The sequence below is a fragment of the Mus musculus genome, chromosome 1 (assembly GCF_000001635.26).
Source record: "Mus musculus strain C57BL/6J chromosome 1, GRCm38.p6 C57BL/6J".
In the NCBI taxonomy this organism is placed as follows: Eukaryota; Metazoa; Chordata; class Mammalia; order Rodentia; family Muridae; genus Mus; species Mus musculus.
The window spans coordinates 80,159,817-80,303,995 of record NC_000067.6 but is presented as its reverse complement, the minus strand read 5'-3'; the positions used below and the strand labels follow the sequence as shown (position 1 = coordinate 80,303,995).

At 40.5% G+C, this 144,179-nt stretch overlaps 2 protein-coding genes and 3 long non-coding RNA genes across 12 annotated transcripts in view; 3 read left to right on the top strand and 2 right to left on the bottom strand.

The window, feature by feature from the left end:
- Cul3 (cullin 3) overlaps positions 1-39,073 on the top strand; it is a 75,768-nt gene extending 36,695 nt beyond the window's left edge. For 3 of the 5 annotated variants that reach the window (XM_006496498.4, XM_030254438.1, XM_030254443.1), the window contains 13 exons: positions 13,754-13,914; positions 15,138-15,252; positions 16,869-17,097; positions 20,175-20,320; positions 21,197-21,373; positions 22,443-22,613; positions 23,056-23,163; positions 25,908-26,032; positions 26,525-26,621; positions 27,448-27,582; positions 32,286-32,472; positions 34,641-34,786; positions 36,709-38,386. In XM_006496498.4, coding sequence (XP_006496561.1) covers positions 13,754-13,914; positions 15,138-15,252; positions 16,869-17,097; positions 20,175-20,320; positions 21,197-21,373; positions 22,443-22,613; positions 23,056-23,163; positions 25,908-26,032; positions 26,525-26,621; positions 27,448-27,582; positions 32,286-32,472; positions 34,641-34,786; positions 36,709-36,840 — 1,929 coding nt within the window. In that variant the 3' untranslated portion in view covers positions 36,841-38,386. Of the gene's footprint in view, positions 1-13,753; positions 13,915-15,137; positions 15,253-16,868; positions 17,098-20,174; positions 20,321-21,196; positions 21,374-22,442; positions 22,614-23,055; positions 23,164-25,907; positions 26,033-26,524; positions 26,622-27,447; positions 27,583-32,285; positions 32,473-34,640; positions 34,787-36,708 lie in introns of all 5 variants that reach the window. The other 2 variants (NM_016716.5, NM_001313728.1) reach the window with 1 other exon arrangement.
- Positions 39,074-55,023: 15,950 nt separating this feature from the next.
- On the bottom strand, positions 55,024-67,661 carry Gm34098. Of its 2 annotated transcripts, none has more exons than XR_373579.3 (3): positions 67,436-67,661; positions 56,545-56,610; positions 55,024-56,149 (listed from the first exon to the last, which is right to left on the bottom strand). It is a non-coding gene; the product is annotated as a predicted gene, 34098 (long non-coding RNA). The 2 variants fall into 2 exon arrangements; XR_373580.3 differs by lacking the exon at positions 67,436-67,661 and adding an exon at positions 59,298-59,617 and having other exon boundaries at positions 55,582-56,149.
- Positions 67,662-74,532: 6,871 nt separating this feature from the next.
- Positions 74,533-96,062, bottom strand: 2310015K22Rik. The gene is made up of 3 exons (XR_373578.3): positions 95,942-96,062; positions 78,825-79,042; positions 74,533-76,536 (listed from the first exon to the last, which is right to left on the bottom strand). It is a non-coding gene; the product is annotated as an RIKEN cDNA 2310015K22 gene (long non-coding RNA).
- Positions 85,493-102,785, top strand: LOC108167342. Of its 2 annotated transcripts, none has more exons than XR_865551.2 (3): positions 85,493-86,180; positions 87,607-87,854; positions 102,736-102,785. It is a non-coding gene; the product is annotated as an uncharacterized LOC108167342 (long non-coding RNA). The 2 variants fall into 2 exon arrangements; XR_001779010.1 differs by lacking the exon at positions 102,736-102,785 and adding an exon at positions 89,370-89,501.
- On the top strand, positions 89,791-105,297 carry Fam124b (family with sequence similarity 124, member B). 2 transcript variants are annotated; one of them, XM_017320658.2, is made up of 3 exons: positions 89,791-91,063; positions 96,084-96,148; positions 103,448-104,087. In XM_017320658.2, the coding sequence occupies exons 1-3, from the start codon at positions 90,332-90,334 to the stop codon at positions 103,497-103,499; spliced, it is 849 nt and encodes a 282-aa protein (XP_017176147.1). In that variant the 5' UTR covers positions 89,791-90,331; the 3' UTR covers positions 103,500-104,087. The 2 variants fall into 2 exon arrangements, with proteins under 2 accessions (XP_017176147.1, NP_775601.1); NM_173425.3 differs by lacking the exon at positions 96,084-96,148 and having other exon boundaries at positions 90,052-91,063; positions 103,448-105,297.
- Positions 105,298-144,179: the final 38,882 nt, after the last annotated feature.

Sequence of the window (144,179 nt, the reverse complement as noted above, 5' to 3'; positions counted from 1 at the left end):
CTAGATTTTTGTTGGAGGTAGCTTGGGGTTTTGTTTTGTTTGGGTTTTTTTGTTTGTTTGTTTATAGGACTATTTTATATAGAAGTGTTTTGCCTATATGCTTGTATGTGTGTCGTGTGCTAGAAATGCCTGTAGAAGTCAGAGGACATTGTATCTATTCTCAGGAACTTGAGTTCCAGGTAGTTGTGATTTACCTGAAACTCAGGTCCTCTGCAAGAGCAGCAAGTACTCTTTACCAGGGAGCAACTCTCCAGGTCCTGGTTTTTGCTTTTTTTTTTTTTTAAATATTTTTTATTAAATATTATTTTTATTTTATTCTTCATTTACATTTCAAATGCTATCCCAAAAGTCCCATAACTCTCCCCCCCCACACACAAAATATTTGATTTTTAAGTAAAAATACTTTCTTTGTAAAGGCCACCCTTAACCTGTGTCAATGAAGTCTTATTCATGCATATTTAAAATGCTGAAAATGCATGAGTTAAAAATTTATTTTGTTGAGCTGGAGAGGTGTGATATCTTAGTGGTAAAACACTTGACAAGCAAGCAAGAGGGCTGGGGTTTCGATCCCCAGGATCCATACCAATGCTAAGTGGGTGTGGTGGCACATCTGTATTTCCAGCTTTGAAAGGTGGAGTTAAGAAATCTAACGAGTTAAATATCCGTATTGGCAAATTCTGGGTTTGGTTGAGAGACATTGCCCTCCATAAGAATTCGGAGAAAGAATTGGACCATCGCGGGCATATGCACCTGCATTACCAGGCTTGCGCATGTATATGAAAAGGAGAGGAAAACTATCTTTTCTAATATTTAGCACTGTGTTTCAAAATAAAAAGTATTTAAAAGCCTTTCTTAACAATTCTTTCTGAGGTAAAGGTAGTTTACAATACAATGGCAATATGAGTTGAAAGCCAAATCTTCTAAGTTTATAAAACCTAACTATAAATATTTTCAATGACAAATATGTCATATAGTAGAAAGTTGTCACAGTTTTCATAGCTGCTATCCATCTCTTTTGTAAATACTTGCAGTGTTTTACTGCAGTTCTTGCTTTAGTCTTGTTGTGCTTTATTGGTGTTGCTGTTTTTCACTTTTAATCAGTCAAGAAAGCAATCTTTAGAAAAATGGCTCAGGAAAATCCACCCCTCCTTCCTCTCCCCCTCCCCTCTCTCTCCAGGATTTCACTTTGTAGCCTGGCTGTACTCACTCTATAGACCAGGATGACTCAGACTCAGAGATCCACCTAACTGTGCCTCCCAAGGGTCCAGGTTAAAGCTATGCACCCAGCCTGAGATTTTTATTCTCAATTTAAAAATACTTGTAAGCTTACAGAATAAATATAAATTACTTCAGTTTATTGTGACACTACAAAATTAGTAAGTGATTTGTTGTCCATGTTTTTTGTTTCTCTGCTTATGTGCATGTCTGTCTGTCTTTACTCTGCCTACATATGTCTGTTCACCATGTGCATGCAGTGCCCATGGAAGCCAGAAAAGAGCATTGAATCCTGTGGAACAGAAGTTAGAGTTTAAACAGTGTGGCTGCTATGAATCAAACCTAGATCTTCTGAAAAGCAGCCAGTGTTCTTGACCACAGAGCTCTCTTTCCAGCCCTTGTTGCAGTGCTTATGTTGGAGAATTGGACATAATGATTTTAGTTTAACTCTTTAATTTGCTCTCTTCAGTTTTATTTTCAGTTCTTCAGGTGCAGTATGACAAGAGAAGCTTGTCCTAGTTTACTTCACTTAATAGAATAAAGCAATTTGGAAAGTATTTCCAGTGAGAGCAGAACTACTAATTTGTTTGATTTGTTCTGCTGAATAAATCAGGAAAGCCTTTACCTCTAATTTTATGAGGGCTCTCAGTGGCAAAAAGGGAGAGGCCACCTTATTTTTCGGGGATGAAATGAAAGGTTGACCAAAGTAACCACTTTCTGAACATTGCATGCTGTCAGGTTATGGGTTGTGTTAATAATTTAAAGATAAATGAAATAGCATGTGAAAACAAATGTGTGAAGGAAGCTGGCTACTCTTGTCCTCTTTGCAGTTTTAATAGTAGTGAGTCTTTAAATTTAGTACCACCAGTCTAACACAAATACACAACCACCAGGAATTGGAATTTTATTACCCATTGTCTCTTAATAAGCTTTTAAATTTATGTTTACTCAATTCTAAAAATGGTTTCATTTCTGTTTTCACAAACAATGAAATCTCAAGGCTTGTGTACCGCTCTAGTTCTATTTTGAACAGTAAGTTCAAGCCACATGTTGCTCATTTCTAGAGTGAAAAATTACAATTGGTACTATTGGGGTTTAGACAAACTATTTATTGTAGGGCATGGCCTAGTAATAAACTCAGAACTAATGAACTAATATTGATTCTTGTTATCCTTTAATGCCTTTGATAATCCATACAGTAGCACAATACTGGATAAATGCAGTGACATGCCCTACCATTTCAGATGCTCTACTGAAGGAAACCTTATGCTAGATGGGTCAGTGTCAGAGTTTGTCTACTGTCAGACCTTCTGACAGCCCTCTCTCTACCTTGCCTGGCTTTTTGACTCCTTTTCTCTGGCTAGAGTGCTCTCCTGATTATTGCTTCTCAGTCTTCAGCTCTGTCCCCTGGCTTCCTTCCTGAAAAAGATTTTAACTGTCTCCCTCTCAGAAAGAAGAATCAGGTAGGACCTGTGCGGGGTTCTCCCTTCCCCTCCCCTCCCCTCTTCCCTCTCTCTTTCTCTCTCTCTTTCTTTCCCCCCTCCCTCCCTCCCTCTCCCCCCTCTCTCTTTCTCTCTCTCTCTATCTCTGTCTCTCTCTCTTTCTAGGGTTGGTTTTGTTTTGGGTGTTTTGCTTGTTTGTATGTTTTGCTTCTCTAGATAGGATTTCTCAGTGTGATTACCCAGGCTGTCCTAGACCTTGCTTTGTAGATAGGCTTGCCTCACACAAAGATCCACCTGCTTCTGCCTCCCAAACACTACTACTACCCAGCTCTCCCAGGGTTCTTTTCAGGTAGATGTCTGTTTAACAAATGTTGAAATTTGCTCTCTCTGTTTTTATAATCACTCTAAACAAATCCCAGTTCAGTTTTTGGGATTACCATGGAGAAGTTACACATCTGGATACAGAGTGCACTGCTAATCCTCCTCCCTGTTACTTAATTTTCAGCAGCATTTGGCACAGCTGGGTGCACTTTTCTTTTAATATATTGGTCCCTGGTCACTGACAAAACACTGTGTGCCTCCGACCTGCTTCCTTCTCAGCCGTTGCTCCTCTTTCACGTCCTCCTCTTCCTCCTCTTTAGTAAATCAAGGCGTCTTTGGACTTTGTGATCTTTCTTCTACTTACCCTTACAGCTTTCTGTGCTTCTTTACACAGTCCTCAAGTTGTATATATACCTATTGTCAGAGATTTGGCTGCCACTATCTGTTTGGATGATGGCACCATTTATTGTCTGGTTATTATCTGGAAGGCACCTCAAACTTGGCAAACTCCAAGTGAGCTCGTAATTGTTGTTCAAGTTGCCTACATCTTCCCTTGCTAGAATCTGATTTCAAATGTTCCTATCTTTTGGCCAAGATCAGTCTAATACTTTTTTTTTTTTACATTAATGTAACTAGTCTTAAAATTATGTTAAGACTACACACAAACACAAGTCTTAAAGCACCACTAGACATTTCTCTGTTCTGTTTTACATATTTCTCCCAAAGGAGTTTTTATTGTTGTTGAGCTTTTTGTTTGTTTTGTTGTTGTTGTTTCTTACCAAAAAAGGTCATACCACTTATTTTCTGAGATTATCATATCCTTTGTTTTGAAAGGTTTTAAAAACTGTCCTTGTTCTGATGAAACATTTTGAAATTTCTTGTCAAAAGCTGGGGTGGAATTAGTGGTGACCCACGTATGCTCTCTGCACTTGGAAGGCAGAGTCAAGAGGATCAAGATTCTCAGGTCATCTTCAGCCACAGAGTGAGTTAGCATCCTGTCTCAAGGAAAATGGAACAGTTCTTACTAGTGGTCTGATGGGTTTTGCCCTGTAGGTTAAAAGTGTGCTCTCTTTGTACTCAGAACTGTTCTTTGGCAACATTCACAGTATCTCATCACTTACTGAAATTTGGAGCTAATAATTAGTATGAAAGTTACTTGAATAAAAGAATTTCAGTCGGGCTGGAGAGATGGCTCAGTGGTTAAGAGAACCGACTGCTCTTCCAGAGGTCCTGAGTTCAATTCCCAGCAACCACAAGGTGGCTCACAACCATCTGTAATGAGATCTGATGCCCTCTTCTGGAGTGTCTGAAGACAGCTACAGTGTACAGATATAATAATAAATAAATCTGAAAGAGAGAGAGAGAGAGGGAGAGAGAGAGAGAGAGAGAGAGAGAGAGAAATTTGAGAAAAAAATTTTCGGTCATGTGCTTTATGGGTCTGAAAACCCAGTTCCTAACTAGAGATTGGGGGTAGGCTGCTAGCTAACTCTGGAAATTCTAGTCAGAGCATTGATTCAATCTGGTAGTTCAGAGTGAGATGGTAAGGTTTCATGTTCTTACTTAAAATGCTGTATAATTTTCAACCTTTGGATTCTTTTCAAAATTTTCCATTTAATATTTGGAGTCTGTAGCGGGAAATATTTAAAAAGGCACCACCCCACAATACTGCAGGCTACTCTCTGCCCCTGAGGTCTAGGCGGTGGTCTTCCCAACTCTGGTTGCCTGCCTCAGAGCTGCTTGTAGCATCCCAGCCATCCATTCCCCTATGGCTAGCTGTCACAAATCCCCTTAACCCAGTAAATCAAAACTTATAATTATCAGTCAGTTTTATATCTCAATAAATTATCAATTCACATTGCTCACACAATAATTTCAGAGCCAGTTGCTAATAATACAAGCTACCCACCTAAATTAGACAAGTTATTCCAATTATTCTATTCTGATATTCATAGCTTCCTGTGGCTATATAACAGCACGTGGATAAGGCTCATCCTCTTCTCCATCCATCTTCTCTGTCCTCCTCTCTTCTGTCCTGTCTCTGGAACTCTTAGCTCTGCCTTCCTTTTTTCTGTCTAATCACACGCTTCTTACTGTATTAATATTTAAATTAATTGGGGGAAAATTATGCTATAGGAGCCACTAAAAGCAAACCTTCAAAAATGTGGATTATTGTCCTAACTGTTGTATGGCTTGATCTGCTAGACTGAATTGAGGACAGGGACAGTGCCTATACAACCATTTTGTGTCATATCACTAGCCCAGCTCTTTGTGCATGCTAGACACATGCAAACAGTATAGTATATGATCTTTTTTGATTGACTGCCTTTTCAAAATACTTACTAAATCTTATTTTAAATTCAGAAAGAATTATCTTCACATCCCATAAGCCAATTTTTTTATTTGTATATCTTTCATTTTCCTGTCTCAAACTTTTTTAAATACATGTACTATTCTGTTTTAATTAAAATATTACCAGAAATGAAAATTTAAAGCTAAGAAAAATTTTTTTGAAATATTAGTATGCTTTTATATCAATTCTTTGAGAATTTCATACAGTATATTTTGATCCTATTCATTCTTAACTCCTCCAGAATTCTCTCCGACCTCCCACTGACCCAACTATATTGTTCTCTCTCTGTAGAAAGTACAGTTTGTGCTGACCACTACTCGTGTGAGTAGTTGTAAATACACCAAGTATTGGTGCTGTTAAAGATGGATTTTCCTCTCTTAGCAACAGTCAAATGCTAGTAGCTCCTCAGTTACAGATAGGCCTTCATGCCTACATCCCTCCTCTAGTCTGGGATTTTATGTGGTTTAGCTTATTTGGGTCTTATGCATAATATCACATTTGGTATGCATCTTGTTGTATCTGGAAAAGTTTCCTTGAAGTGATCCACTACTTCTGGCTCTTAAAATTCTTCAGACTTTTGGAGAGATGTGAGATTTGCCTTACCTGTTTGGCTGTTGAAGGCGTTAGAGTTTGTAACTGCTTTATTTAAATTCACTTTTTCATTTTTGCTGGTTTAAAAAAAGATTTCTTTATGCCTATATGTATATACGGATATCTGCTTGCTGACTTTGGAGGTCAGAAAGGGGGGGGCATCAGATCCCTGTAACAGGAGCTAACATTTGGTCGTGATCCATCATCATGTGAACACTGGGACCCAAACTCTGGTCTTCTGTCATGAGCAAATGCATTTAAGTACTGAGCTTTTTCTCCATCATTAGGTTTATTGTGTCCTTATGTGTAGCTTTTAAGATAGTGTGGAGGAATTTTCATTTTCATTGTAGATTATCCAGAAAACTAGTAATTTGGAAAGGATTTTTAATTTTTTGAAACAGAATCTTATATAATCCAGGTTGGCCTCAAACTTACTATGTAATAGAAGATGACCATAACCCTCCTTGCCTTCACCTCCTGGGTTCTGGGATTGCATGTGTGTACCACCATGTCTGTGATAGTGAGAAGGAAACCTAAAGTTTTTATGCATGGAAGGCAGATAATTTACCAACTGAACTACAGTCCAAGCCATATTTGAGTATTTTATAGAATAATGTTGTATTTAATATTAATAGTTTCAGTTATTTCACCTGGTTTATTTTTTTCTGTATACTAGGAAAGTTTTTATAAATGTTCTATAGGCTGCCTTTAGCAGCATGAGTTAACATTAAAGGAATAGAAAGCCATTTGTATCTTGGGAGGGAGAGGTACCATTACCACCAATACTTGGCTAGAGCATTTTTTTAAATCTTACTAACAATATGCCATCCTTACATAACATGTTTAACATGAACTCTTAAAGGTATATCAAAGCATATGTGAGAAAGAAAAAACAAAACACATAAGGGATCAATGGGGGAGTAGATAAAGGAATTAATAGGAAGGTAAAATCTCACTGATGTGCTCAGGAATTGGCCAGTAACCCAACCAGTGCATTATGTGTTGGTCTTTAAAAGCTGGAACCAGAGGAAAGTGTTGACAGAATTTCCCAGATGCCTTTGCCTTATCCTCCAAGGAACAGAAGGGGCCTCACATGCCTCACAGTAACCTTCCTTAACACTTTGCCTGAACCTCACTAGAGTATTCAGAATTGGCTTTTTATACCTTTTAATTAAAAAAAATTCTACATATTTTTATCATAATCTTACTCCCACATCCTTCCCACCTCACTTCATGTTCTTCTGTTGATCTTGTGCTATCTCACTTAAAAAAATAAAGTCTAAACAAATAAAAAATCAATAATACAAAAAAATTAACAAAATAAAACCTGCACACAAAACCCCGGAGTGCATTTTATGTTGGTTATGGGGCCTGTCCTAGAGTGTGGTTTGTACACCTCGTGGCACTCCATTGGAGAAGACTGATGTTCCCTTTCCCAGTAGGTACCAGTTACAAATAGTTGTGTTCACTAACTACCCTTCTCAGTTCAGGGCTGTAATTCTGTCTGGTTTGGACCTGTGTGCAGGGCTTGTGCTTAGACCACAACTTTCCTGATGAAGTACATGGAATAAAGCTTACTGTGGAGTGAAGTGCTGCTAGTGTATGTGGGAAGTTTGAAGCAGTGAGAAAATGCGAAATGATGATTAAGAGAGGCTTAGCTTTAGTTCCTGCTTTATCATTATTTCACTTACTTAATGCTCTCTCTGGGTGATCCTGTTTTTCCATACCTATAAAATAGATTTATTGTATAAGAGCTCTGGTGCTTTCTGGGAGTCAAGAGAACTCAGTGCATGGTTGGAATTTCTGGATCCTGTCTAGAAATGAGCATGCATGTGTTAATCATGTGCCTCACAAGATTTGCTTTCGTTTGCATGGTAGGGAGCATGAAGCTATCTGTAGAATTTGTTCAGAGCATGTTGGTTAGATCATTAAAATTTCTGGCTTTGAACTATTTTAGTACTGAAAGGCAACAGCAAGATACAATATGTGGGGAGTAGTGAGAAGGAAGAAAACAGAGAATTGGTGTTGGTATTCAGTAGATCACAGTTTAGGAACTCTTAAAGTAGATTGATAGCAGCCTGGTACAACAACACATCTCTGTGATAAATAGATCAGTAATCTACTTAACAATAGCTGAGAGCATGTTCATAGTCCATGGTGTGGACCAGGCACTATTTTAAGCACTTTATTATTTAGTCTTTACAATACATGTTTTTTCAATGCTTTTAGGTAGTTATTGTATTAAAAGTAGTTAAGCAATAAAAATAAAATACTTCCCCAAGTATATGACAGTAAATGTCTCTTATTACATAGTTCTTTCCATCCACTACTTTATATACTCAGCTCACAAGCTGAATATTGTCTCCATTTTATGGATAAAGAAATTTAAGGTATAGGAATTAAAAAATTAGAGTTAGAGAGATTGATTTAGCAAGATTATTTAGTACCATGTATATAGCTAGAATAGTGAGATGATTCCAAGTCTTTTTCATTCCATGTCTGTGGTCTTCACCACTTTGTTGTTCCACCTTGGAGTATTAATTATACTCTAGTCAATCAATCATACAAGCCAAGCCATTGGTCTAGTAGAATTAGTGGTAAATCCAGAGTTGAATTAACAATCACTTGCGCTGTGACAAGAGATTCAATAATGAGTAACTGTTTCTAGTTCCTTCTCAATCAGCAATTTTCTAATGTAGAAATCCTTTTAAACCGTTAATTCTGATTTCCCCTACCCAATTTGGCAGTGATGACTAAATCTATGAAAACATTGAAATGTTTTTCTTGCTTTCTATGTTGAAAATAATAGTAAAAGTCTCACTCTGAAGAAGTCAGTTTCCAAGATCAATTATCAGTAGTTCTTAAAACCATCATGAGAATACTTTGAAGCCCTGAAACCTGGCACCCTGGCAGTTATGCCATCCATTGACAATCGTAAGCCTATGGACATTTCAAATTGTTTTGTTTGGTTTTGTTTTTAGGAGTGGCTAGCTTTAGTTATCAATTTGACGCAACCCAGAATCAACTAGGAAGAGTCTCAGTGAGGCGTCTTGAGTCTGCCCGTGAACGTGTGTGTGTGGGGGGGTGTATGTCTTAATTAAATTAATTGATAACGGGCAGATCCAGTCTAGTGTGTGGGGTACCTTTTTTCTTTTTTTCCTAATGAGGGGTCTTGAATGAACTTAAAGAATGAAAAAATTTCAGTCAAGCAAATGACATGCATGTGTTCAGCTCTCAATTGTGGATGTTGTAGGACTAGCTGTTTGAAGTTATTCTGCCTTGACTTCCTCACAGTGAAAGATTTGCAAGCTTAAATAAATTTTAATAACTTTTCTACCTGTGTTGCTTTTTAGAAGAGTATTTTATCAAACCAGCAGAAATAAAATCAGAGCATGTCTGTTTTGGTCCTCTTTTTAAATGTGTGTTATGTGTCTCAGAATTTACTTTGAATAAAATTTGTCATTACATGAAAGTATATTGCCTTTTTTTCTAGGCTTGCTTTTTTTCCCTTTTCTAATGCTGTCTTTAATAAAGTTTTTCGACCTAGAATTGTAGGTGGAGCATTTTGGAGCATTATGGTACTCCTTCTTTCATATCCTTACTCCCAATTTTTGACAGTTTATTTTGCCAGTTGCTGAGAAATGGTCCTTTTCCTTTTAACTTTGTAGTTTGGGGTTTGTTGCAAAGCAAATATAAATTTAAGATTGTTTTGTTTTCTTCCTGGATTGTCTTTAACTTTTATAGAATTACTCCTGATTTCCAGTAATAAATTTTGCTGTGTGCATGTTTTCTTTCCATATTTCTATTTTAAACTGTATCCTTGATATTGTTATGTTTTTGGTTTTTAAAAGTCTGAGTAAGTGGTCTGAGTAATACCTTAGCATGTAACACTGGCTTCCTGAACTGTGTCACTGTCTCCCTCCTTGACCCCCACCTCTCACCTCCCACTCCAGTTATAATAAATATTCAGACATTCGAGTCTGAGTTAATCTTTGCTTTGTGTTGATGGAGGACAATGTTAATAGCTGTGGATTGACCGCTGGTGTTGTGTGAAAAGCTAGAAGCAATGAATGATAACTTCTTTCTTCTAAAGAAGGTTTAATTTTGTTTTAGTAGGTTGACAAATAGGAAAACATGATCTGGTGGAAACTACTTTAAGGTATTATTAAGTGTATAGCCTTCTACACAGTGGCTGTAGCCCCTTTTAACATCCCAGCTAAAAGCCTGAGTATTAGCCATGCTGTTGGACTGCATGACTGCCAGGTAGCATCTTAATGCTGAGTTTTCTTTATTCTGTTGGGTTTTTTTTTTGTTTTTTGTTTTGTTTTTGTTTTTGTTTTTTTTTTTTTTTGGATTTTGTTTTATTGTTGTATTTTCTCCATGGCTTAGTTCTGGAAATCTGATTGGGGTACGAGAAAATACAGAAAGGACACGAACCCAGTTGTAGAAAAATTGAGATGTGATGGGTCTGTGCTCTAAGGGAGACCCACCACCACCAGCCATCCGGAAACTCAGTCTGTATATTTTCTCTGAGTGGAGAAGTTTTCAGCTGATTAAGGAGGCCGGTGGTTTAGCTAATCTCATCCTGGGAGGAGGCTCTTGTAGGGGAGACAAACTTGGATGCTATTTTCTGCTTAGTACTGCAGTACTAAGAGTTCAGCTCCTCTGCATTCTCTCCTGACCACCACTTATTGTTTGTTGTTTACTTGTTGCTATTGTTTTCTTCTGTTGAATGTTTGTTTATTTAGGTTTTTGGGACAGTGATTCTCTGTGTAGTCTTGGCTGTCCTGGAACTTTATAGACCAAACTGACCTTAAACTCAGGTCTGTCTGCCTCTGCCTCCTGAGTGTTGGGATTCAAGGCATGATGTGCCACCACATCTGGATTTGCTTTTTATTTTAGTAATGGGTTTTTATTTTTAAATTTGAAGGCAGCCGTAGCTTTGGCATTTCTTTCTATTGTTGTTAACATTGCAAATGGATGACATTTGAGGTAGATGCTTATAGATATTGGAACAGATATGAAGGTCATAGTAAGTGTCAGAAATAGGGCTGATTGAAAATGTTTTATGCTTTTTGAATATATGTGTGTGTGTGTGTGTGTGTGTGTGTGTGTGTGTGTGTGTGTTTGTGTTTATGCGCGCGTCTGCAAGTATGTCTGGGCTCCACATTCAAGCAGTGCCTGTCAAGGTCAGAAGATTGCCAAGACTGGAGTTAGACCTGTGTGGTTGGGCATTGAACCTGGGTTCTCTGGAAAAGCAGCAAGTTCTCTTACCCACTGAACCATCTCTCCACCTCCCTGATGTATGCCACACGTCTTCTGAGCTCCCAGGAGTCTAATAGAGATTACTTCCTAATGTTATTTTTATCCTGCTTGTTGATTATAGAATTTTACAGTGGAGAACAGTAGAGTTTATCTTATCTTGTGTTTTGATAGGTGATTCCTGAGTGAAAATTACAAGTTTTTTTCTTTCAACAACTAGAATGGTATTTAGTTTAAAATTTCACAGCCTTGATAAAGATTTTGAGCCCACTGTACAGTGGTTGTATGACTTTTCATACCATTTCTTGAGTAATGAAGCCATGTGCTCCACTTACACAGGTATTTCTTGACTCTGTTTAGGTTAAATTTCTTTAAAACTACCATGACTGAGTTTAAGGCATCCAGATGAGGTTTTTCAGTAATCCATCCTGTGCTTTTCTACTCGGTTTATCAGGAGATAGTGCTGTGTATTCACAGTCAGTGGACAGCTTACTGTTTTACACCTTACCTGGTGACCTTTGTAAAAAATACAATCAGAGTTGCATTGAGGAAATACTAAGTTCATTTTGTAAACTATGAGTTAGACTTTTTTTTCCTGGTTCTGTAGAAAAACTGTTTTTGTGCTTTGACTTTTTTCTCTTTTGTTTCTGTTCTCATTGTTTTAAGCCCTTTTTAACCTATCTATTTCATGGCTTGAAAGGAACCTTGTTTTAAAACACTTCTATTACTTTTTGATATATGACCTTGTCTTGTGATTAAGCCTATCAAGGTGAGTTCAAACTCTTGCTCTGAGAGACTAGCTATGAAGAGCTTAGTGTAGTGGGCATTTTGTTGTTGATGTTGAGGTATGGGTGTATGCTACCAGCCTCAGCACCTGTTTAATCTTGGAAGCAAACATTGTTCAAAATAAAGACTAGATAGGAATGGTAGAACTTAAACATTCCTCCTTTTGCACATTGATTATTTCATGAACTCGGAGCCACGGACCATGACTTGTAATATGACTTTTCATACCATTTCTTGAGTAATGAAGCCATATGGTCCACTTACACTGGTATTTCTTGACTCTGTTTAGGTTAAAACTACTTTGGCATCGTGGGTGTTTGCACCTCTAGACATGCTTTTGATCTGAGTTTGATCTTTTATATTCCTAGTAAACGGTTGGGTGTCTTGGTGCTTTTGAGCTGTCAGAAGGGAAAGGATAAACTTTGCTAAAATGGTTGACGTTTTAATATCTGCAGCTTTGTACAGCCAGGTACCTCCTTAACTCTGTCTGTTGGGAGATAATAGGTACCCGTAGACCTTAATTAGATATTAGAGGAAGGAATTTGATATGGAGATCACCTGGTTAAGGTTATATCTAGACTGTATCTCTACCCCAATTCCTACGTTGGTATTTTTAAACAAGTAGTGCTTTTCTTAAAAATTGTTATCTAGTTTATAGTTAGTTGTTCTTAGCAAGGACTGAAAAGTTGTAAGATACTGTATTTACAAGTTAGTTTATGAAATGAACCATTGTAAAGTCAGTAGCAGGATCTGACTCCCTACCCAGTTCTGTGAAAGGACAGGCATGAGATGGTCTCCATTTTTGATCCCCGTTTTGTGCCATGGACTGCCTCCCAAGCTTAGGAAGATTCCTGTTCGCTCTCCGTGCTTGGGCAAGAAATAACTACTGTGAGAGAAATACAAATCAAATTAAAATGTGGTTTATCTCTATGTTGATGAGATGTAGACTTTATTGAGCTTTCAGATATTTTATATTTAAAATGTCTGAATTTGGGGTTTTAAAGGGCAAGTCAAATCAGGCTATTTTATTTGCATTCTTTGCCGTAAGTAGTTGACGTAACTGCATTTGGTATAATCCTGAGAATACAACACTTAAAATTAGTTCTTAATGTATTTATTATCTGTCTTTGGGGGTGATTTTTTTTTATTATCCCTGGTTCCTTTTGAGAGTAGTAAAGGGTCTTTTTAAATTAACAAACATCTGCAATTTAAATGATTAGAGCTACATTATTACTGTATTAATGTAAAATCAACCATGTAGTTAATAAAGGGGAGATTCCAACTGCAGTAAGTTCTGAACGTGTTCTTGTCTACCTCAAGGCCGAATTCCTTCTCAGTGCTAATAAACAGTAAGATCTTGTTTAAAACATGCCTTTCATACATGCAGCCTTTGTCTTACTTGAAGTAACTAGACATACATGTCAGGCATTTGCTGTAAAAGATTCTTACTAATTTTACATAACTATACTTAAGTTTCTTGGGTGTCCTTTATACTTTGATTGGCTCTTTGCTATATTTCTTTATAATATTTGTTTAATGTTCCATAGACTTATCATGTAGCTGACACAGAAGACTTTTTGCAATTACCAGTACTTTTTATTTTTATCTGTATAGTAGACAAAGTTCTTTTAAATTTGTTTTAGTAACCATGGTAAAGATTTAACTTTATATAACTTGAGAGGTACTAGAAATTTCCAAATTGTTTAAAACAATTTTTATTGTAGGTTGTGAAGATTATTTTATATATGCAATAATTTTGCTTTACATTATTTTGTTTTAACTACAGGACCGTGTATATGTACAACAGAATAATGTAGAAAATGTCTACAATTTGGGATTAATAATTTTTCGAGATCAAGTTGTACGGTATGGGTGTATTAGGGATCATCTTCGGCAAACTTTATTGGATATGATTGCCAGAGAGCGGAAAGGAGAAGTTGTAGACAGGTACACCATTTATCCTTACGTTTGGTTTTGGTTTTTCATGTTCATATCATAAGAACTGGCTGTAACAATTTCATTAAAATGATAAAAACAAGAATGTTCAGTACTTATTGAAATGTTCAAAGGTTTTCACTGTTTTTTCTGGTTACCTAGAATTTAAGGGCACCATCTTAAGCTTTTTTTTTTTTTTTTTTTTTTTTTAGCAAATTAGTTTTCCATTTTGGTTTTTCCTACTTTGGTTTGTTTTTGCTATGTCAGTTTAGTCTTTTTTTTTCCCCTCCAAGAGCTCTCTTTGAAATTTTTGCCCCTTCTTCTTATTTTTTTTTTTTTTTTATATTTTGTTGTCTTAGCACTACTGAGAGTTGAACCTAGGATTTGTCTTATGCTACTCAAGTGTGGTGCTGATGCCAACCTGCAGTTTGCCTCATTGTATTGTAGAAGCATGGTCTCAGTATGTTATGCAGACCAGTGCTGAAATTTGGAACACAAGTGTTTCCTCATTCTCCCGTCTAGCCTAAACTATAGGCATATACTATTGTGCCTTAGTAGGCTTTTGTCTAACTTTGACCCTCTTAAAATACTGAATGTGTCCCCAGAACTACTTCTGAGTCCTACACTATCACTTTTCTTGACATGACATTTCTGTGATGCTGCTGTGCAGTGGATTCCTTCTCTGTTTGGTTTCATAGGAACAGTGAACTTCTTACTAATTTAGCGTTTAATCAGGATTGCCCAAAAGCCGTTTATTGAAAAGTCTGGTAATGCTTTGGTATTAGGTGTAGGTTTTCATTTTTTTAAGTAAATAAAAACTTTACTTACATTAAGCATGCTTTCTTTAAAACTTTTTAAGTGATAAAGGAAGGATAGTCAAGATAGAATTTTTGATTAAAATTATTCCATTTCCATATTTTATAAATAAGTTTCTTATGGAAGATTGGTCACTTTGATAAAAGCTAAATGTGTTTTGGTGTTTGTTTGTTTGTTTGTTTGTTTTCGAGACAGGGTTTCTCTGTATAGCCCTGGCTGTCCTGGAACTCACTTTATAGACCAGGCTGGCCTCGAACTAGAAATCCTCCTGCCTCTGCCTCCCAAGTGCTGGGATTAAAGGCGTGTGCCACCACCGCCCGGCGATAAAAGCTAAATGTTATAAAATGTATTTCAACTTTTGCATAATTTAAATGTCTTTAATATATTTGATTATCAAGTAATTAAACTTCTTTTGACAGAGGAGCAATAAGAAATGCTTGCCAGATGTTAATGATTTTAGGTCTTGAAGGAAGATCAGTCTATGAGGAAGATTTTGAGGCTCCGTTTTTGGAAATGTCTGCAGAATTTTTTCAGGTAATCTGTGACTGTATAGATAAATGTTTTTTAATGATCATCATAACATTATTCACTATAGTTACTTAATCTGAACATTTGACTTATTTTGACTAGAACTCATTGGAGAGGGCATACTACAAAAAATACTCTTCAGAACCCCTACTTCATGTTCTGACATACCAGTGAGGGGCTTATTAATAATTGAAAATTTCTCACTTTAAAATTATATGCTAAAAAACATGAGTATCTTAAGACCTTATTGTATTTATCTAATTACTCTAAATCTCACATATCACCAATAAAATCTCTGTAGGCTTTTTAGATATCAGTTACTAATATAATAAATATTAGCAATATATATGATTCCAAACAAGATTTTTTCCTAACTTAAAGGTTACTAATTAGAAAATTAAATCTGAGTTAAGCAAGTAAAATTGTTTTAAAACATCACAGTGTCCCAAACCAATTAAATTCTAAAAGTGGGATCATATTAGATTAATAATGAATTGTAGCAATAACACTTAGTATTGACAAATGTAAGAACTGTAAGAATGGCCAGGCATCCTTCCTTAACCATCAACTGTTTTACAGAGGAAATATAGTGATACCCAACCTAAGTTTTTATTCTGATAATATGATTTTAAGAATAAATCAGTGTCAAGTTATTGTTAACTTGGAAGTTCAGTAATTCATTCATAAGAGCCATTAGATGTGCATTACTATAGAGCTTGATAATTTGCTCCCAAAAAGATGGAGTTGCTGCTTTCTTCCAAACTGGTTCATAGCCAGCTATTAGAAAGATCTTTGTGACTGCACAGGAGAGATAGGGTCATGCTTTATGAGTTTATAATCTTAGAAGCAGTGCTTATATTTAAATAATGCATTAGCTGGTTTTAATGCTAGTTTTTTTTTCATCTCCAAAATATGCTGTAGTTACATGCATATTACAGGTATACTTAATTAATAAAGATGCACAGTATTTATTATGAATGGAGATGGTCTTGCCGAGATTTTTGTTTAGTGTGTTAAAGTCTGTTCTTAGGAACTTGATTTTTTTTGCTAGGTAGAGAGTGCTGCTTTTTTTTTTTTTTTTTTTTGGTATATCATATTTTATTATATAATTCTTAGATATATTGATTAATGCTGCTATCAGGTTAAAATCTATTGAGATGACATTAGTAACTCTAAAACTAGTAAGGACAAAGCAGACAAGATTAATAGTTATTTAAAAGTTATTTTTCTCAAAATGTGTGTGTGTGTACTTTAAGCTGTAGAATGGAATATCAGAAAAATATCAGTAATGATGGTGTGTTCGGCAAAGGCTGTGAAAGTGAATCTTTCCAGTACGTTTAACATAATAATGAAAGAAGCTCCTCTCCTGACTAAGGTCAGATGCTTGAATTTGCAGTATATTAGCAGATCTTTAAAACACTGCTTAAAGATAATGTGTTAATTTTGTTTTACATAAATAAAAGCTTTAAAGACTAATTAGATTAAACAAATCCGTATAAGAAACTGCATGAAATGTGTCTTTAACTGTTAAACTACGTGGTATGATTCATTGTAAATGCTATAGAAACCCTGTTAGAATAGAAACACATTATTTTATTGTTTTTAAAAAATCTTAATTGCAGATGGAAAGCCAGAAATTTTTAGCAGAAAACAGTGCTTCAGTATATATAAAGAAAGTAGAAGCTAGGATTAATGAGGAAATAGAGCGGGTGATGCACTGCCTTGACAAATCCACAGAAGAGCCTATTGTGAAGGTGGTGGAGAGGGAACTCATTTCCAAGCACATGAAGACTATTGTAGAAATGGAAAATTCTGGGCTAGTACATATGCTGAAAAATGGAAAGACAGAAGGTAAGTGTTATCAATTAAAAGTAATTCTACCTGAGGAATGTCAGCTTTCAAAAAGCAATGTTGTAATAACTTATCCTAGTTAGCAGTGGGGTGGGGTTAAAGCTTTTCGTTGTATTATTCAAGAAACTGTTATATATCTAGTGTATTCGGTTACGTTTTCTTCCTGTTTTTCACATTTGTTTGCAGAAGAGTAAGTTCAGTGTTTAACCATAGGCCAGTGGGTTCCTTATGCACTCCTTCTGTACTTTCTTAAACACAAATGAATGTGAGTGCTTTCTAGTCCCACACATTCTTACAAGGCTGGAGCATTGTGTGCTTGTGTGTTTGTACCCTGTGTTCCATGTAAGAGAATTTAGAAAAACTAGCAGACAAGAAGTAGAGCAAAAACGTTAGCAATTTTTGAGATAATACATTTAACTATAGTAGCATTAATTTACCATGTTTATGTTTAGAAGTTATGAAATGATTGAGTGTTCTGTAAGAGATCTTGGTTTTTGGTGTTTTGCTTTGAAGCTTTCATTTTATATGACAGCGATGATGTTCTTTTTAGTAGCCATGATTTTTTTCCCTACTTCCTTGGTGAGATCTTAGCAGTATTCTAGCTGTGTACTAGCAGTAAAAGAAAACATACTGCCTATTTGTATGAGCTAGATGAGGAATGTAAAAAGTTTTTTGTTTTGTGTTTTTATGACAAGACATACAAGATACAGAAAGGCAGGTGTTAGAGAAATATGGGCAGGAAAGAGTTATCTATCCTCTTAGTCTCTAATGGAATCCTTGACTTTTTACTTAGTTATACTTTTAATTAAATATTTGGCAAGTGCTCAAATTTATTGTTTCTATTATTTTGAAAAAAGAAAACACTTTATGTCTTCTAAAATATAGTACTCTTGGATATTTGTGTAAGCTAGATATTAACTGTTTTTCAAAACTAGTTTTACTACATTTACTTATTGTATGTGTGTATATGTGTACACACACATAGGCATGCAAACATATGCTTGGAAGTCAAGAGAACAACCTGTAGAAGTTGGTTCTCCTTTCATCACGCCATCATCTGAATTCAGGCTCAGCAGCAGGTGCTTTAACCCCCTGACCATCTCACAGGCTCCTAGCACGCATCTTGCCAAGGGCTAGATATCAGATATTTTAGGTTGGTGTACTGCTGCAGTGAAAAAGTCACCATTGACAGTGATACCAAAGCTTGGCTGTTAAATAAACCACATTATGGACGTGGAACTCAGGAGCTGAGGAATGTTTGAAATTGCTGGGCAGGCTTGAATGCCAGTATTTCTGTAAGCTGCATGGAGATGTATGTTATGAATATGTTTGGCGTATCCATTATGGCAAGCATTCTAAGTAGCAGAAAAGCTACTTTACCATGCATGAATTTGCTCTATTTAGTTCTTATTGTTCTCCGCAGGTAGCTACCTGAGATGCTAAATTAGATTTTTTTAATTGCCTTTTAACTTCCCTGCCCTACCACTTGAAGCTTAAATGAAGAATATGCTATTGTGGGGGCCCTTGCTCATGAGCAGTTTTTGTGTCAGACACAGTTTCTCCGTCATTCTCATAAATCAGAAAGTGAAAGATATGAAAAGATGTATACATTGGTCATTAGATACAGTGTGAATTAGTAAGTTCAAATGATATCTCTTATCATTGGCTTATTTTTAATTGAGTATAGAGGAGTGATAATAATTTTTCAATGCCAGATATTTTTTCATTGCTCACATTTTTATACTATGCCATGTATTTAACATGGGAATCAGACAATTCAGTGAGATTATATTGATTAATATATAACAAATGAACAAATAAGTAAAAATTAAAACGAAAGAACAAAATAGACAGTAGAAACAGTTTACTTCAGGTATTTGGCATGCAAAACATTCTCTAGTCTATAAATTGCTATTGTACTTTAATATGTACTAAACATACACGTTGCTATATATAGGTTACTCAGAAATGTATTATAGATAAGAACTTGTGTTGATATAACCTGTGATTAAATCACTGAAACAAATATTAGTGACCTCTTGTGTAATCTTTGCTCATTATTTTTAGAATACACCAATGTTAAATTTAGGTACTAATTTGCTCTTATAAAGTCCAAAATAGACAACATGGCTTGTGAAATCTGGCTGATTAGCACTTTTTTTTATTTATTTAAATAGAATGAAAATAATAAGCTTTCTTTTTGAATGCTTGTTTACTGTGATGACAAAACTGATTTTACGTCCCATTAGCCTAAAATATTTATCATCTGATGCTGAATAGAAAACTGTTAGCTATCCTGGACCTAGAAACTGCTTCTTTAATGCTATTTTTAAAAGTTAACGACAGTACAAATTTTTCTATCATAAAATTGACATTATAGTGCGCCAGTAAGCAGTTTTGTAGAGAAACACTGGGCACATGGAAGAAAATTACTTTAGCTCCACATTGTGGTTCTGTTAAAGGGTATGAAAAATGGGTGAAAACCAAAATCTAAATTGAAACAGTGTAGTGTGGTGAACCCAGTAATTGGGGAAAATTGCTCAGGGTAAGAATATTATGGGGGGAGGGGAGGAGGAAGATATTAGGTTGTAAACTTATTTAAAATTTGCCGTGAGATAGATACAGTGAAGTAGTAGTAATAGTAATAGATCTAGTTTTGATGTTTTATTTATTGTAATGCTTGGTAGTTGGCAGTTCAGCTATAAGATATTAATTGGCCTTAAATTACTTGTGACTTCTAACTACACCTTTTAGTAGACATTTGTAGTATCTGTAGTTTCTATGTTAAGAGTAACAGGATACATTATGTACAAGTTCAAATAATTGTCACTTTAGAGGAATTTGCTAGTATGCTGTTTGAGTTGTGTCTTCTGAATAAGTTAAAATATGCTAACAAACTTTATTAGTGCTTTCAACACATCTAGTCAGGCACTGTAGGTCATAAATTGCTGTAACTTTTCAACTAACGCTCATTTATAGTTATGTGGACAGCAAATGGTGATAATTGATTATCTTTCTTGAACAGATTGGGATTTTTACTTTAATCTTTAACCAATCTCTCTATTTTCTGATTCTAGACCTTGCTTGCATGTACAAATTATTTAGTCGTGTGCCAAATGGTTTGAAGACCATGTGTGAATGTATGAGTTGTTATTTGAGGGAACAAGGAAAAGCCCTTGTTTCTGAGGAAGGAGAAGGGAAGAATCCTGTTGACTATATCCAGGTAGGTTAGCATTTTACATTCATGATAAGCATTTTACAGATATTTGATGCATTACTTTTACTAAGTTAGGTGGTATATACCTACGGTAACTATTTTAGAATAGTTCAACATATCCACATATGCGTCAGGGAGCTAAAAATGCAGCCTGGTTTTGGTTTTTAATAACCCATTCAAGATTTGTTTAATCTGAATAATAAAAAAATGAGCTGTATTTTGTGGTTTGTTGGTTTTTAAAAACCGGAAAGGCCAGGTTGTATTTTAACTGCTTAAATGTCAAAACCTTTTGTTTTAAACAGGATCTTGATTAAATTGTATTCCAAGTTGCTGTTTTAATATGAATAATTAGTCTTTTTGTGAATTTTTTTAAACTTCATTTTATGTATGTATGTATGTGTGTACGTACGTGTTTGTTTGTTTGTTTGTTTGTGTGTTTGTTTGTTTTGGCTGCCATATTTGGTCCAGACAAAAGGGTTAGGAGAAGCAGGGGCAAGGATTTTCTTTCATCTTAAAATGTTTGCGTTTCAGTTATTTATAGAGGGTGCTGGGATGGGATGAGGTACATGCACACACATGTGCCTTGTAGAAGTCAGGACAGTCATTTTTTTTTTCTCCTTTGATGTGGGCCCCAGGGTTCCAACAAGTACGTTTACATGCAGAGCCATCCCTTGGACCCTGTTGTATTTCTGATATACGTGTGAAAGAATCCTTACATTTCATTACTAACATTTGAGCATATATACAAACTGGAAAATAATCATCTGTAAAATTAATTCTGAACACATAATTACCAACAATGTTAAGGTAAGGCTAGATCATAAGTATTTTACTTACAAGAGCATTTTTATAATGTTTCCTAAATTGTTTTTTATTTGGTAGGGCTTATTGGATCTAAAGAGTAGGTTTGATCGCTTCCTCCAAGAATCCTTCAATAATGACCGGCTCTTTAAACAGACTATTGCTGGGGACTTCGAGTATTTCTTAAACCTCAACTCTAGGTCTCCTGAATACCTCTCATTATTTATTGATGATAAACTGAAAAAGGGAGTCAAAGGGGTAAGTAGTAATCCATCTAAAGTGCGTTAGATTGTCCTCCTCAGTGAACTGAAGTTTGGAAATGAAGTTAAGAGATTTTACAGATAAACATGTTTAAAACGGTAGGGCTCTTTACTACACTTACAGGAAGGTTTTGAGACAGTTCTTTTTTTTAAAGTCTTAGACATACTTAAAAGTTGTTTGACATTCATATATACATCCTTATGTAATTGTTATTTTAAAAATTACTCCCCCCCCCCCAAAAAGGCATAAACATCACACCTACAGGTTTTAAAATGATTGCCCTTGTAGCTGAAAATTAGTGTGAAAATGACAGCACTGGAGAACTTGCCAGCAGTTGCAGATTGTTGCTGCTTTTATATGGTTCTGGGTCTAGAGTATTAAGCAGGGCTTGGTTTTGAGGAATGTGAAAGGTGTACTGAGTTCTGAAACTTACATCCTGAAGTTTCAATTTTTTTCATCCTCAGGACCTTGGGTGCTCACTTGGAACCACAGAAAAATCAAATTAAGCTATTTTGATCATGTGTGGTCTTTTAAAACCTCATCTTAGAGATTTTGAGACAAAGGAGAAAAGCAGCAAAAAGCTTGGGGGTTACAGAGGCAATAGCTGAGTGAGAACCAAATCACTGACTGCAAAGAAATCTTGTCTAGTTTAATCTCTCTCATTTCTAAAATCACAAGCATACTACGGCCTACTATGCTATTTTCTTTCCTTTATTTAAGAGATGAGGTATAAAGACTTTATACTTTGGATATAACAAAAACTTACCCACTTGTTTGCCAATTTTGAGTTTTCAAGTGAAATTTTTTGAAAAAAATTCTTAGCTCTGTAAGTTTCTACAGAAAGTTTTACTCTATCCCTTGTCAATACATTTTTCTGTTCTTGATTATCCCTTACTTAGCCCAGTCCTATAATAATGTATGTCCCATCTGAGTGGTAGCAGTCTACTCTTTAAATGCAGTAGAGAGGATAGGAGTGTGTGAAGTGGGGCACAGTTCCAGATTACCTTCATTCCTTTAGCCAATTATTGTGTTTTTAAAACTAAACTGTCTTTGGTTAATTTTTCAGCTAACAGAACAAGAAGTAGAAACAATATTGGATAAGGCAATGGTCCTTTTTAGGTTTATGCAAGAAAAAGATGTATTTGAACGTTATTATAAACAACACCTGGCAAGAAGACTGCTCACAAATAAAAGTGTTTCTGATGACTCTGAGAAAAATATGATTTCTAAATTAAAGGTAAGCTTTATTTAAGATGAGTGCAATATTCTCAACTTACATTGATTTATGATACTAGTGTTCATCCAAAAATTATGGTGGTGATTTTGGGCAGGACACAGCCTTTTCTTCTGTGTGTTAAAGGTGCAGAGCATCAAAGTTGTCTACCACTGTCACATGACTAGTTTCTAACCTAATCTGTGCCCATAGTAACCTGAGATGTCTGGAGGACACTTCAATATACTCTACTTTCCCTGGAGTATATTGGGATCTGGACGAGCCTAGAAATTATGTTTTAAACTAAAATCTTATATTATAAAATCTTATATTAAAGTATTAGAGCAGCTACTAGAAAGACTTTTAGAAGAATAATTAGGGACGGCAATATCATGAAAGACTTTGTTTCTATACTTTCTCATGGGAAAGTTCACTGTTCGTACATATTTGTGATCTTTTTGCATAGACTGAGTGTGGATGTCAATTCACATCGAAACTGGAAGGAATGTTTAGGGATATGAGCATCTCAAACACAACTATGGATGAGTTCAGGCAACATCTACAGGCAACGGGGGTAAGCGTCTACATTACTTTTTAAATGTTATTTATTTTATGACCTCACTTTCACCTCCCAGTTGTCTCTTATCCACTCCTCTTCCCTTTCTTTTCAGAAAAGGGGAGCCCTCTCATGGCTGTCAACCAGCCTTGGCATATTAAATTGCAATAAGGCTAGATGCATCTTCTCCTATTGAGGCTAGATAAGGCAGCTCAATAGAGGGAAAGGGTCCCAAAGGCTGGCAACAGAATCAAGGACAGGCCCTGCTCCTGCTGTTAGGAGTCCCACAGGAAGACTAAGCTACACAACTGTAACATTTGCAGAGGGCCTATGTCAGTCACTCCCATGTAGGCTCCCTCAGCTATGTCTTTGTTGAGCCTCTGTGGGCCCAGGTTAGTTGATTCTGTAGGTTTTCTTGTGGTGTTCTTAACCCCCCTCTGGCTCCTACAATTCTTCCTTCCCCTCTTCATAAGATTCCCCAAGTTCCACTTGGAGCTGTAGGTCCCTGCATCAGTTTCCATCACTTGCTGGATGAAGCGCCTCTGATGACAGTTATGCTAAGCTGTCTGCAAAGATTGGAGAATATTAAGTGTCATGGGTCTCAGATGCTGGACCAGACATTGGTTGGCCACTCCTTCAATTTCTGTTCCATCTTCACCCCTGAATGTAAATTGTAGGCTAAAAGTCTTTGTGTCTGGACTGTTGCCACTGGAAATGGCTAGTTCAAGTGCTATATCCCCCATTTCTAGGAGTCTTAGCTAGGATCACCCTCATAGATTCCTGGGAGTTTCCATTACCCTGTTTCTCGCTTGTACCAGCAGTATGACTCCCATTTTAGGTGTCTCTCCCAGTACTCCTCTGTCATTCTCCCTGCCTAATCACTCCTGTTCCCATCCCTGTCTACTCCCTCCCTCTGTCTACCCATGATGTTGATTATATCAGTGAGATTCCCAAGTCCCCTGCTTGTTACTTAGCTTCTTTGGGTCTGTGGATTGTAATATAGTTATCTTTTACCTTCTGGTTAATACCACTTACAGGTGAGTACATATCACATTTGTCTTTCTTGGTCTGGGTTAGCTCATTCAAGATGATCTTTTCTAATTCCACCCATTTGCCTGTAAATTTCATGATGTCTTTGTTTTTAATAGCTAAGTAGTATTCCATTTACATTGTGTAAATGTATCACATTTTCTTTATCCATTGTTTAGTTGAGGTACATCTAATGAATAAAGCTGCAATGAATATAGTTGAGCAGGTATCCCTGTGGTATAGTGGGGCATCTTTTGCGAATACACTCAGGAGTGGTGTAGCTGGGTCTTGGGCTAGAACTATGCCCAGTTTTCTGAGAAACCACCAAATTGATTTCTAAAGTCACTGTACAAGTTTGTACCCTCACCAGCAATAGAGGAGTATTCCCCCTGCTCTATATGAGCTTGTCACTTGACATTTTGTTCATAGCCATTCTGATGGGTGTAAGATGTATTCTCAGAGTTGTTTTGATTTGCATTTCGCTGGTGGCTAAGGATGTTGAACATTTTTTAAGTGCTTCTTGTCCATTTAGAGATTCCTCTGTCGAGAATTCTCTTTATATTTGCACCCCATTTTTAAATTAGGTTATTTGGTTTGTTGATGTCTAGTTTCTTAAGTTCTTTATATATTTTTTTATCAGTCCTCTGTTGGATGTGGCATCAGTGAAGATATTTTCCTATTCTGTAGTCTGCTGTTTTGTCCTTTGACAGGACCTGCATTAATTTCTTATCTCAAATGTTGGATCTTTTATATTTTGAAAGTCTGTTTCTTCAGTTTTATTAGTATCTTGGGTAGTTCCAGATACCTTAAGGCCACTCTTTACAAGTAGTTAGAGTAGTTGGAACTTGACAGGTGACTCAGTGGTTAAGAGATTTAATTGGCACTGAGCCCATGTTACACAGCTCACAATTGCCCTTAACTCTACCTCCAAGGGCTCTGACACCTCTGTATCACTAAGGCAACCACACTTTTGTACACAAAGTCATATAGACACATTTATAAACGTGATTAAAACTAACAAATAAAAAATCTTGAAAAGTAACTGCTTATGCTACAGAATTTAAACTTTAAATACTCAAAGCTTTTTCCTGTGTTGGAAACAGTTGTATAGCCGAAGAATCAGCCAAACAAATGGAGCTCCCTGAATCCTTGGATTTTAAAATGTTGTGGATCTTCAAGTTGAACATAACTCTTTCAAGGTTTTGGGCCCGTTGAAACCTAGTGGTTCTTTGATTACTTTTTAGAGTCATGATTTTGTTTTTTGTTTTTTTTTTTAAATCTAATAATGCCTGTGGTTATTTATAGTATTGTAAGAATATAAATAATTACTTATTTTTGTCCTTTGGTTTTTTGTTTGTTTGTTTTTGTTTTTAAGTGCAGAAAGCCTAATGGTGAAAGTGATGCTAATATGTATTTTATTTAAGTTGACATCCATCATACAGGCGTTTATTGAAAGAGATTCATAACACTGTACCTACAGCTAATGTTAGATGTCTAATGTGGTAAAAATGTCAAAACCAGAAATGAAAGATACAGTTTTGTCTAAATGAATTATCATGTATTCATTTCAAATAATTGTAATCATTTAAAAAATATTAAACAGATCCAATCATTAAGATAATTTTCTTTATAAGATTCTAGTCATGAAGGTATCTGCTTTGATAATTGTAATAGAGCCTGTGTGTACGTAATTATTTTAGTCCATTGTTGTTCATCTCTTTCTATTTGTATAGGTCTCTTTAGGTGGTGTTGATCTCACAGTCCGGGTTCTCACAACGGGATATTGGCCTACTCAGTCAGCCACACCAAAGTGCAACATCCCACCAGCACCAAGACATGCTTTTGAGATATTTAGAAGGTAACATCTAAATAAGACTCTTTTTCTGAATATTAATAACCAAATATGAATTCCTATATTCTTAACTGACGATAAATATATTCCACTTTAAACCTCATCTTCTGAAGAATTTATATTAGTAAACTTTTAGCATTTAAGAAACAGATTGCATAAAAGTTTAGAAGAGTGCCAGTGCCCTCTTTTCAGCATTGGCGCATATTAGTATCGATCACTGCCATAGGATAGGCTGTGGAGAAAATCTTAAGTTGGCTTGGTCAGAGTACATAGGAGAAATGATTTCCTGTGTTGGTGCTTAGTTAGCCGACATTGGTCTTACAACACACCTCATCCCATGCCCCCAACTTTCTCTTCTGGTAAAAAGCAGGAACAGAGCTTCATTCATCTTTTAATATCGCTTATCTATATGTTTGCTAAGGTTTGTTATCTTACAATTTACAATTTCAGAAGAGTAAATTCTATGATTTTTCTAAAACTCGGTTTGCTTTGCTATAGGTTCTACTTAGCCAAACACAGTGGTCGACAGCTCACACTCCAGCATCACATGGGTTCTGCAGATCTCAATGCCACCTTTTATGGTCCAGTTAAAAAGGTAAATATTGACACTTTTCAATACGCCTGGGTATCTTTTCATTTGCTAACTGCATTTGAAAATATCAGAACATATCTTTTTTAAGAATAAAATACTTAAACGATTATGTGTTGTATTTCTAAGATTAAGCCAGACACCCCATTGCTGAAAATAGAATAATTTGAATTGCTTTGAAGGCATACAAAGCAAAGCCATGTACCCCCTTTTAAAATTCTGCTTTTTAATTTTTAATTCTGGTAAGTGAAAACCAGGAGATTGGAACTTGATACATGCATATATTCATAGAATCATTTTTTAAAATGTGCCAGTAATTTGTTTCTTTTTAGTAAAGTTTAAATTTAAGGTTTTGAAGTATAGACTAATAATTTATTATTACTTGCTTTTAATCAAGGCAAGGTCATTTGCCTTAAAATTGAAAATCAATCTAGACTTAGCAAAAATTGTTAATCTAGATCATAACCCAGACTTGTTTTTTATGAGTTGCATTTTTAAATCTTGTTAACTATGTATATAACTTGTTTTTATAGGCAGTTAACATAGATGAGGAACTTTATAATTTATTTATATTTGGCACTATTATCTATTTAAGTATATAATCATTTTCTTAGCTACATTGAAGTATTCACTGTGTAGGGAAATGGGGACAGTTCCTTAGAAAAGAAGTATGTGCATGCATTGCATGCTCATGTATGTTTTAAGCATGTTTATATTGGAAAAATGAGTTATATTTTATTGGAGCAGAGAAGCTTATGGGATTTATTTCTGCAAATATGGCTAAAGTTGATAGGAGATAATGTCTTGGTTTTTTTTTTTTTTAAATCAACAGGAAGATGGATCTGAGGTTGGTGTTGGCGGTGCACAAGTAACTGGTTCTAATACACGGAAGCACATACTGCAAGTCTCCACTTTCCAGATGACCATATTAATGCTTTTTAATAATAGAGAGAAGTACACATTTGAGGTATGGGTTATAGCAATAATATGTTTGACCAATGCTATTGTTTTCTCTTACTTGTTACTTGAGTCTTGATTGAGCTCAAGAGATGCCATTTGAATACCAGTAGGGAAAACTGCATAAAATTTAGCCATTGAACTTGTGAGCTTCATCCATTACTGGGTCATGCTGACATTATTGAGGTATAGCTTTCATATTTTATAAGTAGAGAGTTTGCTAAGCTTTAAAAGTAGGGTGCCTGTGTGTGTCCATTATCATTACCAAGAATACTACCTTTTTTTGTAATCTGTAGTTAGTTCCCTCTAATCTTGGTGCCAGTTAGGTAATGACTAATGTTTTATTTCTGTTTTGCCTTTTAAAGAATTTTATATAAAGGTAATTATGTGTGTTGTTTGTGTTGAGGTTTCACGGTTAAATGATTTTTGTGTGGGGTTTTTGGTTTGTTTTGTTTTTTCTTCAGATTTATCCCTAATGTAGTGTCAGTAGCTGGCTGTTTTTACTGCTGAATAATATTTTACTATGTGGATTTGCTACATTTTCTCCATTATTTCACTTGCTGATATAATTTTTTGGGTTGGACCAGACCAGATTGTTCTGTTAAGAATAGAAATATAAAACTTGAGCGATAACTCAGCCAGCAAAGTCACTACATTGCCTCAGTTTGATCACCTTAAACACCACCATGTATCGTCACACACACACACACACACACAATACAAGACTTGGGAAGATGAGCCATACGTGTGTGAGAGACTCTGACTTTTACATAGATACTCACATGTATATAGACCTACACATGTGCACACAAACACATGGAACTCGGTTTAACTTTTTAAGAAACTGTCCAATCTGTTCTCTAAAGCAAGAGCTCTAAATGCTGCATATCTTTTCAGTCTAAATGATTTTGGCCAGTTTTGTAGATCTTCATATATATGTATATATGTACACACACACAAACACACTCTATACTGCAGATACAGTTGTTTTGTCACATCCCTTTTAATTGTAACAAAACACCATGACCAAGGCAACATTTAATTGGACTTATGGTTTCAGTCTATGATAGCAGACAAAAGAAAGACATGGTGACAGTGACCATTTGAAAACTCAAAACCCACCACTAGTGAAACCTCTCCTCCAAGAAGGGTTTTTTAAATTACTACATTTTTATTTATTCTTTATGCACATGGATATGTGTGTGTGTGTTTGTGTGTGTGTGTGTGTGTGTGTACATATTAGGACGTGTGTATAAAAAAGAACAACTTTTCTCTTCTACTATGCAGGCCCTGAGGCTCAAGGGTGAAATTTAGTGGCAAACATTTTTACTGCCCAGTCATTTCTAAGCCCGGATACATTAACTTGAAGTAGTCTTTTCCTGTGTGTGTAAGTGCCGCTTGGTGTTGAAATGAGTATCATCTTAGTTTTTGTAAGCAAGGTCTTACGTGTTTTTAAAAGGCTTTAAAATTGCCTTCATATGGGCTCAGGGGTTAACAGCACTGCTCTTCCAGAGAGAGGTCTTGAGTTTAATTCCCCACAAGCACATGGTGGCTCACAGCCATCCGTACTGAGATCAGATACCCTTTTCTGGTGTATCTGAAGAGAGTGACAGTATACTCATGTACATAAATTAAGTAAATTTAAAAGAATTGCCTTCATATTTATCAAAAGTAATTTTTTAGCTATCACAGGAAGAAAAAAATGAGTGAAATAAAGAGCAAGAAGATAAAACTATTCGGTACTCACCATCTTGTTTGTTCTCTGGCAAACATTAAGAAAATGACATTTTTATATGATAAAGCTTTTTTAAATTTAGATATTTTAGTTCAGTGGCCAAGTCAAGACTTTTTTTTCTTTATGTTTAACAAGTAGTTTCTACCTAAGGATAATGCTAATTTTCATTAACAAATTATATGGAATTACATGGAGTCCTAACTGTTGATGAAGCAAGCATGGAGTATGTCTTAACCAAACAATATACATAAAGCTTTTCTACAGAGATGGAATTCAGTTATGCTTTTTAGAAATAGGATGGTATTACAGGCATCAGTTACCACATCAATTTTTATGTGGTGCTGAGGATCAAACCCAGGTCATCCTGCATGCTAGGCAAGTATTCTGCAAACTGAATATATGTACCAGATCCAATAGGGTTTAGTTTGGTTTTTGGTTGCTTGTCTTGAAGAGCGTAGTTGAGACAGGATGGGTCTTTTATGCAGCTCTAGCCATCCTAGAATCTAATAGGTACTTTTAGGATTTTTGTGAACATTTTATGAAGAATGTCTCGTATCTGATAATAGCAAGGTTGATTTTTGAGAGCTCTATGTATAAAGAACTAAAAGTATGATGGGATAAGCAAGATTACAAATTTATTTACCAAAGCTGAACCATTAACTTTAATGGTTTAAGGCAGCTTCCCCCTTTCAGCCAACTTAGGATACATTGATACCAATGAGCAAAGTATAGGTAGAAGTTAATTAGATTATTGCTCTAACATTGCCAGTTTTAGCTGTCATACACAGTTTTCTATATAGAGTTCAATAAGGGGTATATCAGCCACATACCAAATCCCAAAATGATGTGGCTTAAAATGTCCACTAACAATCTCTTGGTTTCTAAGTTGAGTACTTATTAGCAGGACCTCACTTGGATAGCTATGGCGCAAGATCCTATTGGCTTAAGATTCTTGACAGGTTGTATTTAGTTGTCAGATTGAACTTAGAAAATCTACTGTTTGATTGGGCTCAATTGGTGTGCTTCCAAGTTTTGCATGGTGGGCAGATTGGTTGTTGGCGGTGGTGGTAAAAGTCTGAAGTTTGTAGTTTCTTTCCATATAGGCCTTTCTTTCACCTTGACCTTTTGGTCTCCTTCATATCATAGTGCCTCATTTGTCCTAGAGTGAGCACTCTTTAGAGCTCCATGAAGAAACTATGTTATCTTTGTGATGCTGGTACTCACATTATTGTCCCTCCCTTACTGGTTGGTCACCCAAGTCGTCTGGGCAAGTGAGATGGTATAGAGTGCAAAAAGTGCTAGCAGGTAAATATGCTTCTCACCAGGCCTGCTGACCTGGGCTTGATCCTTGGGACCCACATGGTAGAAGTTGAGAACTAACTTCTACAAGTGAATTGAGACAAATGCATTCAAACAAACAGACCCAGTATATAAATAAATGTAATAAAAATATTTTAAAACATTACCAAGATTGTTATGAAGGAAGGATTGTTAAAAGGAAGATGTAGTGTCATGTTTAATCCATAGTAAAGAGGTGTTTTTGAATAGAGTTCACTGTAATACAAAGTAGTTACAAGGATCATAGAATAGTAGCTTACATCATAGTTTTAGTAACTAACATTTAGTTTGCAAAGCAGCGTGAGTAGTAATTCCTGTATTAATACTCTATATTATGCTTTTTAAAGGTTTTTATGAGTCTCAAGTCTAAGCTGATTTGGACTTTAATGTCAGATATAGTTGAAGTGGAAAGCCATTAAACATTCCATCCAGTGCCGGATGTGGTGGCACATGCCTTTAATCCCAATACAAGAGAGGTAGAGGCAAGCTGATTTCTTGAATTCAAGGACAGCCAAGGCTATGCAGAGAGACCCTGTCTAGAAAGGAAAGAAAGGATTTTTTTCATTTGTAATTGTTAATCATACACCACATAGTATGTGTAGTAATGCATATTTAAGCTTATTCATAGAGAAATAGATGTATAATCTTATCTTATAATCTACTTATTTGTTGACTAATAAATAAAAGGGTTCTACATTTCTACAATTGAAACCTACATGAAGAATTCAGACTCTGTGTAATAAACACAGAATTCTTGAAATAAATCTGTATCTGACACAGTGTTGCTACCTGAAAGCGTTTACAGTTCAGTGTATAACTAAAATATGTTATATCTAATTATCTGTAGTCTAAACTAAAACCTATTTAGCTTCCTATTAATTCATATAGTATTTGTAATGTCTGTGGTAGTAGTAAGCATACAATTATTTGAAACAAGGAAATGTGTAAAATAGCATTTCACAGAATTCTGACTTTTACTTAATTTCATATTTCCATAGATATATGTGTGAACTAAATCATATGTGTAGCTCTTTTAATTATCCCATTGACATGATAACAGTGAGTTAAAAATCACAAGCCTTTCTCCAGGTGTTTTTACTTAATTTCTCCTGTATAACATTGTATTCATAATATATACAAAAGTTATCAATTAGAGCTCCGATGTCTTAGATTTTGTTTTTAAAGTTAACTTCCATTAGTCAAATCTTATTTTGATCCCAAGAGGCATATGTATAGCTGATCCAGGTTCTGAAGTTTGTTTTTAGTGAGAGCTTGAACATAGTGTGCTGTGCTGTAAGTAAACTTAGAATAGTGAATAGTCCCGAGACTGTTGTAGCAGTTTATTTTGTCTGAATGCTGTCAAGTTCCCGGTGGTGCCTGCAGATGGCATTTTTAGAGAATTTGTTGTGTACTTTTTGGACCAGAAATGCCCTTGCCTTTTAACAATTTATAGTTTGTCCAAATAATAAGATTTTAGTAGCAAGTCATAATATTCAGGAGATTCTTTATTGTAAATTGATTCCTTAATAGAATTAACCATCCTCTAGCTACCGCTTGATTGACTTATTTGCTGATTAACTAATGTACTTTTAATCTCTGTGGGGAAAATCTAATTATGTGAAATTTAATGAAATTTTCAGGAAATTCAACAAGAGACAGATATCCCTGAAAGAGAACTTGTTAGAGCCCTCCAGTCCCTCGCCTGTGGTAAACCAACACAGCGGGTCCTCACAAAAGAACCCAAGTCCAAGGAGATAGAAAGTGGCCACATATTTACAGTTAATGATCAATTCACATCTAAACTACACAGAGTCAAGATTCAAACAGGTACCTGGAATTAAGTTTTCCTCTTTAAAATTATGTATATTTTATATAGGAAAGTTTTGCATCTGCTGGATTTCTTCCTCTTAAAAAGTAGTAGTTTCATTGCTAACAAAAAATATGCTTGGTCCTAAGAAGAGAAACAGGGTAAGTTTTGGAATTGTAAAGCCAGTATTACCTTTAATTTAAAATCATAAGTTAATACCTTTGTGAACAATTTTTAATAAAGCCTGTCATGTTGATGGCAAAAATATTACTCAGTATGTATAATCAGTTTAAGGTTTTTTATTTTCTGTTTGTAAGTGGCAGAAAGCTTTCCCGTTTTGTTTGTTTGTTTGTTTTCCCTTCATTGTTTAGAATTAAAGCATTCTACTACCTGGTTTCAAAGTTAATATTAGTAGACAGACACACCTCAGAAGGCACATCTCTTTGAAGTAAGATGTTTTTCTACATCATTCAAATACAGTATCACACTCGACAAAAATAATGTCTATATTTCTATATTCTCAAATGTCTTAATGATTTCTTTTGTATCTTAGCTTTCAGGACTGTGATTCTTTCAGTGTTTTCATGTTGCCACTTAAATTTTATTTATTTTAATCTAAACCCATACCTTATCTTTCTTCCTTTTTTTTTTCATTGAACATAGATGGGAATAATTCTTTGTGTAGATTATTTTTATTAGCTTGTACTTTTTTTCCTTAGATAATACTGAATGCATTTTTTTTCTTAAGCGGGTATTTCTGTGTGTGTCTGAGAACGAGACATTAGTATGGGTGGGTGGGTGGGTGGATGGATAGACAGACAGGTAGATATAAGATACTTGGGCTATAATCTGGGCCTTAGACATGCATTCTGGGCCAAGTGTTTCTTGGCACTTGGACACTAAGCTGTGTTCCCAGCAGAAAGCTGTATGTTTTGATCGAGTGCCCCCCCTTTTCTTATTTTAAGATTTATTTATTTTATGTATGTGAGTACACTGTCTCTCTTCAGACACATCAGAAGAAGGAAGGTATTGGATCATATTACAGATGGTTGTGAGCTGCCATGCGATTACTAGGAATTGAACTCAGGAACTCTGGAAGAGTAGTCAGTGCTCTTAACCGCTGAGCCATTTCTTCAGCCTGAAAGCAGTATTCTTTCAGGCTGAAACTTTACCTACAAGTAGCTAAATGGTTTTGCATACCAGAATAATCTTATAAATTATAAATCTTGTATCTCATGTCTATGTCTGTGCATAGTCAGCCATGTTTCTTTGAGATTTTCTGCTTTGATTCAAAAAGTTTCGTGCCTTTCTCCTTAAAGGACCAAATAGCACAACTAATGGTTTTGTTGTTTGCTACATCACTTACAGAATAGTTGTACATTAGTTCTTTATCTGTTACTGGTTACATGAAACACAATAAAAGGACAAAGTGAGACTTTACTAAAGTTTGGAATAAATTGTGAATATAATGATGAAATCATGAAAAGAATTTTGTTAGGTAATAAATTCCAAGGAGATATCGGCAAGGCCTACAGAGCAGCATTTCCCTTTCTGATATCTCAGTGATGCTTTTTTTTTATTGTTTAACTGATAGGATCTTGACAATACCTGACATCTCTTACGGTGTCTTATGAATTAGACGACAGATACTTGGCTATCTGAAATATTTTTGTTGAAATAAAACATGGAAGCCATGATGGAAAGAAAGAGTTGAGGTCTGAAAGTCCCGGACAGTTTGTAAATTGTGTACTACTAATGTTACCACTGAATATATCCACTACCTCATTCTTCTAGGATAGGAATTATTCTAGTTAGCCAGGCATGTATCCAGCACAATTTTAATCCCAGAATTTAAGAGGCCAAAGCAGGTGAAACTTTTGAGTTTGAAGACATACTGGTCTAAGTAGTGGGTTCTAGGCCAACCAGAGGCATATAATGAGACTCGTTTTGTTTTGTTTTGTTTTTTTATAAAAGGACTTTATTTTTCCCCTCTGAAACTTAACTTGTAATTATGCAAAAGAATAATTCTTAATTGAAGTGAGCATGTTTGCTTATTGTGTGTTTAATTGTGTGCATACTCTAATTGAGATGGATTTTTTTCCCTCTAAATAATACTAAATTATTTTACATTTTATTATAAGCCAAATTTTTAATCACTTTTATGATAAATGGTTTTATTTCTATTTAGTTGCAGCCAAACAAGGTGAATCCGACCCAGAAAGGAAAGAAACAAGACAGAAAGTAGATGATGACAGAAAACATGAGATAGAAGCTGCTATAGTGCGAATAATGAAGTCTAGGAAGAAGATGCAGCACAATGTTTTAGTAGCAGAGGTAAGGACACTTGAAGCTTGGGTCAAACTCATTGTCACACAGCACTGCTCACCAAGAGCAAAATACTGTACATAAACACCTGCATATCAATATACCTTTATAAACAAAAGACTTGTATTTCTGAATATTAGTACTTTTTTTTAAGAGCTTCTTAACGTAACTTAGGGAATCAATACTCATGAGAAGCGGTTAACATAGTTAAGTCTTGAGAAGTAGAGCTGACAGTACATTAACCTATGATGGCGATTGAGAAGGATGGGTTTAGCCTCCTGAGTTTCTGGCTTGAATGAGTAGACAGAAGTTGAGCCCTTAACTACCGAGTAAGAGAGAATACGTGCTTGTGTGGGCCATATCTTAATTAATAAATGGACAGTTGACTTTACTATATACTGACATATGCATGGGCAGTCGATTGTGGCACTAAATGTCTGTAAAAAATTGAGAAGGCCAGATGTTGAATTGGGAACTCACTTTGTATGGAAATACAGTCAGAACTGAGTCTATATTAAGTTGCTCAGGAGTACCATAGGAAATAACAACAACAAAAAAAGCAGTAAGAAAGAGCCCATATTTGGGAGCAATAAGAATGCTTAATGAATGACACTGAGAAGAAACCAACCCTTTTAAAGGGGTTCTTTCTGAACCAGCTGTGCTAATGTCACAAGTCTTAGAAGTAGAGGTTCCTGGACCACCCAGACTTAACTGAATCAGAAATTCTAGAGTCAGCAATCTGGCCTCTCACAGGCTCTGCTTAGGTGATTATGAAATGTGTTCAAATCCAGAGTTGATGTTTTTGAGAGTTAATTACAATTTAGACCTTGCAAGGAAGGAGAATAAATGTAAAATCTGTTCACAGTCTGTAAGATAGAGTTAAGGATTGGCAGTTTCAAGTGGGTGGTAGCAAGATTTTTGTTGTTGAGCAAGGTTTTTGGTTCTAGAATGGTAATTGTAGAAGGATGATAGATTGTAGTTGGCATAGTTAAGTGCTAAAATTTGACATTTCAAAGTATTTCCAATAATTGCATGTTGGAAAATAGCCTTGATTAACAAGAGTAAAAGAAAATCTGGCTCATAGGATGAATGATGAGTCAGGGTGGATTATTGAAATGACCATGAGCTTTGAGGACAAAGGTTTAGATTCCCTCTGGTTCTGTCACTAATTGTTAATACCAACTTTATTTCCTTTGTAAAATGAAACAGCCTACCTTGCAGTTAAAAATCTGTCTCTGTCTCCGTGTGTGTGTGTGTGTGTGTGTGTGTGTGTGTGTGTGTGTGTGTGTGTGTAGATAAATATTGTGATTAACAGACTGGCTGCTACAGTGAACGTTTTACTGGTAGAACCATACTTAAGATCTGACTGTGACTAGAGCAAAGAATGCCAGAAGTTGCTCTTAGTATTGGGTGCCATTGCTGTAAAGGATTTTATCTGTTAACTCATCTCTGAGATCCCAGAGCTGGACTGAGATGAATCAGGAATTTAAACCCAGGCAGTCTGGAACCAGGACTTTTGCTTATAAACACGCTATCCTACCAGGTTCTGTGAACTGGGAAGGTAACCCAGAAGTTAATAATATCATCAACATGATTAAACTATATTCTGGTATGTATTCAGAATACTGAAATCTAACTAATCCTCGTTAGCATCCATATTTTGACACAAAGAAGTATGTTTTTAAACATCCATTAAATTTTCAAGTAAAAGCTTTAAAATTTTTGTACTTTTTCTTGTCTAGTTCTTACCTCACATCCCCAAGTACTAAGATTATAGGTATTAGGCACCATGCTTGGTGCATCTAACTTTTTTTAAATCAGGTCACTAAATTTTTCAGCTTTAAATGGCATGTCGGCTCTAGTAAAAAGATAGGGATTTTTGTTTGTCTATGTGGAAGTGTTTTAGTTAAGACTTTACTTTTTCTTTTTAGGTAACTCAGCAACTGAAGGCTCGATTCTTACCAAGTCCAGTTGTTATTAAGAAACGTATTGAAGGACTTATTGAGAGAGAATATTTGGCACGAACACCTGAGGATCGCAAAGTATACACATATGTAGCATAAAATGCATTCAGAAATTTGATTTATTCTTGGACTGTACTCTTCGCATGGACTGGGAAGTTCTTTTAAATCATACTATTAAGACGACCATCTCTTCTGTTAAATTGCAGTACGTGTTATAGACCACTCAGATCAAGCCTCTACTCCCTCTGAGAGTTTTCAACATCAGTTGATTGAGCTTCAGGCTTTCCAACGTTATCCCTGTAGAGATCATCTTTACAGTTCCTCGGGAAAATGTGAATGTGCCGCGTTTTGTTTTCAATATTGTATGAAAACAGGAAAAAAATAAAACAAATTTAGAAAACACAGCTCATTAAAATAAAATTGTTGGATTTCATTTCCCCAGGTCTTCAGTGTTGATGTAAATGTGTTTCTGTAGTGTTGCTTATTAGCACTTTGCGCATTGTGTAAGTTGGGTAGCAAAAATGGCAAAAGAGATGCAAAATTCCCAGTTATCTTGCTCTGCTTGTGACATTTCCTTCGCTGGTATTGTTTAAAGGTTTGATACATATACAAAGACCCAGGCATACAATTGGCGCATGCTTTATCCTACCACTTGCACTTCCTAGTCTCACAGCCTTATGACCAAGGACCTTTATTTGGACATCAATACATACCCTGACTTGTTTTTCTCTATTGTAATCTGAGGTTTTCCAAATTAAGTTCTAAGATTATTAGGTTTTGCTCTGAGTTATTTCTAGAGAAAGAAAATATTTTAGTATGTATAAATTGTACAATAATTTTTTTGCTGTTGTACTTACTGCTAACAGTGGATTGTATAGGGTGGTGTTTTTATTTCATTTATTGTAGACAAAATAAATAAATTTAGTATTCACATACACACTAACTCAAGTATGTCAGAGCACAAAGGTGGCAGCTGGTTCTATTTAATTTAGTTCCTTTGAAAAGCACATCCATCCATTCTACCATTTGTTTATAAATATATCCCCCATCCCCCCACACACAGTTTAAATATATATTTTGGTGAAGCTGTGGTACACCATTAATTGTTTCAAAATGCAATCTAAAGATGCAATAAATAGAGTACCTTGATAGTTTGAAGGAATTCTTCAGTTCTTGCAGCTGTGTTTTAGAAAGTGATTAAGCAATATTTTTCAAACGTGGATATTTAGCTATCCATTGTCCTCTGAAGAGTCCTTTTCATGTTTTCAAAGATGTGCTTTGTGCTGAAGATTTGTGTGTCCGTTCCTCTGTGCTTCCAACTATCACTGAAGTCTTCTACCTGATTGATCTGCCAAGGATTATAGTTTGCTTTAACTTCAGAGTATTTTTATCTTCCATTTTATTTAATTTTGTTCCTTTTTCTTTTCTTTCAAGATAATGTTTTAGATATGTAATTGGGGAAAACCACTAGATTTCTGTCAAAAAAATGAAATGTTACTGAATTCAAGTAACCAACTCTCCATTGAATATCAATACTGTTGATATACTTATTAGAATGTATGTCTCAGAAGATGGTTTCTGTTAAATATATGAAGTTACAATTACTGAATTCTAATATGGATTAAAAGCTCCACATAAATATTTTCCCCATGCGTCTTGGATTATAATTTTCCTTTTAGACTTGCTTTTATTGCATTTAAATTTGCTTTTATATGTACTGTTAATTTTAAGTCTTAGGATCTTAATCTCTACATGTTCTCCACCTTTCCATGAGACAGTAAAGGTGTGGGCAGTACGGACAGGTTCTCGGTGCACCTTGCTGTGCTTGCACAGGTACGGTGGGACACTGATGGATTGCTTTCTGGTGTAAATAGAATTTTTACGAAGGAAGCTACTTTTAACAGTTTGGAAGTGAAGACAGCTCAGCTGTACAGATTAGGTCTAATGTATATGTAGGGACATAAAGGTTTGCTAATTGTTCTGGTAGATGCTTGCTTCTGAGTTAAAGTAAATGTATTTGTTGGGCAATGCTGGCTCTGCTACCTTACAAAATTCATGTGATGCATTTGGTATTTCTCAGCAATAGGTCATTGACATTTTTATCCTCTAAATGTTTTAAAAGAATAATGTGATGAGATTCTTTTTTGTGACTTGAATTTTAGGAAAGATGGATAATTTTTCCAGCTATAAAAAATGATGTCATTAATTGTTAAGTTATTCTTTGCTGTCATTCTTTGTGGGACAGCATTTTTTTATTTGTCATTTAAATATTGAAAATTTATTCCAATTAGGAAACAGCTTCACAAAATAAAAAATATGGTTGTAATTCCAAGGATTCTTTATGTCAGTGAACTACAAATGGAATTAAAGGGATGCATGTGTGGGGCATTGTGAGCACAGGGCAGGAAGGCACTGGTTCAAGATCTGGAAGATACTAATACGCCTTTGCAGTGAGATTCTCAAGAACAGTGAAGTAGCGCTGACGTTTGTTTCCTCAGTATGCAGGACAAACAGAAAGGCTTAGGTAAGAGCCAATGCTCTAAAGATAATGTGTACATTTCCAGAAACTAGCACCCTTACTGACACCTTAATTTCTCTATTTGGGTCTAAATTTTAGTATATTTAGTCTACACAATGACCTTTTCAGGTTAATTTTGAATATCCACTTTGATCAAATAATACAATATCTTGCCCTTGTCTGTCTACTGCCCTTTTGAGAGTAGCCTAAGTTTTCATGTTCCATGTTTTACACAGCATAAGGCTCTCTCATCTTAGAAGGAAAACCTTTGTATTATTTGTATTATGTTTTGCCCTATATGGTACTTCTTTATGCAGTAAATATTTTATGTTCTATTGATAAGAATGGAAAATCTAAGTGAAACTAAATTATTTCTAGTCCTGAGAAGTCACACAGGTGTTTACTGTGTGCAGTCACTTGCGAGCTCTTTCTGATGGTTATTTAGTTGTCATGTCCTCTGACTTAACCATTATGTAAGATAGCTGCTGAAAAATGGCCAAGCCAATATTTAAACCTTGGTTTGATTCTAAGCTAGTACTCTGGAGTTTATGTCTGCGTCTTGTGTTGCAAGTGGATATATATGGTTTTCCATCTAAATCTGTCATTGTGTACATCATTTGCATGAAGCAGTGGATGATGTGTATCTCGGTATGGAATTCTGCATGTTTTTGTTGGTCCATGTTTGCTGATAACAACACTAGGCAAGAAGCAAGAATGATGGTGGCTGCTATTTTGGAACATGTCCATTTAAAGGATCCTGTACTCTACATTTCTTAGTGTGAGGATCACAAGGTAAGTGGTTAAGATCTACACTTAATTTTTTTTCTCCTTATTGCATGGTTTTCCATTCCAAGTCAGTTTTCCAAAAGGTACAGGACACAAAATGACAGTGAATTTAATGAGTCATAAAGCTAGCTCTTAGAAGAAATTGAGCAAAGCTTCATGTAATGTTCTTAGAAATGGCACATATGTAAACAAGACTTAAGTAATTTCTTCCTTAATATTTGGGTCTAACGATTCTGAGGGGGCCTCAATGAAATGACTTACAGTATATGAGAAGCTCCAAGTAGTGTGTGCTGTGTTTCTAGTTAATGAAGTAAAGTTTAAGCATTCTAATAAAGTACAGCTCATAGAGCATAAAGCTTTAATGTGCACAATTCTTGCAGTGTGAAAAATTAAGCTTCTGAGTCTCCAGATTATTTGTCTGTTATGATTGCTGAGTGACAGAATCTGGTGTGGTGGATGTGATAAATTCAAGATGTGCTTTGCCATTAGCAGGTAGGTAGGTAGCTACAAGTCTTAGAAACATTCAGCTTTCTAAGTTAAAATCTGTAATAAAACTCAGACAAAAACAGGTACAAGACAGTTCACCCTCAAAAATTTAAGGTGACACTATCAGTATTAATTCAGGAGCTTTATTTGGTGCATTTAACACAACTTATAATTACAAAATCCACTTTGCCTGTGTAAGTGAACAACACAGACACCTTATTGGCTCTCTGAAAGTCTTCATTCTATTTGGACCATAGAGAGGTAGGATATGTTACCTTTTAAAAATTGCAAATGGTTTTAAGTTGGTAGGCAAATGTTACAATAATTTCATATCATTTATAATCTCACAATCTTTCTAAGTAGATTAGATTTCAGTAAAAACTACCTTCTAAAGTAGTCCCCCACCCTTCCTGGGGTAGGGGTGTGCATAACTATATTACAATTAATATGCATGGTGCAGGATTTCATGCAAATGAAGTGTGATAGCAGCATTACAATTTAAATGCATTAAAGGAAAGGATAAATGCAGAAGCTTGCTGTTGGCTTAGATTATTGGCTTCTAGAAACTTTACTGGTTTAAAAAACAGAGCCTGGAGGGTGGGGGGAGGTGTGCAAAATCTCACTAATAGGACAGTGCTGGAATAACTCTTCACTCTAAAACATAACCTCACTCTAAAGCCTATGGGGTTGGGGTTGGTTTGGTTTGGTTTGGTTTGGCTTTTTCAAGACAGGGTTTCTCTGTATAGCCCTGGCTGTACTGGAACTCACTCTACAGACCAAGCTGGCCTAGAACTCAGAAACCCACCTGCCTCAGCCTCCCAAGTGCTGGGATTAAAGGCGTGTGCTACTGTTGCCCACCAAAGCCTGTGTTTTTAATGACTGTTCATGTACCATCTCTAGGAACAGTGGTTTGTACAGAGAGGGCTTTGCAAATTGAATTTGGATCTTAAGATTTTTCTTGGCATATAGTTTGGTTGGTTTATGTTGGCTTATTGGTGTTCCTGATACTGAAACAGCATGGACCAAAAATTATAATGTGTATATTGCTATATATGATATTGGCTGTTGTTTGCAACAACAAAAAAATGCTGTCAGATATCAACCCTGTGGAGTTAATATTTTCAGTGTGTTAGCCTATAGACCCACTAGCTTGATGTTTGTTTTAAAAGTAGAATTATAGATCAAACAGAGCTGTGAAATGTAACTAAAGAGTATGATGTAGAGTGATACAAAACAATTCACTCTGTTCCAATGCAGCTTTTGCCAGAGGCATTGTGCGTACTAACAAAGCAGGACGATATGGAGATTAGGACATTTAAATGAAGGGGAGAGGCTGGGGGAAATCTGGATCCAGTTTCAGAAAGTCCCCTCAAGAGGTTGCCCACAAACACTTTTTGCAACATTTATAAGAAAAGCATTTCTTAAGCAGAAATTCCTATCTTGTTGGAAGGTATCTATTCATTTGACTTGATTTGAGTCATTAAAGGAACAGAGTCGTTTTCAAGGCAGTGAATGTTCTCACCAAGCTTATATAGAAGAGTGCTCAGGAATAAAAGGCAGTTCAAGAAGAAAAGTAGCTGGGCCTTTGCTGGTGTTTATCCTAAGTGCACACCAGAACCTAGGGGAACCTTTTTATTTTGGGGGGTGGGAGTCCCTTGTGCATATTATGGCTTTATGGGTGCAAGGTGAGATGGGACAACTAGGGGAGCCATTGTTTTACAGTTGTGTTGCACTAACTCCCAGTTTCATTAATTAGCTAGGGTTATTCTTTTTTTTTTTTTTTTTTTTTTAAAGATTTATTTATTTATTATATGTAAGTACATTGTAGCTGTCTTCAGACATACCAGAAGAGGGAGTCAGATCTCGTTACGGATGGTTGTGAGCCACCATGTGGTTGCTGGGATTTGAACTCTGGACCTTCGGAAGAGCAGTCGGGTGCTCTAACCCACTGAGCCATCTCACCAGCCCGCTAGGGTTATTCTTAATAAATTGTAAGATGCTTTAGTATTTTGTATTTAAACTTCAGCTGGCTATAACTGTGTTTCTCAAGGCAAAGTGTGTTTGTAAGAAAATGGGCTCCTGGTCACAGGTCACATGCATTATAGCCAAGCTATTGTTAGTCCACCACATTGCCTCCACAGAGAAGTGGCAACCTGTGGTCTCGGATAGGCCTTATCACTAAGAGAAAATGAACTTAGGAACCCCGCATTTGGAGTTTGATGACTTTTCTCCTACAAGTACCAGTTTAGGCAACAGTGTTAGATGAGTCAAGAGCAAGTGCCTATTGATGTGAGTTTGGAATTGTCCCACTAGATCCATGGGTTATGATGTGACTTAGTCTGGGTGGCAAAAATTGGGATTTGTATAACCAACTTTGCAAATTATGTCCATAAATATTCAGCATTTTCCTGACAATTTTCAGTCTAGATGGCTTGAAGAGATTCTATTTTTAGCCTTGGTTTGAACATTGCGATAACTTCCTGAAGAATTCAGGATTCTTGATTCCCTAATTCCCCAGTGTAAGTTTTGGGTTATTTTTCAGTAGTTCATTCATAGAATTATCCAGTAAAGAGTTAAAATGTGTCTGTTCCCTCATCACATTGGCACAAACATTGCATAATCTAGGTATATAAAACCTGCAAGCTCTGAAAACCTCATTCCAGTTTTCAAGGTTAAGGAATCAGACTTCCCCCTAGCTGTTGCCCTCTCAAGATGTACCTGCCCTTCATAGACTTCCCAATTGTGAGCCCTGTTCTCAGCCTACATAAAAGCACAGCCTGGTGTTTACTTCTCATGACTGTTCTCCAAGCCTCTGGATCCAGTGGCAGTCTGGGAGCAGATGGCAGCTCTCATGGGAGGTTATTTTCCATCTGTGTCCTCTTCTAGAAGATTGAAGCTTTGGCTTACTAAGGAATAGCTGATAGCATGCTCTGTAGCTTTTAGTATGGTACCTGCTAATCAGTTTTCAATAACTGACTTCTTACTCATTAAGGATAGCAACCGTCATTTATGAAACACTAAATGAGTTGGGGGCTCTCACTTGCATAAAGTGAATCTAAGCCTAAGCTGCCTTGCCATATTATGCTCTGATCAACTGACCTTATCGCCTAGAGATTATAAAACTAGATTAAACTATCTGTCCATTTTTTGTGACTATCTAGAATATACCTTGCCTCATTTTTCCTGATGTTTATAGTCATTATGACTGAAATATGAGGAGTTAAAATAGTTGCAAAACAATTCTACTGAGTCCAGTTTTGTGTCAGTGCATTTGCACATGTATATCTGTGCTTGGTCACCTTTGGTCTGGGTGTGCTTGCTTGTATATGCATGATTAGAGACTAGATTTTAAAGGTTACTAGATAACTGATAGGGAAAGGGGTTTTTTACTATGTTTTGTTACATATATAGTTCATTATCAGACAATAATAAAATGACTTTAAGCCCTAGTTTTTTTTAAAGTTGGTTAAGAAACCAAAATGCCGACCAATTCTACAAAGGCAAAAAGGGAAAATGTGCACAAGCCAATAAACCCACATACCTAGAACGCCACAGTAAATTTGTCTACTAAAGAAAGTATGTAAGTTAACTAACAATTGTTACTTGTAAGTGTCATCAACTCTTATGGTTTAGATACCTCCTTGTGCTTAAAAATATATACAACAAACATCTACATCTGTACAAAAACATGATCTATCGATTTCAGCCAAAGATTGATAGGATTTATAATCCTGTCATTCCTGTTACCAGTTTTAGGTAACTATAAAGTATATAGTTACTAATTTATGTAGTCTCTCTAGATTGGATTTTAATTCCTTAATATAAAAGTTCAACCCAGATTTATAAGGGACTCTGAAGGAGGGAAGTCAAAAAGACCATAGAGTGCAGATGATTCTCACCAAATTCTAGTTCATTCTTTATGTCCAAACACGTGTAGCATACAAACAGCTCCATTTTTGGAAGTTACCTCTGCTGGTGGTGTATGGACTCCCAGACATAACTGGGCCCTTGTAAAATAAACATCCCCAATCTGTTATTTGATTTATGCATTATATATAGTCCAATTATAAAGGATATGAATGTAGTGAAATATATTTAAATTACACTAACATTCAGTTTTTCCATAAAATTCATTTCACCCTGTCAAGTACTCTCTTTGTTAGATAGAATTTTAGTTACTGGAGATTCAACAGGGAACAAAGTAGAGAAAAGGCCTGAGCAAGAAGAGCATGCTCAGAATGACAAGCATGTGCAGAATTTTGTAGACGTGCTGTGATGGCAAACGAAGAGCTCAAGGGGGTGAGGAGTAGCACGGTGGAAGGGGTAAGTTGTCACTTTAGATAAGATGGCAGGAGTGGGTTTTAATGGGAAGGTGATGCTTTGAAATAGGCCTTGAGTAACTCCTGTCAGTATGAGGAAAATAAGTTCTGGCCAGAGAAAGAAGACAGGCCTACACTGTCTGGAGATGGCTAGGAGAGGGCATCCCAGGTGCACAATACAAGACAGGTGGGATGGGACAGACAAGATGGTAGCAGGAGCCCACGGAATCCAGGGCTGTGAAGCTCACAGGGAGAGCCACAGCCTCCACTCCATTGCAAGGGTTATGAATGAAGTGCTGTGGAGCATTGCGCTTGCTGGGGTGTGACTGTGTCCTCAGCCTCCAGCAGAGGTTAAATGGCCATGATGGGAGTGTGGACTCCTCGGAACAACATTCCCTGGAATGTGGGGGAAAGGATGTCACGTAAAGGCTTTTGTTGTGAGAAGTTGTAAAAAAATTTTCCCATCTTAGGAGGAGGTGTTAAGTAGTTTTGTTTTGTTGGAATTTTTTTGGAGGGAGGGGGTTGGTTTTGTTTGTCTTTTGTACTTATGTTTAATAGACTTTCTTTTTGGAGTAGTTTAAATGCACAGGGAAATTGATCAATTTGAGAGTGGGGGTATCAAGGGGTCAGTGTGGAACCTTGCCATTTCTGTAGCCAGAGATCACGGAGTACCGTGCTGTGCACCTGGGACCTGGGGAAGAGGATGGGCTACACATGCAGCTGTAAGAATCATCAGTCTCTGTGGGTGTCATTTAAAGCCCAAGTGCGGGAAGAACCTTTGAAGGCCTCGCATACCCATGATGACCATTTGGGTTATTGAAGATGATCACCTGCCTACCCTGATACTGAGCTTTGCCAGTGGAAAGCACTGATGAGCCACCTCAGAGAAGCAAGGAACATTTCTGGTCAGGTTCCAGCTCTGCTGGCTCACAAACTGGCTTTCGGTCAGGTAGCTCTCCCAGTGCTAGGTGCCAGCAAGGTATAGCTTTCTGTAGCCCTGTAAAGGCTTATGATCTTTATTTCTGTGTCTGCACCATGTGTGTGAAATGCCACCAGAGGCCAGAAGGAGTCATCCCATGTAATTAGAGTTACAGGTAGTTGTTAGTCACCAAGTAGTTGCTGGAAGTGAACCCAGGCAGGACCTTTGATATGCTCTCTCTCTCCAGCCCTAGCTCTGGTTTTCTTAAGCCCTTAATGTAGGTTCAGTAGCTTATCTGATACTGCCAGCCAAATTGCTACAGCCGCATCCCGTTTTAGACATAACACATACACGCACGCACGTACAGGCATAGCAAACAGCTCTACTAAAATGGCTGTGTGACTTTTGTTCTTGGAGCTTTTGGAGCTGCCTGTGTAAGACCATTTGAGGAATCCCTCTAAGTTAGCAGGATGTAGTGTCTCTAGCACCTGATTCCAGCAATGTCTGCAGAGATGCCCCCACTCCTTCTGCAGGCCAGATTCCTTCTGTCAACTCACTGGCTGTTTCCACTGGCCCAAATCTTTAGACTTTGTTCACCAAGCTCTCCCCAGCATAGATAATGTGGTGGTAAGAATAGGTTTGAACCCCCATAGACCCATGTACTTAAATTCTTGGGTCTTAGGGAGTGGCACTATTAGGACATCCTATATGAAGCATGCCGTGAGTACCACCCCTGCCTGCACCTTAACATTGTTCCACTTTCTAGAAGCTCAACAATTTTCTGTTGAAGTTTTGCAGGTTTTGGCATTTTGTCATAGTAACTGGAACAAACTAAAATGTATTCTCATCGTGGAGAAAAGAATTTGGGAGTCTAATGGGCACCACTTCCAAATGGAGCCTCCTGAGAAGTCTGTCTTCATGGCATACCAGTTATAAAAGATAAGCGTCTATATGATATTATAATTAGTGTGTTCAGTTGATTTGTTTATCCAGTAGAATGTGTTGTTTCCTATGTAGAACACAGATCTCCTGAGTTGCTGGGTGGACTAGCCCCTCACACTTTCCTTACTGTTCTTCCTACTCTTACTGTGTCACATGGTGAATATTACTACCCCGCAGGTTGTCTCCCTTGTACATGTGGAGGCGTGAGGGGAGAATTCATGCTTTTTCCTTCACTGGCTTTTCTACAATCTCCAACCTCTACTGCCTCAGACTCTTCCTGCAGCCATGTACCATCTTCACCTCTGTCCTGTTCTCCTTTCTATCTGACCCTTACCGTGTCTTCTTTGGAGAGTGCTGAGATATTATGTCAGTCCCAACTAGGTAAATCAGGATAATCTTCCTGCTCAAGATAGTTTAAATCACACCTGCTGCTCTAGGGATTAGCATGTAAGCATTGTGAGGAAGCCATTATGTAGTGTATCACACCAAGTAAACTAATTTTTTTTACTTTTTGCGAAAAATAAACATTAAAATAAGGTTACGCTTTATTTTTTCTGGAACCTGAGGGATTTGCAGCTTCTGTTTTAATAATGTGGTATGTGTTGATTAGCATAACATCAAGAGATATGTAGATTTCTCTCACATTGATTAGTTTCTTTGTTCCAGTTGCTCTCTAACATAGAACATGGGTGTTGGCTCAGTGGCAGTGATGCTTGCTACCATGTCTGATGATCTGAGTTCAGTTATCAGGACCTATACAGTTGAAGGAGAGAACCAACTCCCACAAGTCCTCTGACCTTTACATATGCTCCATGGCATGTGTTCACAGGTACACGTAAATGCTAACATACACACACATACACATACATACACACACACGCAATGTAATATAAAAAAATTAAGGCTACCCTTTACTATAGTTGTACAAGTCATTTAAAATGGACTACCTAAAAAGTGTTTGACCACTAGAAAACAAATGTCAAGTTAATATCTAGAGAAGTAATCTGAGGGTCAAACAACACCTTCACAAGGGTCACGTAGATATATCTTGCATAAAGGTGGAGCTCTGATATCTATATTAAGATTCTTTTTTAAAAGATTTATTTATTATATATAAGTACACTGTTGCTGTCTTCAGACACACCAGAAGAGGGTGTCAGATCTCATTATGGGTGTTTGTGAGCTACCATGTTGTTGCTGGGATTTGAACTCAGGACCTTTAGAAGAGCAATCAGTGCTTTTACCTGCTTAGCCATCTCACCAGCTCCTATATTAAGATTCTTAACAGCAAAATTAAAGTTATGAAGTAGCAACACCACAAGATGAGGAAGTTTTTAAGATTTAATTATTTTATGTGAATACACTGTAGCTGTCTTCAGACACATCAGAAGAGAGTATTAGATCCTATTACAGATGGTTGTAAGCCACCATGTGGTTGCTGGGAATTGAACTCAGGACCTCTGGAAGAGGTGTCAGTGCTCCTAACCTCTGAGCCTTCTCTTCAGCCCAAGGAACTAGGAATTAGGAAGGTTAAGAACCACTGGTCTAAAGAAGAATTTTTTTAAAGACTTATTTATTATATGTAAGTACACTGTAGCTGCCTTCAGATGTGCCAGAAGAGGACATCAGATCTCATTACAGATATTTGTGAACCACCATGTGGTTGCTGGGATTTGAACTCAGGACCTTTGGAAGAGCAGTCAGTGCTCTTAACTGCTGAGCCATCTCTCCAGCCCCAGAAGAATTTTTATAGCTTAATTATTTTCATGCTTTTGTATGTGATAATTTACCATGCTTACATTGAAAAACCAAAAGCAATGAGATGAACTGAAGTAGATTTAGATTGGTTTCAGCAGTTGCTGTCAAGAATCCCCTACATACATGAAAATGCTTATACAACCATCTTAACAATCCAAAACCACAAAGGAGGCTACAATGAAAGCAAAGGGAAAACTTTTAATTAAACAAAGGGGGCCAGATATGGTGTTGCACACCTTTAATTCCAATACTTGGGAGATGGAAGTAGGTGGAGCTCTGTGAGTTCAAAGCCAGACTGTTTTACATAGTGAGATCCTGTCTGAACCTCCATCCTCTAAAAAGGCCAATGAAATGGAGAGATGTCTGCAGCCAAGCCTGATGACCTAAGGTCTATCTATCTCCAGGACCCACATGGGAGAAGGAGAGAACAGATTCCCATAAATTATCCTCCAACCTACACACACACACACACACACACACACACAAATAGATAAATAAATAAATAAATAAATAAAGGACTTCTTTTTTTTTTTTTTTTTTTTTTTTCAGACTGAGAGATCCAGTTGTTCTACGTGAGGTAAGGAGTTTGGAGTTTTTAACAAGAAAAGGGGAACATAGTATATTCAGCTCAGCTGATTTATAGGAAAAACTGAGAAAGTACAGCTATTTGGAAAGTTGACACTAATCAGCATAATGATAAAATTTGAAAATGTACTTCAGTGTTCAGAGAAGGACCATAACTGAACAGAGTTGCCTGGCAAATGTCTACAGAAACATTCGTGTGCAATTTCCTTTTTTTTTTTCTTGCAGATTTTCATGACAGTTATACTAGTTTTCCATCACTGTGACAAAATACCCTAGAAAAAGTGAGCTGGGCAGTGGTGGCGCACACCTTTAATCCCAGCACTTGGGAGGCAGAGGCAGGCAGATATCTGAGGCCAGCCTGGTCTACAGAGTGAGTTCCAGGACAGCCAGGGCTATACAGAGAAACCCTGTCCAAACAAAAAAAAAAAAAGAGAAAAAGTGTAGAAATAAATATTAATATCCTTGGCAGGTTTGCTACCTGCCCCAATGGTTTAATGTTCCCGAATGAAAGATACATATAGCCTTTATATTTTAATATGGGTTAAACAATAGAATAGCTGGGCCACTGCCTGACCTCCATGGGGTTAATTCCAAGTTATTCTCTGTTTCATGTTGGCTGCTCTGGACCTCCCTCTCCCTCCCTGCTCCTTCCCATGGTGGCTGTGCCTCTCTGTCCTGCGGTCTTTTCAGGCATGTTGTCTCTCCTCCATCCTCCCCTTGGTGATGTCCCTTTCTCCTCCTCCCAGTTCCAATGTGGCCCCTTTGTCCTTTCCAGTTATTGGCTGTTGGCATCTCTATTTACCAGTCAGAACCAACTGGGGGCAGGTTCCTAGAAGCTATGTACAGACATTCTTTTGTAAGCAGTTTTTTGGGGGAACATAATTAGCATCTGTAATACAAACAGCTATAAAAAGGGCCCATTTGACTCGGTTTCAGGTGTTTTAACCCATTTCCACTTGGACATCTGATAAAGCAGAGTACGCTGCTTCCCCAGTGATGACCAGCCAGCAAAGGACAGCAGAACAACAAAATATAGCCCTACTTTTAAAAAACTAGATCCTACTTCCCAATTATTATCTGTTCCCAATAGCCCATCAAATTATGAACCTGTGAATGGATTAATCCGTTACTTAGTTCAGAACTGTTGTGATTCCATCATGTCTAAAGTGCCTTCTTGTTGCTCCTACTATGGGTTTTGACAAGTATATACTGTCCTGTATCTACCCTTACAGTGTTGTAGAGAACAGCTTAACTACCCTGCAAATCCCTTGTACTCTGTCTTCTACTCCTCCCCTGTCTACCCAAAGAACTGTTTATACCTTTACTGCCTCTGCTGTCATCCCAGGCAGCTGGTGCTTCCTCAGACTGGCTCCTCTCAATTAGCAAGATACATTTTAAAACTCTACATGTCTTTTCATGTGTGAATAGCTCACTCCTTTGTCATTGAGTAGTGCTGTACTCCACAGTAAGGAGCAATCAGTCTTTTATTCATCAATTAAATGACACTTAAGTGGTTTTCAAGTTTGGCAGTTGTGGGCAAAGCTTATAGTGTTAGTGTACAGGGCTTGTGTGGACATAGGGTTTCAGTTCATTTAGTTAAATGCCCAGGATTATATAGTAAGAATATCTTCAGCTTCAAAAAACACTGCTGAAGTGCCTTCCATGGTGACTGAAAGCATTGGGTAAGAGAGAGAGTTCACTTTGCCCAGTGTCTTGGTCTGCCTTTGTTATCATCAATTCATGTTTGTTTGTTTGTTTTTCCCTAAAAGACATGTGGAGTTTCCTAGTTACATATGTTGTAGGGCAGCTCTTCACATACTCATTATTTGTATGTCTTTGATAAGTCGTCTGTTCAGATATTTTGTTCATTTTAAAATTGGGATAGTGCCAGAGAAATGACATGGCTAGTAAAAGCCGTAAAACCACAACTCTTACCTCAAAGGAGCTCAAGAGATGATTGAGTCTAGAGCTAAACAGCAGTGACCATGGCACAAGAACACAAATTTTGGTTCTAACATGGTAGCAGTTTTATGACGTTTTTATCATAACAAACAAAGCACTTTTCAATGGCCACAGTGGAAACGTTAGATAGTCAGCTTCTGGAAGCTCAGGGAAGTCCCAGCTATAGATCTCAGACACTAGCAGAATATATTCTTAGCCTCTGCTTGCTGGAAGCAAGAGAACTGTTGGCACATTTCAAAGGATTTACCTAATAGTCACAAAGATGTTAGGGCACAACTAGAGACGGGCAATGGATGGCTATTCAGAGCACAGAAGACTCACCGAAGGTGATTTGGTTCTGGATTTGCAACATTCCACACCTCACGTAGTTTTTGAAGTCTCAATCAGTTAATCAGCCTTGCAGAAGACTCTGTAGTGTTCTTTCCAGGAACCACAGCCTAACAACCTAAGTCCATTGCATGCCTGGGGCCCATAGCAAATGGAGAAAGCCAAGTCCTGAAGGTTGTTCTCTGATTCACACACACACACACACACACACACACACACACACACACCACATTTGAAAATGAAATTGTTTTCTTTTGTTGAGTTTTAAGATTTCTTCATGTACTTTAGATAACCCATTATCAGATGCGTAATGTAGCTTGTCTTTGATTCTTTTAGCATTGTGTGGGTTTTAGATACTAACAATGTCCCGCTCTCACTTCCTTAATGGAGTGTGTTTTTTTATTCAATTGAAAAGCTCATCACCAAATCCAAGATCAGAGGGGTTTCCTTCCAAGTAATTTTCTAAAGACTTTCTAGGCTTTCGACTTAAATGTAGGCATGTAAGCCATTTGAGCTCATTTCTGGGAAAGGTCCAAGATTCTTTTTTTCTCTTCTTTTCTTCTGCCTGCCTGCTTGCTTGCTTCCCATGTAGGTGTTTTTGCTAAAGCTCCAGTGGTTGGAAAGTTCACCCTTTCCTGTCAAATTGCCTTCTTTCCTTCAGGTGAGTAGGCTGACTGTGTACACTCTTTGGCTTTTTCTTTTGCTCCGTTGATTTGTTTGTTCTCTGTCATCTTCACTGTTAGACGATTATAACAAGTTCTGAAGGCAAGGGCATAGGGCTGTAACTTAAACAGGTTCTCATCAAGTGACTTATTTAGATGAAGTTTCCTCTTGAAATTATTTTTTTCCTACACAGTGAATACCATGCTACTCCATTTCATGATAAAGTAGGGAGCCCAGAGGACCTTTTCTCTCTAACCTGTACTTGTTTGCATGAAATTGTTTACTCCCACTAGTCCATCTCACTCCTGTTAATTGTCAAGCAGCTGTGAGGACTAAAAATATGGAAGTGGGGTGGGGAAGATCTGGGGGGAGTTGGAGGGGGTAATCCGTGATCAGAATATATTATGCAAAATTTATTCTAAATTAAAAATATTAGTATATGTAATTATTTATTAAAACACAGCCTAAGGACCTGCTCTGTGGGTTCCCTTTCCCACTTGGAGCTTTGGCCATGTCTATCAGCTAATGTGAAAAGAAATCGGTCTTTCAATCCTGAAAAATGAGAACTAAGTTCCAGTTCCACTCAGTGGTCACAAGTATCTACTGGAATGACACAGATGGGGCTGACATATTTCCCATCAGCCATTTTGTAGGACAGATCGATCCCCTTCCTAGATGACTTCCCTCCAGCCATCATATGTAGCCTACTGCAGACCACTGCCAGCTCAGAAGGGAGAAGACACATTTCCTTGCCTGGCATAAAATGTAATCTGGGGCTGCTGCAGTCTGAGTGCTAGGGACACTACAAAGCCTATGCCTCCTACAATGCAGTTATGTTCTCCCATCCTAAATGGGGGTGGGGACAGAAAAGACTCCCCTGAGCAGGAGCAGCCACGTGAAAACAATGGCAAACTGAACAGTCAGCAGAGGGCCCCAGCACAGAATTAACACAGAAAACAGAACAGTGGAACAGTATTTAAAAACTGCTTTTCAGACTTCCTGATTCAGGGATATTGGAACAATAAACCAATATTGTCAGGGAAGAGGCTCTGACTGCAAAAATACAGGCTTTGAAAAAAATTTTTAAGTGCCAAAATATTCTTAATTCACTGGAGACACTAAATGGAATTTATATTCCCAAAAAGGAAATAATGGTTTGAAGAATAAAAGACTATGAGTTCAAGACAACACATTGAGAGAGGGGGGGGATTGAGATTTAAAGGGGGTCAGAGAGATGGAGACCTAGAGAGGAGAAAACTTAGAAGAGACCCAATGTTCCTGAAGTAGTAATGTCAAGAAACAAGCAATAGATACTGAAAGAACCCCACCCCACTCCAACCCCCCATCACCAACCCTTTTCCCCCTACTCCTCCCCATTTAAGGAAGCACCTTCCAGTTGCTCAGTAGGATTGTTTAAAAAGTTGAAACAAATTAGAAATCACTCATGTTCTGCAAGCTAAACAAGACATTAATACAGCGGGAAAGAGACTGTTGCAGTCCCAATGCAGGGTGGAGCGGAGTACAGCCCTGAGGAATTTCAGACATTTCAGAATTTCATACCAAAAAAATCTAAGGGTCCTCATACAGTGCTCTGAAATGAATTCCTCTGAAATCTTCCAGCCTAAAGTCCGTGCAAATCTGAATTTCAATTGGAAAAACTTGAGCATGAACTCTTGACCACAAAAAAACAACGAAGGCCATGTCCCACCCAGAAAGATGAAATCAAGAGTGTGGCGTTTTACAGACTCATAGGGGAGAGGCTCTCTACTAAGTAAGCCTCGGCTTGGGGGATGGCTCAGTGGTTAACAGCATCGACTGTCCTTCTAAGTAAGCCTTGAAGCTCTGGTAAATTTTACTCCACCGGATTTTATGCCAATTTGGTTTGAAAATATCATTTATCCAATATCTGGGCCTAACTTGGTGTCAGGGGCATGAGTTGGCAGGCTGTGGGTTAAAACAATCTCCCTTTTTCTGCCTATCATGCTATTGGAACGGGAAATTGGATAGAATGAGATCCCCAGAGACTCATTTGGGTCTAAAAGAAATGCTTTGGCATCAAGTTGGACTTGGGTGTCACTGACTGGAAACTGGCAAACTGTGACAGTCCTGTGGTCCTCGGGCATGCTGCAGTGATCTGCTTCTGGGTTCTTGAAGAGAGAAAGCCAGAGTTTGTTTTTCTAGACTCTATTATCCAGTCCTGGCTGCCCCTCCCTGCTCCTCAGTTTTCACTGAGGCTCACTGGAGTTCATGCTTGATGTTACCTGCTCTTTGCCAGTCCAGCTCGGTACATCATCCTCTCTGACTTCCTCATTGTATTATGATGCTACTTGTCTTGACATCACCAGGGCCTCCCTTGTTAAATCAGGGCTGTCTAAACATCAGGCTCCTTCCATACCCATGTAGGAAGAGAATCCTCCCCAACATTTTGCTACAGGGTTCCCTCACCAGGGCAAGTCTCCAAGAGGAGGACCTACAAGACCTCTTTGACTTTTTCCTCCTAAGTCTCATGCCCCACCCCCTTGTCTTGGTCTTCAAAGGACCAGAAAGGGCAGACAGGCAGGCTTTTTGAGTCCTACTTCTGATTAATCCTCTCTGCCCCTCTGTAGTCAAGCCTTCCTGGTTAATCTCTCTTAGCAAGCAGAATAGTTTTTTACGAGGTCTGGAAGGATGACTGTAACCTTCTGGGCCAGGCCCAGCATTTGATGTATTGAACAGAAGCAAAGGAATTTGGACATTTGTCTTCAACTAGCTTTCACACATATTTGTCTATTGCCTTATTGCAAAATCCCATTTAAATGTCAGAAGCTGAAAAACTCTTTGTTCATTGTTACATTGCATTTCTACAAAGGACTCTTCATTCCCATTTCCTGACTTTTCTTCTGGGTGGTAGATGAACACCTTGGACTCATATGTGGGAAGACAGAAGAGAAAAGTGCGCAGATTTTTAAAAATTGTTTTATGCCACATAAAATTTACAGTGGATTCAAAAATAATTTTTCTAAAGTAGTTAGGTTGACAGAAAACAAACTATTTTTAACATGAGTTTTATATAATATAAAAGTAAACATTTTAGTAAAATGCTAACAGGTCTAGAGGAGGCAGTGTTTAGTTTAATAAACAAAAAAGGTGACAAAAATTAATTTCACATGGAAAGATGTCATTGCTCTTCTAAAAACATAAAACAGTCAGAAAGTAGAGCTGAAGGCGCACACTCTTTAGAATTTCTATAGCAATAGTAGTATTAGCTGGTAGTAACTGCAATTGGCCACAGCTATCCAGTGAAGGAATTTATGGATTCAATGCTTTTATTTTTTTAAAGTAGGAAACAGATTTAAATTCTCAGTTTAAGCCTGTAATAAAATAACCACAAAACGAACCAAAAGAAAGGAAAATTGACTAAGCCCACTCAGTCAGTCAACAGATTCTTCAGGGCAGGAGTGAGGATTAAAAAGGAAAAAGACAATTAGACAACATTGTAGCATGACCCCAGCCAGTTCTGAAGCTGAGGCGGGCACATTTTTTCCCAATCTGCTTTTATGCCATTTTAATTACATGCAAGTAATAAGGTCAAGCAGTACAATAAACACAAATAGTCAAGGAACAAGCAAGGCAATAAACAAAGTCCCGTGATCACTGTTCCGAAGGGATTATCAGGATGACCAAGATATCTGAGCCTACTTCCCTGTCCTAGCCCAAATTCATATTCTTACATGAGGCCTACTTCTTTGTTCTGGCCTAAAATTAGATTCTTGCCTGAACTTACTTCCTCGTCATGGCCCATGTCAAATTTCTATCTGAAGCCCACTTCCTTGTCCTGGCCCAATGTCAGATTCCTGCCAAGTGGCCCCCAAAAGATCTCCACAGAAAATGATATAGCAAATCTAAAACTAAAAATTAATGGATAAAGAGATTGTGGATCAAGCTAAGGTTTCAATTTTGGAGAACGTTAAATCTCTGAGAGATGTATTTCAGCGAAGCCTTCAAGCTCATCTAAGAACCCTGTTAATTCTTGGCTGAGCAGACATGTGACCGCAGGCAGGACGTGGTGTCTTTATGTTATGCTTGCAGTAGAGAAAATCAAGCAGCAACTAGACTTACTCTATAGGACCTTCCCATCTCTCTGGTACTAGACACATCAGGAACCTATGAATGTAGAAGAAAAGGTTAGGTCAATCCTGGAATGAAGAAAACAGCCCAGAACAAGTTGAAAACAAACCATTTTGTTGGGAGGAGAGAGGTGTAAATAGAAGTTGGCACATAATGAAGCTTGCAACATGTTCCCCAGCAGAGCTCCCTCCCAGAATCCAGGCAGCTAATGGACACCTTCTAGAAGGGTAAGAGAAATGGGTTTCCTTCAAAATAAGAGAGACAACTTGACACCAGGAGTACCTTAAAGCCATGGACTGACCAGAGCTTCTCAAAACAAAGGGCATACTCAAGGTTACATTCCTAGCCTTGGATCTGCTGTCTGGTTATTTATATTTACAGGTAAGTATGAATATAAATATTGTACAGAGAAGAATGTTTAAAAATATTACCTGGGAACAGTATGGCACTGCAGTTGTAACACAAGTGTCATAGACCTATGCTTGTCTTCAGGGAGCCTGAAACAAGAGCAAAGTTTTAAGGTTAAAGTGAAGATTACATAAGCTATTTTGCACACAGTGCTCTCTGGTGACAAGGATCAATTACAAGGGTCAGATCTGTCCACTTTTAACCAGGAGATGTAGGGGAATATCCTTTGAGAAGCTGGGTGGTGGTTGTTGTATTGTTGTTTTGTTGTTGTTTGTTCTTCAGTGCTGGGGATCCAACACTGAGCCTTGACCTTGCTAGCCAAGTGCTCTGTGATGGAGCTCCACCCCTTTTAAGGCAGGATCTTACTGACCTGCCCATTCTGCCTTCAGACTTCCAGTTCTTCTGCCTCAGCCTCCTAAGGAGCTGGCATCACAGGCACGTGCCACCACACAGCCAGAAATATTTTTATGTAAGGTTGTGGGGTCTTCTGTGCAATGTTATGGTTCTGGCAAACTGTTTTGTGGTAGATACTATTCTTAGGCAGTCATGTGCAACATCTTCCTTTATAGCCTTCTGGAAGTATTATTTCTTTTAGTTAGAGTTGACATAAGTAACTCCATTTTGATCCTGACAACATTTATATGAGAAGCCAAGACATAGAACAGCTGATTGCTCTAATTTAAACATGTGACTACTTTCTCAAATAAACAAACAAACAAACAAATAAATACTTAACTCATAATCTGTCCTCTGATCTCACCATACATGCCATAGCACACATACAGGTAAATAGATGTAGTAGAAACATTTTAAGAAAATATATAGTACAAATAAAGCAACAAGAAATCATACTAAAAATAAAACGCAGCACAGTAGTCCCTCCCCCAAAGCACTGGAGAGTAAATTGACACTTTTGGAATTAAAAATACCATCATAGAAATGAAAGACTCTACAAAAGAACTGTAGGATTAAGTTGAGAAAGTGAACTCAAAAGCAAGAAAAGAACAACAAAAATGGAGGTCTGTTCCACGATGTCGGATGCCTACATCAATTCCAGAGAAAACAGGGAAGGAGAAGTACAATAAGAAGCAACTAACATCAAGGAAATAATAATAATAATAAATAATAATAATAGCAATACTTTCTCCTCTTCATCTCCCTCCTCCTCCTCCTTTCTTCTTCTTCTTTAGATTAGAAGAAAATGATGTGAATTTTCAGATGGAATGGACCCACTCAGTGTACTCAGAACAGATCTGATATAATATTACCATGATGAAACAAAATTTCAGATCACAGAGTAGGATGGAAATATGATGCTTAACATGAAGAGAATGGGGATGGAAATTCTGAGACCACAAAATGGACCACACAAGCCATGATAAGTCAGGTTCCTTTATTTGTCTTCACTAAGCCAGTTAAACATTAACAAAAAGCAGAAAAAGATTTACTCAGTGTGGCCACTTTGGGAAAAAAAAAACAAAGAAATTCAATGATATTCCCACAAATCATCTTCAGGACCCTGGAATGAGGTTTATGTTTAAGCAGAGGGCTAGAGATGTGCACAGCTAACGTGTGGTCCCGTGATGTCCATGGCCCATCATTGTCTGGACTCCAGTAGTTTCTACAAGATGGTCTGACAAGTTGTAAATCTCTTTCGAGGTGACAAATCCCACTACAGACTGGCCCAGTTGTCAGCCTTTTTCTTTTCTCAGCATGAAATTCTTACAGAATTCCAATTTCTTGGGGTGTATTGTTTTAATAGTCTGGTAGCCAAATGGAGAGCTAAACTGTCCCTGGAATATTCTCATTCTTTCCAGGCATGCTAGTCACAAAGAGTCACTAAACTAAATGGCAGTTAGGCATCATACAGGTCCTAGAAAAAGAATTAGATAACTAAGGGTAAATCATTAGTGCTAGCTGGAGACTAAGTAAATGTTCTTAGACAATTACACTTAAAGTATAACTTGGATTTTTGTTTTGTTTTGTTTTTGAGACAGGGTTTCTCTTTGTAGTCCTAGCTGTCCTGGAACTCACTCTGTAGACCAGGCTGGCCTCGAACTCAGAAATCTGCCTGCCTCTGCCTCCCAAGTACTGGGATTAAAGGCGTGTGCCACCACTGACCAGCTAACTTGGATGTTTTTAAGCTTCAATAAAATATACTTCCTTCATAATACCTCTGCTTTTGCTCTTTTTATGTGGCCTACTCTAATTTTACTATCCAGATAAAAATAGTACATAAAGAAAGGGTTTTGATGTTATTCAACATCATTCATACACACACACATATGTATATCACATATATACATATATATCCACTACTATATATGTATATATGTGTGTTAGAGATATGATATGTAAAATATATAATATTATATATATTATAGGAAAATATATATATATATTATAGGAAAAATATATATCAGAAAAAAGCTTGGGTATGGTGACTCACACATCAAATCCTAGCACTTGGGAGATCAAGACTGAAGGGCTTCCTGGAGTCTCAGGCTTTCCTGGACTTCACAGTATTAGGTCATCGGGGCTACAAAGTAACAATCTGCCTCACAATAAAATAACAACAGAAAGAACGACCAAGCACAAACACAATGAAAACTAGAAACAGTATAACTACAGCAGCACTTAACTTTCCCAGCAGAGGACTGTGCTGTACATCACCCCAAATAATACAGAAAACAAAGCAGTTTTTGCTTAACACACAGAAATAACACATTAATTCTCTTGAAGAATATTTTCCCCACTGGGTCTTATCAGTACATACCTAACCTTACTTGGATAAAACAGCCCTCCAATCCATTGATGAGTTTTTGATACATTTTGCAAAGACAGAATATATCGTTGAAAGAACAGTAATCATTAACTTACAGCCCAGCTCTGGGTGTGACCTTGTCACACAGTGAGGAACTGTGCAACTGAGATGTAGAATTGGGTCCAACATAATTGACCTGATTAAGCACCCACTCTAGGCTTTACCTGTGTGTGCTTTGCCATTGAAAAAACATGGTTGTCTGTGCTGTTGGCAAAGATGGCTCTATCCAGTTTTGCTGGATGAAACCACAATCTATTGCCACATATTGGGTCGTCTGTACATTTACATAACCTGTCTGGCCTCTGGAGGCATTGGAGTCTGACTCCAGAAATTGCTATAAATAAGCATGTGAAGAATCCACCAGGGGTCAGCACACCAAGCGTGATCATCTCAATGCTCCTATGAATTGAACCGGGGTGGGGAGGGGATCCAAATACATTTAAAAATTGTAATAACTAAAAAAAAAAATCATCCCCCATTTCAAGTAAGCTTGCTTGGACTGCTTTGGTCCTTCCTCCAAGGACCAGAGACTCAACAGTCCCTAAGTCTGATTTCGATACTAAGTGAATCTTATCAGCTCTCCTTTCACTTCTATTGTGAAAGCCCAGTAAAGACAGGCTATCAAAAAGAGATGTGTGAAGAGACAATCTGTTTAAAAAACAAAATAAATGGCCTTGTGGGCCAGGAGGTGACCAGCAATGCACTGTTAAATGCAGTGTCCCTGTCCTCTCCCAAGGACCTATCCTGAAGTTATTAAAGAATATTCCTCATTAGTAAGAGGAGAGAGCCAGAACACAAAACAATGAGCAGAAGCCCAGGACCTCATGAAATATAAGCTAACATTTACAAACTGCTGGCTGTAAAACAACAGGGAAAAAAAAAACAGCCTTAAATTTTGTTCTGCTTCCATAAGTTTGAAACTAACCTAGTGATGGGTAAATTGAACGGGCAATGTGGATGGTGTTTAAGGGGTGCTAAGGGTTCGTTTGCTATTGTTCAAGACAAAGTTATTAGACATTTCAGATTCATTGGATTCAATGTATGGTCTAATATGTACATCACATAAGTAAATATAAGCAGTCCAAGAATAAAAGCATCGTCTGTACAGTAAGTAACTGAAAGAGAACACACAGTTTTACAGTCTGGCGGACTCTAGGAGAGGGGAAACAGGAGAATCCAGAGAAAACAAAAGACAATCACCAGAAGGTCAAAACAAGGGAGAGATGGATGCTTGCAGCCCATCATTGGACTGAGTGCAGGGTATCCAATAGAGGAGCTAGAGAAAGGCCCGAAGGAGATGAAGGGGATTGCAACCCCACAGGAAGAACAACAATATCAACCAACTAGACCCCCAGGAGCTTCCAGGGACTAAGCTATTGACAAAGGAGTACACATGGGTCCAGCTGCATATATTGCAGAGGATGGCCTTCTTATGCATCAATGGAAAGAGAGGTACTTGGTCGTATGAAGGCTCCAGTAACCATGAGCTGAGGATATAACTAGTTCACCATAAAGGAAGAAGTATGAGAATATAGGATCAAAAAATTGTTTCAAATCTTGGCATGATTTAGTGCATTCAGCTCAGAATGCTATATTGTCATAACCTGGGTGACTTACAAATGATAACATTTGTTCATGGCTGTGGAGGCTTAAAATCTACAGGTCAGAGCACCACCAGAGTTATGTTTTATGGGGTTCTCTTTCTGCCTCACAGAGTCTCCTGACTGTGCCTAAAGCAACGGACCAAAGTGTATGGTCTCTGTAAAAGATTGAAATTGTAGCTTCAAGAACCCATCACCTCCAAAGTGTCCCCCTTCCTATCACTGTTACAGTAGTATTGGAGACACGGCTGTAGTAGTAAGGGAAATACGATATTCAGGTCACAACATTTAGTTTTCTCTTCTCGATTTCTTGTTTTTTTCTTTTTTAAAAGATTTATTTATTTTTTATGTATATCAGTGCTCTAGCACAATTTGTATGTATACTTGTGTGCCAGAAGAGGGCATCAGATCTCGTTATAGATGGTTGTGAGCCACCTTGTAGTTACTGGGGATTGAACGCAGGACCTCTAGAAGAGCAGACAATCCTCTTAACTGCTGAGCCATCTCTCCAAGCCCAGCAAATAGTTTCCTTTTACAAGATACACATAATGTTAAGTCACCAAGATAAATTAAAACAGTAGGTTTGGACACTTGTGCCTTGAAAACAATTAAATAACAATCCTAAAATGATAGACTAGCAATATCAAGTTCAGATAACACTGTAACTTAGGGGGAAACATACATTTGAAAAAGATAAATAAAGGAGACATTTAGTGCTTGTGAATTCATCTAAAAATTATCTTTGGGCTGGCTCTTGTAGGGGACCTACTCAGTTGCTCACACCTATTGAATTCCAGTTCAGGGGATCTGATGAGCTCTTCTGGCCTCATCCAGGAGCCAGGCATGGTGCACAGACATACATGCAGACAAAACACCCATATACATAAAATATAAGAACTTAAACAAAGGAAGGATCCGAAAGGAATAAAATATTGTATATGTGTTTGGGGTGTCTCTGCAAATACCATGGCCAACAGAATGTTCATGACAAGAAGGAAATCCAGTTCGACACAACTCAGTAGCCAGTATTAGTTCAAACGTTTAGAGTGTGGTCCCAGGAAGTTGATTTTAGGCATATGGAAGCACAGCAAATTTAGAAAAAAAGTTTCCCGGTGATAATGAACTCAATTCCGTGTGCACGACAAAGCTTAAGGTATGACTACATCAAAACACTTTGCAAAGTACAGGTGACCTCTTCCATAAGGATAGATTTTATAGCTTGACTACACATGACCTCTGACAGGTCTGGGGATAGAATTGGTCTGCTCTCTGTCATACAGATAGCACGGAGGTCCCGGGCTATTAACCACATCCATTCCCAGCCTCCAGAGTAGAAAATGGCGGTTATAGATATGAGTCATTACACTTAGCTTTGTGGAGATTTTAAAAAGCACACACAAACAACTAAAACTTTGCTGAAATAATTATTTTTCTAAAAAAATATATAAAAACTATGAACCTTCCAAATACCAAAACGACAAAGATTCTCATAAAAATGACAATCATGAAAGAAACAGTGTCAGGAGTCAGAAGGTCCCGTTGGCCTCTCACCACTCACAGGACACCAGATCAGATCATTTTACTTACAAAGATCATATATCTATTTCAAACCACTCCACAGAGAGAATGGGGAAGCTGCCCGGCTAATTCTCTAAGGCTAATATAGCCTTGATACTCAGGTGTGAAATGGTAGACAAGAAAGTCTTAGGCAAATTACATGGATGATTTATATGCAAATATTCTAACTAAAGTACTAGCAAGTAGAACTCAGCAAAGTGTCTGTTTAGGAGGCCACATGAAGATTTTAACGCCTTTTTGAACCTCACTTCAAAGCTACACGTCTGTGATTCGGCATAGGATTTGCCTACAGCTGTAAAAACAAGAACCACCTTCTAGAAATTAAAAGCGCACATATTTTATTAGCTTCTCTAAAAATTACTACTACAATTTGTGCTTTTTTTTTTTTTTTTGCCTGGGCTAAGTAGTCAAGATTCCTGTATCCTTTTCCCAAGGGCTGGGATCATAGGAATATATCACCATTCTCAGTTTATCTAGGGCTTCCTGCAAGTTAGCCAACCCTCTACCCACTGAGTTATACCCCAACCCCTAAATTCTTAACATGCTCAAGAGAATCATTTTATTTTGAGATAACTATAGAGTCTCAAAAGAAATAGTATATATATGAGATAATCACAGGTCCGTTTACACAGTTTCCTCCTTGGATAGCATATTGTTAACTGACATGCTACAGTATCATAATTAGACCTCCACACTGATGCTGCTAACACTATAGGGGCCCTACAGTTCATTCTTTTAAAGCCCAGGTTTGTGTTTGTTTGTTTGTTTGTTTTTGCTTTTTAAATCCTGTTTTACTATGGAAACTTTGACTGAGTGCACAGTGGAAAGTGTTGGGCTTAGTCTTCAGTTGAAGGGAGAAAAAAAAAAAAAAAAAGCCCTGTTCACAGTACTTTAAGCTGGGCCAGCCTTTGTAAAGAAAGCCATGTTCACCTAGAACTGGGCAAGCATTAGATCGGTAACCTGATATATGATTGGCTTCTGGAAGCCTTACAAACGTCCTATCACGAGTGGTCTGGCTGCCCTTTCTGGGTAAAGGGTTCCTATTTTCAGAAGGCAGTTCATCCAGGGTTAGAAAGAGTTTCCCAGCCACGGCTGGGAGAAGCCTTCCTTCTGTGGGCTTCTGATCTGTGTGGGAGGGTAAATCTCTTTGTATTTCAGAATGCCACAATCCCTAATTCTTTTCATGCCTTTGGGTTCTGTGACCACCCCCTCACCAGCACAGCACAGCCCACCCCACACTCAGAGTCCTCTTTCCTTGCATGTTCGAAATGTATGGGCCCTTGAGAGAGCACGCTGGGTGGTCCTCCACGTGATGCCAGACTAAGGAAAGTCATCACCCCAGCTAAGCCCGGCTGGGACTTTTATTCGATGAAGCGTATCCTCATGAAACAAGGAGCTAATAAAGGCAGTTGTCTTCAGTTCCGTGCACAGTTTACTGGAGATCCTCTCTCGTGAATGAGATCCACAGAGCTCTGCCGGAGCGCCTCAGCCCCTCCAGCATTCCTTGGGTCAGATCCGAAAGAGAGATGGAAAGAACTGAAAACCTCTAAGAACTTTTTCTTAGATAATTTTTTTTTTTTTTTTTGGACTCAGCATCCATCATTCCATTCGCAGCTGTCCCTTGTCCTGGCTAGGTGCGATCTGCTGGCCAGACTCCGTAGGGAAGGGTGATAAAGAGAGAATGGAGTTCTGTCTAACCCAACAGGACTCCCCGCTAGGGCAGTGGCAGTCCGCCTACCTGTGAGACACTGCATTGTGCGTTCCAGGGCACGCGGCAATGGCCTTGCAGGTTTGGTGCTGAAGAGGAAGGAAAAGAGTGGGGGGAGAAAGCGCAATGCAAAGGGAGTTCCTAAGTGTGTCTGATTTTCTTCCGTAGAGAGGACAGAGCTGCAGTCAACTGCAGAATGGCTCACCCGGGAGAATTCACTGCTAGGACAGCAGAAAACCAGGTCTTTGGATGACTCTTGGGCTACTTCTGTGTTCAGTGAAAGAAGAGGAACACATCTGCACACAGTTCTCTACACAGGTGGGAGGGTGTCACAGATAGGCACGGGGCCCTCTGGACCATTTGTTGTTGTTAGTTAGTTAGTTAGTTAGTTTGGTTGGTTGGTTGGTTGGTTGGTTGGTTTAAGTCGCAGGAAGGTCTCAAACAAAGCAGCACTATTTAATGAGAAGGCAGAGAGACTGAGCTTCATGCTGTCAGCAAAATTGTGAAAGCCCAGCAGGGCAGCAAATGTTCTTAATCCTAGCACTCAGGAGGCAGAAGAAAATTAAATTAAAAAGAAGAAAGAAAGAAAAGGAGAAAATAAGAAAAGAGAAGCTAAGTTGTAGTACCTAACATGGTCTAGGGGGACTCTAAGTGTCTTTCTTTTTACAGTCTCCTATAGGAAGTCTTCAGAGATCACTCCTTCCCTAGAGGGTCCTTCAGGGCTTGGATGAGCAGGTGCCTTGGTTCCTATCAGCTTCTTTGAGGTTCTTGGCCCTGTTCCAAGTGGGGTTCAGACCTAGAACACGTGGTGCCTTCAGCCTGGCCAGGGTTTGGCAGCCTTAGTAGGTTACTGAGGATCTGAGACACAGTGGGCCAGTGTGGTAGACACAATGCACAGAGGAAACAGTTGAGCAGCCCTTGGTCTCCAGAGAGACAGAAAAATGGTGGCAGCCACTTGCAAGGCATCTGGTATCTGCTGGTGGATCCGAGTGTGAGCACAGAGGCTTGCCAGGTACCACAGGACTTGGGTGGGCCGGATCTTATGGCTCAGCCTCCCAATGTCAACTTAGCCAGAACAGTTGGATCTTCCTCTACCTCCTTTGCGGGGGTTCCTGACACCTTGGTGCAACCCTCTTGTGCTTTGAACTTCAACTTCATCATATCCATCTTGTCTGAACTCAAGGTGCCTCCTCCTGTCTTCCTGGATACACTGTGTCCCCTTGTCACAGAACATAGAAAGACTGAAGCTAAGCTTTAGGCTCTTGGCCACCATAGCCGGATCCCAGCTTCTATGCTGGACCTGAAAAGACCCAGGAACTGGTCAATGTCTCAGGGTTATATCTGGCAGCTGATAGCCCAGACCCAGTCAAGTTGGTGCCTTTGGATAGGTTTACAAAATACATTCTCTCTCTCTCTCTCTCTCTCTCTCTCTCTCTCTCTCTCTTTCTCCATATCCCTGGCTGTCCTGGAACTCCCTATGTAGACCAGGCTGACCTCAGACTCAGAGAGTCATCAGCCTCTGCCTCCCAGTGGCTGGGATTAAAAGGCAGGTACTACCATCGCTGTTGTTCTATCTGTGTGGTTCAGGCCTTTAACTCCAACTGCTTAGGAGGTCAAGGCAAGATTATATCAAATTCAAGGCCAGCTTGGGTAATTTAGAAAAAGTACAGAGGGCTAAGGATAGCGCTCATTTGATAGAGTTCTTGCTTAACATGCTCTAGGTTCAACTCTAATCATATTAAAAACACACACACAAACCAACAAACCAACCCGATATTTACTAAGTATGGTTGTAATTCAGTAATTAAAACACACAATGAATTAAGGCAAATGAATGCAGGTGGACTCTGCTGTTGGACTCAGAGGACTCTTTGTAATTCAAAGTCCATTTGGATGTCTGATAGTTTCCAGTTTGTTGTGACTTTCTCAAGGACATTGTACTCCAGTTGCAAAGGTGCTATAGAATGTGTGTGTTGGGGGCATAGGGGGAGTGGTGGAGCCTGTGTTTTCTGTCTCTGGAATCCTTAAACAGTGGACAGAAATGAGCGGAAGGAAGAAGAAGAATTAAACAGTAAGTTAATATTGCTAGTTCTGTTCTCAGGGACCACAGGATGGTATTTACATGACAAAGGCTGAATTTACATTATAAAAGAGTCTTTTAGGCATTTTGTAACTAAATCCTCATAGGCAAAGGCCTACAAAGAATTGCACAGACTCACAAAACACCATTTATAAGGTCTAATTCGAGGGAAGACCGTCCAAACAATAGGTGATGGTCACATTTAGAATACAGCTCAAAGGACTTGGGAGTAAGAGTGTGTTCAAGCATTAGGGCTGCATGGGCAGAGCCTTGATCCAGGAGAGTGGAGAATAAAGCACATGGTCTTCAGTACAGCGACCTCTATAGCAGTAATGAACATGGTCATCAGGACAGCGTCCTCTAAGGCTAGATGACCTGCCTGGTGATGGTGTTGGAAGTAGAAGACCCCAATTTTAATCAAAAGACGGTGGCCTACTTAGTTACGCTGAAGAGGTCAGATGGGAAAGGATTGGGCTGCCTTGAATAAGCCTTAAAGCCCCAGACAGGAATTTTCGTGTGATGTAAGGGTCAGATGGGAAGAACAATGACAAGCTTCAGAGGAAACTCCGTGAGCTTTCTCTGGCTGCTCAGGAATTTCCAGTGTGGGAAGTGAGCAGGGTAGTGGCTCCACTCTAAGTTACTCGGCAATGTGCCGATCAGTGACTTCCAGTTTACAGAACAGCTCCTCTGGAAACGTTCTGTATGAAGAACCTCTAAATGAAGCAAGCTCTCTTGTATTATATAAAACAGTGCTTTCTTGGGCTGTGTCTTCTTGTCTATGCAACTTGGTGGACATATAAACAACAACATCTATCTAACACTGTCTGTGGGACATAGACAACTTCAATATAATGTATCAGAGTGAATTGGTGCTATAGGAACACATGGGCATATTAAAACCCTATCAGGAAAACTAGATCAAGAATTTATCTAACACACCAGACTGGGGAAAGGATGCAACACACTCCCCTTGACACCCTGAACCTAACCACTGTGAAGGTAACAGTTCCCACCAACCTGTAATCTGGCCACTCAGGGTGTAAGTAAAGTACAGACAGGCAGAGAGCTCCCAACTCCCCCAGAGCTTTAGCTTGGCTCAATCCCCAATGGTTATGTGACTTACTTGAATCACCATCCATCCATAGGCTGTTGGTTCAGCTGGAGCTGCTGTCCACTCATTTATCTGTCCAGATCTTATCTGGACCTACCTTCACCTCCCTGGTCTCCAGGAACCCACACTTGATTCTGTGGCTCCAATTAACCCTAAAGTTGATTAAACTCCGACCCTGACTATGACTCTGCAGCAGAGCATCCAGCAGACTTCCAGCAGAGTTCATTATCTGACCCCAGCAGGATCCCATTAGCATTCCTACCACCTTCAGCTTCTGCCTCTCAATTAGACTTCTTTGAAACTCTTGTACTCAACTGTGGTCCCATTTAGCCATCCCTAATGCCCTAATGCATTAGGGATGTGGGGGGGGGGGGATGGGGGGGGGGAGGTGATGTTCTGTAGGAGTTAAATTAGCAGCCAGCATTGGAATAAAAGAACTTGGGTTTTCCTTTACCAGCTTTCAAGGGAAAGCGGGACTTCTTGGTAAGTTGCTGCCAAGGAAACTAAAATAGCTTGAGAATTCATTTGTTATTCAATACATTCTGACATTGGAAAGACGCAAATATACCTTCCATGTTTCTGACACAGGATGCTCATGTCAGCTCCATCTTGAGTGCAAATAGTGGGGAGAATAAATGTATATCTTGTTTGTTAAACAACCATCTGTCCAGCACAAACCATGATGCAAAGACTGATAAATGGCTTATTCGTGCATATAAAATATTACCATCTGTCTCAGTTAGGGGTACATTGCCTTGAAGAGACACAATGACCGAAGTAGCCCTTATAAAAGAAAACATTTCATTGGGACTGGCTTACAGTTTCAGAGGTTTAGTCTTTTATCATCATGACAGGACGCATGGCAGCATCCAAACAGGCCTGGTGCTGGAGAAGAAGCTGAGAGTTCCACATCTTGACCCTAAGGCAGCAGAAGGGGATTGTTTGCCACACTGGGTATAGACTGAGCATAGGAGACCTCACAGCCCACCCCCACAGAGACACACTTCCTCTAACGAGACCACACCCACCCTAACAAGGCCGTACCTCTTAATAGTGCCATTCCCTATGAGCCAAGCATTCAAACACACCACTCTACAGCAGCCATACCTATACAAACCACCACACCATGTATAAACCCATGGATATATCAGAACCTTGACATAAAAACAGGCCTGTGAACTTATCAAAAATGTTACTGGAAGCTTACTCTGGCTCCCCTCAGCTCTCATTTGAAGGAGTCTTTCCAATCTCCATCAAATGTATTCAAAGAAGACCCAGAGTATAGTATAGAAGACTGATGGCTTATTTCAGATTCAGTGGAGTACACTCAAGTCATTCGAATGGACAGTAGTAGCCAAAGGATCCAGAGCAGAGGGAAACACTGCAATAGCTGAAGAGAACATAGTGTCAATCTACATATGAGAGAGCAGCTTCATGTAGGATGTTTAAAGTCTACTTCACCAATCAGTCCATTTGGACTAACTCTTAAAGGACAGGCAATCGTATGTCTTTGAGGGGGCAATACTTCTTTGTTCTTTACCAGAAAATCTCTCGCTATATAGTAATTTTATGATCTTTGGGAAAGTTTAGAATGTCATATCTTCACTAAGGCCAGTGATGAAATCTATCTTTCGACAAGCAACTAAAGTCCTGTAGTTTCAGGTGCTAATTACAAGCTACCAACAAGAAAGGGTCTATTCTCAATAACATCTAGCCTCCTAGTAGCTTTACTAGCAACCTCACAACTCCTACTCAAAAGCTGAAACCCTAAGCCATTTAAGGGAGGACTCTTAGTTACTTTTCTATTGCTGTGAAAGGATATCATGCCCAAGGCATCTTATAGGAGAAAGAGTTTACTGGGGGCTCATGGTTCCAGAGGGTGAGTCCATGACTATCAGGATAGTGATCCAGGTAATAAGCTCTCACAGTGGCTGAGAGGTTATATCTTGAAACAACAACCACAAAGGCCACACCCCCTAATCCTCCCCAAACAGCTTGACTGCCAGGGAATTAAGCATTCAAATATATGAGCCTATAGGGGGCATTCTCATCAAACTACCACAGGTATTGAACAGACATGGCTTCTTAAAGCTGAAAGGACATAAAGAAGGGTTTAAGGTCTTCACATGGGTTGACTTTTAGGCCTCAGGATGATCAAGGAAACAAAGAGAGACTGAATTTGATTGTTATGCGATGATCTAAGGGTTGATTGATTGCAAATAAGAAGAAAGAAAATTAAAACAGCATTTAAGCATCCAAAGATTACCATGAAGATTCTAATAGGCACATAGCATATATGTATATATATATACACTGAAAATATGTAGCTCAAAGTACACTTATGAGATACTCCCAGTGATTTTAGTAAGCTCAAAGTTCCTTATTTAGAGTGCATAGTGTATCTTGGAACACACAAAGGACCTCCCTTGGGTTGATATCCTGCATTGAGCCCATACTATACTTGTATGGAGTACAGGGTGTATGTACTGCTGTGATGCTCAAAGCTCCTGGAGCTCCAGGATATCTGTATGTAAGCCATAGCCCACCTAAACAGAGTTCATAGCACACCTATGTAGAAATCATACCACATATTTATAGAGTTCTCAGTGTACCTTTCATAGCCATTCATAACCACAAAACACACAATGTAGAGCTCATATGGCATATAGCTCATACATCCAGAGCTTATAGTACCCTATATGGACTTCACAGTGAACCTATATTGTGCCCATAGTGATATGTATTAGGCTCAGAGTGGTATATTTAAAGCTCACATTGTGTCTTCATTGAGGTCATAATGCCCTGCCTTGGACTCCTACTTCACTCACATGGAGATCATAGTGTACCCACATAGAGCTCAAATACATGTGTCAGAGCTCAGCAGGCCATGTATAGAGTTCACAGTTCATGGAAGAACTCATATATGCAGTAGTATATGATTATGCTGCAGCAGGATAACTACAGAGCTCCCAGGTTCCTCTGTGCGTCTCACAGAGCAGTTGTAACACCAGCTCACACTGGCCTCAGAAGTCTCATACTGCACTTACATTCATCTCATAGTGACTTTATAGAGGTCATAAAGCCATTTATGGAACTCATAATGCTCTGTATATTAGCTTCAGTGACCTGTTTAGAGCTTATATTGCCTTACTTATAGCTCACAGTACACTGGGTAGACTTCACAATACCCTTTATGGAAATCATAGTATCCCTGAGTAGAGAACACAATGGTACCAATTTATTGAGCTCACAATGTCTTGTATAGTGCTCATGTAGCACATTTTATAGCAATCATAGTTCCCATCATGCATTCATCATTTTTCTCTGTGTGATATCACATATAGCATACACAGTGCCCTACATGCAACTCTTAATGCACACTGTATAAGCCATTCCTTGCTGTACATAATTCATTTGACTGTTTTAGAGTCTATAGTGTTCTGCATAGGTGCTGTTAGACTATATTGGACTCACACAACCCTGCATAGAGTGTATAGAACATCTATATATTGACAGCACAATTGTCTAGAATAGATAATTCTATTTCTGCACCTAACACTTGACTTTATGTAGCTGATTGTGCATCAGAATCAGAATTCCCTATATGGAAATTGTGGTACCATCAATTCATCTCATATTATGCTTTTGTTCAGGTGTGTCTTAGTTAGGGTTTTATTGCTGTGAAGAGACATCATGACCAAGGCAACTCTTATAAAGAAAAACATTTCATTGGAGCTGGCTTATAGTTTCAGAGGTTTAGTCCAATATCATCACGGTGGGAATCATGACAGTGTGCAGACAGACATGGTGCTGGAGGAGGAGCTGAGAGTTCTCTATCTTGATTCTCAGACAGCAGGAGACTGGGTACGACATTGGTGTAGCTTGAGCATACATGACATCAAAGCCCAACCCCACAGTGACACACTTTCTCCAACAAGACCACACTTCTAAGAGTGCGGGCCACAGAGTCAAACACATGAGTCAATGGGGGCCATACCTATTCAAACCACCACAAGGTGCATCATGGTCTACACAACGTATATATCTTTTGCATTTGTATACATCTCATGATACAAATTATAGCTGTTACCCTAAAGATGTCTTCAAGGTTGTAAATAAAATGACAGGGCCCAGTAGCTTAGAAGTGTACCCAGAACAGACTTCTTGAAGTATTATGCACTTATAACCACTGTGAGTACTTATAATCTCCCGACTCAGCTTTCAGTTCACACTGTAGATGTTGTGGTTCCCTGTATAGAAATCATATTGCAAGGCACAACCCCTGGTAGCATCCCATAATGTACATAACACACAACTCCTGTATGGAGCACCTAGTGCTCTTAGTAAACCTCTCAGTACACATGCGCAGAAAAAGAAGTGTAAAGAGTAACCTAACCCAGGCTGACAAGATGGCTCAGCGTGTAAGAGCACTGACTGCTCTTCCAAAGGTCCTGAGTTCAAATCCCAACAACCACATAGTGGTTCACAACCACCCATAATGAGATCTGACACCCTCTTCTGGTGTGTCTGAAGATAGCTACAGTGTACTTATTTATAGTAATAAATAAATCTTTGGGCCCAAGAGAACAGGGACTGAGCGAGCAGGGCCGACTGAAGCAAGCAGGGTTGACCAGAGTGAGCAGAGGTCCTAAATTCAATTCCCAACAACCACATGAAGGCTCACAACCATCTGTACAGTGACAGTGTACTCATATACATAAAATAAATAAATAAATCTTTTTTTTTTCTTTTTGGCTTTTCAAGACAGGGTTTTTCTGTAGAGCCCTGGCTGTCCTGGAACTCATTCTGAAGACCAAGAAATAAATCTTAAAAAAAAAAAAAAAGAATAACCTCAGCCTTAATGAATTTATAGACCCAGAAACCTCTCTTTTGTCTCAGTTGCTCACAGATCATGTCTGCTACACTACCCACTCCTTGCACAAACCTCTCTCACTCTCATTACCACACAGTTGCTTGCAGACTGTTAATGGCTAGGATTGTCTGCTCTCTGAGTTCTAGCCCAGAAAATATAACTATCTTCTCTCTAACATTTTCTTCTTCTCCTCTTTCTATTTCCCCACACTAGCTAGACACCCAGGCCTGCTTGCCCTGATGCGCTAGGAATCGTTACTTTATTCCAGGAGGCTGTGTGCAGATTTCATTTTGGAGGCACCTGCCTTTTTGACTCTAACTCAAAGTCTGCCTTCTGCTAACCGTTGAGATCTTTAGCTTTCCTGCTGTGTTGTTTTTACTCTCAAGCCCCAATAAAAACTTCCTTGAGTTGTTCTGCTAAGTCCACCTTTAAATTCTGGTATCTATGAGATCAGAAGCCTATAAAAGGAACCCTTTATTGTCTGGCTCACTCCTTCCTGGAAACACTTTCATGGGTATATGGCAAAATCATGCTTTACTAAATTCCCCAGCATCCTGTGGCCTAGTGAGGTCAACACACAGTAATTCCAAGAGAGGGATCTTTTATCAAAAGGTATTAGGGCAGTTATCGACCTCTTTGCTTCTCACAGAGACTGAGCAGCACTTGCCGATCCCATCAAAGAGTCTCGGCTGGTACATAAAGCAGGACTCCTTTCCTCTTCCCTTGTGGTGATGTAGGGTCTGTTTCTGCTCCCATCCCTGGAACTGAGTTTTCCACTGCTGCTCCACTCCACTGAATTCTCTCCTTCCTGAGTGGGGGTTGTCATTGATGTCAGCTGTCACTCTGTGTCCCATTTACACCTCTCTAGAAAGACTGCCCTCATCTGGTGTAACACTTGAACTGACCAAGCTGTGCTTGTGGGTGAAGTTCACGGGTGAAGGTACATGGTTAGCATGCTCAAGGCCCTAAATTTATTCCAAGGACCAAAACACAAATGACAACAAAACAGCTGGCATTGGAAGGCAACAGTAAAAAAGGTAACCCCCTCTGTGGAGGTCCATTGCACATTACACTGCAGGCACAGACACAATGCTACACAAACCAAGACAAAACAAAACAAACACCAAAACTCCCAAAGCCCCTTTCATTTACTTATTGATTTTTTTGCCCAATACAGTACTTTTATTATTTGGGAATTTCACATCATGCTCCCTGATCATTGTCAGTCCTCCCATGTCCTCCTTGTCTGATGACCTCCCCCACAAAAAGAAGAGAAAGATGAAGAAGAGAAGAAAAAAAGAAGAAAAGAAGGAGGAGGAGGAGGAAGAGGAGGAAGAGGAGAAAGAGGAAGAGGAGGAGAAACAACAACAATAAAAGGAGGAGGAAGAGGAGTCCAATTTGGGTTGCCCATACACTCACTGGAACATGGTCAAACTCCCAGTGTTCAGCCCGTTAAAGAGAACCCCCAACCCCACCAGAAGCCATCCATCAGTTGTGGAGAACTACACTTCAGCATCCTCATCACACTTTCTAAGACTTCTCTTCATCGATTTTCTGTCTGGGCTGTTACTTTCAGGGAGTAGGGGGCAAAGGAAGAGGTTGCCACAGAAGCCTTCCATGTTCCTTTTTCTCAACAGTTACCCAGTCTGCAGTTACCGATACCACTGATGTCAAATCAGTTTTCAAAGAATGCTAGTACTGAGAGATTTTCTTATAAACTTAAAACTCTTTTAGCGAGAGGATTGTTATTAATCTCCCAGAGAGCCTCGTTTCCCTTGGCTTTTTAAATGGAAGTAAGTGATTATTGAGGGCTGGGTTTATATTAGCTGCCTTCCCTGTACTTCCTAAGAGGAAGGCCCTGGACAATGGGGTCATGAACTGTCAGTTCACCATCATTATAAGTAGGTGGATCCAGATACATCCCTTTTGGGGCTTCTATTTCGATTAGGCAGACCATCTCTCATGCAATCCCTGAGCAGGCTTTCAATAGGCTCCCAAAGAGGAGATTCACATACTTAACTATAAAAGCAATTCTAGGGTTGGGTGATGTTTGCATTTGGTGGAATAAAGTTTAACTCTGAAGAAAACAATTAGTAATTTTTATTTAAAAAATAAGATAAACATTTGCACGAATTTTATAGTCAAGTATGAGGTACAGAAGAAATACAGGATACACACGTCTGTATTTCTTATAGTCAGGTGGGCTGACAAATGATGTTCTGCACTCGTTCAAGTTCAGATTCCTCTTGCAGCTAACAAATAAACAGCTTGTAGTGCGGGTGCTATAGGATCCGCAGCTGGCTCAGGTTTCCCCTGTGTTGGCTTCTCACACTCTTTATTTATTTACTGATTTTCCAAGCCTAGAATGTTCCAGGTGTTAGAGAGCTTCAGAAAACAAAAAGCATAGACCTATATGGCCCTTCCCCCTCTAGAGGCAGGCATCTTGGGATAATTGTAGCAACATACCCAGTGCAGCCATGTGAGTGTGGCCAGGGCAGGATCTGTAGATATCTGGGAAGGATTCTTGGAGACTGGAATACTTATACTGACTTTCTGAGAAAGAACTGAGCTCCTCAGACACAAAGAGGAGGTGGGGATCAGACAAGGGCATTGAAGAGGGGGTAACCAGTGAAAGGCTGGAGGGATGTAGCTTGTTTGGGAAGCTGCAAACAGATGCAGGAAGCTGGAGGCCAGCTCTCTTCCTAGCCTGAGTGGAAATCAGCTACAAAATATGTCAGGTGTGTGTGATAAGGCCTTGGGTGGAGGGTTTAAGCATCTTAACTCTTATGGTGATGGCTGTGGTATGTGGGAAAAGATGCAGAAGAGACCTGGAGTAGAGTCATAGAGCTAGATGAGGTAGCTTCCATTCCCTCTTCTCATCACATCGACAGGAGCATGACCCTGTTTGGGGTACTTCAGTGATTTAATGACATGTGAGAAGCATTGACAACAAGCAAACTAGAAACCAGCTACATCAACAAATGTGAACTCTGAGAGTGTATGCTTGTCTCCCAGTAGAGAAAGGTTTAGGGGACAGGTCTGTCAGAACGTCTTTGGAGGTCAACAGATGAAGAGGCAGGTTTTCTCTTATCTGATAACCACCAACATGTCCTTTCAAGTCCGTTATAGATCCCAGAGGATGCAAGGCACCTGTATGAGTTGCTTGTGTCCTTGCTGTAACAGAAGCAACTTGAGAGAGGAAGGGTCGACTTTGGCTCATGGTTTGAAAGCAGGAGCATCAGGCAGCTGGTGATAACCATAACCAGGAACTCGATAGAGATGAATATTGGCATTCAGCTTGCTCCTCCACTCCTTTTTAAAGATGTATTTATTTATTTTATGCATACGAGTACACTGTAGCTGTCTTTAGACACGCCAGAAGAGGTGATCTGATCCCATTACAGATGGTTGTGAGTCACCATTGTGGTTGCTGGGAATTGAACTCAGGACCTTGGGAAGAGCAGTCACTGCTCTTAACCACTGACCCATCTCTCCAGCCCCTGCTTTCTCCTTTTAATCCAATTCAGGACCCCAGCCCCTAGAGTGGTGCCACCCAAATGTAGGATACAACTTCTCATCTCAATTAACTTAATGTAGATGATCTCTTACAGACTTCAGGGGGCTTATTTCCATAGTGATTCTAAATCCCATCAAGTTGAAAAATTAATATTAGTTATCACAGGATTAGTTAATACCCAGCCATATTATCCATTTCAAATACATATTATCCATTTCAAATACAGCCACCCTGGGGATGGGGGCCTCATAGTATAAGAATTTTGGAGGTGTGGAGACACAGTCCACAGTGCCCATCAAACAGGCTTGAGTGCTGGGCCCCACCAAGCATGGTAGATGCTGACTCTGGTTCCTAGTCTCACCATGTGCCTCTTTTCTGACTTGGAATTCATTAGCTTCATGTCATGCATCCTGGTTATCTTCTGTGCATCCCATTAGGACAGGGCCTGATTGTTTTCCAGAAAAAGAAATCCCAATATATATTTCTATATTTCCTGCTATATTTCAGAGCTACTCTGGAATCCACTTGACTTCAGTCTAAAATAGGTCTGAGTCCGGCCCTTGCTGGGCTTCGCCTAGGAAGCAAGCTGTGAGGTTGAGGCTTGGCCGCCGGGCAATGATCTTGAAGCACAGATACCCAAGGACAGAGAGCGCTGCCCTGCATCTCCTGCAGAGGTTTTTCTTCCTCAGTTTTGGGGAGAGTTTTAGAATTAAGCTCTGACTTCTGTGGGAAAGAAAAACTAGAGGGCATTAGTTGACACCCCCTCCCCGTCCCCCTTGCAAAGAGACGTGCTTGTTGAAGAGGTACTTGTGTTGCAGCTGGCCCCGTGCTGCCTCAGGGACCAGGAGCACGATTGCAAGAGATGACAGCAAACAGTGCCAAGAGAACCAGGACATCTAGTACGTGGCTTGAAAACAGGCTTTCAAAACTTTGTGACTTGCACCTTCACAGCTCTGCATCCTGTCACCGGGGTAAATACCTTTGACAGCTAGCTCTGACACTTAAGAAAAAAAAGTTTAAATCAGAGAACAAGAGAGTGCTTGCATCCTCAGGACTGACACGTTTTCCAGAACGTAGTCACTTTTTATACTAAATTAGGTAAGAGTCGAGTCCTGTGTCAATGGGTATATTTGAGAATTCTACCTTTTATCCTCCTCCCTCGTATTTTTGAGGCAGAGTCTTATGTAGCTAGTCCAGACTGACCTAGAACTCTCTAAGTAGCCACGGCTGGCCTTGAACTCCTGGTCCTCTTGCTTTCACCCACCCGCCCTCAGTGCTGGGATTACAGGCAAGTGCTACCACACTTAGTTTACATGTTGCTGGTGATTGAACCCAACCCAGGGTTTTATGTACTCCACCTGAGCCATGTCTCCAGCTATGACTTAATCCATGTCTTAATTATTTAATTTAAAATCTCTGAACACAGGGAAGAATCAGTCATATACCTGATTATGTTGAAATATAGCAGAATATCAACAGGTAAACAGTATGTATTTTGTGTGTGTGTGTGCAGCATGTGTGTATGGTGTGTATATATATATACATATATATATATATGTGTGTATATATATATATATATATATATATATATATATATATATATAGTAGGAGCATGTTGTGTGAATGTGTGAATCTATGGTGTTTGTGGTATGTGTTTAGTGTGTGGGTGAGGTATGTGAGTATATAGTGTGTGGATGGATGTGTATGGTATGTACACATAGTATATGTTTGGTGTGAGTGTGTGCTGTCTATAGAATGTGTGTGTGATTAATGTGAAGTATGTAGTATTATGTGACTATTGTGTTTGATGTGAGTATGCATGTATATGTGCTATGTATATGTATATATGTTTGATATATATGGAATAAGGATGTGTGATATGTATGTACTGTGTGATAGTGTGTGGTATATGTATTTGATGTGAGTATATGTATTGCTGTATTATGATATACATGTTTAGTGTGGATGTATTATGCAGAATGTAGATAATATATGCATGTGTGTGGGTATGTGCTGTGTGCATGCATATTTGAGTTTGTGTGGCACAGGTGTTTGTATATATATATGATGTGAGTCTATGGTGTGTGTGTGTGTGATATATTTAGTGTGAGTGTATGTGTATAGTATGTGTGTGTATGATGAGTGTAGTATATATGTTTACATGTTGCTGGTCAACCAATCCAGGGTTTTATGCACTCTACCTGAGCCATGTCTCCAGACATGACCCATCCATATCTTGAATATTTAATTTAAAATGTCTGCTAGTTGAATACAGGGAAGAATCAGCTGTGTGTGTGGTATATGTGTTTAGTGTGAGTGATATGTATGTAGTATGTATGTGTGTGTGTATGTGTGTGTGGTATGTACATGTTGTGTACATGTGTGTCGAGTCAGCAGTGTATGTTTGGTGTGAGTGTGCAATATGTACATGCCATACACATGTGTGTGTCATGTGTACATGTGAACATGTGTGGCAGACCAGGCAGCCCTGTGTGTCCTCATAGGCTGGATGTTTCTTCTCAGTTCTGAGAGCATCTGTGACTGATGAAGAGTCCTTGTATCTCCAGCTTGAAGCCCCGCCAGCACAGTATTCCTGCCTTTAAAAGCAGCAGTTGCTTCAGGGCTCCAACAGGTCACGTGGCATTAAGGTATTGTCAGAAATGCCTTTGAGGGCATGCTTGGGTGTTCACTAATAACCAGCCAGCTGGACTGCCATTTCTAAAAACGTTCACTTTTTCCTAAGCCTGTTTCCTGATAGTTTGACTAGACTATGTGTAGGAATTCTTTCTGAGTGTCTCTGTAAACTCAAAGCTAATGAGAATGGCAGGAAGCAAGCCCTTTCAGTGAGAATATCATACTAATGAGGGCTTGATCCCCCAAGACCAGAAAAACAACTCCATCAGTGACATATAGGCCACCCTCCTCCACTCTCACTGTCACCGGCTCTCCCACACTGAATGCTGTTTATCATGAGAGCAACTGGGTTAATGGGAGAAGATCCCCAAACTTACCGCCTGGCTCCCATCCTGACAGGTTGTCATGACGATCTTGCAGTGTGAGGGCTTGTGGTTCACAAAGAATTGAAAACAAGCCTCATGAACCAGCTTTGTCTTCACCTCATAAGTGCCAAGTGCCAACTGTCACAGCTGTGCCTCAGGAGGTCATGGCAGTCTCACAGGAGGGAGGGAGTGCTGCTGCTCTGAGTAGCTGCAGGAAACCTGGCCAGGACCTGTTGCAAAGGCAGCTCTGCTTAGGAATCAGCCAGCCCTGGGTGTGGCTCAGCTCTTACCACTTGGCCAGCTCTCAGGAGAAACACTCATTGATCAAATCAGATGTAAACCAAGTCTGACCATCCTCCATCTTCCAGCCCACCTGGGGTAAGATCCAAAGCTGGCTTGATCTGGAGAGCTAACAAAGGCTTTTCTGAGTATTTCCCAAGGATGCATTTTTCCCCCCAATTTACTAGGAGAGTGTGCCTCTGCTTTTATTCTCCATTTCTTGTCCCCCCCCCCCATGTTTATTATTAGAGATTATAACTCATTCCAGACTCACAAACCCTCAAGTAGCCAAATGAAGGGCTGTTTGAGACGTTCATGTGTGTGGTGTGTATGTGTGCACCATACATGTGTGCATGTATGATATATGTGTGAAACCTAAAGAGCAACCTTGTGTGTTGTTGCTCAGGGACTGTCTACCTTTTCACAGGTCTCTCGTTGACCTAGAACTGGCCAGGTAAACTCGGCCATGTACCCAGTGAGCTCTGAGAATTCACTGGTATCCATCTTCCCAGCCTTACGATTATAAGACTGGGCCACTGTGCCCAGCTTTTCTACTTTTTCCACATAGGTTCTAGTGGCTGAACCTAGGACTTTTGCAAGGGAAATACTGTATTGACCGAAACATCTCTATAGCCATTGTATATTATACAAGTACATGTTTATCAGTTACTAATCTCGTTGCATATACTTGCATCTCTCTCTCTCTCTCTCTCTCTCTCTCTCTCTCTGTGTGTGTGTGTGTGTTACATTTGAAGGCTAGACATTAATGTTGGGTGTCTTGAGTGTTTTCTACTTTTGTTTTGAGACAGGGTCTCTCCCTGAACCTGCCTAGACTGGTTGGCCTGTGAGCCCCAAAGATTCTCCTGTCTCTACCTTCCCAGTGCTGGAATTACAAACCTTTGATACCAGACTTGGCTTTTTTTTTTAATGTAGGTGCTGGTGGGGATCTGAACTTAGGTCATCAGGCTTGTGTAGCTAGCAAGCACTTCACAGAGAGACCATCACCTCTGCTGCTCCTAGTAATCTTTTCTTTCAAAAGATCCTAAGACACAGCTGTAACATATTCCATTTCTTTTCGCAGCCCTACCTGATGCTAGATTGCTACAAGTCAATGGACATTATAAACCAATTAGACGGGTGCCAGTGAATAGTTATCCCTCCCAACCCAGAAACGTCGCAAGGATTTCTCTGCAGCCAATGAACAGAGTGACATGACAGATAGGTCATTTAACCCAGTATTTGTCCTAATAATATCACAGATAAAATGACATTTCTCCTCTAAAAAGGAAGGACATCATCCCTACTTAATTATAACACCATTATTATCTTAACAAAATGATTAGGGACTCCTTGGAATTCTTCAACACTAATTTTTCTCTCAAATTGCCCTGTTGTCCTAAATATCACGTATCATTAGCCTGTTTGAGCCAGGAGCCAGTCATGGTCCTGCACCAAGTTATTCTGTCTCAGGTCTCTTTTCAGTTTTCTCCCCCAGCCTCCACCTCCTTGAGTTGGTAAAGTGCTTCAGCAGCCTGACCTGTAACACTTGGTCTCGCTTTATTACATACTCTAATATCCCGAATTCCTCTAGAGCACTTGGTGTTGTAGATAGGGTCATTATACACACGGAGAGAGCCTACTATCAAAACTTGAATTTGTCATGAACTATTGAGAAAATGCCATCCACTAGTCAGCAGGTACTGGCTAGGTGTTATTTCTATGAACCAGGAGGTGCGTCCACTTAACTGTATCTAGTTCCCATTGACCCCATATCACCCATCTACCTTCTTAGCTTTGTGTGTTCTTGACTCAGAGTCAGAAAATTGGTTAAGGTCCCATCTAGCTGATGAGCTCAGTCACATGTCATAGTAACAGCAGTCTGTCTCTTCCTCCCCCTATCACCAAGCTTTTCCAAAAGGCTCTTAGCAAACTGTGTTCTTGGAGCCTCTGGATTGGAGATAGAGCCATGCGTAAAGAGGCTTCTATTCTTTTTTTATGATTTATTATATATATATATATATATATATATATATATATATATATATATATATGAGTACACTGTAGCTGTACAGATGGTTGTAAGCCTTCATGTGGTGGTTGGGAGTTGAATTTTTAGGACCTCTGCTCACTCCGATCTGCCTGCTAGCTTTGGTTGGTCCCGCTCGCTCCGGTCAACTCCACTCCCTCGGTCCCTGCTTACTTCAGCCCAGAGATTTATTTATTATTATACACAAGTACACTGTAGCTGACTTCAGACGCACCAGAAGAGGGCATCAGATCTCATTATGGGTGATTGTGAGCCACCATGTGGTTGCTAAGATTTGAACTCAGGACCTTCGGAAGAGCAGTCAGTGCTCTTACCCACTGAGCCATCTCTCCAGCCCGAGGCTTCTATTCTCAATCATCAAGTATGACTTTGCTGAGCAGGTTATTTCATGCCTGGGTTTATGTGCTTCGGGTTTCCCACATGTAGAAATGATTCACTTTCCTATGTAAGAACAAAATATATTCATTTATGTTAAAGTAAGATGTGTGCTGGTATAAGGCTGTTTTGTTCTGATTTGTTTTTAATTTTTTTTTAATATGAAGCAAGTAGATATGGCAGGTTTTTGTTGTTGTTGTTTTGTTTTGTTTTTCGAGACAGGATTTCTCTGTATAGCCCTGGCTGGCCTGGAACTCACTCTTTAGACCAGGCTGGCTTTGAACTCAGAAATCTGCCTGCCTCTGCCTCCCAAGTGCTGAGATTAAAGGCGTGTGTCACCACTGCCCGGCAATATAGCAGTATTGAAAGAAATTGGAAATTCAACACATACAGGTCGCCTACATTAAGAAAAAGAAATGCAGACCTGTAATCTCAGCTCTCAGGAATTGGAGGCTGGAAGGATCAGGAAATTAAGGTCATCTTTAGCAAGTTGAAGGCTAGCCTGGGCTATGTGTGTGAACAAAACCAACCAGTCAATGAATACATAAGAGAACTACACTGTTTGGCCTGGACTCAGAGCCAGGAATGTGTTGGTCCATTTTTTTGTGCTGACAACACAGTGACACAGGAGAATGCTGTATGGTGGCCCATTTGGGAGCAAGGAAGCAGTGTGATCTTGTGTGTAACACAGCAGAGATCACAACTCGGGTTCTCTGATATCAACTATCTCCCAGCCCAATTTCTAGATGTGTCTATTCAAGCAATATTATCTATTGTTTATACCTACACTGGCTCACTTACGAACCATTTCCATTCTTCTGATGTGTGAGCCTACAGAATTGAACTGATAGATTTAGGAAGCTTCTAATATTGACACATATTTAAAGAACAACTTAAGTCCAATTCATGGCTTATAAAAGTTCATTTACGAAACTCAATAGAGCAAGATTCCCTCATGTGCATTTTTTGAAATGGAGTGGTGTGAACGTGTAAGGTTCTTCCCCTTTCTTCTATTTTTGCTGTGTGGTTGGCACAGCCCCGGCCTTTTGAAGCAGCTGGGATATAAATATAAAATAGGGATGGAGGCCTATTAGTGGAGAACAGCTGGCTAAGCACGGCAAGGCTCTGGGCTCTGCAGGGCCAACCAACTAGCCCAGGCATGCTGGTTTCGGTCTGATTGACTCTCTGGCTTTCTGCTGAGCAGGCTTTAATGATTTAAAGGTTGGCAGAGCAAGCTGGGTCTCTTGTCAGGCACCCATCCATCTCTATTTGTAACCTACACAGTAATTAGAGCCAGAGTTTTTGTTGGAACCTCATCTTTGGCAGCATTTGAAGTGTGGTATTATACTATCTGCCTATTTCTAGACTATTTTTAAAGGTGCACATTATATGCTAGTAAAATGTTTAATATTTTTTCCATGGTTCAAAGTTAGTAAGTAGCTTCCTTGCCATTACATTAACAAGACAGCCGCCTAAGAGCAAGGTGAGCTCTCTAGCATTTACAATTTCTTTGGTAAATTCTGGAGGGACATCTGGTTGGTTTGTTTTTTGGAGGAGTTGCTTCTTACATTACATTTCTTATGACAGAAGGCTTTTTCCGGCTGTGTGTGTGTGTATGTGTGTGTGTGTGTGTGAAAGTTTACTTTTAACTCAAACTTAACAAATAGCATGAAAAAAAATCAAGAGAATTAGAACTCATCTGTATCAAGTAAAAACGTCTTCACATATATTCAGCTGACTGCCTAGTGTAACACACACTCACTGGACACTGTGCTCATGGCTGTGTGTCATCTTGCTCCTGCCCCCAGAAGTGATGACCATTTTCTTCAGTTCCATGAGCCACCAATCTTTTTGTAGAATATATCTATGTATCTATATATCTATAACATTGCTGAACATTTCTATAGCATTATTTTGTTTTCTAATATGTAGATACCATATGAATAAAATCTCAATGCGCTTCCATTTCTCTGCCCCACCCCCCAAGTCTGTTCCTCGGTTTTCTCTTTTGTAAAAATGGGGATAATGAGAACACCTACATCAGAAGGATGTTACAAGGATTAGTTAATGTGAGTCGGTGTTTAAAGCAGTTCTTATCTTCTGGCTAGTAATTGTCTAGATTTGCTGGAGCGTTCTGAGTCACGTAATTTTCCCAGAGGCTTGTTTGCCAAAATCCTTCCCATCACACCCCAGCCAAGTGTGTGCTTCATATAGAATTTCCCATCTGCTAGGTGTGGTGGCACACAGCTTTAATCCCAGCATTTGGGAAGCAGAGGCAGGTGGGTCCCTATGAGTCTGGTGCCAGTCTGCTCACAACAGTCAGGGCTACATAGCGTAGTAGTTCTCAAACTGTGGGTTGTGACCCCTCTTGCGGGGGGGGGGTGTCAAACAATTCTGACATATCAGATATTTATGTTATGATTCATAACAGCAGCAAAATTACAGTTATGGAACAGCAATGAAAATAATTTTGTGGCTGGGCATACGTAAGGAACTGTGTTAAAGAGTTGAAGCATTAGGATGCTTGACACAGAGAGATACAAACTCACTCAACCAAACAAAGAAAAGCATTTCTCATTTTATCACATGGTACCACCATTAGTGAACGTAAGATGATTTCTTCCCCCACTGTGTCCCTGCCATTCTAGTTCCACATTCTAGAATGCTCTTCCCTCTTTTTTCTTCTGCTCCTCTTCAAAGATCAGGGTTCAAGCTCTTGTCTACTGAGACACGTATCCAACTGTATGAGTTACTTTCTACTGTTATAATAAAACATAAAAGACCAAGGCACCTTCCAGAAGGAAGGGTTTATTTTGGGCTTATGGCTCCAGTGGGTAAGAGTCCATGACGGCTAGTAGCCAACAGGTGGCAGAAGGCTTGGCAGCTAGAGATGAAAACTGCAAACTGAGTGCTCACATCCCAAACAACAGCTAGGAGGCCCAGAAAGCACACTCATGGTGGTTTGAGTCTTTTTAAACTTCAAAGCCCACCCTAGTGACATAGTTTCTCCAGAAAGGCTACACCTCCTACTCCTTCCCCAAACAGTCACCAGCTGGGAACTAAGTGTTGAAGTGCTTCAGACTTATGGGGGACATATTAATTAAACCACTACACTAGCCTCCTGGAGCAGGTCAAATTCAGTGTCTTGCATTTAGCACAAATGTGTTTCTCTCTCTCTCTCTCTCTCTCTCTCTCTCTCTCTCTATATATATATATATATATACACACACATATATATACATTTATATATACATATATTATATATGTGTGTGTGTGTGTGTGTGTGTGTGTGTACACACACACATACAAAGAGGGGGTGGGGTCTCACTGTGCAGCTCTCCTGTTTTGGAACTTGCTGTGTAGCTCACAGACATTCTTCTACCTCTCTCTCCTGAGTGCTGGAATTAGAGGCATGCACCATCACACCCAGCTGCAGCTTTATATTTAATTGTGTGATTGTTTGATTAATATTTGCCTCTCCCATCACAATGTAAGCTCCTGAGACCAGGACAGTTTACTTTTAAAAAAAAATTATCATAATATTTCTAATATCAAGTTCTGGTGTTAAATTACACTGTAGTTACTTTCTTTAAAGGACGTGTTGAATGGATTGGAGGATTAGTCTTTATTCATGTGTGGCTTGAATCAATCCATGTTTCACATGTCATTTAATTATAAGAGTCACACATAGTTTTTGCTATAAGGACCAATGAAGAGATATAGAAATAAGTGAACTTATTTCCAGAGGGATGCCAAAGGCTCCGAGACTTCTGGGTTATTTGAACTCATTAGATACTCTCCCCTGAGTCAGGTCAATTCTTACGACTGTTAGTTTTCTCTTCGCTGGATGATGAAACTAGCCTGAGCTATTTGAAATTGCAGAGGCAGGTGGGAGGGTCAGGCCTCTGCTCACTGGTTTATAGCTGAGAACTGTAATTGGCTGGGGCACCGGAAGTGACGTCACAGCAGCGGAGCACAACAAAGGACCAGTAGGAAACACATGTTCTCTGTTCCCACCTGTGAAAACCAGAGCTCTCCTGAGGTGCAGGGTTCAGGGAAGTGGGAAACAGATGGTCCTTTACTGGGAGCCTGATAGCATTGTTTGCGTCAACCCCCTCCCACCAGCAGGAAGTATTCCTTGGGGAACTGGGAGGGAGGCTTTCAGTAGCTAGCCAAGAGCTGGAAGAAGGGGCTTATAGTGACTATTTACACTGTTTTTCTTATAGTACAGCCCTTAAAGTATCTCCATTGTCTTTGTGCTGCTGTTCCTGCCAGGGTTCCCAAGAAGCCAGGAGCTGAGCCCCACGGGGCATGTGCATGCTTGTGAGGTTGTATGCAGGTGTTAGGGAAGCACACTTTAGAGGGGTCTAGAGCACCGGGCATGATCAAAGCTAAAAGTAATCTCTACTCCTGTATCCTCTTTTGCTTTTTAAATGTGCCCTGAAGTCCCAAGACTTACCTGAGTGGCCACAGCTGCCCTGTAAGTTTCTGGATTAAAGCCCAACAATCAAGACTGTCAACAGCCAGCTTTGTGGTACCAAGAATCAAGACCGACCTTCATCCTCCAGGAGGTCCCTGGGTGGGTGGGATGCGAAGAGTCCTGCATCCATGAGAGAATATTGCCATGCCCATCCCACAGGCACAGAGTTAGAGGCTACTAGCAAGAGGTAAAGGTGTGAGGGGTTTGATCTTTCCCCCAGCGCCTTTCCTCTGGATTCAACGTGTGTGTGTGTGTGTGTGTGTGTGTGTGTGTGTGTGTGTGTAAGTCTGTGTGTGTCCCTCCTGGAGTGCCAATGCAGAATCCAAGGTATAGAGTGATGTTCTTCTAGGCACAAAGGAAATAGAGATTTGCATGGATCTGAGGTCTGCAGGGAGACAGCTCTTGCTTTTGATTTGACTGAGATTTTGAAATAGCTCATAAATAGGACAATATCTAAGTGACGGTGTCTACCCAGCCAAAGCCGTGTCCTAGAATCTTATGACCAAAGTCCCAAGCATCACCCAGTTAGGACAGCACATCCCTGTTCTGTATTTGTCCCCAGATGCCACGTGCATTTCTCTTGTCTCTTAAATGGAATATGTTCGTGGCCCATCTTCCTCTCTTTCCCATCCCTATCAAATAGTCTCTCCACAGGTGATCACATCCAGTCCCACAGAGATCAGCATTTATTCAGTATACTCTGTGGTTTATCGTTCCACTCCGAGGCAGTAGTGGACACACCTCTAGTCTGAGTCTTTTAGACATCTTCTCGACATGTTTGTGCAATGAATGCACCTTGCTCTCAGGCCTGGTTGCTCCTTTTCTGTTGTTCCTTATTTGGAACTGACAACCCCACTCACAAACCCATGACACCATGGTGGGAAGACTGAGGGCACGACACTCCACCAGCTCACAGGCCTGCATGACTGGGTTTCCAGATGGCATGTGTGGGTAGCATACACTGTAATCCCAGCACTTGAGGGGTTGAGTCAGGAGGACTGTGAGTATGAGCCCACCTTGGGCTACATAGTGAGATCCTGCCTCCACATCTGTCCTGCCTAAGACAACACTTCTATAGTTCTGTTTATGTTAGAGTAAAGCCAAACTGCTCCTTTTACAACCTTTGGCTTCCTTCCCGCTATAGTGTGCTGCCTAAACTTCTAGTTGCTCACAGCCCTGAGATGGTCCATTCCCACAGGCTCCTTTCCCCTAAGTCCAGAACTAATCTCCCCACCTGTCTGTCTCCATACATCTCACTTATAAAGACTTAAGTAGCATCTTTCCTCTCCCAGACCTCTGAGCTGGTCCTCCCATGTATCTCCCATGTATGACACCAACAGCTTAAGTTACTTCTCCAAAGTGGGACCTGGGCGACTGTGTATCTTTACTCTGGGAGAGTCAGTCTTTCAGTATATGAGAAATGTAAGCATAGTTTGATAGATTAAAGACGGAAGGGCATATTCTCAAAGGTTTTCTGGATATGGGAGTAGGAATCTCAGGGTTTTAAGGTATTACAGTATATTCATGAGACTTACAGAAAGGACAAATCCAGAAGGTCTGAGTCATGGATCTGAACACATTCTCCTAAATAGCTGATTTCTTATTACTTCCAGCCACCACATTTCAACCTTGCTGTAAAGAGCAGACCGGCTAGCTGCTGTTCAGACATGGATATCTGACAAGACCCTGGGCAGAGGTTCCGAGTTTAAGGAAAATAAGGCAGAGAGCTCAGTAACAACGAGTCAAAGCTGACGATGTCCCTGCATGTTTCCATCTCTGCTCTCCACTGCAGCATGGTGCAAACCCGAAGTTCACCATGGGGCTTAACTAAGAAGCTGCCATTTGTGCTGAGAGGAGGAAGGTAACCACAGTGGAGGTAGCAAGCCGGGGAGGGTGGGGTAGGCCCAGGATGTCCCAGTGCTCCAAGAGAAGGAACTGCAAAGACAGGTAGGATGCTGGCTGACCCTCCCCTGTTCCTGACTGCAATTGCTTGGTGCTTTAGCTGCCAACAGATTAATGAGATTCTATCTATCTATCTATCTATCTATCTATCTATCTATCTATCTATCTATCTATCTACACAACAACACTCCACAGGGAAAAGGAACGTTGGATGGAAGGCTAAACAACCAATTCCCACCTAGGAAGTTTAGCCTCTGTGTTAGACAAAATGCCGTGAGCTAATGAGTTAATCTTTTTGACTCAGGGGTAGGGTTTTTCTCTTCAAACATTTAGAGTTCTTTATGCTATTTTAAGAATTTCAAAAGTTCTTTCAAGAACCAGGGTTTGGTCTAAAGTGACTCAGAAGAGATAGAGGCAGGTTGTGGGGGAGGAAAGGGTCTTATAGTGAGGAAAGAGTGTTATAGTTTTCAAATGTCAGCATGTGACATGAATTAAGAGGTGGCTTCTTCTTTTTTTTTAACATTTGAGAGCTATGCTCTAAGGGGAAAAAAAACCCTCTAACAATTACCAGACAGTTAAAGCAAAATTAATCTAATTACTAAGTGTTATGTGGACATTTAAAAACAATTTGTCCTTACAAATTACATTTCTATAATTTTCTTATACAGAAATCTTAGGATTATAGAATTCAATTGATTAAAATTGTGGGTAGATCTGGATGGAGATGGTTCTTTTCCATGAAGTTTTGACTTTAAATGTGGTTGTTCTCCTGTTACTAAGTGGCCAGGCCCATAAGCTTCCACCTCAGCTTCTCTGCAGTCCAAAAGAATCGGAAACAGAAATTAGAAAAGAGAAGTGGATGACTGGATGCTTTGGTCAAGTCAAGGAAAGAAAGGGTCTATTTTTTTCTCCCATGTGCCTGTGAGAGTTTTACAATGTATAGAGACCTATGGATGTAGCCAGCAGATTTGCAGACTCAGCTGGAAGACTCCTTACTGCTCCTTTCCTGGGACTGCCTCCCCTGCTCCATTCTTAGCTATGGAGGGGCAAAGACGTCTCTCTTTAGAATTAGAGTACTCAGCCCATTATCAAAGCACGAGATCATAACTTTCTCATGTGTATTAAAGTTAGAGGAAGTTGGTTTTGAACTAATTAGAAAGTCACAACATATTCTGTAGCATTCATAGCTTCTTTTAAATCAAACTCACATTTAGAAATCGATGCATATCCGGGCCCAGCAACAGCACAACTATCAGAATAGCATTTTTTTCTTTGTTGTTTGTGGCAATAGAGATTTGATATATAGCCTAGAGTGCCTTCTACAGGGCCCAACCAGCCTTGAACTCACAATGATCCCCCTGTCTCAGCCTCCTGAATCCTGGGATTATAGGTATTTGCAACTAGGCTTGACTATTAAAGAATTTAGGAACAGATTAGGTGATTACATCAACGGTGGGGTATCCTTCTATTTAAGGTTCTACAGCCTGTATCCACAGGTGAGTGTGTCAACAGGAAGTTGACATGGCAGCTTTTCCTCATCATAAGAGAAAAGAAATCGTGGCTGGCCTTCTCAGCTCCAGAGAGGTAGCATTGGATATCTTGGGTTCAAAGACCTCAGCCACTTCACTGTGTGAGTTTGGCAAAGTTACTTAATTTTTTTTTTTTTCTTTCTATGCCTCAGTTTCTTGTCAGCAACTGGGGAATAATTACCCTCTTCTTTGTAGGCTTGTTGGCTAATTAAATCAATTCATAGGATGTTTAATGGCAGTTTACTCTAAATTCAACCAGGCATTTTTTTCAGTGAGGCCAACACTATTTAGACAAAATATCTCTTCTTTGTGACTTAGTATAAAATTATCAGAAGCAAGTAGCTGGCATGCAGATAAGACTGGGGAGTTGTTTTAAAGAACACATTCTATTCAGGTGGCCTGGCAGGCCACTGTAAACATCAGGATATTTAAGTAGGAAGTCAGAGCCCATTGTGGTCCACCAAATGGATGTCTAGTCAGTGTAACAGAGCCACAGATTGCTATCAGCACAACAGAGCCGCCTCCTGTTCCTTTCGGCCGATCATTTCCTCTATTGAGTTGAATGTAAGAACCACCCACTGGGCGTGGGTCTCAGCATTATAGGTTTTTAGGTCAAACCAAAACCCTGGGGAATGCCCGAGAAAGCCAAGCAAATAGTTACATCTGCTCAGACCGGATGACATAGAGCGACTCTGTTGTGTGTAGCCGACTCCACACTTGAGTGACATTCCCCGCTGGAGCACTGGAGGAAGCCAGGAGCATGTGTGATCTGGTGAAGAACTTGGTTCAGAAGTTGCTAAAGATTTTATAGAGGCTGAGGGCTCTGCGTGAGGCCTTGGTTCTTCCTAAAAGGCTGAGCTGTGGGCCCTGTCGGGTGGCCTTCATCATAATCTTCACATAGCCTGCCATGGATGAGATACAGGAACCTCTAGCCTTGACTGTGCATCTTCTTGCCGACACTGGGAACGGTTTGCTTCTGCAGCAGGCTCTGGACCAACTACTAGAATGTATCTGCCCAGAGGTGCGTCTCTTCCTGGTGTCTGAACGTGCCAGGCCAGTGAACTACCATGAAAAGTACCACCCGCGGAGGGCCCGCTTCCCAGGAATGTCTGTTTTGCTCTTCCTTCAGGAAAGCCTGGGACAAGAACGGTTGTTTCGAGTCTTGGACTTCCTACGGCGTTCACCCTGGCAGGGTTTCCCTACCCAGCATGCACAGGGGAGGTCTTGTTCTTATCTCCCTGCCAATCAGGAATTCTACAGTCTGCACAACCAGATGCCAGTGTGGGGCATGAGGCCAGTGAATTGTGGCACTGATATCCTCAGGGTGACTCTGTACTGCAGTTTTGATAACTATGAAGATGCCATCAGACTCTATGAGATGCTTCTACAGAGAGACGCCACTGTGCAAAAGAGCGACTTCTGTTTCTTTGTCCTCTATGCCACCGAGGGCTTCAGCCTGCAGCTCTCTCTGAAGCAGCTGCCCCTGGGAATGTCAGTAGACCCCAAGGAGTCTTCTGTGCTGCAGTTCAGGGTTCAAGAGATTGGGCAGCTGGTGCCTCTTCTACCCAATCCGTGTGTTCCCATCAGCAGCGCGAGGTGGCAGACTCAGGACTATGATGGCAATAAGATTCTGCTGCAGGTATTTCATTTCGTTCATTTCTGGGGTGTACCAGGTTTAGTAGGGTCAGATCCAGGATCCTGGGAGCTCAAACAAGCTAGACTTGGCCGTCCATCTACAGCAGGCCAATTAAAATGACGAATAGTAGAGGAAGACAGAGAAAGAATTCAAAGTGGCTACATTGAACAAGTGAAATCACCCTCCTGTCGCCACTCCCCTCCCCCATGAAGTTTAAGTTTAAATAGAGGGCAAGAAATATGCCTAAGCAGTCCTGGTCAGGGTGTGGTCCCAACCATAATCCATCCATTGTCTCAGCCCCAGCTTCTCCTGCAGGACAGCCAGGCAAGTTTGTCAAGACCGAGTCAAATCTCTGGGAGTCACCCCCTACCCCACCCCCACCCCCCACCCCCTAGCTGGCCTCAGGGTCCCAGCTTTACCATCTGGGCAACATGAGATTCCTGAGGAAATTCAAGTTTCTTGGAAGCCACTTCGCCATTAGTCTGAGAGCTAAAGGAAGGGGCACAAGTATTTCTTTAAAATAGCCTCATTCCTGTCAGGACATGGAAAGGTGTGGTGTTATTATCTGGATGGACCTTGGAGCTGATTTAGTCAGAGGTTTTCCAACCTGATTGCATACTAAGAAACTAGGGAGATTTTAAACTTGCCCACCCATGCCAAGAAGCATCCCAGGTTCATTAGACCAGCAAGTTTGGGGAGACCCAAAGCCTTTCTAAAGAACAAACAAACAAATAAAAAAACCCAAAACAACAACAACAACAACAAAAGAAAAAAACAACAACTCATTGTGAGAAGCAAATCAAATGCTGCAGTTGACTGTCATAGACTTCAAACTATACAGGCACTGCCTATGACAGATGAGAAATATCTGATTTGTGTGATCTTATAGATGAAAAACCCAAGACTCTGATGGTACTTCTTCCCCTGAATGCCCTTACCAAGCCTGTCACCCATCCATATACACTGCCCACTCAGAGTCAGTAAAAATTTGGAGCATTTTGCCAGAGTTGTAACATGTCACTGGGGTTGTGGAGGTCTCCTGTTGTGGTTCTTAGTCTTGTTAATAAAAGAATTAAAGAACAGACTCAAATGGAGACTCAAAGACAAATTTCTTGGAGAGGGGGAGGAAGAGGGAGAGGAAGGGGAAAAGAAGGAGGAGGAGAAAGAGAAGGAGGAAGAAGAGGAAAAAGAGGAGGAGAAAGAGGAGGAGGAAGAGGTGGAGGAGGAGAAGGAGAAGGAGAAGGAGGAGGAGGAGGAGGAGGAGGAGGAGGACAAGAAGAAGAAGAAGAAGAAGAAGAAGAAGAAGAAGAAGAAGAAGAAGAAGAAGAAGAAGTAGTAGTAGTAGTAGTAGTAGTAGTAGTAGTAGTAGTAGTAGTATCGGCAGCTGAAGAAGCAACAGCAGCTTAGGGCAGGCAAGCTATAAATCTCAGCAACTGCCCAGAGGAGGGAGACAGAGAAGAAAAGGAGAAAAATCATACCCTTTGACTTAAGTGTGCATGGAGAACAGCCATGTGACAGGGAGGGGGCTTTAGAAAAGGAGTAAAGCCAGAGTGTGTGCAAGCACCCTGAGGAAAGGGATAGAAAGAATAGGGAATGTTCCACCTAAGAAGAACAGCCTGGTCTGTGAGGTACCCTGGGTCAACACACTGGCAGCAGTGTCAGGAGCTCTTTTCACAGACCTAACGTTGGGAATGTTAGGTTTTCAGTACTACTAGCTTCATCTTTGCAGCATTTTCTGCTACTGTTCAATTTAAGCACAAATCAAGTACAGCGCCCAAAATGGCTTCTAAAGAAAATTTGAAAACCACCCTTTACAGCCACCTTACCAATGCTGAACATAGCCAAGTGTTTACCTAATCATGATGGCTGCCATGTACTGTCCCTTACAGCGTATGATGTGGCAGCTAAGCTTTGACACTTAGTAGCTGTTGTGACCTTAGCTCAATGAAGGTGATACTGGCATCTTCCTGTACTAAGGTTGTTGATTGGCACGAAATGACATAACACTTACAATTGCACATCATTATATTTTAGCTGCTGTTGTGCATCTTATGCACTGTACTATGATTTTCAAATCATTAATTTTATTTAATCCTTATAACAACCTCTGGAATCACTATCATCCTTGTCAACAGATGAGAAGATTGAGGCACAGCTGTTTGTCCAAGATACAGCTAGGATTTGTCTCTTAGCTCTTAATGTCTGTTTGACTGATGGTGGCGTCACAAAGGTGGGGCATAGGGGATGGGCAGTGTGTTGGCAGTCTATGGGCTCGTAAATGTAGACGAGCTAAATAGCCATCAAAGCAATATCTCATGGTGTCTGTCCTTGAGAAATGATCAGCACCCACTTCCCTTAAGGCCTAGTGTATGCAATAACATTAACTAAAACAATTGTCGCTTTCATTAATAAAACATAAATTATATGTATTCTATCATAAATAATTCCTAAGTTCTTTTCTCTTTTTCCTGTGAGTAAAATGCAGGACATATTTATTGAGCAAAAGTGAAAGCTCCAAAAAGCTGGGAAGGGACCCCCCAGACCTGTTGTCAGATGTATTACTGGGGAATCCGGGCTTCTTTTGTGGGTTCTTTGTCTTACAGAGAAAAGAATTTAGAAACTGACCCAGTTCAGAGTGATGTCTCTGCTGGTAAAGGTGGTTGTGCCAAGCCCAAGGACCTGAGTTCAAACTCTAGGACTCAGTAGTGGAAGGTGAGAAGCAGCTCCCACAGAATTGTCCTCTGACCTCCACGCATACACTTTGGTCACCAAGCAACTGCCTCGTTTATTACTTCATGCTTAGGAAAGATGGAGAGGCATTCTTTCTTTCAGAGGCTTCATGCACAACTCCCCAGTTTCCAGGCCATCTGAACTTTCACATTTAGTTCTGGTTAATCTCCAGAACTTAAAATAAGCATAGCTGGCATACAGCAGGGAGCACGTCCTCATTTGCTCCTACTCTGAAGGCTAAGTGATGCTTAACTGGGAGACTCCACTATACAATTAGTTACTTTGGGAAGTTGAGTCAAATTTGGGGAGACTGGTGACATTTTTTGGGGAAAGGAAATCCAGGCAGGAATATGAGAATAACCCCGTTGTCAAAGGATGATTCAGGAGTCTCAACACCGATTCAGTAGGGACTCAGCATGTGTCCTTCATTCTTGTGGCCTCCCTTGGACTCTGATTTTGTGCACACGGTCACTACCCCAAAACCCTGGGTTTTGGTCACTTCTTCCTGACTGTTTTTTATCTATGACTCTACATTTTTTTTTCAAACAAAATAAGGAATTGTTTTCTAGAAAATTCTATTGCCATTTCTTGTCCTAAAAATATTTGAATAAAAAGTTCAAAAGACTAGACTATGCTATGCTGTAGAAGTTGTCACGTTATAGCTACAGAACAGCCATTGTTTCTCTTAGAATGAAGTGGGATTTTTAGAAGGCAAAACCCAGTGTAAACTTTCTTGGGATCAATGTTAGGACAATAGGGACAGATAATGAATGCTCTGGCTTTTGTAACTAAGTGGTCTGGGCCTTCAATAGCATACTTAGAACCAAGCTCTCTATCCTCACTAAGCTGAATTCATTATTCCTTTTCCCTACCAGTGCTGGGCAAACTGCACTCTGTTCTGTCTTCCTGAATTTACCCCTTCAAGGCATTTCATATAAGAGGAATTACACAATATTATTTCTCTAGAAATAAGCAACTCATTTGCAGGCTTTCTTTCTTCATATCTGCATCTCTAACCCATAGTCACACAGACTTTATTATCCTCTCTTCTTTGTTTTCTTGTGTTTCCATTCACCATCCCTATACCTGACTCACCTCAATGATACATTTTCTCTCATATCTGCACTCACTAGGTACCTGGGTTATGCTGGGCTTAGCAGGTGTGGCTCAGGGTATTGGCTGCTATAGAATAGCAGCTTAGCATCAGAGGTTTGTCAGTGGATTAAGGAGGTTTTAAGAACACAGCTAATTGGGAAAGGTTTTCCACTCTACTTGAGAGTCTTTCCTCATCTATTTAGTTTGATTCTACCATTCTCTCCTTTGTGAAAAGCCACCCGTCAATGAGAGATGGCGCTGTTTACCTTCACAGATACCAGCCTGCTCCGCAATAGCTGAATCTTCTCTGATGCATTTTCTCATGTTTTTCAAGTTGAAACTTGTAAGTGCGTGATGGGCGTTCTCCCTGTTCATCATAGCTGCTGATGTTTTCTGAACTTGGGAAAACCTTGCTCTCAGTCTGTGCTCAATTTCTTAGAAAGATGAGCTCCCAGTGATCATGTTTCCAATAAATGCATTTCCATTTGTCTTTTTAGCAAGAGAAGACTTATTTCCCCTCCAGGGATTTGCCCCAACCACTCCAAATTATGTTTCTTTTGGAAATTTCTAGTTTCAACCAACCACGTTACATTTCTAGATTGACAAGGGTTTTTTTTCCCCCTCTCTTTTGTTCCCCCCTCTAGCTTAGGAAGATTACAGAAACATCAATCTATATGGGGAAAAAAAAGAAAAAGATATTCCCTTCACATTCCCTTTTCTTTTTCTTTTTCTTTTTCTTTTTTTTTTTTTTTGTACATGCTCAGCTTATGCAACCACTATGTTACATGCCCCAGGCTTGAATTTTCTTACTACAGCTTCATGGGGTAACTAAATGGTAGCCAGAAACTTGATCTATAGAAGTTAATTTTTATTCACTTCTCTTTGAAAACAAACAAACAGAAACAAACAAACAAACAAACAAACAACCATTGTATTCTGTTAAGTGCTAAGTTTTACCTGTTTAACAAGAACTGAGTTCTGGTTATACAAGAATTTAACACGCTGGAGGCAAAGTGCTAAGCTCTAGAGTCATTATCGTGAAGATATTTATGGTACCTGGGCGGAGTCCAGGAGCAGATGCAGAGAAGGCAGACATATAAGCCAGCATACAACAGAATGGCAAGTACCAAGGTCTGCAAAAGCAAACAGCAGTATTAGTGACAGTGGCACAACCATGACATATGTGACATTCCCACAGGTGCTGCTATCCTTTCAGCTTCATGACAATCCTGGGGTGTTAGCACTTATTATCTTCTCTTACAGGTGAGTAATCTGAGGCCTAGAAACATTAAGCAATTTGTCTAAAGTTCCACAGCTGATCAGTGGCAAAGTCGGTATGTAGGGCTGCCTGATGCTAATGCTGTGACATTGAGAAGACCTTCATGAAGAGGCAATGTCTCTACTTGGAGGTGACAGCGATTAGTGTTTCCAGGAAAAAGACTCTAAAGAATCCCTTCTAGACAGCATGGACAATAGATGAACTCAAGCAATGGGAGCGAGCAAGTTATGCGTAAGGGGTCGAAAGAGTTCAAAGGGAGAAAGGGATGGAGCCTCAGCTGTAGGGACTTTTTACTGCAGATGGTGAAGGGCAAGACAGGCTAATCAGAGGGATCCTGCTTTGTCTTGAGACTAACAGGAAGACATTATAGGACGCTGAGAGCTCCCCAGGGAGCAGAGCTGAGAGTGGACTGGTGGGAGGTGATTGGGGACATGGGGACTTAGATGGTTGTTTAGATGTCAGATGAGACGTACTAAGCTTTAAGGCTAATGGTAGTGAAGGGAGGGAGGGAGAGCCATGGGACTGTTAGGAGGCAGAGTCCATAGTGACTGCTGTACCGACAGCATGTAAAAGGGGCAGGGGAAGCTCTGGCTTGGGTAGCACAGTGGTCATCAGGGAAACAAAGAGGCAGAACAGAGTTGCTGTGAAGGGTGAGATGGATTCAGTGGTATAGGTATGTTGAATTAAATATTTAATTAATAAGTCTCAGGGTCAGGTTAGTGCTACCCACGCCAATGGTTTATGTTCCCAAATGAAAGACACAGGAGGTCATAAGAGGGGGGTTAGTAGAAAAGATACAGGTAGCTAACAAATTTTAGAAACATGCTTGAAGAGCATAAGGAGCAAGCTACAGGAAGAGAGAGATGGCAGGAGGCATGAGAAACCCTATTACTATCTCAAAGGAGTGGGGAGCAGAGAAGGGGAGGAGAGGGAGTGAAGAGAAAAAATGGTTGAGAAACTAGAGTGTCTATCAACTGATAGGGATGAGAAGGCAGAGGATAATGGAGTTCACAGCCTAGAGAAGGGCTGGTGACTTCTCCATGAGCAGGATGTATGGAGTCATGGTTAGTTTGATGTCAGAAAGTTGCAAGCTGTAATTAAGGATGGTGTCACTGAGACAGTGAGACCTCCTGGTGAGACAGCAGTGGACAGTAAAGGGAGGTTGTGCCTCTAAAGCTTTCAGGATCATTTCATGGGTTCAGACCAGAGAAGGGTGACCAGGGAAACAGGACAGGAAGATGGAGTGCAGGCGGTAAAGCTGGAAGCCACAGCCTCCTCTGCACCAGTGTTCAGAGCCATGTGCTTTTCTATACCTTGGGCCCAAGTTGAGAAACATGAATGTGTGACTCCAATCCAAGGCTGGGAATATTTGGTGGAAGAATGGAAAAAAAAAAAATGGTGGTGGAGAGAGATTGGCAAGGAAGTGGTCAAACCAGTAAGTCTTAGCCTTAAATTGGCTGTAGGAAGACACAAGGCAGAAATCTGGGGACAACTTAAATTTGGTGTTTCAAAGGCAGAGCATTTTATAGGAGAGAAAATCCACTGGAGGGCCCAAGGAGCTAGGGAACCAGAACTGAACGGAGAGCATATTGGGCTGGTTCAGAAGGACCCAATGGATCTGGAGGCCCAGGAGACTCCTGCATAGACATAGCTATGGCTTCAAGACGAATTTCATTCAAATTTGAAATGAGTCTATTTGGTAAGGGGAAGTAGAATTCTCTTTTTTAATTTTCAAGGCCTTTATTTACTTATTTATTTATTATTCATTTCTTATAAGATAAACGATTGAAAGACAAAGAGGAAGGGGGGTAGTGCTCGCACACACGCCATTTAGGATAGGTCTGTGGAGATCAGGGACTCATTCTTTCCTTTCTGGGTTCTGGGTATCAAACTCAGAGCATCTGGCCTGACAGGATCTACCGCTACCTGTTGAGCCATCTTACTGGCTTTTGTTCTTGGTCTCTTTCTTTCTTTTGTATACATTTTCTAAGTGCATATTCATTGCACATAGTGATGAGTTTCACAACGACACATCCATACAAGTATATTATGTACTGTGATCATATGCATCCTCTCCTTTCTCCATATGCTTGCCATTCCCATTAATTCCTATTAATGTTCCCATAAAATCTCACTTCTATTTTCATGTTGTATTTACTTATACAATGTGCTGGTTAGTTGTAACTGTCAACTTGACATAACTTACAATTACAAAGGATGAGAACCTTAATGAGGTATTATTTACATCACGATAACCTGTGGCCTTGTTTGTGGAGTTGTCTAGATTGTTAATTGATATAGGAAGACCTAGCCTGTGGTGGGTGGCACCATTCCCTAGGCATGGAGTCTGAACAATAGAAGAAAGTTAGCTGAGAACATAGCAAACAATTAAGAAAATAGGGTTGAGTGCATTTATTTCATTATGCTCATCACTATGGATGTGATGTGATCACTACTTAAATTCCTGACTTGACTTCCCTCAATGATGAGTTAACCTGGAATTTTAAGTTAGATAAATACTTTCTTCTATAAGCTGCTTTCTGTCAAGATTTGAGCACAACAACAGAAATGATACTAGAACATATGATATTATATATATATCATAATATATGAGATTATAATATATAATATATTATCTAATGCATATCTAATTGATACCTAGTACCTAAAATAAATATATATCACAATAAAAATTATAATATCTGGTATATATACATATACATATATATACATACACACACACACATATATATGTATATATATATATGTGTATATATATATATGTATATATATATATATACATACACACACACACACACACACACACACACACACACACACACACACACACACACATATATATATATTAATCCAGGATCCACAAATGAGAGAATGCATGATATATGTCTCTTTGAGTTTGATTTACTTTCTTTGGTATGATAATTCTGATTCAGTTCATTTTCTGCAAACGGCTCGTGAGAACTCCATTGTGAGCATATGTGTCACATTTTCTGTGTCCATTCGTCTAATGGGCACAGGCTGATCCTGTAAATTGACTTCGGTAAGCTGAGTGGTGGTAGCCACACCTTTAATCCTAGCACTTGGGAGGCAGAGGCAGGTGGAACTCTGAGTTCAAAGCCAGCCTGGTCTACAGAATGAGTCCCAGGACAGCCAGGCCTGAACAGAGAAACAGTTTCAAAAGGCAAAACCCAAAAGACAACAAACAAACAAACAAACAAACAACAACAAGTACAATAACAAAACAGCTGTTGTAAAAAGTGCTGCAACAGACATGGAGTTTCGTGTATGCTTCTGGGATACCACTCTGGGATATGTATCTAAAGAATCCTAAGCTAACACACCAGACACTTCTCTTTCTGACAGCAGTTGCTAGAAACTGAAATGGGCCTGCGGAGTCAAACGTAAGGAGTTGTTTCTCCACACTGGGTAGTCAGTCTCACGTTATTCCTGAATGATTTCTGAGCAGGAATAAGACCATGCCAGTTTCTATTCCTCGAAGAAAAAGGATGTCTTTCAGGCCAAATATGCAGATAAAAAATAATGTTCAAAGATCCTGCAAGAGGTAGAGATGGTATCTGGGCTCTTTGCAGACTCGAGGGAATTCTCCAGTGGAATGGTAGATATACATAGTAGGTTTTGCCATAAATTTCTGAAAGGATACACAGAATGGTTTTCTTTAAAGAGTGGTAATTTGGATTATTTTAAGATTTGGTAAGGTAGGAGACCTTAAGGTTTATTTTACACACTTTTACAATTACATCATTTTTATATTATTTTATAGGATGAATTATATGACTTTTATTCGGATTGAGTATTTAATACAAAATTCTGAAGCTGGAAATGCTTCCTATTCTGAAACTGTTGACCTTCAGCGCGACGTCACAGAACGGGGCAGTTACATCAACAACGTGCAAAATTACCTTAAAGCCATGTGTACAAGATACATGTGAAACATAAATGAGTTTTGTCTTTAGATTTTAGACCCATCCCAAGATATCTCATTATGTGTATGCAGAAAGTCTGAAAAAAATGAAAAAAAATATTTCTGATTCTAGCATTTTGGGTAAGAACTATCCAACCTGTAATAAGATATTTTTTATGGAAAACAAGCAGATGAAAGAGAAGGACAGAGAGGGGCAAGAGGAGGGAGAGAAGAGGGACGGAAAGGAGGAAGGGAAACAGAATAAAGAGAAAGCTTTAGTGAGAAGCAGGTGTATCAGCTGTCCACAGACAACTACCCAGACACAGCTCTTCGAAGTCCATGGAAGTGGCTTCCAGATTTGCTTATATGTTTAAAGACACACTAGGGAAATGTGAACATTTTTAGTACTCATGCTACATCCTCATCTGGATGCATCTGGATTTCAGAGGTGGGGCACTACAGTTGTTTAAATGATCCCCAGGTGATTACAGTGTGGAGCAATGCTTGAAGACAGAAGTGTCTCCCGTGGGCTTACCAACGGGCACACATCAAGTTGCAGCCAACATCCACCCAACAGCGGCCCTTCAGTGCCGGCAGCAACTGATACAGGCAAGAGCAACATGCTCAGATGAGCTCCATTTTGGAATCTCATTGGTGGATTGAAGTTGGACATCTAGATGTGTCCAGGTCTCTAGTGAATTGATTTGGCCCATGGATGGCATATAGAGATTCCAGAGTTGTGGTTTCTAATATATATTTCTTAAAATCCTACAGACCTGGAAGTGGGAATGAGAACTGAGGAAGATCCAGCAGTCAGGGGTTAGCCCTGTGCTATAGCTCCTAAGCTTCTTTAGTAAGATGCTTCATGTTTTGGGTTGCAGGTAAAGAATTTTAGAATAAAGACTTTGTTGGAGGGAGAGAGGAGTGGAGAGAGAGAGAGAGAGATAGGGAGAGGGAGAGGGAGAGAGAAAGAGAATGAATGAGAATCATTGATCTAAAGACAGGAGAGATTGGACAATTATAGGCCAGGAACTAAGAATAGATTTCCATTTTTAAATGATTGGAAAAGAGACATGAAACATGAAAATGACACAAAATTCACATTCCACAAATAGAAACGTATTGAAACACAGCCACACCGTTTATTTGTGGCTTGTCTCTGGCAGCTCTGCCGAGCCAAGTATCTGGGCTGCTATCTACACATTGAGACAGTCACTACATGACCCTTTCACGGGACATATTTGAAACTTCTAAAAGAGGAAATAGATGCCCCTGTTATTTTAGGGGTTGATTTTGCAGTTTCTCTATTTCTATCACAGAGAAAATTTAGAAGAAAGTGTGTTTGCCTGTAATTTGAAAAAAAAAAAAAAACTTTGTATGCAGTTAATAACTGACTCATTGTAGTCCCGCCTTATGCCCCGACTTCTACCTTCTTCTTTTGGGAGACAAATGTCCAGTTCTCTCTTTTCTTCTTCAAATACTATCTTTAGGGTGATGGTAGTTCACATCAAAGACAGCACACAAAGCATAGAAAGTTCTCCCCTGACCCAACAGACACACAGATTGCTCTGCTCTTAAACCTCTTTGAAAGCTCTTTAGCTAGGGGTGGGGCCTCATGTGCCACACCCCCAGCTATGCTGGAATTTTGACTGGCATGGTTTGTGCAGGTAGCCATGGATGGTGTGAGTGCACACTCATGTGTTGCTCCAATACAGCATTTCTCAGCACTCCTCTTGACCTCTTACATTTTTCCACCTCCCTCTTCCATGAAGGAGGGGCTTGATGCAGATATCCCATTTAGGGCTGAAATTACTCTCAATATTAACCCCTATCCTCTGCAAAACAGAAGCTTTTGTGTTCAAGGTTGAAACCAGCACCAATCTGTGGGTATAAACATACATGCTTAGAAGGCAGCTTGACAACGTGACCATTTGGCAAAATAGTAAGTTCTCTCCTAGGGTCTAAGAACTCCCCAGCAAGGCCACAGGCATTGACTAGGTTAACAGTACTGGGTGTAAATTCTGTCCTGTGGAGAAGGTTTGAATTCTGACTGCAAAGTTATTGGTTTCCCCCTAGTGAATCAGTGGGTATATTTTGCCCAGAGTTGGTATTGTAGTATACAGGGTCTAGTGCTGGAGAGGGCCACTGATATCTTTTCTCCCCCACTGGCCTATGTAGCACTTTTCATCATGAGCCATCAGGCAGCAAGTTTCCTAGTCAGTTGATTTCTCTGTATCCTACAGAGAGCAGCACATAGCAATAGGGTCTTACTATCTAGTTCTGATGGGCAAGCAAGAGCAATGGCATTAGCCTGTATTATTGTAGGTGTCTGGGGCTCCTCCTTGAACAATAACTTATAGAGAGGTACTAGATACCAAATTCTATGGTGAAAATTGTCACTTCCAGAAATCGTCTTAGGAGAGTGTGATAGAGGTAGGATACCAACCTCCCAGGAATACAAGGACGGAAAGTGTTCCAGTGAACTCCGTCCTGTGGAAAGCGAGAGCAGCTACTTGTAGAACGGGGATTTTGCTGACTGATGTATAATTGGAACCAGAATGCACTTTGTGTGATTTAAAATGCTAAGGCATACGTAGAAGTAGCCTTTGTTTTTTCCTCTTTTCCCAGACAATGCTAAGCGCTACCGTGTATAAACGACACCTCAAGAAAATAAGGAATGTTTGTTTTAAAAGGTACTAGCCTGTTAGCCTGCCTGGGGTGCCCAAGTGTCTTGGGAACATCTAAGAGGTTACCTTTATTAGCATAATCTAGTAGAGGTATCAGCAGCCTTGAGAGACTGAATTACCTTTCTCGTCCTTATCTTGACTGTGGCTATAGGCTTTCCTTATTGTCTGTTGTAAAACATCACTTATCTGGTAATGTCACTGAGCATCATCTGTGAACGTCTATGAGTGTTCACCAACTATATCTACCAGAAGGATGCATACTGGTTATTTCATTCCAAAAGTCTTATCATTGGCGGCGCACGCCTTTAATCCCAGCACTCGGGAGGCAGAGGCAGGCGGATTTCTGAGTTTGAGGCCAGCCTGGTCTACAGAGTGAGTTCCAGGACAGCCAGGGCTATACAGAGAAACCCTGTCTCGAAAAAACTTTAAACAAACAAACAAACAAAACTTAGTATGTCCCAGAATGAGAGTGAGCTGTTTGGAGCCAGGACTGATCTTTATAATCAGACTGTTGTCTCATCCCAGCTCAAAATGGCTCCACAGAAAGTCGGCTGTAGTTTGGCACAGCAGAGGGTGGACAAGACACATGGTGCTTCTGGAGGCTAGGCAGTGAAAAATCGTATTTCATTGGTTCTTCCTTTCCTGTCTCATAGGTCCATCCGAAGCCAGGAGTTGGCATTAAAAATGGTGAGCATCCCTTCTTGAACGGCTGCTTGAGAGGTGACACACATCCACAGGACTCCAGTCTGAACTCCGTCTCCACACAGAGAACCTTGGAGCCAAGGAGCCGGAGGAGGAGCAGGAGTCGGAGGTTCAAAGTACATTCGCTGGAGCTTCCACAACCCAGTGGCTCATGGGAAAACTCTACTGACCCTTTGTGGAGAAGGCTTGGCTGGTCCACCCTGGCCGACAGCTCCGCGTCAGGCATGCAGCAGCGCCGACTGTCTATCCCCATAGAACCCAAGATGGGAAGGAACGTTCTTAGAGAAGATGGCTTTGAGAAGCTCGAGGCGGAGACAAATGTTGACACTGGCTTCACCATCATCAATTCCGAACCCAGGCGATCTTTTCCGAGCAGATTTCCCAGGGATTTTCAGAGCAGCCAACCACCACGCTGCTTGTCAGGCTCTTCCTTAGAGGTAACTGTTTCCCCAAACCAAGGAGTCTTTAAGGATAGACTCCACCCTCTGTCACTTCCTAGTCAAAGGGACTTTGGTGCAAAGAAGGTCATCTCAAAATGTTCCCATCATCTGCAGGCCCAGGGTGAAGAGAAAGAAGAATTCTTTATATAGCATAAAACAATTGTGGTTTTTTTTTTCCTAAGACACGAGAATGTTATAGAAACCAAGCGTTGTATTAGTTGCCTTTGTAGTTGAAATGAGAAATATCCTACAAAAGCAAGCAAAGGTTTAAGAGTCAGCCCCATTCATGGCTGGGAAGTCACAGAAGCAAGAGTGTGACTGGTTACGTTTCCTCTACAGTCAGGTAGCAGAGGGGGATGGATGCTGGCGATCTGCCTGCCTTTTTAAAAGCTCAATCTGGGACTCCAGCTCATGGGAAGATATTACCCATTTTTAGGGTTGGTCTTCCTTCCTCAGTTAAATCTTTCTGGAAACACCCTTCTAGATACACCCAGAGATGGGTTTCCATGGTGTGTCTGAATCCAGTTGACAGTGAAGATCGGATCTACGAACATTTAGTTTCTTGCTCCTTTGAGAGAGATCTAGGCTCTCGATGCCCAGTATTAGAAGTCCACGGGGATCTGACAGTGTGCTGGCCAGTTGGAAGGGAGAGAAAGAAAACCCAGGGTCTGAGCTTCTCAGAGACACAGCTCAGATGCATGTGTTGGCTCAGCACCTAGCAGGGCCTTGGCACTGTGTGGAAATGAATCAGATGTGCTATGCAAATCTGATTAGTGTGTGTAATATGGTTTTAATTTTTCCTTGAGGTTGCATAGCTTATCCCCTTGGACAGTAGGAACTATTTATTCTTTAGTGCGTTTTAATTTTTGTGTGGCCTCCTTTGGTAAGTAGGCCCTGTTTACGATACACCCTCTTGTGGTTTTGCCTTTAAAGTTCTTTGCATATGAAACGAGTGAAGAATGCAAAGTGTTTTAAAATTATAAATACCACCCCCTCCCCTGTTTAATTAGTAACAATACTCGAAGCCAGAAAGCTAGGTTCAAAATGAGTGCTAGACTCAGAGATATTTCTACTCTTTTGTCTCTCATTTGTTCATGTCCTACTTGAAAGAGATCATCAGGTCTTGTTAAAACAAAAACAAACAAACAAACAAACAAACACAAAAAAACAAACAAAACAAAAACAAACAAACAAACAAAACCAAGGAAGACAGGGATGATTAGAAAATTCTGTATCTCCACTGAGCATGCCGAAAGGTTGTGTTGGCTGAGTTGCTAGACCAGGACTTGAGTTCTAGCTGTATTTTGGGGGCTCCTGGGGCTTGTATGTTCACGTAATAAACATTTTTTTTTGCATGCAGTAAATATTCATGGATATGATACGGAAACATTTGGCCATCAAATTCAAAAAGTATTCATGGCTTTGCAACTGCAACCCTCCACTGAACCAACTCTTGAAAAAGGTGTTTAAGTTTGACCTTATTCCACAATCCCAGCCCACATTTGCCATGTAAAGATGTACTAAACTCTTAGTTTTCTCATCGTTTTCATGAAACACCCCAGCAAAAGCAAATTACGGTAGGGAGGGATTATTTTGGCTGGTAGTTCCAGGTTAGAGTCTATCATGATGGGAAACTCCTGACTGCAGGGGCTTGAGGACTCTGGGCACTTCCTTCCTTCCTTCCTTCCTTCCTTCCTTCCTTCCTTCCTTCCTTCCTTCCTTCCTTCCCTCCCTCCCTCCCTCCCCTCCTCCTCCTCCTTCCTCTCCCTTTTTTAAATTAGATATTTTCTTTATTCACATTTCAAATGTTAACCCTTTTCCTAGTTTCCCCTCTGAAAACCCCCTATCCCTTCTCCCCTTCCCCTGATCCCCAACCCATCCACTCCTCCTTCCTGGCCCTGGAATTCCCCTATACAGGGGCATAGAACCTTCACAGGACCAAGGGTCTCCCCTCCCATTGATGACCAACTAGGCCATCCTCTGCTACATATGCAGCTAGAGCCACGAGTCCCACCATGTGTTTTCTTTGATTGGTGGTTTAGTCCCATGGAGTTCTGGAGATACTGGTTAGTTCATATTGTTGTTCCTCTTATGGGGTTGCAAACTCCTTCAACTCCTTGGGTATTTTCTCTAGCTCCTTCATTGGGGACCCTGTGCTCCATCCAACAGATGTCTGTGAGCATCCACTTTTGTATTTGTCAGGCACTGGCAGAGCCTCTCAGGAGACAGCTAAATCAGGCTCCTGTCAGCAAGCTCTTGTTGGCATCCACAATAGTGTCTGGTTTTGGTGGTTGTTTATGGGATGGATCCTCTGGATGACCGTTCCTTCAGTCTCTGCTTCACACTTTGTCTCTGTAACTCCTTCCATGAGTATTTTGTTCCTTCTTCTAAGAAGGATTGAAGTATCCACACTTTGGTCTTCCTCCTCCTTGCGTTTGATGTGTTTTTGCAAATTGTTATCTTGAGTATTCCAAACTTCTGGGCTAATATCCACTTATCAGTGAGTGCATATCATGTGTGTTCTTTTGTGATTGGGTTATCTCACTCAGGATGATATCCTCCAGATCACTGCAGTGACAGGCAGGTAGATCAATGGAATAGAATTGAAGAACCAGAAATGAACCCACACACCTATGGTCATTTGATCTTTGACAAGGGAGCTAAAACCATTCAGTGGAAAAAAGACAGCATTTTCAACAAATGGTGCTGGCTCAACTGGCAGTTATCATGTAGAAGAATTGATCCATTCTTATCTCCTTGTACAAAGCTCAAGTCTAAGTGGATCAAGGACCTCCACATAAAACCAGAGACACTGAAACTTATAGAGGAGACAGTGGGGAAAAACCTCGAACATTTGGGCACAGGGGAAAAAATTCCTGAACAGAACAGCAATGGCTTGCACTGTAAGATCAGGAATCGACAAATGGGACCTCATAAAATTGCAAAGCTTCTATACGGTAAAGGACATTGTCAATAAGACAAAAAGGCAACCAACAGATTGGGAAAAGATCTTTACCAATTCTAAGTCTGATAGAGGGCTAATATCCAATATATACAAGGAACTCAAGAAATTAGACTCCAGAAAATCAAATAACCCTATTAAAAATGGGGTACAGAGCTAAACAAAGAATTCTCAACTGAGGAATACGTAATGGCTGAGAAGCACCTAAAAAAAATGTTCAACATCCTTAATCATCAGGGAAATGCAAATCAAAACAACCCTGAGATTCCACCTCACACCAGTCAGAATGGCTAAGATCAAAAACTCAGGTGACAGCAGATCGTGGTGAGGATGTGGAGGAAGAGAAACACTCCTCCATTGCTGGTGGGATTGCAAGCTGCTACAACCACTCTGGAAATCAGTTGGCAGTTCCTGAGAAAATTGGACATAGTACTACCGGAAGATCCAGCAATACCACTCCTGGACATATACCCAGAAGATGTTCCAACCGGTAATAAGGACACATGCTCCACTATGTTCATAGCAGCCTTATTTATAATAGCCAGAAGTTGGAAAGAACCCAGATGCCCCTCAACAGAGGAATGGATACAGAAAATGTGGTACATTTACACAATGGAGTACTAAGCAGCTATTTAAAAAAATGAATGTATGAAATTCTTAAACAAATGGATGGATCTGGGCACCTTTCATCTGGGGTCAGGAAGCAGAGAGTGTGGGCAGGATGCTCAACTGGTTTTCTCTTTGTCAGCTGACCAGTACCTGCCCACTTTTATATCCACCCTGCAAGATAGTCCCTCACAGGCATGTCTAGAGGCTTGGTTCCTAGGAATTCAAACCCTAACATGCTGACATATTAACTGTCACATAAGCATTCATAACCTGTAAGTGGGGACTGTGAACATTATGAGTTACAATTTACAGTCTTAAAATCATAACAAGGGACAAAGTCTCTGTTGCCTAAATGCTAGAATTTGGGGATTTAAAAGGTTAAAAATAGAGACTGGAGAGATGGCCCCGTGGCTAACAGAGCTTGTTGTTCATCCAGGGGACACATGTTTGGTTCCCAGCGCCCACACTGGGCAGTTCTCAACTGCCTGTATCTCTGTCTTCGTGGGGTCTGATTCCTTCTTGTTTCCAAAGACACATACATGCATATGGTGTATATACAAACAGATTCACATACACATAAAGTAAAAAAAAAAATTAAAAATATTTGGCTCTGTGATTGTTCTCTCAGGTGGGTGTTATATAAGAATATGCACACTTATGCAGCTGCAGGGTTTTTCTTTCTTCTCTCCCCTCCCTTCCTTCTCTCCCTTTCCCTTCCTTCCTTCCTTCTGTCCTTCCTGTTAGGGACAGAACTGAAGGCCTCAAGGATGCTAATGAGGCAAGTAATTTTTCAGGGGCTTCACTCCTAGCCCTCAGCTATGTCTGAGGAGACTCGAACACTTACACACACCTCGAGAGAAAGCTTCATGGAGGCACAGAAGGGTCTTGTGGAACCATGCAGTCTGGGACTGTGTGCTCTGCTGAGAACACTCAGAGAAATGAGAGTCACAGATGGATGATGACAGGAATTCTAAATTGATTTTCCTCTGTCTGTTAAACATCAACGCATTCTCATTGTATTTTACCTCACAGATTAAACTTTGATCTTAGAAAATTGAATGAGGGGGCCTAATGTTCATATGCCTTTTTATAACAAAGGTGTGTGTGTGTGTGTGTGTGTGTTTTTTTTAACTAATTTCAGTTGAACAATTGAGTTGCCTATGAAAGCACAGCAGGGAGAAGTTTTAAATTATCCTTACATTTTTTGACATTATCTCAATTTCTTTAACATAAAACACCAGTGAGGATATGAGTCCATGGAAATCATAAAGAATATTGAGAAGTTCAGATATGCCCCTTACAAAATTGACTTGTAAAATAATGGACTCTTAAAATGTCACCCACTCTCTACTATTTGATGTAAAAATCCAATTTACATTATGGGATGGAAATGTCAGTGAAGTGGGTCGGGTTTTAAATTCCTCTCTATGTGTGACCTTGAACACCGTGATTCTCTGGTGTCATACCTTCTGTAACAGAGGATATTAGAGAGAAGCTAGGTCACGTATGTGAGAACATTCGGATGTTATTAAGTGCTGTAAGTGCAGAAGATTTTTATTATTGGATCATATTTTATAGTTTTCTATATATTGTAGTATTGATGTAAGTGGTCCTTCAGGCCCACAGTTTAAAAATGTTATGAGACAAGTTTTAGTAAACTCAATGAGATAATAATAATAATAATAATAATAAAGACCAATTTACCTGAGATATTTTTTTAAAACTTAAAAAATAAATTGCTCTACCTAACAGGAAGATGGTGTATACTAAATAACAAAACACGTCGTAAAGTTCAATAGATTATACACAACAGAATATGTCATGATCTGAGGATGGTGCTGTTTGCCTATAATCCCAGGACTGTGGAAAGGAACAGAGCCATGGCTCAGAGCAAGTTTTCTGTTGATTAGAAACCTGTAGATTTCATTACCATGTTGCAGACCATCTCTAGACGTTCCAGAAAAACCTCACAGCAGTCTGCCTTTCTAGAACCTTCTCAAAGCCCCGGTATGGGCTGCCTTCTCTTTTTCTTTCTTCCTTCTCTCTAGCTATTTCTTTCTTTCTTTCTTTCTTTCTTTCTTTCTTTCTTTCTTTCTTTCTTTCTTTCTTTCTTTCTGTTCACCCACAAAGACAATCAGGAGACAGCACCAATAATCCACTCTGCGGATCTTTGTTGGTCCACACCACAGGTTTTCCAGTCAGCCTCTCACGAGGCTGTTCTGAGCTCTCCTACCAAACGGCACCACTAGATGTTTAGGAAGAGTTTGTCTGGTTCTGGCCTTGGGGATTTGAATTTATTCTTCCAGTTTCTCATTGGACATCTCTCACATACGCATGAAAGAAGGTAGTTGCTGTACCCAGAGAAGCAGGTTCTATATGGCACTGCTCCCTGAGCAAGAGCGAGACCCATAGGCACCCTTTGCAAAAGTGCAAACTACAAATATTTCTGTCAGGTTTGCCCTGCAAAATGAACAAACAACAAAAACCCAATCTACTGTAGGAAGGAAAGCCTGAGAATGGAAACCAGGTTGGGATCAGCTTCCCAAAAGAACACTGAACAGCTCTGTAGATAACTCCGGCTTGTCAGGAGGCCATTGCTTCTTCTCTCCGGCACACCCATGGAGTCTGGGTAAGCCTGAGTCACTTAACACAGTGAGGACTTTTCGTTCACTTAAGAAAAGGGATGAGGCCGTTAAGTCTGCATCCTAAACATTTTTCCTCCTGTTTTGTTGTGAACATTATTTAGGAATGAGGACAAAGGGCAACTGAGTCCTGGGCAGCTATTATTAGGAATGGGAAAGTGTCTTGGTGAGCAGTGGACGGAACACCTTCACCTGTCAAGTAAAGATGGCAAGTTCTGGGATCCAGAGAGGAGCCATAGAGACACCTCTGTAGGAAGCTCTGGGAGTGAATGAAAACAGAAAAGCACCTAGTGAGAAATGGGGGTTGATTAAGCAGCCCATTGGTACTGTGCTCACCCAGCACACAAACAGCCCCGGATTCAATCTCCATTACTTTGTAAACAGGGATGGTGCATACCTGTAATTTTGGTACTTTGAAAGAGGAAGTGGAAGCAGCCAGATCAGAAATTCAAAGTTATATTTGACTACATTGTGAGTTAGAGTCCAATATCGCATGCAGGAGACCCTGGCTAGGAAGAGAGAGAGAAAGGGCAATAATGGAATGAACTGATGTGCCCTCAGCTGTTCACATAACACTCTGACTACTTCTCCCACTTGAACTAAAAGGAAGAAGAGCTAGGACGAGTCTCCAGGGATGGAGACCTTAAGGGTCATCGTGAAAGTTGTTGCGGGTCCGTGGTGTTGCACAAACAGGTAAGAAATGCTTCCTTCACACCACATTTCTTCTTAAAGTTTCTGAAGCCGTGGCAAGCCTGCACAAGATTAGGTCTGTCATCACCCTCTCATGGAGTAAGGAGGGACTCAGCAGGCCCTGCGCTGCACAGATAGGAGAAGGCCGGTGAGATTGATGACCTGTCATAGGATAGGTAGCTCTGGAGCTGGAAATGGGCACTACTCTGTCTTATGAGGAAAAAAAAATGTGACTGTCTCACATTGGTGACTCTTCTCTGCAGACAAGGAAAAGCCAGAGTGAGAAGGAGCCAGGCTGTAGCCAGAGAAAGAGCGGAAAAGGAGTTAACTCAAGCTCTTCTTGGTTGCCAGTGGCAGCAGGTGAATCAAGCCCCCCCCCCCGGCCCCCCCCCGGCCCCCCGTTGTGCTCAGTTCAGGGGTTGCTTTGAGGAATCCTACAGGACCTTGAACATCTTAGACATGGAGATGAGCAATCTGTGGCAGAGCCAGTGTTTATAGGCAACAGGCCTGGAACTAAGGTAAGAGGAGACACCTGTGTCAGGTGTCAGAGTTTATCTGTAGTGAGATGCACAATTCCTTGGTAAGATAAGGATAACCATGATAAGCACACAGTATGTCTCAGGTACTAAGACTCTATGGTGCTGATTATAGTCTTTAATGACATAGTGCTTACTATGTCTTTAAAGACTATAACTATGAATGTTGAATTCCTGAATGACCAAAGTCCTTGAAGACTACCCCGACTCTCCCATCATAGTATTGAAAGATGAAATTCCCAAACTGGAACCTTTCAAGCAACCATTCCCACTTGAGTCTAAAACAAAGGGGAAAAAGCATTGTAAGAGTGACAACAGATGGAATTCTGGGGGAGAGATTAGCATGCTTTCATCGTACACTGGAATTGTATGCCATTTTATGTGAACTGGATAACCTGGTGTCTTGGTCATGTTTTATTGCCATGATGAGACATGACCATGGCAGCTATTTAACTGGGGCCTTTGACCTAGCCCACTCAGTCAGTCAACAGGTTCTCCAGTGGAGGAGTGAGGATTAAAAAGAAAAAAGACAACTAGACAGCATTGCAGCATGACCCCATTCAATTCTGAGACTGAAGGCAAATTTAATTTTCCCAATCCTCTTTTTATACCATTTTAATTACATGCAAGTATTAAGGGTGAGCAGTACAATAAGGAACTAGCAAGGCAGTAAGCAAAGTCCCGTGATTACTCCCATGACAGTTGTTTAAAAGGGCTTGTAATAATGACCAAAATACTTAAGATCACTTCCTTGTCCAAGCCAAAAATCTTGCCTGAAGTCTACTTCTTTTGTTGCACCCTAAGATTAAAATTCCTACCTTACCCTACTTCCCTATTATAGCCTAAAGTTAGATTCTTGCCGAAACTTACTATGCCCTAATGTCAGATTTCTGCCTGAGCTTACTTCCTTGTCATAGCCAAGGTCATATTCCTGTCTGAAGCCCATTTTCTTGTCCTTGGCCAGTGTCAGACTCCTGCCAAGTGGCACCCCAAAAAGGCTCTTCACAGCTCCCCTCTTTAAATTTAATAAATAAGGCTGAGCCTGTCTTAGGTTGTCCTGACAAGAATGACTTCTGTACCCATCTTCAAGACATGTGCAGCTTGTTTGTATTATATGAACAAACATGGCCTTTTAGTGTTCGCTATAAACAAACATGGCCTGTTGGCACATGCCTTTGTCTTAGGTTGGCAAGGCCCTTGTGCAGAATCTTACCCTCCCTTGGCTTGCCAGCCTGTTAAATTAATAACTCTGTTTGGGGATTCATTCTTAGTTTCAAGCCATGTACTTGGACCACTAACATGTTGATGTTGTAAAAGGCAAGCTTTAACACTATGGGCAGGAATAAAAGTATTCCTAGCACAAGAAGGGCTAGCATGATCAAGCCATATATGTCATTCTTGAAGCTTGACCAAGATGGAAATACTGACCTCAGGCCATGAATAATTCTACCAGCAATATCTGTAACATCAAAGCTCAGCAGAGCAGCATTCCTTAAATTCATAATCTCACTATTCAAAGTTAAAATATCCAGAGAGGTGTTGGACTTATATGCCAAACACCCTACAAGTGTCTTTGAACCTTCTGCCAATTATAGTGACTATTACTGTAAATTTTAGAAGGAACACAAATCCATTTAGCACGACAATCAGGATGGCTTCCTACTCTTAAGCACTGAACCTCCTATCTAATAATTTGAATAGCATCATAAAGAACATCAATCCATTGTTTCCAATGCCTGTCTAAATCCTCTTGAATACTCAGGACATTAGTAACATTTTTTGCTAAATGATTAACAAAAGTAGCTATCTAAACGTCTTGTGTCAAAGCAATTGCAGCAGTGGTACTAGCTACTAGCTTAATTAAAGCTGCTATACCAGCAATAATGAAGCCCACTATCCTCTTGTTTCTGCTTAGAGCCCGACTCACTTCTTCCAGTACCTGCAAGCTTTTTTCAGGATACCAAGGCCCTGTAATATTCACAGGCAATAAAACAAAAACTGGTTGATAGACCACCATAACAGACATGCCAGGTTTCAACACACTAACACAATTAGAAAGTGCATAATCAATACAACTTACATTAAATACTGTGGAAGAAACAAAGTAATTTCAACATGACCAATTAATAAACGATCAGGAGCTAAGCACTAATATTTCTTTGAAAACTAGATCCTGTCCCAATCTATTGCTAACATAGCATCATAGAGAACTGCAGCTAACTTTCAAGTATGTCTCTAAAAACGTCCAGAACCAGCCTTCCAAATGAAGACTGTTATTTCCAGTATTGGATTGATTTATAGAGCAGTCCATGATTGAGTCAGAATAACTGGTCACATAAAAGGGAAGAGAAGAGTCATCATACCTTCTCTTTTTTATTAAGTTTTTAAAGTCGGTTTCCAGTCTCCATGTTTTCTGTCCCACAAAGTCTAAAAGCTTGAAGCAAGGAAGCTTGTCCAATCTGGGATATAGGCAAGCAAAGGTGGGTCAGGAACATATGTCCAAAACAACTTTCCTGTCTCCATTGTCAGGGCACTGAGCAAGCTCACAGGTCTGCTTCATTCTTTGTCCCAGCATCTGCATGTCTCACCAATCACTCTGGCAGCTAGCAGCATCCTGAGGAAAAAACACAAACACATTCTCTTCCCCATATTAAATGTCTGATCATGACCATGCCATGTGCCAGTATGTGGATCCTTCAATTTCACGTAGGCATAAGTATGTCTGATTGTAGGGGGGCATAGACACTCAGAGAGTTCCTTGCCACTTAAATTTAAAAATTTTTAAAATAAAAAGAACATGATTTAAATAAATTTAAATCATGGGGATATAACTCCCCCTTTTTTATTTTATGAAGATAGTTCCACAATACCTGTTTCTCAATACTTTGTGCTTGAGTATCATAAGGAATTCCAGTAATATGGATAATGTTAAATTGTTGACAGAAAGTCTCAAATGCTTGACTGTGAAAGCATCATCTGTTTTAATCTGATTTGGAACAACCAGCGTAGAAAAACAATATAGGCAATGACTAATTACACTTTTAGTTGCTTCTCTTGTTAAAGCAATTGCAACTTGATAATCTGTCAAGTCACATGTATATACTTTAATTTTTCAAAATCAAAAATATGAGTAACATAATTGATTAGGGAGAAGTCCTCAAGGATTAACACCATTATGTGGTACAGGTAGAAACCGAGGACACTGAGAACAAGTCTTTACAATCTTGACTTGTACATTTTCTAGAAATACCAAATTGTTTTCTCAAGCTATTACTATTTTGATGATGTAAAAAATGAGATTGTTTGGCGAATTGTTCCTATGTAAGGCCTATAACCATCCTGGTATACAAATCTGCTGTGGCATTGCCCTCACTAACGGGTCCAGGCAATCCAGTATGAGCTTAAATGACCTACAAAATAAGGAACTGTACATTCTCTTAAATTGAGTTGTATTTGCATAAATAATTGAAAAATTTGAGAATTAGCAGTATCTAGAAGAGGAACAGTTTCAAGCAGTTGCAAACCATGATATATATTGGCCCTCAGCATACAAAATAAAAGCTTGATTTTTCAGCATTTCAAAAACAGCAGCTACAGCACATAGTTCAATTATTTGTGCTGAAGCAGGGAGAAACTCGATGAACATGTGATCCAATCACATATGTTTCCTTCCCATTAGGTGAGCCATCTGTGAATACAGTAAGTGCGTTCTCTATGGGCTGCAAGCGTAAATGTACAGGGAATACAAAAGCATGCATAGAGGCAAATTTAGCAACTTGTTTTATGGATAATGATTATCAATTTTGCCTAAAGAATTTGCACATGCAATAGGTCAAATATAAGTATTTTGCAATAGCCAATTTAATTGCTGTTTGGAATAAGGAATAAATATTTCTTCAGGTTCTTTTCCAAAATATTTCCATGATTGTATCCTACAATTCTGTATTAAGACAGCAACGTCTTCATAATAAGGTGTTAAAACTTTCTTTGGAGATGAAGAAGATGAATCCACATTAACAGTCCCTTTGGCCAAAGGACTGCTGTGGGCACATGAGTTGTAGCAATAATACAAGCAGTCAGCAATAGATCATAGTCTATAGGATGTATCTGTTGTTGGCTAATAGCTTCCTCTACTTTCTGCAAAGCTATTCGTCCCTCATCTGTTAATTGTCGAGGGGAATTGGGATTTGCACCCCCCGTGAGGGTATCAAACAGAGGTTTAAGGTCTCCTGTAGTAAGCTGAAGATAAGGTCTTAGCCAATTAATATCTCCTAACAACCTTTGAAAATCATTTAGAGTAAGTGAATTATCTTTTCTTACTTGAATTTCCTGTGCTGCAATTTGCTTAGGATATAACTTATGTTCCAAATATTGAAAAAAGAATTTGCCTTTGAATCTTTTCTGGAGCAACAACTACTCCAAAATTTTAAAGTTTATTGTATAAGAGGAAAGCCTTGTAGTAAAAGTCCATCAGAAGGATCAGCTAATAAAATATCCATATAATCAATAATATACACTGGAAGGTTCAAAGTCCTAACTTCTTGTATTGAAGCAGCCACATTTTTTTTTTTTTTTTACATAATGTAGGGCTATTAACCATTCCTTGAGGCAAAACTTTCCAATGATATTGCTTCATTGGTTCTTTAAAATTACAAGCAAGCTCACTGAAAGCAAACCCTTTACAATCATCAGGATGCAAAGGAATACAGAACAATCCTCCCAGTCCATAATAATTCTACATGGAATAGGCAGGCCCGATTGTAATCCCTCTACAAGTTCCATAGCCTCATTAACCTTTCACAAACCCTGCAACAATCTCCACCTGCCAGATTTTTCCTTAATTACAAATATGTGTGAGTCAGAATCCTGAGCCTGTGCTCAAATTTTAAGTTTCTTTTGTAACACCAGAGCACAAACACAATTTTGGGGAACAAAGCCTAAGTTTAACAGTGTAAACAATCCATTCTCTTTAAAATCAACACCAAAAGCATTACTTTCATGTTACAAAGTTTTTAAGTGTCTCCCTACTTTTGAACTGCAGTTAGCGAGCCTGGGTCATTCTGAGATGGCGGCCCAGAGCACACAAAAACTTTGGAAACCAAAACTCGACCTCCAACAATCCAGTCTCTCTCAAAAAAAGCACCAAGTGAATCAACTCCATGCTACGAAGTTCGGCTGCCCGCTCCTGCACATGAACACAAGATTGTGCAGCCTCTAATGCCAAAAAGGGACACTGCCCTAAATCCTATCTTTTATACGTGTGGTTTCTAGGATAAGAATTACATAGAACGGTACCCAATTTAGAAGTATCTTTAGAGACGTGTTTCCCTGGGTTGGCTCATGCCACGTGGTATAGTTCTGAATTACTCCAACCTGGAGTTACCAGTGTTAAGCCAACTTTCTGTTACCAATGTTACAAATTTTTAATCATACCCAATAACTTATAAGCCTATAATCTATAACCAAGACATGTAGAACATATGTATACTTTTAAAACCAGTCAGAATTAAAGATGAAATGGCTGCATATATTTACTTACTTAAACCAGACAAAATTCTTGCTTTTCCTAGTCGTAATTTCAAGAGAGGAGCTCCTTGCTACCTGCTGATCCCAATAACCACACTCACGGAGATGATTCCAGGAGAAAGAGCCAACCGTTCCCTGACCATAGAACTTGAGAAGCTGCTGGTCCCTTTAAGAGCGGTTTTTCCGAGAAGCTCCCGGCAGGGCTTCTCCAGCTGTGCTAGACTCCTAACTACAGGTGTAGGGCTTCAAAGGCCAATTGATACTGTTTATTTTTTTTAATTTATTTTTTCTCTTTCTCTTTTTTTGAAATGAATTAAAACTAAATCAAGGGCTGAACAACCAGCAGATAGAGTTTTAACCATTTCCTTGTCCTTGACCAATGTCAGACTCCGGCCAAGTGGCCCCAAAAGGCTCTCCACAGGCCTTGCTTATAGTTTCAGAAGCATGGTGGCACGCAGGCAGACACTGGAACAGTAGTTGAGAACTTCATCCTAACGTGCAGGTAGAGAAAGAGGGAGCCACTGAATGAGAGAGGGCCCTTGACACCTCAAAGCTTGCCTCCCACTGGCACACTTCCTCCCACGAGGCCATACTTGCCGCAGACCTTTTGGGTCCCTGTGTCTGCGTGGAACGGGGTCTCTCGACGCGGGTGGGCAAAGCGTGGATGAATGACAGACAGACACACACGCAGGAGAGTTTGTGTGGAATCTGAATGTAATTTTACAACTCAAGCATCAGACTTTTTATGCAGAGGACAATAAGGAAGTTGGGTGACATATTCGAAAGGTACAATTGAGGTAACTGGAATCTTACATAAAACAGAGGAATGCAAACACAAAAGGTCTAACAGGAACCACCCAGGATAGAATACATTGATAACAGCTGGGATCAACAAGGGCTCCACCTAAAATTCACTAATCTTAGAAGCCAGGGTCAAGGGCTTCGTGTCCTTGCCACAGTTCCTATTTTAGTCTCTTGTATAGTCCACCTTCCCCTTAGGCCATTGTAAATACATGTGTATGGGTGTAACTCTGCTATAGTATCTATTCTGGTTTCTCCTTTGGTCTGAAACTTCCTTCTTCCTAAGTGATGGTAAATTCCTGTGTAAGAAAGTGACTTAGCTTTTACAATCTTGCTGAATTCTAAACCCTTGATCTTGGTCAAGGATGCCCTTGGACTGTTGGAACACTGGCGGAAGGCTTTAGCCATGTCAGAGCATGTCAGGAAAATACTGAAAGAGAGCATGTGGATCCATACTCTAGACTAGCGTGGTACTGGAACTCGGGAATGAAAAATTAATGTATGGGTAGAGAACACTAGCCTCCAGGAGGAGAGCTTCCTTGAAACTCTTTTGCCTCATGAGTGACTTTTAAGCCTTTCGGCTTGTCCAGTTGACTCGACCAGAGAGCGTAGCACATACTGAGTGCAAGAAAGCCATGCTTGCCCAATCCTTAGCGGTATTGCTATTCCCTGGTGACCAAGCATTCAAATGTACGAGCCTGTGGGGAACACTCTCATTCGAACCACAGCGCCTGGAACCGTGTTATTTGAGGGTGGAGCTGTGTTTCTAGAGGAAGAACACGGATTAGCTAAGTAGTGAGCAGATTTGAAATGGACGGCATGCGTGCACAGCATCGTTCCCCCCCCCCCCCCCCCCGCTCCCGTGTGCCTGGAGCATTTTGATGATAGTGGAAGTAAAATGCAGATGCAAAGTACAAGAAATTATTCCTGGGGTGTTACTGCTGTGTGCAGACGCCATGACCAAGGCAACTCTTTTTTTTTTTAAATTTGTTACGTATTTTCCTCAATTACATTTCCAATGCTATCCCAAAAGTCCCCCATACCCCCCCCCCCCCACTTCCCTACCCACCCATTCCCATTTTTTTTTTTTGGCCCTGGCGTTCCCCTGCACTGGGGCATATAAAGTTTGTGTGTCCAATGGGCCTCTCTTTCCAGTGATGGCTGACTAGGCCATCTTTTGATACATATGTAGCTAGAGTCAAGAGCTCCGGGGTACTGGTTAGTTCATAATGTTGTTCCACCTATAGGGTTGCAGATCCCTTTAGCTCCTTGGGTACTTTCTCTAGCTCCTTCATTGGGAGCCCTGTGATCCATCCAATAGCTGACTGTGAGCATCTACTTCTGTGTTTGCTAGGCCCCGGCATAGTCTCACAAGAGACAGCTATATCTGGGTGACCAAGGCAACTCTTAGAAGGACAACACTTAATTGGGGCTGGCTTACAGGTTCAGAGGTTCAGTCCAGTATCATCAAGGCAGGAGCTTGGCAGTGTCCAGGCAGGCACGGTGCAGGAGGAACGGAGAGTTCTACATCCCCATTTGAAGGTCACTAGGTGAAGACTGGCTAAAGGGGAGCTAGAAGGAGGGTCCGAAAGCCTACACCTATAGTGACACACTCCCACAACAAGGCCACACCTACTCCAACAAGGCCACACCCACTCCAACGAGGCCACACCTTTTCCAACAAGGCCACACCTCCTAATAGTGCTGCTCCCAGGACCAAGCATATTCAAACCACTACACCTGCCAAAGTTCAATTAGGACTACCTCTGACTCTACACATACCACTACACGCTTGCCTTCTAAATGTCCTTCACCAGAGAACAGACAGGATTCAACAAGCTCGGTCTTTGGGAATCGATGTCTTCTGTTGCTGGCCCTGTCATGCTCTACCATTCCTGATTAGGTGATGGACTGCTGAAGGAGATTCCCCGGCACCCCTGCAGGTTCATGAGCATCAGCTCTTTCAGAACTCTGCCCACTGCTGTTTACAGGGCCCCATTAGGTCTAGAGATTCGAGAGTTTACCATGTCTTGATGACTTAAATCAAAGCGGCTTGAGACTTGGAGGTGGTGGTGGGATCGCTCGGTATCTGAAGTGTTTGACACAAGGATGAAGTTCCGAACCAAAGGTCGGCATGATGGTGTGCACCTGTAATTTCAGTACTGGGGAGGTTGAATCAGGATTCCTGAAGCTTGTTGGCTAGCCAATCTAGCTGAAATGGTGAGGTCTGGGTTCTGTGTGAGACTTTGCCTCAAAAAGTAAGGTGGAGAATGGTAGAGGAAGATGCCCAACCTTAAACTCTAGCATGCAAGCACACACATGCACTGGAGTCACACATCCATACAGCACACAGAAATGGAGGTAAAGCGGTTTGCAAATGCTTACTTAACTTGATCTTTGCAGAGAAAATAAATTTCATTCGAATCTCTAAACCACAAAGACCCATTTGGAACTGGATATATATATATATGGCTCCCGGTAATAAAATTTGAGGTATATGCAAGCCAGTTTTGTGGTTTATTTATTTATTTTTCCCATTCACACCAGTATGTCTGGCAGAAACTTTAGGTGAGTGGAGACACACCTGAGACACACCTGAAACACAGCAGGGATGAAAACCTGTTTAAAAGGGTCACTTATTTCCAATGACAGCCCTTCATCAGACACAATCCGAAGGCCTCAGAGAGATAGCAAACTTATCTACTGCCTTGTCTAAATATAATTACAGGCATGGCGGGATGCAAGCATCCTTTCTGCTGTGTTCTACTCAAAACCAGCATCGTTTCTGCCACATGGATGAACACCTACCTGCCTGAAAACTAAGAAAGACAGCACAGAAGATGGGAAATCGAACAGGATCACGCCTGTCAGTGCACAACAAACCATTAGAGAATTCAGTGCACAGCAAACTATTAGAGAATTCAGTGCACAGCAAACTATTAGAGAATTCCGGCAAGATTGGTATCTGGTGGAAAATTAACGTTAATATATTCTTCCTATTCATCACAAATTCACTCTTAAGTGGGAGAAATGGCAGCTCATGGTGGCAATCAAATTACATAACAAAAGGATAAGAAAACTCCCTGAGTACTTTTCCTAATTTCCGCTATGAGCTGAGTTGCGTGTCCTGGAAACATTCCACTATCCCAAGGCCAGGTTAGTTGGCAACAAGACACAAGGGGCCTAAGATGTGATTGTGTGTTACAAACATAAACTTCATCATTTCTCTCTCAGGAGGAGAGGCTGTTGGCAGGCAACCCTCATAGATTCAGTCGCAGCAGGGCTATCTTCTCAAGCGGCAAACGGCATTACCTAAGTTAATGATGAAAGGGTTAATTACTTCAGAAAGAACAATATTCAAGTCTTTGCAGACAATGAAATTAATATTGAAAGACTTACTTGTCAATGGTAAAGAAACAGGAAAAAACGAGGGAAAAATAACTGTGTTAGATGTCTACCAGCAGTAGAGAGAATTCTTCCTTAAAGTGACTCTTCTCAGACCTTCTGCACCAACCACAGCCTCTTCTGTAATATACTGTATTACTGTGGAACATGTAGTTGATTCTTAAAAGTGGTGACAAGACCACCAAGGCCAAAGATTATTGTTTTAATACTAGTATATTTCTCTGCGGTGGTTTCAGTATGGTAAGTACCCCCACAGTCTCATGTGTTGGCTGTGTAGACCCCAACATGGACAAGAGGGGAACAAGGCCACTGTATCAGGTCTTTACAACCCCAATTATATGAAGTCCTTTGTTACAAAGAAGCCAATGCCAGACTCGTCACTTCTGGCATAATACCAAGATTATGACTTATTACTGGGGTTGTCAAAGTCAACATAGCCTGATATCAGGACAATGACCAACCTAGGGGTTAATCCAGTGATAGTTGCCTAAAGTAACAAGATTATTCTGATATATATATATATACACATATATATATATACATATACATGTATATATGTATATATATATGAACAAGAATCTTGTAAAATGGTAGAAGTAGGTCCTATTCTAAGACGCAAGGGCTTGCTTACACTGAGGAGTTGGTTAGATTTCTAGTATCAGTCATGATTTCCTTCCTATTGGCTTTAAGTCCAATTAGACAGCTTTTGACTGTTTCCAAGATATGTGCCACTTGGGGTATGTCTTGCCGTACTGGCTATTGTTGTGGTTCATGGGCATCAGAGCTGGACAGACCTATTGACAGCTTACATAGCACCTGCTGGCATTATGAGAGTTATGCTGCAGGAAGCGAGCTTTCAAGTTAGATCTGGATGGAATATTCAGAGTCCTATATCTGAAGTGTTGGTGTCTTCGGCAACAGGGAAGTACCTTCAACCTCTGAGAGGCAACCGAGGGCAAGAGCAACTGCCTATATTTCTTTGGGAGTCACTTGGACTGTCCTAACCAACAACTCAAACAGAAGTTCCTCACATCCAGTCCAGGGGGGGTTGTTCGTCTATATTGGGTCTCAGAGAAATGACAGGAAAGTTACACTCTTGGTACCTCAACGATATACCAGGCTGCTGAAAGAAGACCTGGACAATGAAAAACGGCAGATAGACATGATTTCATGGAAGGAGGGGACCTGGTGGGGGGGGGGGCGTCAAATGACTATAGGCAGCTACAAAGAGGGATGACTGGTTCTTAACAGGGTGAGTTCCCTGGTTATCCAATACAAAATGATTACTGAAATCATATAAACACAAGCTATACTAAGTGGACTCAGCAGGTGTCATTCATATATCCAAGCATATATGTAACAACAACAACAACAACAACAACAACAGAAAAGAAGGCCATCAATGTGAGGTATTGGAGGAGTGAGGAGAGAGGGAATTGATGTAATTTTTATATTTAGATTAAAGCATTAAAAAAAAAATCAAGAATCCATGGACTTCCTGTAGAGCAGAGTTCAGAAAATACTAATTCAGCGGATTCTATTTCGTTGAAAAATGTCTTGACCTTTCCAGGGAAAAGGTGTTAAAGTCAGCAGGACACATTCTCTCTTTTTCATTCTGTAGTCACAGGTGCCTGGAGAGCTGTGCGCAGCATTTGTAGTAAATGAGCGGGATCCTATCGCCACCTTGTGGGAAGAAATGGAAGTGTTTTCATTCTGAGATTGGATGTAATTATGGATTCCTTTTTGTTTGCTTTTGACTCGTTCTTTTTTTGGGGGGTGCTTTGCTTTTTACGCATATTTATAAAAACTTTTGAAAATTACAAAACACAAATTTAATTTTCCAAAGGGCAAAGAAAGGATCTATCCAGAGCCGTTAAAAGCTGAGGTTTCTCCAGCCCACGTCTATTCCCAGGTGGGCTAAATTCAGTAGCTTCCGTCTCTCTACCAAAATTAGCTAGGGTAGATGGACTAGGAAGGACTCAGGCTGTTAAGGCCTCTGTGATAAGATATCATTTCCCAGATAAATATTTTAAATTCCTTTGTGTTAACTGTCAAGAGGACAGCATAGGTACCTCTAATTTTGCCGCAGCGAATTTGGGACAGGGCCGAAGAGATCATTATGAAATCGGGCTGCCTACTTTGAAAACTTTGTCTAGAGAGAACACTCCCAACCATTGGAAATACAAACAAAGGCTGATTTTAAAAACACCCACAAATTTTCATTGATCTAAACTAATGTAAACATTTTAAAGCTCTTCATTTTAAAGATTAATTTTATTCTACGTGGCTACATAAAGCTGCTTTCATGCAAATGTGTAATATTCTTTGAGTACATTCTCACTTTTTCTTTTCGTCATAAAGTATCTTTGATTCCCAAAACAGGAAAATCCAAGATTATAAGGTTTACTAACCTCTATGCAACTCTCACGGAAGGTTTTAACTTTTAAATTTCGTTTTATATTTTCAGTTCTTTGTGTGTGTCTCTGTTGGTACATGCACATAGATGCAATATCTATAGAGGCCAGAAGAGGGCGACAGATCCTCTGGAGCGGAGTCCCAGGCAGTTATGAGCAGCTGATTTTGGATCCTGTGAGCATCAGGGGCTCTCAATCACCGGCCCTTCTCTCCAGTTCCTGATTGGTTTCTGTCACTAGTTGTGGCATCGCCTCCGTAATGACAACATACTTTAAAGGCTTCCATGACAATATTTTGCTAATAGGTTGTCCTTATAATATTCTTGATCTTTTGCAGTTCCTATTTTGACCTTTTTGTCACCGTCATCTTCAGCACCCATGACATCTCCCCGTTTAGAATTAGCGTACCGAATAGTGAGTTCCATTGTAAGATTTCATACATATAAGGCGCTTTGATACTTGATAGCCCACACCCTCTCCTGTCATCTCCCTCCCTTCTACAGCTCTTCATCCATTTTCATGTACTTTATGAAAAGTTCATATTCAACATAGGAGTAAATAAATTTTGTCTTGTTTGAATCTGGTTTAATCCAGGTTCATTCATTATCTAGCAAAGGACCTGGTTTCAGCCTTCTTAATGGGTAGACACTCTCTCTCTCTCTCTCTCTCTCTCTCTCTCTCTCTCTCTCTCTGTGTGTGTGTGTGTGTGTGTGTGTGTGTGTGTGTGTGTGTGTTACATTTGATGTTTGAAATGCCCCATGGTAGTACAATGGGGTGAAGAAAACCCACAGATCAGGCAATGGCTTGCTTATATTTTTAAAATGTTCAGGTTGTAGTTTTTCGAGAAGAAACTCTTGTGTGCTGTGGGTTCTGTCCTTTTCCAGCATCACCTTTGTTTTCCACGCTTTCCCTGGCTTCTTCCCGGGGGTGGCATGCTCTGCCTGTCCCTCTGTTATTCACTCAGCCACACGTGGTGTTAGGCGGGATCCTCTGCACCCTGTACTCCTGCACTCCTGCGTGTGCTCCGGCCGAAAGCTTCCCGTGCACACAGGGTCCTAGCCTGGCCCGTGGACGCTTCATCAATTCATGCTGTGCCTTGCCAGCTCCCCCGGAGGTGCCATTTCCCGTCATTTTCTTCATTTACTCAGCCCATTTCAAGGCTTAAAAAGAGCTAAGGCTCTATAATCATTCAGTTAGTAAAAATTCCCAAACAGGCTAATTGTTGGGTTAGGTCACATCCGCTCCAGCTATGTTGTTAGTTGTCCATCTGTCTGTGTGTACAATTTGTTATAGGGACCTTCAGTGCCACCTGCTAAAGTGCAGTCTTTCTTAACGGTAGCCACATCTTTATTTTTTGACCAACTCAAGTATGCACCCCTCATTGTGAGAAAAAAAACTAATAAGTACCAGTAATATGCCTTGCTTATAATAACAACACATTTCTTTCCATTGGGATATCTCATAAACAACGAGGAATCCTGGGAGCACGGTGGTCCTGCCTTTCCAGAGATTGAAGATGACATTGTTGCCCAGAGAGCATGGCGGTCCAGGAGCATGTCCCGAGGGAAATACCCTGAGCACTTGGGGCGGGCTGCTTGATCACAGGACACAGATTCCTGAGGACACAGATGGGCATGTGGGGTACTTTTTCTCACCATTGTGGCTAAATGCCTCATATTAATCAATTTAAGGAACAAAGAATCTCTTCTGGCTTAGAGTTTGAGAGGGATGCTGTTCATTGTGGCAGGGGAGTTGTGATAGGGTGAGGGTGCGAGGGTGGAGCCAGAGGTAGCTGGTTATATCACATGTACAGTGAGGAACCAGAAGAGAGATTAGTGCTGGTGTTTAGCTGGATGCTCTTTCCCCTTTTATTCAGTCTGGAATGGCAGCCCAGGAAATGACCTGCAGAGAGAGAGAGAGAGAGAGAGAGAGAGAGAGAGAGAGAGAGAGAGAGAGAGAGAGAGAGAGAGTTTTACAGTCTGTTAAATCTTTTCTGGAAGCATCCTTACACACATTTTCCAAGATGATCCTAATGCCCTAGTTATTTCTTAATCCAATCAAAACCAGCCATCACTCTGGCCACCTGTGACATTGATGGGGTTTTAAAATTTCTCCAAATAAAACATATTCTTCCTGCTCTTAAGCTATATATAGTCTTAGGGTCAAAACAGAGACGTAAAGTGACGTGCACCCTGTGTTAGAATTCTTTTCTGTTAAGCTGGAATTTAACTCTTGAAATGAAAGAAATTTAAACTCTGAAAATAACCCGCCACTCGGCGGCAGTAGTGACCGTTCTATTAAATGCGGTCTGTCACTGTGATGTGTCCTGTGGGCTTTTGACTGATGACGTGAGAATAGAAGAAAGATTTGTTCCTTCTGGAAGGTTTTCCTCCTTTCCCTCACCATTATTACATATTCAATAAAGGGAAATCATGGTAAAAAAAAAAAACCTCACTTACAATTAAGTATGATTATATGAAATTGAACAAATAAAGTAGATCATAAAGTGCTCATGGAAGGTGGACAATTATTAAAATTGTATTCAAAGGCTTCTAATCTCACTTTCACAAGGGAACAAATTGCCAGTGTAAGGCTGAAAATGTGATTCGTGTCAGTGACATGTGTCTTCATTATGAGTCATAACTCCTGCTACTGTTTAGCAGTGAGAAACTATTACTAACTTAAGCTAATAGAAAAGGCCTCTCTCCCTTCAGAAAGGATGTGACTTTGGAACAAGAAGTCACTAACTCTTCCATGATGTGGTGACAACCCGGGGATTTGACCAGCTCAGTATCTCCTCCTTGGAAATGTTGATCGGCACATGGGTGTCACTGAGACCTTGATATTCAACACAAGTGTCAAGAGTCAGGTTTCTATTGTATCGTTCTTGAATAAGCTCGTGTCGATGAAATGGACATGGTGAGTTCTTGGAGCGGGGACTGTGATGGTTGGATGTAAAATGTCTCATGCAGGCTCCTCTGTTTAAACACTTGGTGGCTTCACTGTTAGGAGAGGTTGTGGAGATGTTGGAAGGTGGGGTCTTGCTGTAGGAATTGGATCTCCGGGGAGTGGGAGGGCCTAGAGGGCCAACCTTCAGTCTTACCTTCTGTCCTGCATCACTGATAACCGTCTTCTTTAAAATACTCACAGGGGAAAGGAATCTCAGCCTGTTCTAGCGGCTGCCTCTTGGCTTCTGAGTCAAGCTTGTGTGTAGTAGCAGGTCAGCTGCTCATCTGTGGTCATCAGAAATGTGCGTATTATCTCCCTGTCCAGATCCTCCTACTGGGGTGCTTCACCTAACCTTCGTAAGAGACGGGGTCCCTGCTCTTACTGCAACTTGATATGCCGTGGCGGTTGATATCCACGGGAGACCTACTCTTTTTTGTGAAGAGAAACAGAGGAAAAGCAGATGGGGTGGGGGTTGTGGAAAAGGGAAGTTGGTGGTAGGGACCAGGAGGAGAGGAGGGAGGGGAAAATTCAGTTAGGAAGTAAACTAACTAACTAAAAAATGAACTAACTAACTAGCTATCTAATTAGCTAAAATACTTTTCCTGACTCTCAGGAGTAAAGATATTTTTGGAAGGTCTGGTCTATCCTGGGGTACTACATCTAAAACTGAATCAGGGTAGAGAGATGACTCAGCTGTTAAGAGTACTGGCTACTCTTCCAGAGGACTTGGGTTTGATTCTCAGTACCCATATGATGGCTGTCTTAGTCAGCGTTTTTTTTTTTTTAATATTTTTATTACATATTTTCCTCAATTACATTTCCAATGCTATTCCAAAAGTCCCCCATACCCTCCCTCCCCCACTTCCCTACCCACCCATTCCCATTTTTTTGGCCCTGGCGTTCCCCTGTACTGGGGCATATAAAGTTTGAGTGTCCAATGGGCCTCTCTTTCCAGTGATGGCCCACTAGGCCATCTTTTGATACATATGCAGCTAGAGTCAAGAGCTCCGGGGTACTGGTTAGTTCATAATGTTGTTCCACCTATAGGGTTGCAGATCCCTTTAGCTCCTTGGGTACTTTCTCTAGCTCCTCCATTGGGGGCCCTGTGATCCATCCAATAGCTGACTGTGAGCATCCACTTCTGTGTTTGCTAGGCCCCGGCATAGTCTCACAAGAGACAGCTATATCTGGGTCCTTTCAGCAAAATCTTGCTAGTGTATGCAATGGTGTCAGTGTTTGGAAGCTGATTATGGGGTGGATCCCTGGATATGGCAGTCTCTAGATGGTCCATTCTTTCGTCACAGCTCCAAACTTTGTCTCTGTAACTCCTTCCATGGGTGTTTTGTTCCCAATTCTAAGGAGGGGCATAGTGTCCACACTACAGTCTTCATTCTTCTTGAGTTTCATGTGTTTAGCAAATTGTATCTTATATCTTGGGTATCCTAAGTTTTGGGCTAATATCCACTTTTAAGTGAGTACATATTGTGTGAGTTCCTTTGTGAATGTGTTACCTCACTCAGGATGATGCCCTCCAGGTCCATCCATTTGGCTAGGAATTTCATAAATTCATTCTTTTTAATAGCTGAGTAGTACTCCATTGTGTAGATGTACCACATTTTCTGTATCCATTCTTCTGTTGAGGGGCATCTGGGTTCTTTCCAGCTTCTGGCTATTATAAATAAGGCTGCTATGAACATAGTAGAGCATGTGTCCTTCTTACCGATTGGGACATCTTCTGGATATATGCCCAGGAGAGGTATTAGTCAGCGTTTCTATTCCTGCACAAACATCATGACCAAGAAGCAAGTTGGGGAGGAAAGGGTTTATTCGGCTTACACTTCCATACTGCTGTTCAACACCAAAGGAAGTCAGGACTGGAACTCAAACAGGTCAGAAAGCAGGAGCTGATGCAGAGGCCATAGAGGGATGTTCTTTACTGGCTTGCTCAGCCTGTTCTCTTATAGAACCAAGACTACCAGCCCAGAGATGGTCCCACCCACAAGGGGCCTTTCCCTCTTGATCACTAATTGAGAAAATGCCTTACAGCTGGGTCTCATGGAGGCATTTCCTCAACTGAAGCTCCTTTCTCTGTGATAACTCCAGCTGTGTCAAGTTGATACACAAAACCAGCCAGTACAATGGCTCTTAATTATGACTTCAGTTTTATGGAATTGGATGCCCTCTTCTGGCCTCGGCAGGCACGAGGCTTGCACACCATGCACAAACCTATAATAAGCAATTCTATAAAATTCTTTAAAACTTAAAAGCAAGCCGTCAACAACAACAACAACAACATCAACAACAAAAACTAAACACCTCACTGGATCAGATTCCAGCTGTGATGGATGAGGGAGCATCTTCCAGTGGCTCACACTTTATTTTTAAATAACATGTATTTGCTGGCTTATATGTGTGGGCTTATGTACCACAGTGTGTGTGCGGAGGCCAGAAGACAGCCTGTGAAAGTCGCGGTCCCAGTGACAGAGCCCAGCTCATCAGGCTTCCATCAAGCAAGCACCTTCGCTGGGTGAGCATCCTTGCCAGCTGGCCCAGTTCATGCTTTCAAGTTAGCTCAGGCTGTGGTGGTCCAGAAAAACTTTGATCTCTCTCATTCTGCCACTGATTACTGAGGCCACCATCTGGCCTCCTGTGGTGTGTCAGGGCTGATGGACCTACGGAGCCAGGCTAAGAGCAAACAGAGGTGTGGCAGCAGTGTCTTTAGTGAGAGCCAGGTAGTTCGAGGTTTAGGATTACAGCAGGTGACATAGTCCCTGCCTGTCTCCATCCTTAAGGAGATGGATGGTTGCCTAGGCAAGCTGGAGGCCAGTGGAGTCCCTCGGGAGATCCCCAAGTCGACCAATAGAATCTCAGGAAACACCAGTAGGAATGTGGAATTAGTTTCGTGCCTGAGACCTAGCGTGTCATAGGCGCACGAGCAACGGCTTTTTAAATTTTACTTATAGCATTATTAATTTCTCTTGGCTAGGATTTTAAAAGCTACAGCTATGAGTTGTTAATTGCTTTTGAGACAATTTAAAATGGCTTTCATTCCCCTCTACTCTCCTAAAGGAAAGGAACACGCCAGGGAAGCAGCATGCCGAGAGCTTGTGAAGAGCTGTGTGTACCGGGGTAGGCATAAACAGTTCCTATGTGGTCCACAGGCTGTGAGGTGACCGCATCCTCCCTTAGACTGCGAGTCTGTGAAGGCCTGATAATCTCATCTGTCTGAGACTCAAAATGTGTTTTGGGAAAATATCAGACTCCTTCTTCATGGACTTTTTCTTTCTTTTTTTACTGAGTGCTGGTTCCATAGCTAGTTTCTCCAGCATCCGTGGGGATTTGTTTTTAAACAGTTTTAATGACCTTGTAGTGAGTGTAAGAGCTTTTGTGCATAGGTGAGGTCCCCTTCCCCGCCCACTTTGAACTCTGACTGCATCTGAACTCGAATCTCCCACACTGCAACTTATAGGCTCCAAATAAAAATCTTATGAGAGTTTCCAACCCGGAATTCATTGGCACTGCTTTAAGATTCTGTATTGTCAGTTCCTTGTTTCCGCGTGTGGATGTGGGAGGACTGGGGTGTACTGGCGGGTTTTGTGTGTCAACTTGACACAGGTTGGTGTTATCACAGAGAAAGGAGCTTCAGTTGGGGAAGTGCCTCCATGAGATCCAGCTGTGGAGCATTGTCTCAATTAGTGATCAAGTGAGGAGGCCCCTTGTAGGTGGTGCCATCCCCGACCTGGTAGTCCTGGGTTCTATAAGAGAGCAAGCTGAGCAAGGCAGGGGAAGCAAGCCAGTAAGTAACATCCCTCCATGGCCTCTGCATCAGCTCCTGCTTCCTGACCTGCTTGAGTTCCTGTCCTTACTTCCTTTGGTGATGAACAGCAACATGGAAGTGTATGCTGAATAAACCGTTTCCTCCCCCAACTTGCTTCTTGGTTATGACGTTTTGTGCAGGAATAGAAACCCTGACTAAGACTTGGGATCTCCTAGGCTCTGACTTTCTTTAAAGGTGTTTGATTTCTACTGTAAAGGCCCTTACATCATAGCATAGACAGCTAAAGCTCTCTGAAGGCTCAGAAACAGTGTGCAAAGTTGAGTGCTTATCAGCTCATTAGAGAGATGGGTCGGAGGTATTGTCAAACTCTGGGCTTGTGGTCTAGCAGAAGCATAGAAGAAGTGTGGGTGTCCAATGCCTCTTCATTATGAGCGCTAGCCAATTACTCTCAAAGTGACACTCGGATGCTCTCAAAGGGCTGGAGGAAATGATTTTTGTAGGTGCTTGTGTGTCACCTTCCCAGGACACTGAATCTACTGGAGGCAGGATTCACAAATGAACCTGGGTTGTTTACAAACGTTCCTTCTGTATATGTCATGGCCCTTCAGGTGGACTTCCTATACATAGTACAGTAGATTTGAATATTTTGAAGACCCCCGGCCCCCAATAAGAGAATCTTCCTTGTGACCTTTTCCCTTAATCTGGAACAGTAAATACCACTCCTGCTTTTGAGGTTTGAAAAACCAGAAAAGGATAAAGACAGAGACAGAGGAAGGGCAGAAAACAGCAAGTGGTGTTTTCTCACAAAGAAGGGGAAAATTAGGAATGGCTGAGAAATAAGGTTGAAGAATCGGCTTTTCCGAGAGGGCTGATCCTTAGAAACTGGCTACCTAGGTATGTGTCACCATTCCGGAGAACTGCTGATACAACTGAGTACTGCTGCAAGTTCACTGACAACCACACCCTTTACTGCAATCTACCGAAACCCCACAGTTCACTCATCTGTTTAGACAGAGTACTTAAAGGCCACTTAAACAGGTGATGTGCACTACTATAATATGCCAGAATGCAAGCACTTCCTATAATCTTTGACTTAAAGCACATTCTAGAAAATGAAAACACCATGGACTGAATCTGTTCTTTCTTTCTTTACTTTAAAGCCATAAGATTCTTTTTTATTCTGCGCCTTGAATAACCACCCAGGTTGGGGTTTATCTCAGAGCCAAGGGCACAGTGATAATCAGACATAGCTAACAGAAAAAAACAAAAAACAGAAAAACCTAACAACAACAACAACAACAAAAAAACCCAACCAAACAAAAGAACCTGCCACTGATTCTGGGCAGGCTACACTCCCAACAACCTCACACAAAACAACAAACCAACCAAGCAATCAACCAACTAACCAACCCCCACATTCATGTTTCCAAGTGCAGGGATGGCATGAAGCTGCCCTCATCTGTTTTCACTACCAACAAAATACACCTGGGTAATTGTGATAAAGGTTACAGCCCCCTTCCCTTCTTGTTGGATGTAGCTTGGTATCCCCCCATCCCCCAACACACACACACACACACACACACACACACACACACACCAGTGTCATTCAAAGATAGGTCTGGCAAGTACTGTGCAATTTGCATGTTCTTCCCTTGGTTTGTATGCCTGGCACAAGCTTTTCTATCGTTTTAAGTGACAGAATTAACTAAATATGTATTTTATGGATAGGAGAGATCCCTATCTTGCCAGCTGTGACTTCTGTGTAATTCATGCAGGAAGGGGCTTCTTGGCTTCTTTCAGCCCTGAGTCACTCTTCAACCTTCTGATAAGGGAAGGTGACTGCTTGCTTTGTCCCTGGGACACTGGGTCTCTAAAAGGATTGGGGAATTTTTTTCTGAGGTAATTTTCCCAAGTTGGCACAATTGTTCTTACAGTTTGATGACCAACACAGGAGTCATCTGATCAGAGTCAGGATTTCACATCCATGTGGTAACTTCATCCCTACATTTTCTTAGTAAATTAAATGTTTGCACTATCATGAGGGTAGCTCTGATTTCATAAGTTTGGACTGCACGCCAGACATACTGATAGACAGTTGTATGTTAGTTACCTGATATAATAGCCCTGGGCCAGTTGTTCACAACTCTTCCTTGCTGAGACCCTTTAAGAAAGTTCCTCATGTTATAGTGACCCCCAACCATAAAATTATTTTTGTTGCTACTTCATAACTACAATTTTGATATTTGTGAATTGTTATATAAATACTGCTCTCTGAGGGTCTTAGGTGACCCCTGTGAAAGGGTTATCCAACCCTCAAAGGAGTCTCAACTCAGAGGTTGGGAACCATTGCTCTGGAGAGACCATTTTTATCCCTGTGGCTTTAGGTAAGAACACTGACATGCAGGAACCAATCCATCCATAGCCACACAGTTAACCTCGGCAGGCCAGCAGGGCTAGTGCCAAACCAGGCCTTCCTGGAGCTAATAGAGCCACTAATAGTAGCAGTCTCTCTTGCTAACACTCACTTTTTGAGTTTGACCAGTCAACCTATGTCTGTCCTTGAGCACACATTGGGTAGCTACTATTATTAATAGTTTTATGTAGCCATTCTGGTTGAAGTTCTAGAAAAAGTGACCAAAAAAGACATAAAACCATTTCTTTTTGATGCCTGATTTTGGAAAATTGATCCCTATACTTTTGATGATTATAATTTTTCCTTTTCCAAAGGCTACACATTATCCTTAGGCCAGAAAAATCTCAGTCTTAGGTGTGTGGATCAGAACTGTACATTTCATCTCTCCTACATGCCACTTAAAAAAAAAAGTCAGGCTGGCAAGATGGCTCAGAGGATAGAGGTACTACTTCCTGTTAAGCTGGGAAACACTTTGATTGCCAGGACCTACCTGGTAGAAAGAGAAAGAATATCAGACCCTGTAAGCTGTGCTTTGATGTCTCTTTGTACACACTCATAGACCCTGATGGCTGTTCTTGATTGTCCACTTGACTACATCTGGCGTTCAAGTCCCTGGGCACAGCTGTGGGGGATTCTTAGTTAATTGGACCATTTGAGGTAAGAAGACCCACCTTACATCCAGACAACTTGAGGCTGGAAGAAACTCCTCAAATCTGGATCATCTGAGGTGGGAAAGACAAGCCTTAACCTGGGCCTTCCCTTCTTGTGTACAAAGGGCACGGCAGAGAAGCTCTCGCCTTTGCCTGCCAGCCTTCCCTTCCGTGTTTCTTCACCAGCATAAAAGCCTAATTCTTTGGGATTGAACATATACTGAAGACCAGCTGAGACACCCAGCCTCGTAGACTAAACAACTACTGGATTCTTGAACTTTCCGTTAGGAGACAGTCATTGTTGGACTAGCTGGACCACAGCCTAAAAGCCACTCCAACAAATCATACACTTAAATTCATCCTATCAGATCTGTTCCTCTAGAGAATCCTAACAACACACACACACACACACACACACACACACACACACACACCACACACACCACACACACACCACACATACACACACACACCACACACGCCCACACACACATACACATACCACACACGCACACACACACCACACACACACACACACACACACACACACACTATACATAAATGTAAAAAAAATATTAAAATTTCTGCCCCTCCTAATCCTACAATGCTCCAAAATTAAATATTGAGGCTACTTTCACATTGAGGAGTAGGGACTATTTTAAAAGTTTTGTGGCTTTCTTTATCCTTCTCTGAATGTATATGTATGCAAAAATTAATATCTGTCCCTAGAGAGCCCAGGGAAAGCCATTTATTTTGCAAATGCAATACAAAGCCATTACACTCTGCACATTCAGCAAATATGTTTTTGCAGCCTCCCTTCAGCCAAAGCCACCTAAGCTATGAACTAACAGTGCACTCCAAAGCAGTATTGCAATGTACATGCTATGTGGTACAGGCTACTCTAGGGCACGTGGGCTTGGTAACTAAATGCTCCTAAATACAGTGGCTCCTGCCAAGGCTTTGGGGCTTGTTGGGCTCATCAATGTCCATGTTTATCAAATATAAGAAAAGAGCCGCCTCTGATTCCAAGACAAAGGATGGCTCGAGTGTCTGATCATGCCTGTTTGCTCCTTTGCACTGTCCTAAGTCACTTGCCCTGCTTGCAACTAGGCTGTGCCTCTTCTGCCTTCTACCCAGTCTTCCATGGTTAGCTCTGTCACTAAAAGCTTTATGAAATTGCTCCTTGGCCAAGTTGATCCTCACCAACAGCTGATTTTCAAGTTGCTTGTTACGCTGTGACCTATTTTCCTCTGACATTGGCTTTCTCAGGGACTCACATTCTATTTTGCTCTTCTGTTCTGTGCCAGCCCTGAGAAGAGCAAACGTGCACTGGTGTGTTAGGAGTCCAACCTTTTGAAAGTGTAGCATTTACTTATAGGGATGCCCCAAACCCTGAGTCATTGCTAAAGCAAAGTAACAGTTATAAGAAATGAGTCTCTCAAACAAAGGGATTCTCAACTTTAAAAATTATGGTATTTATTTATTTATTTATTCATTCGTTCATTTATTTTTGTGTATATGTGTGTGCAGGTGCATGTGTGCCACAGCCTGCACATGGGAGCCAGAAGATAACTTGTGATGATTGGTTTTCTCCTTAAACCATGGGAGTCCTGGGGCTGGGACTCAGGTTATCAGGCTTGGTGGCAGGCGTGTTTTCCTGCTGAGCCATCTTGCTGGCTCTCAACTTAAAAAAAAAAAAAATTTGGCAGCATATGCAGGCCAATTGACATTTTTCTTTTCTTATCATATTCTAGGAGAAAAACAGAGAACAGGCAGCGTCCAGCCTTGTAGAATCCTATTGAAGAGCAGATCATGGTCTTGCAATTCCATCGAGAAGGTAATCTGTATCTTCCTTGAATAATGGCCATCAACTTAATATTTGGAATAAATTGGTGGGATTGGTGACATGGCTCAGTGGGAATAGTGCCTGCTGAGTAGGTTTGGGGACTTGAGCTGGATCCCACTCAGTCTTTTAGAAAACATTGTGCATGCTGCAATCCCAGCACTGGAAGCCTGGGAACAGGAAGATTCCTGGGGCTCACTGACTAGTCAGTGAAGTTCCAGGTGCTATGAGAGACCCTGCCTCAGAAGCAAATGTGGAGAGTGTCAGAGAAAGACAGTGTCTATCTCTGGCCTCCACGGACAAGTGCAGACGCATGCATATAACCCTCCCCACTAACAAACACATACACGTACCAACAAAAATTAAATTAAAATTTTGTCTAGGCTTGAAAGTTAGTTCCGTGTATGTATGTGTGTGTGTGTGTGTGTAAATTTAAGAGTGGTGTAATTGACATTCACTTATTTTAGTGCTGTTTCAAGTATTAATAAACCCAAGGAGTCAAGTGGGCACCTCCAAGCCACTGAGCGTCATCCCCACTTGTCATGGCTATTGTGAGTTGTTAAGCTGACACACCTGGGAAGAGGGAACATCAGTTAAGGAATCGCCTCTATCAGATGGGTCTGTAGGAATGCCTGTGGGGTGTTTTCTTGGTTCCTAATTGATGGAGGAGGGCCCAGCCCTACTTTGGGCTGTGCCATCCCCGACATGCAGTTCTGAGTTGTATTAGGAAGCTAGCTGAACAGCGTGAAACAACCAGAAAACAGCATTTCCTCATGGTCTCTGCTTCAGTCCCTGCCTCAAGCTGGAACCACCTCTGCTCCCTCGCTGATGGACTGTAACCTGTGAGTCAAATAAACCCTCTCCTTCCCCGAGTTGGTTTCGTTCAGTATTTTGTCACAGCAACAGGAAGGAAACTAGTTATACAATCCCACCAAAAATGATGAACTCTTTAGAGTCAGCAGCCAGGAGGCAGTTGGTCAGTCCTCTGTCTCTCTACTTTCGCTTTCCTCAGAATGCTCTAAATGGAACAATACAATGTGCAACCCTTTGAGTTTGTCTTCTCTTACTTAACAGAACATGGATGAGATCAGTCCACATGGTTACAAGTATGGCTAGAGTATTCTGCTTCATTGTTGAACATGTACATCCTTTTGTGGCATCTTGGAGTTTTGATCTAAGAGTGAGTATTGGAGGGCCTGAAGTGAGCAGGGGCCAGAATGAGTGGGCCTGGAGCGAGTGTGTGTGTAGGAGGGGTGGGGGGTAGGCAAGAGAGGGGAGGGGGTGGGGCAATCGGGCACCAGAAAAGGGAAAGGGGAGAACAAAAAAGAGTATTGAAGCTGAGCCTTGGTGGTTCAGGCCTTTAATCTCAGCACTCAGGAGGCAGAGGCAGATGGATCTCTGTTGTGAGTTGGAGGCCAGCCTGTTGTACAGAACAAGTTCCAGGATCTGTGCAGAGAAACTCTGTCTCAAAAAAGCAACAGCAACAACAGAAGCAAGTGTTGGGATCTGAGATCACTGCTGATGGCCTGTGGATGGAGATCTTGATAGACGCCCCTCTTGTTCTTCCCTATGATGCCCACACAGTGGCTTGAGCCTCACGCTGCTCCACACCAGTGCATCACTTAGAAGAAATTGTGTTGGGGCAGGCTGACATTTCTTAGGAGGATCAACGTTAGGAATAGGTAACACGGTGCTTGGTGATATTTAGACTTTGCATTTGAGGGTTGATGAATAAGAGCGCAGATGACAATGCCCACTTAAAACTTTTCCCATTGGAGATCCAGGAGCATGGAGAGGAATTAGCATCCAGGAAGAGCCAGGAGTTGAATGCCTTCCAAGAAGTGATGAGGTTTTCAGAACATCACCAATAAATCTCTTTATATAAAAGCACAACGTAGGCTGTTATTCTTACCCCCACCCCCCAAAAGAAGAGCTATCGGTGGCAAGAAAATGCTCTCACTGAAGGTTTCTGTAGGGTTCCTTACTCTTGGCTAGACTCAAGATCTGCCTAGGGAGCTTGCTAACACTCACTGCTACCACATCCAGGCAACATGCCTAGGGGTGGCATTAATCAAAATCTCCAGTGCTTCAAAGAGGAACTATTTGCTTTTTTTACGTGTGGTTAATTTTCCTTTCTCAATGCTCTATTAGGAGTGAGCCTGAGCCTAAACAGTGTAGAAGACTTCACACATTTCCTGAGAAGGAAGAACACCTGAAGAACGAGAATAGAATAGACCTTTGGCCAGCAGGGTTTTATGCTGTGTAACTCTCGTCTGGGGACAGCATGAGGTCAAATCTGAAAGATGTCATGCAGGGATGAGGAGGAAGGTTGCAGTTGTTGCAGAATCAACAGGCCAAACATTCTATTTTACTAATGAAGACTCAGGAGCCAGTTGCTGGGGCGAAATCCTGCTAGCTCATAGACAGAGGAAGCACTCAGCTGACCTTTTTACTCCACTTTGTCTTAAACACCTTCCAACTCAATGCCCCTCCTTTCTCTGTCCTTATGTTCACTCCTTCCCAAGAGATGGTTGCTTGCTCCACCTCATGACCTATTGTTGACTTTATCTAGCTGTTTAGAGAAAGTTCTTGGGTTAAAGTTGTGTGCTAGGGCTGAGCTACACCACAACAAGGTTTTTCCAGTTACAATGTGAGCAAATATCCCTGCTTCACGGCAGATGTGTGTATGAGTATGTGTGCGTGTGTGTGTGTGTGTGTGTGTGTGTGTGTGTGTGTGTGAGAGAGAGAGAGAGAGAGAGAGAGACAGAGACAGAGAGAGACAGAGACAGAGAGAGACAGAGAGAGACAGAGAGACAGACACACACACACACACACAGAGAGACAGAGAGACAGAGAGGCAGAGAGAGACAGAGACACAGAGAGGCAGTCAGTCTGTCTTTTCTGCAGTCTAACGCTAAAGCCTGCTTTGCTCATCTTTGCATTTCTAGTATTTGCAAATCACACCAGGTGCAAACGGGGGCTCAAAGAGGCTAGAGGAGTTACCTGCTGATTGCTAGCCAGGAGAAAAGCATTGTCAGGTGCAAATAGGTTTAGCTTCTGCAGTGTGCTTCTCTGCTCGTCCATTTATGTTTATCACCTGTATCTCACTGTGGAGTGCAAATGAAAAATTCACACACAGAAGGTTGTATTAGCATATAACTCTTATTTTTATGGAATTAGATAGGACTGCAGGTGTATAATTATGTGTAATCCATGCAGCTTATAGGATGGGTGAGTCTTTTTTAACCAGCATTATTATAGGGTAGCTGATTGCACATCCCCATCAAATGTACAAATGTAACCATAAAGAGATAATTGGGAAGCGTGAGTCTGACAAGAAAATAAGAGACATTTTAATGTTCCTATCCCACGTGGCACACATCTAACTTCGAATCACCTTGAATAGGTCGGAGCTGGAAAATTGCTTGAGATTATGACTCAGAGACCAGGGATCCTAAATCTATTCCCGAGACTACTTTTAATCTTTTGGAAATGAATTTTTTCACCACTCTGCTCTGCATCAGGGCTACCACCCACTCTCTGTGCTCCTGCTCTATCCCAGAAACTGTAGTGATCCTTAAGGCACATGGTGGATCTGTTCAGAGTGCTACAAATATTTGTTCCCCCCTGCAGATCAAAAGCCATGGTCTTGTAATGGTGTCCAAGGTCACCAGGCTGACTGGCCTCGGCCTTGGACAGGTACACTGACTCTGTCATGTTCCAGGAAGTGTTCCCCCTCACTCCCTTGCTTTCTTCCAATCTTAAAGAATGTATTGACTTTTACTTTGTGTCTGAATGATTGCCTGCGTGTGCATGAGTTGCACGCAGTGCATGTGGAGGACCAGAGACATCATCAGATCACCTGGGACTGGAGTTAGACAGTTGTGAACCACCATGTGGGCACGAAGAACTGGCAAGAGTAGTCAGTACTCCTAACTGCAGCCATCTCTCCAGGCCCCATTCTTCCTATTGTATACTAGCTACCTGGTCAATGATGTGTACCCTGTAGTCTGTCCCCTGCCCTTTCCCAACATTCTGGATGGCTTCTACTGTTTCCTCTCACAATCTGCTAAGAGTAGTCAACTCTTACAATGCTGCCCGTGTTCTTGAAATCACCACCCGACTTCATATGAGCTGTATCTCTAAACTGCTGTTCAGCCATTGACTGTTCTCAGTCTTTGGTTTTCCTTCCATCCACCTACTTGTGACAGGCATGGGACATAGATGCTTTCGGAGGACCTGATGCAAGGAGGCTGAGCAAGCTCTGACAAAGATGGGAGAGGATGATGGGAAACTCAGAAGATGCTATCCCTAAGCTGGGGCATGAGGGTGAGTAGGAATCTGAGTCAGATAAGTGTTCAAAGTAGACACGAGTGCATATGAAAAGGCACAGAGAGCAATGGAGCCCTCTGAGTGGTCAAGCCTAGGGAATAAGAGCAACGTGGCAGCAGGGGGTTGGGATGCAAGGAGGCAAGGCTGGACCAGGAGATGGAGCCAAATCACAAAGAGCCTTGACAGCGTACTACGATGAGCCCGAATGGCTCAGTGGCAGAGAAAGGGAAGAGCTGCAGGAACTTACAGATATTCCCCAGAGGGTTCCAGGGTTAGATTGGGTAGAACTGGGAAGCTGGGAGACCAGTGGTGGCCTATTCCCACAGTCTGGGTACAAAGTAATGAGGATTCCTATGTAGGTTGTGTGTTACGTATGTGTATATATATATATATATGTATATATATATATGCACATGTGTATGTGTTGTGTTTGTGTGTGCATAAATGCATATATATATACACATACATACATGTGCATGTATGTATGTTTGCTTATTTGTGCATGTCTGTGTATGTGTTTTTATCTGTGCTTTTGTGTATATAATGTGTCTTTGTCTCTGTGTATGCATATGTGTGTGTGTATATATATATATGTACATATACATGTATATATATGTGGTTGTGTGTATCTGTGCATGCGTTATGTTTTAAGAAGGTTTAGAAGATTTCCTCAGTTCTTCCATGGTGATGTTTAAGATTAAACCAACTCATCATACAGAAGTTAATCATAGGGAATTGTGCATCTTAGCTGCTACATCAACAAACAACATATACACTGGATTTTCCACAGCAACATTAACTTCATGTACTTTGATTCTTTTTAGTAAAGCCCTTTCATGAAATGTAGATATGTGATTCTATTAACCAATCTTGTCAGGTGTGTGTGTATGTGTGTGTTTAGGGAAACCAGGTGGGCCTAGATGCCTCTTAAACATTCCATATACAACGTACAGCCATAGATCTCCTTGACAGCACCAGCTAAGGAGGAAAGACACTGTAAACATGCTGGGACCCCATGGAACTCTTATAGCATGGACAAGGGTACATCACATCTGTCAGAAACTCCATAATGCCAGTGGGAACAGGCTATTAAAATGCTATCTGAACCAGTTTATATTTTTAGTTCTGAAAAGGCACTCAGTTATCAAAATTCTAATGAATTCTTAATTTGTTTGTCAAGTTTACTTTTCCAGCAAGTTCTCCCATAGAGAGGACAATATTGCTATCGCCAAATCATACTTATTCAAATTTGAAGACAAGTGAAAACCTCCTAAAGCAATACGTTGCTTGATAATTCTATAGCAAGTCCTAAGAATATAAGCTGGAGCAGTAACTTTTTTTTACCTGAACGTTGTTTTAGTTTTTATTTGTGCTGAGTCAGCCAGTCAATGGCTTGCCACTGTTTGCATAGTGGCTGGGAGAAGGCAAACAATGAGTTGCCGCTCTTTAAGGGCATCTCCTCCCTGCTGTCCAGCCCTTACCCCCAACTCCATACTCCCTCCCGTCTGTTTCCTACTTCCAGGACGGTCTTTCTCAGCCTGCATCCTCTGTAGGTTTGGCTGGCTTTAGGGCCTCTGCCTGTGGATGTCTTTACCACCTGGATGGTTCCTGCTGGGTTTTGTGTTCTCACTCATTCTTACCCGTTCCCCTGTGACAGCAACTTAACATCTATCGCTCGAAAACCCTACCTGGCTTCTCTCCCTTGAAAAAGTCCTCACTCAGATAAGTCAAGATCCTTCCTTTAATTTTTTTCATTAGAATTGTTCCTTGACAATTTCACACATATATGTAGTATGTTCAGATTACTGTCACCTCCCTCCCATCCCTATTATGCCCCAACACACGTTCTTTTTCTCAACTTTTAGGTCTTTTAGGTTTTGTTTTGCTTTGTTTTGTTTTGTTTTGTTTAGCCAGGGCCATCTGTGTGACCATGCGTCTGTGGTTGCTCTCCACTGAACTCTGGTTGGTTCACCACTGACTATACAACGGAATAAACCAAGATTCGTACTGCCACCTACAGTTTTAATGACTTTAGCATCTAACCTACTGGAGTTAGACATCTTGGGGCATGGAACAGTGGGATCTTCAAGGACGGTCAGCCACAGTTTCTAGGCACATATAGGTCCGGCCCAGAGGAAACCCAGAGTTTCTTTGGTTTCTGGATATATGGCTGGACCATGACATCTCCTTCAATCTTCACTTTATTTCCACACACCACAACAGGCCTGTTTACACGTTTAATTTATCTTGTGATGATATAGACTGAGGGCATACAACTCTTCAGAGGATAGTGAAAGGGAACAATATAGCCGAGCTGTACAGAACAACCAAGCTATACAGAAGTACACAGAACAACTGACCCCTTTGGCTCTATTTTTATTACTTCTAAAATGGAGCAGTGGCAGCTAGAGATTTGGCTCAGTGGTAGAGCACTTACCCAGCATGCCCTAGGTCTTCAGTGTTATCCCTGGCATGGGATTGCTTCAGGCTTTCTGTAAAGTTGAAAACTAAATCTTGGAATCTTTAAGCATTGTGCAAAAGCAAGGCTTTATTAAGGTTCTGATTTAAGTTTCAAATGGCATTGCGTCTGAGAAGGAAGGAGAAACACTGAGCACTGCTGCGGTTTTTGTTCTGGCTTCACCTTCTGCACACCGATTCGCTCAGATTGTGAAAGGATCATGGTTGGATTGAACTTTGAGGCTATCAGTTGACTAAGATGGAAGCTGGCAAGTGTGGGATAAGACACCTGGATCTTAACTATCTATAAGACATTCGAGGGTAGCATTCGCTGGTTCTTTGACGTCAATAATTCCTTGGGTCACAGGTTACAGATGCTTTCTCCTCTAACCCTCAGATGCAGAGGTTCCTGCCTCACCTGGACTCATTCAACCAGGGTCACAGTTCTTCGGTAGCAGCTCTTGATGCTCTCCAGTAGATAAAATAGGTGATAATGCCCATCAGGGAATAACTGGCCAAGCCTGAAACTCAGGGGGCCAGTGCTCTCTTTAAAGTCAAGAGAAGAGGCAACTCTTCACTTGAGTGTGGCCCTGGCCTTCGTTTCATGAAACTAACCTTGGGTTCAACTCACTGTAGACACCACTTACATCCGAGTTGTCCCACTGTATCAGTTTCTATAATGTCCTGGGCCCCTCTCTGCCTTCTCCATTTCCCAGACCAGACCTTTCCTGATTTCCTGTCTGCTCTCTATAGATGCACAGTCAGCCTGGCCTAGGACAGATGGAACATTTAAGTCCATTATCAGAATTCAAGTGAGGAGTCTGGTGGCTCATGCCTGTCATTTCAACAGCAGGGAGGCTGAGGCAGGAGGACTAGGAGGTTGAGGCCAACCTGCCTGACATGAGGAGTCCGTGCCAAAACAAAAAACAAAACAATATAAAAACCAGAGAGAGGCTTGTCTTTGTTTATTCTTGCTGTGGTCTTTCTTGAACCGTCCCGGTGTGCTTTATTTGCGATGTAGCATGTGATTCGAGATGTAGCATGTGATTTTTCAGAGCCAGGCTATTTACAGGAAGAGAATGGGTCCTCCCAGGAGTATGCAAACACACTCACCATACCCCTCCAGTGAGGACTGTAGCTGGTGCTGATGGGTAACTGAAAAGGGAGGCTTGGAAGGTAGGAGGCAACAGCAGGCGGCTCCTGCATGAGTAGCTTCAGATAAGCACTAAGATAAAATCATTAGGCACTAACAGTAGACTGTCACATTCCAAGTCAGAAGTTCCCATCTGAGCCTGGAGGCCAGAGTGACGGCTCCGCAATCCATCTAGGAAGCCCAGCCTAGCTCCATTCTTACTTGATTGTAGACAGAGCCACATATAGCCCAGGCTGGGTTTATCTTCTTTTGTCGATGAGGATAACATTAAACTCTTTATCTGCCAGCTCCTACCTCCTGGATGCTGGGATTACAGGTGTGTACCACTATGCCCAGTTTATTTAGTGTTGGGCATCAAGCCTAGGGCTTTGTGCATGCTGAACAAGCACTCTACCAACTGAGCTACAACTCTAGCCCCCTCTCCCCACCGCATATTCATACAGTTCTCTAGGTCTCCCTCCCTTCTCTTATCTCCTAGGTGTGGCTGTACATAGATCCCACAGAAACCATGAAATAGCATGGCTGGAAATGCCCTCCAGTGTTACAGATTCTTCAGTCTAATATACTTGCAGACTGAGGGGAGAGCTGGCTGGCCAGAGAGCTGCGGAAGGGAGGGATTTATTTGGCTCGGAGATGTTGTTATTAAAGCAAGAAAATGGCTATTTGAATTCTTGGGAATAAAATCTGTGGTTGATTCAAGTTCGCAGAGGCATTGGAAGCTACAGTCTGTCTTTTAGTGCTGTCTCAAAAAGAACCCCTGTGTTTATTTCCTTCTGATTTGAGCTGTGTTGTTAAATACAACAGACTATTTTCAGTGGGGCTTTGTATGGAACATGTAAGTCCCTATTCTGTTCAACTATACACCATCACTAATGCAAACGTTGGTGGTACTCAGGCAAGGGAAGCCAGGCCTGCTTCTTTGGCATTGCCCCCTGTCTGGCAGGGTAAAGAAGGTCTCTGTTACTCTTTCCTTTGGACCTTAGATCCTTTCTGTGCTCAATACCATGAGTGACACTGGGGCAAAGCTTGATCCAGCTGAGAAGGTGGAGATAGCATGGCTGCCTTCTTGTTACTTGGCAGTGA

Excerpts from the sequence above, each read along its gene's own strand:
- Fam124b (NM_173425.3), top strand. The coding sequence starts at position 90,332 with ATGGATGAGATACAGGAACCTCTAGCCTTGACTGTGCATCTTCTTGCC. Across the intron at positions 91,064-103,447 it reads GCAATAAGATTCTGCTGCAG|GTCCATCCGAAGCCAGGAGT; the intron begins GTATTTCATTTC and ends CCTGTCTCATAG.